Source organism: Solea solea, chromosome 16, assembly GCF_958295425.1.
Source record: "Solea solea chromosome 16, fSolSol10.1, whole genome shotgun sequence".
NCBI classification, from domain to species: Eukaryota; Metazoa; Chordata; class Actinopteri; order Pleuronectiformes; family Soleidae; genus Solea; species Solea solea.
The window spans coordinates 13,937,866-14,078,883 of NC_081149.1; the positions used below are offsets into that span (position 1 = coordinate 13,937,866).

Consider the following 141,018-nt stretch of genomic DNA (forward strand, 5'->3'; position numbering starts at 1 on the left):
AGAGGGAGTGAGGAGAAGGTAGAACTAACAGTTCTACCGGGTAGAACAGACTACTGCTTGATACACCGAACCCAAGTCTGCACTCACAAAGTTGAACCTTCAGAGCAGTTTTTTTTGTTATTTGACAAGATGACATCTAACTGGTCAATCAGCCATCCTCCATCTTTTGGTTCACAACATGTCATTCCTGATACCAGCAGTAGTTTTGTATAGTTTCACATCAAACTTCCTGAGACGGAACCCACCCTTTCCTTTCCTGGCGTGGCCTCACCACACTTTTTTTTCTTTTTTTTTTTATTGTGCTGCTTTAAAGCTTCGATCATATGTAACGTGTAATACATACACAAAACCCAAAGAATATTGAGACAGATCACGAGGCTGGGCTGAGGGATAAAGTGTCATGTGATTTGTTTTACCCTTGAATAGCCCTCCACAAACACAACGTGTGTTACAAGGCAGCAAACAAAGATTAACTGTTGTCCAAGTGGGGAAAAGAAAACTGAATTACCGTCGCTAACCAGCAGCATTTCTCATCATGTTTCATCTAGAGCGCCAGGCACCACTGTGCAGCACTGAAGTAAAACTAATAATAAATTGTTTTGGCTTTTTTTTTAATGACACAGAAATAGAAAGTGTTTTTCGGTTTGAGACATGGTGAAATCAGGAAAAACAATTTGGGAGAGAGGAAATAAAAAAGGGGCCATTGTGCCTGTTTTCCAGACAACTTAAGACCTAAAAAAAAAAGAGGAGGAAAGTAAAGAAACCCACGATGAAGGACATTCGTCCCTTGTAGACGACACTAATCCCCAGGGATGCGTCTCAAAGACCTTCAGGAAATTAACAGTAAGAGCCAGATCCAACACTGAGACCCTGTCCAGACAAGCAGACACCCTCACCTGCAGCGGCGTGTCCCCGTAATTTTCTTTTACAAAAAACAAAAACTAAACGCAGGGGCCTTTCATCCCTCACATGGCTGTCAGGATCCAGTTTATAGAAAGTTTCCGAACATCTTAACAATCTCCTGAGTGGCAACTTTATTATTTTTTTTTTTTTTTTTTTTTTTTTACAGACATTTTCTTTTTTCTACAAAACCGCTAACAGTTGGCAAATATTAGCCCCCTCCCTCCCTCCCAACCCCCCTGCAGTTTCTGCTGCAAAACCATTTTATCTTACAAAAGTAAACAAACAAAAAAGACTACAGAGGAATAAACAGTAAAAGCTGTACAAATAGACATGTATTGCCCACACGTATTAAAGCACATCAGAAAAGGTCTTAGCTTTTCTTCCATAAAGCGAGGAATATTTTGGTTAGGGCACCACACCCTGTCAGACCTGCTGAGTTAAATGTGAGCTGTGGGGGGGCGGGGGGGACTGCATGGGTGTATGTATGTTGTCTAGGTACGCAGTGCATATTGGAGTAGTTTTATTTTGCTGCAGAAAGATTCCCTTTCGGATTCCTAGACAGAAAGCACACACAAAGCTGACAGAGAGAGAGAGAGAGAGAGAGAGAGAGAAACAGAGCGATAGTGACACAAGAGGTTAGACGAGGCTTTGACTCGGACTCTTATCTAGAAACCCCAGCATGCTTTCTGTTTTTCTAGCCAGTAGAGTCCTAACGCCACACAGCTAGTAAATATAACCTAGAGAAACTCCCCAGAGAAGGTCTGAGGCAGACCTGAACTGTGGTCTCTGCGCCGGCCCAGACACCAGACACCGGGACCCCCTGATCTGTCAAGTGCAACATCGGGAAAGCTGAGCAGCTCTAGTGCCTCTTCATGGATGACACCTTTTTCTTCCTGGCTGCCAGCATCTCGTAGAAGGGATCCCTGCTGATGGCAGCTCTGTGGGCACAGACGGAGAGGGAAATGTCACAGGGAAGAGCCAAAGTGTAAGTGCTGCACTTTTTTATGAGCTATGTAGTGTTAGATGTAGTGCGTTTGCAGTCAAGTAGGGACATGTTTTCCCCTTTTTCCTGTTAAACTGCCACAGTTGGTTTAACCAGTTGTTGTTTTTTTACTTGGCACAATCATGTTTCATAATATTCTTAGGTGAAAAATCAAGCAACATGTACAGCAGAGGTCCATGGAGGGAGAGACATGAGTTCTGGCCCTGCACACGTTTCTTTTTCATTTGGTATGGCTTATACTTTATGAACATATCGAATAAAACCCCATACATCTGTTTAAAACACTTCCTTCTACATCTCCAGAACAACCCTGCCTCAATGATCACAAAATAAAATATAAATAGACAAAAGATTTACTTGATGCTGTTCATCCATTCATCTTTTTCCTCAGTAGTGGGGGCAGAGATGCGATAAAAAGTATGGTTGCCCTCCACGACGCGTCCATCAGCCTCTGTCTTGCATGCTTTTATCACTTGGTCCTTGTTGTCAGGAATGAAGAGCTCAAAGCAATTCTACAAAGGTAAAGTCAATGAAGGTTAACAATTATAGAAAGTAAAAATGAATTAAGCCTAAAAAAAAAAAGAGAGAAAAATCATATGCAATTAAACCCCCTAAGGATCTGTGTTATGGATTTTAGGCTATCTTTAAAGTGTCACATGCTGTAACTTGTACACACCACAGGTATTAAAATACGGATGAAGACGTGCGGGGCACCGATTTACTAAATTGGAAGCTCTGGAGCAAATCAAATGCTCAAAGAGTCTGCACAGCAGTGAGCCAGATTGTTTTTTTTGGGGGGGTCCACAGGTTTTTGTTTTTTTCTTTAACAGGTGTGCTTCTGGTTGTGAATTTAGAAATGCTTGCATTACACTTTGCATCATCTACAGACGTACACAGGGAACACCCTGTTGAACACAAAGGTGTGGCTAATGAAGTATTTGTTTTGGAATGAGACGCTAGTTGTAGTGTACATGAAACTAAGCAAAATATTGTGGTTGACGATGAATCAACAAGCTCAAGCGTCATCTCTATTCTCTAGTCAAACACAGATGAAGTGACAGACTGTACAGTTACAGGGAGGTACATGAACATTCGAGAGAGAGAAAAAATTATTGGAAGTTCCTTCCTCTGGGTGCAGGATAAGTCGGCACACATTCTTAACAGGACTAAAAATAGAACATTTAATTTACTCTTAATTTGGAGTAATACTGAAAAAAAAAAATAAAGTGTAATCCCACATTTAACCAGTAGATGGTGCTGCACTTACCGGCTTCTTATCTTCCACATCTTTGATGCTCAGGTTCTCCAGTGGGATGATTCCCCTGGGCTCTTTGTCCTGCACAAATATAAAATATGTAAATGTGCACAAGAAACTACAGCAAGCAGCTTTTCCACCGCGACTGAGAAACTAGGCTGAACTCACTGTGGTGTACTCAAAGTAGTACAGACAGTTGTCCGTGAGGATGAACCACCGCCTCTTCCAGGTTTTTACTCGTCCCCCTGGGGAGCAAACAGTTGACATCAGAGAGGTTCAACAAAAAAACAAAAGAAAACAAAAAAATCAGAGAAAAAAAGAGATACGAGCACCAAAGCACCAGGTAGAGCAGCGAGACAGGCAGACAAATGTATGGGCAGACAGACAGATGATGGCTTCTTTTACCCAATTATTCCCTAATTCAAACCATGCTCCACCATTATCACAACGGCAGAGCCTTCAATGCATTTACTTTGTTCCCTTTGATATATTTCGTGCTAATTTGGCCCCGTTTTTCTTTGTTTGATACAGATAGGGCTGTGTACCAACCAGCGATACATCAGAAAATGTGGGAAGCACTCAAACGTCTGCATGAGGGAGTAAATAAGGTTACTGAGATTTAACTTTACACCTCTTTCACGCCTCGTGGGGGACCTCTGGTTAACTCTGAGCTCGCTGATCTGTGACTGACCTCTGACCCCCTTTGTAACCCATACTTCCTGTGAGGAGAAACCTGATCACAGGAACACATGGGAGCCTGGCAGAGGGAGGATGGGATGCCAACAAAGTGAGGGGAGCAGGAAGCTCAGTGCCTGCAGCTATGCTCAGCTTCTCTACAGGTATCCCAGACTTGAATTTCCTGTCTCGGCTTTGTTAAATATCTTCCCCAGTTATACAGGAGCGGGGCTCAGTGAATGAGGACTAAGTTTCTTTCTAATCAATAAGATTTCAGCCTTGACTAGACGAGACTACCCCACCACCACTGTTAGTAAAAAAAAAGCTGCCTTGTGAAATCCATCGACCAGAACAGGAAGCTTAAAGGATGTTTACATACATACATAAGAGTCAGCACACTTGTATTATCATATAACAGCATCAGCGCTGTATATGATACCCCATCATTTCAGACATCATGATAGGTCTACACTAATTATCTACAAACGCCATCAACACTCTTCGGTCGACAGGCAGAGATGGAGAGCTCCTCACCGCATGTCGACCTGTCGGAGCATTACAACAAAGACAACGCAGACAAACACAGACAAAAAAAAAAAAAGGACGCAATGGCACAATCACACAGCCGACGGCCTGGAAGTTGATTGGGTTTGTGTTTGGTTTTTTAACGGTCACATCAGTTCCTGTCTCTATGAGAGAGAGAGAAAAAGAGAGAGAGAGAGAGAGAGGAGTGGCCATCCTCTCATGCTTGAGCGTCCCGGCAGATTGCTGTTGAGGATGTGTGGCCAGTGCTATGCTGGAGTGGAGGGAGTCACCCATGCAAGATGTAACTGTGAGAGGCTGGGCAGGTGGAGGATAAGGCAAAATAGGTTTTCTTTTTTTTTTAACTCATGTTTAATTTTTTTTCCTTTTTTTTTCTTCTTACTGATTTATTTGTTTGCCACATTAAATTACAACTTTCATTTATTGTAATTAGTAGTACAAAAGTGTACAATTGATCAATTTATTAACCATTTGAGGCATATATTAAGCAACCATTAAGCCCTTTTCAGTGCACTCCTCAGCCAAGGTTTCTCTCCCAGTTCGGTCCAGTCCACTGCAGCAACACACCGGGCTGCAGCCACACAATTACCCTCCAGATTCATTTATGGCATGACATAAAAAGAGCAGAGCCATGTTATTGAAAAGGTGCATTATTCTGTTTCCATACAAGCAAACAACAATAACCCAATGTGTAAACAAGGCCACAATTATTGTGGAGAGTAAGGTAAAAGCCCTTTGTTGTGCTCACTGTATGGAAAAAAGATATAATGCAGCTTTAAAAAAAAAACAGAGATCAAAGAGAGTGACCACCACAGCGTACAGAGAAAAGAGGGTCAAACTGCTCAGTATAGTGGTCACAGAGCTTCAGCTCCCAAAGCCAAGCCTACGGGTTGGCAAAGGCACCCAGTGACCACTCAGCAACCACCCACTGAGATAAAAGAGTGTGGACAAACCACCAGCTCAATGACAGACTGAACAGACAAACATCTGGATTTCAAATGACTTGGTGGAGAGAAACAATAAAAGTAAAACAACAAAAAAGAATCTGCAGACAAAAAAAAAACCTGTTTGAATGTAAAACAAATGAGAAGGAAAGCATGGCAGACCACCGAAAGCACCCGAGAGCTGAGAGATGGACTAGCATTTTGGGAAGAGCAGGTGTACATACCTCCTGAGGAAAGACAACAGCCAAAATCATGGGAACAAACAAACAAACGAAGAAGAAAAGGAAACAAAAACAAAAGGAAATCAAATTATATGATAAAGAATTACAGCACCACAGTCCTTTTAATTCTGGGTCAAGGAGGCTTTAATGCACTGCTTCACAGATCTTTAGGCATGTGGGTCAACAGATTGATTTTACAAATCTGCTGTTCTTAAATCAGGCCACAAGGGGGAGTTTTATTCACGTTAAAATCCTGTAAAGCACTACATGGATTATCACCTCCACTTAGGTCCATTTCTGTTATATCCAGTCATTTACCTTCCACCATGATTGATCAAATGTGTCAATATGGAGTCATTGAGAAAGGAATTATTTCTGACTCTCTTGGCGTAGTCTGTTGTTAAGATTCACAGTGATTGGAAGATTCAGCGTCACTTCATAGGATCAGGCTTTTTACACCAAACTTCACTGTGAATCTGGACAACTGTGAGAGGTCTCAGAGGAAACAGAGGATGAAAAGCTCAGGAGTCAAGGGTTATGACTAATAAACGTACCAGGTAGCATTGTGGGAAACATTTGCAAAACTATAGGAGCGTGATAAGTTTTATTTTTTTTTTTTTACATTATTCTCTGAAATATATGGTCAGGAAAAAAAATCCTGTTTAAATTCACTCTGAATCTTTTTTTCCAAAGACAAAAAATTTGAGATTACAGAGAAAAGCCAGGAATATCAAGCAAAACCATGTATTATTTAAGAGGTCTGCTGTGTGGTTTCCATTAAGAGATGAAGTATGATTTTCAAATCTGCAACCAAAATCCCCCTGAGGACCAAATGTCTGAGATAAAGGGGGAAAAATAACTTCTAATCAACAAGTATTCACAGAAAGCAAAAGTTTGTGCGTGTGCACACTTGACTTATAGGCTTTTAAAAGCATGTGCATATCAGTGTATGAATACGTCCGTATATATCCCAGCTTAAATAATTTAAAGGTCTCCTCATGTAGTGGTCTGATCTCAAAGCCACATTCATAATACATTAAAGTGAGCAGGAAGGCCTTCAGATGTTGTGGGTCAAGTGCAACACATGGATTACCACATTCTCTTGGGCACCTCTGTCCTCACATACTCGCACACACACACAGGTTATCAACCTGAGGGATGATACTGGTTATCACTGATTTTTAACCTTGGGATAATCCATATATTTGAGCTGCTATGAAACACAAGGCAAAATCATTCATTAAGATAGTGATGACAATCATTCTGGACATCTATTACACTAAAACTGAAAATATGTGTATACACTGTATATCTAGTGACACTGACCTAATTTTAGCAGCCACCCCTCTCTGTCTGGATTGAAGAAAGTGTGTGTGAGGTCATTGCCGTCGTCCTCTGGGATTTTAAAAGGCTCGTTCTTGATGCTCTCGTACAGATTCTGTGGTAGAGAGAGTTGACCATGAAAACAGAGCAGGTTTGAGGTTAAAGGGGGGAAAAAAATGAACTCACAGACACTCACCCTGAGCAGGTCTTCGGGTAAGTCCCCCCCCTCGTTGATGCCTCTGTTCATAGAGATAAATCGTTCCACAGAAGGCTTGTCTTTCACGTTGGGGTTGTGGAGGCTGGTGTTTAGCATGATGATGGCAAATGATAGGATGTAACAGGTGTCTGTAACACACACACACACACACACACACATGCAGAGTGATAACTGTGTGAGGAAGAGATGAGATTTAAGAGATAGCAAAAGTTTGCTGTTTATCATAAAATTGCTGCCAGTGTTTAATGTGGTGTTTAAACATGAATGGAAATTAGCTGCACTTTGGGGACTACAGTGGACACAGAGAAACGGAGTGGAGAAGTTTCATTTAGCGAGGCGAGTGGGTTGGAGTGAAAGGCTGCATGTGGGCAGCTAAGTATGCATACGTAAATGTGAAAGTGCATGTCTTCCCTCCATGTGTGTATCTATGCTAAAAGACAATGTGGCTAGCACACGGCTGACACAGCAGCACTTTATCTGGCCTGTTGGGCTGTTGAGAAGCGCCATGCATTATTCACATCCATCTGCAATCATGTTAGAGGCAGTCGCTCTGTCTGGTCCAGGCATTTCCCAAAAGCCAGACTCTCCACTCCACTATAACACAATTAACTGCAGTAGACTTTGTGCCAGCTAAATAAAAGGAGTTCAGACATTCATTGATGTGACATTAGATCTGTCTGAAATATGGGGAAACACTGCTTACAATAAGATAATAAGATAAAATATTAAATATGGTCTCTAGAAAAATACCTTGAAATTAAAAAACACATCTATCAATACTGCTGACAAATATCGACCTTGTATTGCAATAAAAAGGCAAACAATAACAAAATAGGTCTATCTAATCGGTCTAATAGGTTATCACATTTGATAAACACACATTTCTGGCTCTTTATGACAGTATTAAAAGCTGGGCTACAGAGCATCATAGCTCTACCTGTGGACTGGAAAACACCAGAGTTGCACTGGCAGTAACGCTGAGCAAAGGCCTCCATCATGCGGTCGATTTTCTGAGCTTCTCCTGGCAGTCGAAAACTCCACAGGAACTGTCTGTCAGGGGAGAAATAGCTCAGTTGTTAGCAAAAGTCTCACTTCCACTGTGAAAAGGCTGACTTTGTCTATTTAGTCACAAGACTGAAACTGACAGCTGCATCCTTGCAAAATGCAATCAAGGTTAACCCGGAAAAGTTAAGAACATGTTGTCTTACCTTAGAGCCTGAACCAGGTTGAGGTCTGTGAACTCATGAAGCTCCACAAAGGCATGGAGGACTTCGATATTGAAGTCATCTCTGTAAGAGGAAAAATAAAGTCAGAATTTTACTGGCAAACCTTTAAAAAAAAAAAATAGGTTACACAGATTGTTACAGATTACACACCGTTTAAATTTTATATATGTATGTAAAACTTAAGCAGTTATCATTATTTCCTAGATAGTAGACTGTTACCAATTACACTTTCTTCATCTTATAGTTTTGTCCAACCAGAGTCAAAAAACTAAAGATTTTCTATAACATAATGTTTGTATTTGTGCTTGGAACATTAATTGAGTAATTAAAATTAAATTATTATGAAAACAGCCGATTAAGATCATAGACAGAAATGATCATGAGCCAATACTTTAAGTGTAAATTTTAAGGTGAGGTTTCATGGATGTAAAAGATGGCCAAACATTGCCTGTGTTGTAGTGGTTGGTTCAAAGCTCTTGTGATCTGGCTCAAATTAGTGATATGCTCCAATCTAACCCAATGGAGGAGACCAAGCAGCCTGCACCTTTCATTTATCATCTCATCTCAATCATGACAACACCCTCAACCTTCATGCCCTTCAGAGTAAATGATCTGCCCTGCGGGATCATGGGATTGCTCCGAGGAACTCTCGTTGACAGAGTCATATCCAGTCACATCTATTCCCAGCGGAGAAGTGACCAATCATAGCAGAAGGACCCTGCCACACTCCATCGGCCCCTCCCCACATAAATTAGAAACCCACCGAGCTTGATAACGATCAAACAGAGAGCATCCATCAACAACCTGCACTCCATTTCCTCCACACGGTCTACACCCGGAGAGAAACGAGGGTGCTCTCGAGTAAAAACTGCCGTCTCACACATTCATTCCTCGATTGTGTTATCACTGTCGCGTATGAGTAAGATCATCTAAAACAGATGGAGACTGTTGAACACCCGGCTTTGTCATAACAGGATGGTCTAAATGTGGGACCAATAAAGTATGTTTGGGAAAGGATGGGCGTGTGCCTGACCAAGAGGAAGCAGAGCAATGGGGAAAGTATGCATTCTCGCCATTTGACGCTTTTATTAACCACATGGATGGGTGCTCGTGAATGAAGATAGTAAGAAGGAGGAGGATAGAAAGAAGGTGGGAAAAAAGGTTACTCTATATCCAGACCTCTCTCCAAGGTAATCGCCAATGGCTGTTTTGTTCAGGCCCTCGCCCTTGTAGAGGAATTGAGCAATGTCATCGCTGGTATTCTTCAGCAAGTCATTCTCAATGAGGAACTGGATCCCCTGAGAAAGAGAGAGGGTCACAGGTTACATCCTGCGAATGAAGATATGTGGGGAAAATCGTATTTCTTCAGAATCATAACAGTTATCTTCCACATACCTTTTTGGGATCCATGTTGAACTTCTTACGACCCATTGCTACCTGTTTATTCCTCTGCATATTTTTCCTAAAACATAGGGGAAAAAGTAGGTTTTCCTTGATTCTCGACTGGGAAATAACATGGCAGATGAATAAACTCAACACTTTTAAAAATAGATTAATCTGACTTAATCTGATTAATTAATCATTAATTTATTCTTGATGATTACATTTATTAGTTGTTTGAAATAATATCAAGAAATAAAAAAAAAAAATGGTTATTACAACTTCTCAGAAACCCTTGTAACGTCTTCAAATGCCAGTCCAAAACTGTATATAATCAATCTAGAAGATAGAACCAGTGATTCTGGTCCCTTGATACATGACTGAATGTTTGCTCCATTGTGAAGACATTCAAATTGTTTTGCCTTTTAAATTAGACGCACATAAATCAAATTGCATGCAAATTGATGGTCCATCATTGTGCTCATTCAGTGTGGCTCAGACAACAATAATAAATGGATGAATTTCAATTTCCTGAAAGCATCTTTTCCGTATGTATTTGTCAGGGGTCAGCCTTTCTTTCCGCTCCATGTTGACAAATAATTGATTAAGCATTTAACATCATACGCATGGGAAAGTCTTATTTCTCAGGCCTGGAGTGATTCAGGGGTCACAGTGCGCTCCAAGAATCCACCGTCACCATGGCTACATATCCATCCGGCGAGAGGTTGCCATTTCTTCCCACTGAATCACTCACACAAGCATTCTTTTGGCTTTTGTCTGCTTAAATCCAACACTCACCTACAGATACTGCAAAAGCAAAGACTAGCTATCAATGACTTTCAGTGAATCTCAAGAAACTCTGATAATAAGAAAGTGCTGAACCATTAATGGGTTTCAGGGCCACGTGAGAGGAGTGCTTCAGGAATATTCAGGAGCTGATGGGATCCCTATACACTTGAGTAGACCAAACACAAACACCCCTTCCCCTGAGACCATCTATTGTCTGCTTCTGCCCGTACAACCACTGCATTATTCAATGAGGCCTCCCATCATGGGGTGTGCCTGATGAATCATTTACACGGCCTTAAAAACAAAGCCAATTTGGCAAGATGGGATGGCCCGACTTTGCCATCCAGCATGAATAATTGACAGCTTCATTTGCTAAGTTAATAGAAGGCAAGCAACAAGCCAATTTAGCCAAAGCAGAAGAAAAAAAAACTGTTTTCTCACCTCTCCTCAGTGGAACCCAGGTTCTCAATCTCACTTGTTACTTCTGCTATCTCATCCTTCAGCCGCTGCAAAGAACAAAGCAAGTATGAAAATTAATATGTTTCTGTTTGTGAGCAACATATTTCAAAAAGTAAAGGGTAGATTTTGTAGAGATTTCTGGGGGTGTAGGTTATGGCCCAAGGTGGTGATGTGGATGCTGATTAAGGATTTTTTTTTTTATACAACTGTTAACCTTGTTAGTAAGGGCAGTGTATTGACTTTTTGGTACAGGTTTATGCTCTGTGGTGCAGGTACCAACAGTGGTATTTTATCAGGTAGCACTCATTATAAAAAGTTGAAGAACCAGTGCTCTTCTTTATCATTCATATACCTGGGTGGCACTGGCATCCTTCCAAAGCACCTGGGCTCACAGATCGTTTGTCTCTAACCAAACGGTAAAGGACCCGTGAGCTTGGAAATGAAATCCCTTGAACCTCATTAGCTATGTTTACATGTGCAAAATTCCTTCACTCCAAAAAGATATGTCCCGTTTGGAATTTACAATTCTATCATTTACATGGACGCAAAATTAAATTATATTGTGGTATGCATACATTTGCATCAAGCATTCAGTTGGAATGGACTAGTTTGGCATGCACAGTATTATAATAAGTATAAAAAGATGCTTCACTTCCACTTCCGTAGTAAATAAACACTGCACGCCTCTTCCCATCCCTTTGCTGTCTGTCTCTACCAGGAGCTATAGAAGAGGGTGACCACCAAAAACTGTATTAAACAGCTCATAGAGGCATTTTTCTGGCTATAAACCCACACACTGCACTAAAAACTGATAGTGTCTGTCTATATGTCACATCAGAAGGTGTGTTTATGTGTGCCTGCTCAACCAAGCAAACTTTCCTTTGTGAATTTGATTAAGAATCAGACATTGAGCAATAACCTCAATACAAATGGAGGGAGAAAGCATACAAGTGGATTATGCTGTAGTTTGTGTGGCTTTTTCAGTAATTAATGGCCTTAAAGGCAGTTTTAGTCGATCAGATGAGGCCAACTGGTGCCAGACTGGCGCCGTACGGTTTCTGCAGAGGGTAAAGGAACAGAGAGGGTGATGTCAGGTTGATAAAGGTCTGGAATAATAGACTGCAACATTAGAGATGTCTTAGTTACAGATGGAGCTTTGTCGCTATTGATTATTTGACGCTTCATATAAAAGTCAAATTTGTTCTCTCCACTCATATCCAGCCACAGAGTTACTTTATCATTCCACATGCGTAATAGCAAGTCATTATTGGCCAAACCACAAAGGGAACATCTGTGTTTCCTGCACAATCACAACACATTCCACAGATGCTTGTGTCTGCAAACAAAAGCACTGCTCATACTGGAAAGTGGTTGGTTGTGGTGGGAGAGGTGGGGGAGTGATGGGGTTGGAGCATGCTGGACCTAAGGGTGGGAGAGAAGGAGGGAGGGAGAAGGAAAGGGGTCAGCTAACAAACCACGGAAAAGGAGTGGATGGGGGCAGTAATGGTGGCCAAATAGAGGGGGAAGGGCATAGGGTCATAAAAGAGAGAGTGTCTGATCACGCCTCCAATGTTTGTCTGTCAGAGTGATCGGAAGTTGAGACACCAACTGGGACATCTGGTGGCCATCTCACAATGCCAGGCCTGTGTATCTATTTGCTTTAGGAGCTTGTTACTGAATGACAGGACTGACCTGAACTAGAATAATCAACTGTGCTCTTAGGCTAAGGCAAAAGCCAAAATAAAATAAAAAACATAATGGTCATTGACAAGAATCGAACAGAACACTTCAGCTGGTCTAATTTGAATTTCTGAAAAAAATCACACTACATGACATTGTTTTATTGTCTGGATGAGCATATTCCACATTGGACCACAAAAACAAAACAAAAGCTTTTGTTATTTCTAGGGATGGCACAATACCACTTTTGCATGTCCAATACTGATACCAATATACTACACTTGAGTATCTACCAGTCTGATAGTAATTTTGTAATTTTAAACTATGAAGCTATATATGACTTTTGGATTGTATTGGATTTTATATTTCTATCTGTCTGAAACTGATCCAATTATTTTGACCAGCATTGGAACAGTACCAATAATGGATATTATGTCAGCTCATCCCTAGTTATTTATATGCTTATTTCAATGAAAACATCCAAAAGGAATAAGCTGTACCAATAAAAAAAGACATTTCCGTTGGCTCGATAAAGCTAGAAAATGCCAATGACTTAGAGGACTGCTGAGAAAAAAGAGGAATTTGAACAAGGCAGAAAAACCTTGATATGAGATAAACATAGAATCACAAGACAGATGAGGAGCATTTGTAGTGCCTGAACCTTGCAGGTACATAAAAAGGAGATTCAGATACCTTTACCACCTGTGCCATTCATTTCAAACCATTTGTTTTTAAGGGGGGACACATTTTATAATGAAAACTTCTACTTTGAATCCAAGCAACATATTATGTCATTGTAAAAATATTTTTATCATTTCAAACATCTCCCTGATGTTGTTTACATGCATATATTTTGCAACTACAATGTGTTTTAAGAAACTGTTCAACATCGCCTTCATACAATATCATATTCCAGCATTACCTGAATGTCCTCCAGCAGCTCTTGCTTGCGCCGGCGGATATTCTCCAGCTCCTGCTGCTCCTCTGGAGTGAGGTCGTCGGGCACTGTGTAGAGATGAGAGAGATGATGAAGAGTTAAACTTTCTGAATGCACAACTTCACCTTGAATCTGCTTGATTTAAAAAATGTTAATGTTTTAAACTGTTTTTATTTCTATAGTTGATTTTTTTTAAACTGATTTTGTTTTAATTTCCAATGTATTTACTTGCTTCTGTAAAGCACTATGAATCGCCTTGTGTAAGAATGGTGCTGTACAAATAAACTTTGTCTTGCCTTGCCTTGTCTTGATGCATATACCTAAGAGTGCACAATATTACTATATCTCTCGATTTGACTGAATGTCAGCAACAAGATGTTTGAGCAACAGAGAAAAGAGAAGAGAAAGAGAACACCTACACCAAGTCTGCAGCATCAACGTCGTGCACTACTCAGGGCTTTTTACTCTAATGTGGCAAAATGAAAAAGCTCAGGTCAGCAAAGCTGTGGTTAGCATCAGCGCCACAGTAGCATCAACGTGACAAACGTTGCTCCAGTCACTTAGACTAACTACTAGTTATGATTAGCTTTGTCTGTGCCAAGAACTAAGCAATGTGTCCTACTTGATGGACAATGAATGTATGTGAGTGTATGTGAAAGACCTACATGCACTCACAGCATAAAGGGTACACCCGTTATCAGCACTCTGATCACAACAACTGACCAAGCAAACACATTCTCAATTTCCTTTACTATACTACTGCACTGGGACCTTTTTGTCATTACTCAGAATGAATCACTGTCAGAAACAGGTCTCCCTGTTAAACACACGCATGGCTTGATTACATGGAATCTGTTCATTGACAGTCAATAGTGAAAGAATCATGAACAATGCAATACAGCAACAATAATGGCATTTAGACACTGGGAACACTTGGAAACAATGTGGTCATCAGTAACAATTCAGCACACAAAATAAACGTAGTAATAAGCCAAAGCCAAACCAGGTGATGTATCAAATACATATGAGGTGAAACTGCAACAACAGCACAAATAATACACATTTTCTGCATATTTGTGTTGGATGAAATTCATGTGAGATTTGGCATTTGTAAATGGTGAACTGAAAAACAGTGCACAGTATCACAAGACTTTACATCAATAAACAGTGACAGTCAAAGCCCCTGAGAACAAACAGTGTCAGGAGTAGCTGAAGTCATAGCAGTGTTCTGTTAGAACATCAGCTCTGCTACGCAATGACTCCTGCTCTGATTCCCCCAATGGCACAAGTTTCCTCCCACCATTACCTCAGCAGCACAGTTCATAGGTCAAAGGGGCAGAAGCTCAGGCCAACAATGTCAGAGTTTGCAAACGGTTAACAAGGTGATGGTTACAGATTGATGGAAAACTGAAAACAGACAAACCTGTAACACAAGGTCTTACAAAACACGTTCCACAACTTCCCGTGACACCACCAAAGCTTATTTTCCATTAATCTTTTACTTTACTACATTAACTAGGACTGAATATTTAGGGGACATTTCAAATTGCTGTTGATATTAGTGAGGCTAATATCATTTAGAAATAAAATACTGTGTAATAGATTTAAAATATGAAGGAGCAGCATCACTGCATCGTCAAAATATTTATTTACTATAATCTAAAAAGAAAGGGAAGAGATTTAATCCAAATATAGACCATTTAGTCTATCCAGGATTTGACAGGATATAAAGAGAGATAAAATACATGTAGCAAAATGGAAGCTGCTTATTTTAATTTCCAAAACATCTGAAGATTATAACTGTTGTCATTCATTGTAATGTTTGCTGGGAAACAATGAGATTTGTTGCATCTTGTTGAGTCTCCAAAACAAAGCAATGTTGTCTCTGAGTGTTATTTTCAGAAAGCTGGGCTAGCGCTCCATTAATGGCTGACCTTTCACACACACCATCTCACTCTCTCTCTGCCTACACTATCCTCGGTGAACCAGCCATGTCCATCCCAAATGTGCTGGGTTTCCATGGAAACGACAAGTGTAAGCTAACAGTAGGGTGCATTGCAAATACATACACCAAAACAAAGAGTTGCACAGCCTTGTTTTTGACATAGTTAAACAGATTCATCAAGAGAATCTGTTATGAGAAAATGTTGATGTTTAAGAAACAAGTCCAACTGAGAGCGCAAATACAAAAGTGATGATATGTCTACTCTAAAAACGTGTGGGTGTTCTTGCATTTTCAGATCCTCTCTCCCTATTGATTAGAGGAGTTAATGCCAACTTGGGCAAACCAAGGTCCGGGCCGTGTGTTTAGAGGCACAAATAAGTCCAAAACCAAAGCTTAAAGCAAGAAGTTTCTGGAAGCATGAGGTCAGGTTGGGCGGCTGGCAGACGCTGAAAGAAGCCACACAGTGCAGGACAGAAGGAGGAACCACAGCGTTCTTGGCATAGGAGAGCACCACAAAGTGACAGACTCGCAGGGGAGACGAACAACAGAAAAAAACTATAATTTGACACTGAGGAGGAGACAGAAAGAAACTGAGCGAACGAAAGTAATCATTTGAGAATGTAAGATGTCTGTTTACTTGTCTCCATCAAAAGCACAAACAAGTGGAATCTTTCCCCTTCTGCAGGGCAAATGCACTATGACACTGCTATTAAAGGCCAGGTTTTCAACTCAACAATCCACCCTGTCACCACATGTCATCTGACGTCACCCACATAATCAGTCCTGCAGTACACCCATCTCTGCCTTCATGACTCTCCTCCAGAATTTCCAAGACCACATCAGGGAAGGGAAAGGCCCCACCCACACTTGTGCCAAGGGCGGACATCAGATGGGTGTCAATTTCCAGAACAGGGCAGATGAGGGGGGAACCCATCCACTTTCGTAAATGCTGAGGGCTGTGCGTTTTTAGTTTTAGTCTAGGAGAGCTAACACAGTTAATGAAAAGAGGGTGTCATCAAAAAGAAAAGACAGGAGCTGGCACCCCATAGGGCAAAGGTTCTATTTACAGTGACCTGGCTTTGATTTCACCCATGTAACTTTGCTGCCTCTCTTTTCCCCTTTTTATAAAAAAAAAAAACAAAAAAAACATACACAAGGTAAAGACAGACATACTGATTATTTATTTCTTGTTCAGTCACTGTCCCAACAGCAGTGCGTGAACCTGTATCTAGTCACTTCCACAGGCTGTTAACATGGTCCGCCCACGTGTTCACTTTCCCACTCTCCAGATAGCAGGTCTTTAAGGGGAATTACATGCAGATGCAAATGTGCAGTCATGTACCTTTTAGATAAATAACATAATGCATGCACATATGGAAAGGCATCAACGGGTGTGTGTGGGAGTACAATTGTACTGAGAGTGATTTTAATGGGAAAGCATGTGATGTGCCAATGGGTGCGCTTTTGATCAAATCCAGGACAGTATAATCTGAGTTTTGTCCTGCCCCTCATTACTCAAGGGCTAATTAACCTCAAGGTATTTCCCAGTGCTTTTTTTTTTTTGAATTAGATCATGTTGCTCCTGAGTTGGTGCATCCTGACTGACACATTTATTTTCATTTGAATACATAGTGTGAAGTGCGAAATGACCACAATGCTTCACATTACCCCCAAATCTTGTAGAATTAATTTCTAGACTATGTACATCCAAATGGGAAAAGCTATGACGAGCAAAGCAGTTTTTAGTGAGGGCTGGTCCAGCAGGGAGTGCTTGGGAAGTGACATTCAGGCAGGTACCAATTATAGCTGCTCTCTCCCACAGCAGCAGAGCCCACTAATACTCATCATGATTGCCATCCTTGTAGAAGAGGCAGATGCTTCAATTCCACCCAGATCACTCAAGAACTCTCCTTGGAAAATAAGGAAATTAGAAATTCTGAGTGCTGCAGGATCAGGCACCCTCCTCCCCCTCTCTGCAAATGTGACCTAATTTAAAAAAAGCTTTTCTCAGCGTAGTATGGCTCAAAAAAGTGTTCCCTAAAAATGCTCCATACCTAGGCCGGCCCCCACAACGAACGACCTACTACACATGATCACAAGACACAGCAAAAGGATACACATCCTTTCTATAGCGGCACGTATATAGGATTGTAAATGACCAGATTTTGAGTCAGTACAGAAACTGATTGGGACAGATAAATGATCCTGGTAGCAGCCATTGCTACCTGAACATTCAGCATTTGTTATAACTAATCTTTGTACACAAGCAACTTCGATTTGGTCCTTGCTTTCTCCTTCTCACTAATCTCAACTTCAAGATTCAACCAAGAACATCAGTTTCCTCCATCTCCTCTCCCCCGTGTTACTCAATGCTCTTGTTGTTGTTGTCCAACCTCTGTCCTGACATTTACATGGACAGATATCTTTAAACTTGCTCAAACCGCTAACCCCAAGGTCCATACAGTTTCCAATCAATCGCCCTGTGGCTTAAATCAATACAAGGGCCAGCTGTAAGGAGAAGCAGCCTACCTCATGATGAGATTTCATACATTCAACACAAAACATATGTATACAAAATGATAATATGAGCTGGGCTTGCAAACACATGCATACTCACAACCTAAGGTGTATTAAATAGTTCTACTGTTTGTCTGCCGTTTGCTGCTTGAACAAGCAAAGGTGGTTCAACACACGGTTGTTTGATCTGCTGATCTCTGATATGAGACTGAATCTCATTACTTTAGCAAATCCCACAGGGACTCTCCCTCATATATATTTGAAACCACTCTCTCTCACACACACACACACACACACACACACAGAGTTATGTTTCCATGACTTCAGAGGACATTATACCAACTTGCATCAATTTCCTGACATACTTAACCCCAAAATGTCTTGATGTCACCTTTAAATTACAGGAATTTTGTTTTGGGGACTTGGTTATTGTCCCCATGAGAAAGACAAGTCCAGACAGCCTGTAACAAAGCAGAGCTGCGGTTGTGATGTGAAAGAATGCCAGTCAGTAATGTGGGCATGAGCCCAAAAGAAATGGTTGACCTTTGACCACAATGTCCATTGACGAACACAAAAACAGTCCAAACTAGAACCAGAAATGATCACCATGTATAGATCAGAAAGCCACAAAGCTTCCAGCCTGACCTGGCCTCAGGGTAGGAGGAGGTGAAGGGCGACAGAGAGAGGGGAGCCAACAGGAGAAGAAGCCCTGTGTTTGGCCGGGGAGGTGTGGGACAGCGAATGTAGGACAACACAGACAGTGGGAAGAGCAGTGGGACGATCACAGCTCTACCATTGTGTCTCTAGACATTCCTCATCCAGGCTCAGGCATATAAGCTGTGAGGATTTACTCTGATTCACTTAATTTAAGGTTCAACATTCAACCTCGTTGGTTGCTGCATATTTTCCATCATCATCCCTTTGAAGTGAAGTGAAATCTCAAGTCTTTGTTGTATAGTCATAATCCACTACTGCTGGATGTACATCAGAACTCTTTATTTCTGAGATATATGGGCAATACTAGCACACAAGGACAAACACTTCCCCCACTGACGACTTCACACAGACCTGTCAATGATGCAGCAGTACTCCATCAGCTACATTCACTGACCTTACAGGAAACAAGCTATAGCCTAGTAAGTAGACTGACAGGACATCTGAGCAGACATAACTCCATGTGACAAAAAGTCAAACCTCCGATCCCATTTCCTTACCTGGTTGATTTAAATCTCATTTCTTTTTAATATTATTGGTGACATGCATTATCAAATAACTTCAATGAGTCAACCTTCACTAATGTCAATGAGTCAGGGGGCAGATGCAGCCCATAGTCACACATGTCATGTGGAGAATAAGTCAATTATCCAGCTAAACACATGAGCACTGGTAAATTAAGCTGCTAACCTGACTGAGAAATCCTCAGAAGTGTCACTTTTCTGTCTCTCCTGGTGGCTCCCGCTTTCTCCTTCTACTCCACTTTCATGTACAAAATTTAAAAAACACAAAAAAAAACCAGCAGCCCCTTCTTCTGTCAGCTCATGTTAGATACAGGCCAGCTGGATCTCCACATGTCAAGTAGCAGAGAGAAGGAGCCTGCTCCTCCACTCAGGCAGAGAGACACTGCCAGCTTTTTCATACATACAGCACAAATATCAGCTCCCAGCCTGTTCACAGACTCATACACACACATACACACGTTCACTGACTTAATCCAAGTGGGGACGGAGCCTTACTCACTACCTCACTCCCTCCTCTCCCTCCCTTTCTCTCTCACTCTCTCCCTCTATTTTGATGTCACTACCATTAACATGGAGGCTCCACCCAGTGGCCATTTCCTTTCCTACCTCCTCTCTCACACACACACATATGGATAATAAACTGTTTAAACCTATGCAAGTCAACAAGCAGTTGCTTTTCTTCAATATGTATGTTTAAATATGTTAAGTTGAATTTTGATCTGGTAGAAAACCAGCTTAAAACAACTGGATCACAATGATAAATGCATTAAAATTACTAGTTTTCTTTTAAATTAACAACATAAATTAAAAATAAATAAATATATAGATAGATAGAACTTTTTCTGAAAACCCAAGCACCTGGCTACTTCACAGGTAAGAACTACTGGTGATGACCAATAAAGCTGAACACCAATTACTTCCTTCAGTCCATCATCTTTAATGATAAACAAATACTCAATACTCAGACAAACTCTAATACCAACACTTAAAAAAAACATACAGTTATAGGGGAGGATAGGAGTTATAGCGGGACAATCATGCTTCCCAAAGCCAAAGGCCTACAATGGACTCCAAACATAAAAAAAAAACTGCTTATGTCATAAATAAGTTGTTAAATGTGATTGATTTAAGTGCCAAGAAAACAAGGAATGAATGAGGGTAAACTGTATGTATGAGTGTAATTGATTATTTTGACGAATATAGAGAGGAAGTCATAGTGTTGTATGACCTGGCCTGTTCTCCCCTGACCAGTCATACGTCCAGGCACGCTATCATTACCTCCAAACTCCAGTTAACAATGGAGTCTGTGCTCGAGACAATCGTTTATTTTCATGTTGTGGAAAGTGTATGAGCATTACCCTAATGCCAATAATGCATGCCCACAAGATTGCACACGCTCGCCACGGGTATGCCGACAGCACAGAGCAGACGTGAGCTTTTGCCTCATGTCTGTGTGGAGTCGGATGAGTCAACGTGGAGCCCTCTGCTGTGCCGGATGCACTGTGCAGTCACAGAGCCTCCTCTGACTCGCGTCTGTACAAGTCAGCATAAAAGGCAGACACAACTTTTCCGTCAACAGATGCCTCAACATATAATCATTTAAAAGGTCCAATAACATATATAGCCTATCTACTTCAGGGCCCAGTATCTCTGTTGTTTTAGGAATTAGATAAAGTCACAGGGAGAAGTGCATTTAAATTTATTAATCTGACTTAGAAATACAACACGTAAGATAGATGTAGACCGATTACTTGGTTTAGATGATTAATTATCATCATCAATCATCATTTTTTTAATAATAAGTGGGGGGGTTTTGTTGTTGTTTTTAGATGACCTTCATACATATATTTAATATTTAGTTTATACAGACAATTGGAGTTGTTCAATAACTGGTCAATTAAGTTAAGCATTTTTGTATTATTAAAAAGTTATATTTTATCAGATGGAAGAAAAAAAGAAAATTGGGTTATGTACAAAAAAACAAAATCATACATTTCCACAGTTTAAATCCATCTGAGAGACTCACATCGGAATTCATGACTTGTTTTTGATTGTCTCACGACACAACACATCCTCAAAAATAATCCTAAGCATTTACTGGGAGTGCACCAAACAGACCAAAGTAAGTGACTCCAACTATTCACCACGCTGCTTTATTCAGTGTCTTTACATTACCAATGGACAAAGGGATATCTCTATAAGGTCCATGTCTATGTCCTCCTAAAATGCAATTTATGTGGAGCCCATCCAATATGGCCCATTATATTCACTTGCTGCTCAATACTCCTTCAATTGTCACAGAACTGGTTTCTACTCATAGTTTGGACCTAAAACCATCTAGAAATGAAAGAATGCACTCTGACAGCACAAATATCTGTCGATGCCACTCACTTTCTATATCTGGATCACCACCAAAATCCAATCATTTCTTTCTTGGGCCATGACCTATACCTCCAGAAAATGTAATGAAATCCATCCTTTATTTCTTTTGAGTTATGCTGCTCACAAACAGACAAGAAGATAAACTCCTTGGCAGAGATTCTTTATTTCCTTCCTCCCTTCCCTGTTAATCATCTTGTGTATTTGAATGCATTTTCAGAAACACTTTGGCTGCTTTCATACATGCACTGATGTTCCGGAGGTGCTGTATGTGTTAGGGCTGCAACTAACGACTATTTTGATAGCCGACTAGTCATCGATTATTGAAATGATCGACTAATTGGATAATAAATCACAGAATTACTTAATGGCTTTCTGTAGCGACCAGCTTTTAAAAAAAATAATAATAATCCACACATGCCCCAGAGATTCCCCTGCCAACTTCCTTGTAAAATCTCCAGACAATAACCAAGGGTGGTAATGTGAGAATGGAGCAGAAAAAAATGCAAAACCCACAGCGAAGAAATGGGGAAGTGACATGCCAGGTGCCATCCTCTCACCCAGATCCTCTGAACATTTGACTGCTAATGCAATGTGCCTCACCCAGACAATGTCTCCCAGCATTGGTTTTAACACAATTCACAGACATTATTCAGAGTTCATGTTTGGAAAACAGTTGAAAAGATCATGTGTAACAACACTGTGCAGTATGACTGAATCACAACCTGCTAATTAGGGTTGAGAATTATTTTTTAACAGCATTAAACAATATTTGTTCTCTAACTCAATTGCACATTCTTGTGCATGTGGTGACCTTGTTGCGTCAACATGGGTGGAGTTCACACTATTGAGTCAATGACAACAGAGAAGAGGTCTCCTTACACAGAAATAACCCTGTCACAGAGCACAATGGCCTCCACAGCAGTGTTCGCAGTCCATCTGCAAGCCATGTTCAAGCTGCTGTGCAGGAATGCTGGGACCAGAGGACGTGAATGAGTAGGAAGTGGAGCTGAAGAACATTGAGCCGGGCCCATCACACACACATACTGCCCCACTATAAAGCAAACATACAGATCCGCAGCATAAACATCCTGCAGCTGCACACACACAACATGTACAAACCACCATTATATACACAAAATATCAGCTTTCTTTAATAATCTCTGCTCTATTTTAGTGGCATTTATCAACATGAATTGTTTTCATGGGGCCAATGTAGAGATTTGTCATTGTTTTTCTTCAAAAGCGGAAGCACAATCTCTAGCAACAATACATGCTTTTGTCCGCTGATGATATTGGCCTTGATTCTTATCGGGACTACCCTATTGTCAACATCCTCTCTCACTTGAAAAAAAACACACTAACTCCCACAAACCACACAAACATCCAGAAAACAGATGATGGGAAAGTAGGAGGAAGCGCAAATATCTTATTTTTTCTTCTTTATTTGCTTTGCAGCATGATTTTTTTTAGCAAAGCAGTCTAGAAATGTATGCCCACACATAAACTGTGGGATGTCACTTCCTGTTATGCATATTGTCAAACCATCAGCTTCCTGTTTGTGAGCTGTTAGATCAGAGCAGTGAAGGCTGTGGCTACACCCACCCATCCTGCGGGAAAAGCAGTAAAAACTGTTGCTTTTACTTTAAACCCACAGCTCCTCCACGACATGATATACACAGTCAATCAATGTGTGATTGAAATTTGGAAGCAATTCATGGTTCAGCAGCAGAGCATGTGATGTCATGCAGGAATGCTTTTCAGGTTTACACCTTTTTCCCGCAAACTTGTTCAGAAAATTAAGCTAAGCAGATTATGCAAGCCCAATAACGACAAAACCTAACATGCACCTAAGGTGCACAGTCTTCAATAAAACGTTTAGCCAGTGGCTATTTTGAATTATTGAGGCTTATCATCACGACTGATCTCAGAGTTTACTCGTGTATGAAAAAAATGCCTACAGACAAGTCTAAACCTGCTGCAGACAGACCTGAAAGACACTCACATCAGAGGAGGAGAGGAGAAAAGATAAAAATTAACTGCAAACTGAGCTGTGCAGGACAAAACCAAACAGAAACGGATAAGGTTGAGATAGACAGAGGATAAAAAAAACATATGCCACACACTCTCATGTTGTCCACTTGAACGTTAGGATCAGCTGATCATTTCGTGGAACCCAGAAGATATTTTGTGTCATGAGACTGTTTAACGACTCGTCCATTTAGAAGATACGCGGTCTCTATGCAAATCAGAAATAACTGTCGACTGTGTCGACAGTAAATACAGGGTGTGCTGTGTCATTTAACCCTAAGACATACGCTTATTTAAATAATATGTTTTGTAATTTCCTTAATGAATAGAGTGAAGTCGCAAAATGTCTTTCTAAAAGTGACAATGATTTCGAAAAATTTATTTGTCCAACCAACAACTCAAACTCAAAGATATTCAATAAATATATAAATTCAATAATGTGGAATTTTATTAAAGCAACTTAATCTTAAATAATTGACCTGTCAGTTGATGTGGTTAAAATAAGCTAAACTAAGCTAATCTCACCACAAATAAAAAAAATAAAGCAATCATATTTGCTGATAAGACCTCCACAGATATTAAGTCAATTTTAAGTTTATTTTCATGTAAACATGGGTGGTACTGCTAATGAAACTAAGGAATATTGAATAGTTTAAATAGCAGTTTACAAATCAAACACTATTTGTTTAAGCACCATTTACAAAAAATGTCAGCAGTGCAGCCTATGTTTTGTTTCCCAATGCACTCAACAGTCAACACATTTCCTCTGCGTGCACTATAGCAGGAAGCTAAGAACTATTTAAAAAAATCAACAATGGCTTGAACTGAGAAGAGAGCTGCAACTGATGCAGAAAGAGGGTTAAAATGTGATTGTGGGGAGAGGATGATGATTATCAAACCACCGGGGCATTAATACCAGGCAAGGCACATTGTTGGAGAGAACCCATTAGAGCTCTCAGCGCCTCTCATTAGAGAACCATTACTGACAACTACTTTAACTTCACAGACCACCCATGGCACCTCTAAATGGCAAGAACAAATGGATTCGACGAGAATCGACTGTTCCCCTCTGCCTCTATCGTTTCTTTGCCTGTACAAACAATGCAACAGTGTGCCAGCCAGGCTCAGCCGGGGCCTCTGAGGCACACAGAGAGTGTGCGCAGAGTTCCCCAAATCCGTCAGCAAAACAAAGGAGCAGCAACGTATGAAAGGATCAGTGAGTCAGACGGTCACTGTTCTCTAACGCGATTAAAACTGACGCAAGTCAAGGGCGCCAATTAATGCTGCAAGGCTACCCAAGCCAAAGGGATGCAAGACGAATGCTCAGGAACAAGAGGCTTTCTGTCAGGATCCAGAGGCATTCACGCAAATACATGAACTAACTGAATAATAAACTTGAATAAAAGTATTGTAAGAACAGGCTAGAACAATATTACAGCTGTATTTGTTGAGATAAGTCAGAGGTCCAATCCACTCAAAGGCAGGATTAATAAATAAATGTAAAAATGAGTCATGGATGTCGGTATGTTCCCTCCATGCTGACACTGGTGGAGTTAACCGCCTGCTCTCACACCTGTTGCTCTGCCTTAAATGAAACACAATACTGGGGATGTTCTCTCTGAGGAAAAAGCTGTTAAACTGTGAAGGATTGCAGCGTTGAAATGATAAGCTGTAAATATGGCACTAAAGTGTTGAAGAGGGACACAGCTACAGTGAAAATGGTTTAATCTGCACATACAATTTATTGTGCAAACAAGTTCTGATTTGGATCATGCATCTTAACTACTCTTTTTTTTGTAATATATTATTATTATATGCACCAAGGAAGCTTATGTTTTTGGCAGTGTTTGTGTGGCATTGTATAAGGGTTTATACAATATATAAGATTAAGATTAAGATATAAGATTTTCGATGAAAGATTCTTGGGATATAGGGATATAGATTATGGCTCAAGAGGAAATTATTAGACTGAATTGGAATCCAAATTCATGATAACATCACAATAATAATACTAAAATAAATGATTAACAATAAAGGGGAGTGTATTAACACTCACAAACTATTGTGCACTGTGCTATCTTTTACATTTTCTAACCGTTATTATTATTGTGCTTTGTGTTATTATTATTTGCACCCCCTAACTTGGAATGTTCCATCAGAGCAAATAAACACAGGGACAAACAAACCTTATATTTACATATAATGTAAACAGGTCACGTATATATATATACAGTCTTTTGTGAAGGCTCAGTGTTCACTGATTATATAAATATGTAATTATTTCCTTGATTGTGTTATCAGGGCAGGTATTTGGTATAAATAAATATGCACACCGCTGACTCTGTAAATACAACAGTGATAGTATAAATGGCAGAGCAGTAAACAAGGCCAGATGGAGGAGCCAAGTCAGCTTTCACAACATTTTAGTTCGTAAGAATTCATTTTAAATTCGTTTTTTTTCGCCTCATAAACAACCACATAGTTTCAGACCACATAATAAACGTCACATGTAAAAACACCGTCCAGTAAACACGTTAAATGCGAGTTTCAGACTAACTATAAAGTCTTTCCTGGACTCGTTCACTCACCTATCCCGTCTTCCGATTTTAACACCATGCTGTCGGCGACACGCAGGTCCGCTCCGTAAAGTTTATGAAGCGTTGAAACTTACGGTAATAAAGCGGCAGTTACAGTTATCTACGGACAAATATTCACTTGTTTTAGTTTTTTGGTTACTCGAAGATAGTAACTCCGGGAGCAGTTTGTTCTGAAGGTGAAGGGTGGGCCAGTCGACAGCTCGAAGGAGTGGTCTGAAGAGACGAAGGAGGTCTTTAAAAGCAACCTTTCCTGCTCTCTGTCAAGACATGCGCAGTGCACACACAAGCAGCTTCCGGGCACACATTTCAAAATAAAACATCAAAAACAAGTTTCCTGTTTGTATATTTTTGACAGGAACCACAAAAAACACAGTCAGTATTAGGGCTGCAATGATTTTTCGATTACAATAAATTGTCAACTATTTTGATAATCAGATCTGTTTGAATTTTTTAATAATCAAAACAAGTGCTCTGATTTTTCTGCTTCTTAAATGTGAATATTTTATAGTTCCTGCGCTCCACGTAATAAAGGAATCATTAACATTAGTCATTTTGGTTTGTTGACAAAACAAGACAACAGATTAATGATCGATTATGAAAATAATCGTTAGTTGCAGCCCTGGTCAGAATAGAATAGAATAGAATAGAATAGAATAGAATAGAATAGAAAGCCTTAATTGCCACTGTACAAATCAATGCAGTGGATACACAAGCCTACAGGAGCCATCCATGTGCACTGCCGCCATATCCAACAAGACGTTTATTAGTTGAAGTATGTATTAAAATGCCCTCATATTAATTTACATCCACTAAAATAATTAATTGATTAATTAATTATTGCAATAATGACCCATAGAACGTTGCGTAATTTGGCAAACCACCAAAACGTTTTAAGTAACAGAAGGATGTATGTTTAAAAATATGACTGCACTGTAGTTTAAACCCTCAGGGGGAGAAAAAGACAAAAAAAAAAATTGATTTGTATTTAATTGCATTAGATTTCGACTATAAATGAAGCATAAGGCATTTATTACAGTGTATGCAATTAATATAAAGCATTAAACAAATATTTTGGGCTTATTTTGAAAGATAACGTGTTATATTTCCGGTGCAGGTTCGCTGCCTTTGCTGACTTGACTGCTGCTGCTGTGGCTGAAGGTGCAGCAAATGGTGATGACGCATTTCCATCCTGTTCTTTGGTCTCTCTCTCCCTCCCTCACACACACACACACACACACCCACACACGCACACACTGCTGTTGTGACAGGGCTAAGTAGAGGCAGGGAGGGAGGTGTGATTGACACACTCACAGATTCAGTTCTTTGTGCCTATCTTGTTTAATTCACCACATCCTCCGAAAGCAGACGTGAAACTTGTCTATTTGAAGTCAGATGTTTTACCTCAGAAATGGTGTACAGCACAACAGCAGCAGCTGTCTGTTGCAGGGACAACCCATAATACTCTCGCACACCTGTTGAACACCCAAATGTGCTTTCACTCCGATTGTGACGCAACTGTAAGACGCTCGTCGGTGTCAACACAGCTGCAAACACGTTCACTTGCATGTGTCATTGATGGCAAAACTGGTTCTGCCAAATATGGGTGACACTCAGAAATGACATTTCCTCTGCTGCATTTTTTAAAAGAAAAAGTGTGAGCGTAGACAGATGAGCTACTAGGCTTTCCAAGTTCTTGTTAATAGTGAATAAATCATCAGCCTGCTGTTTGTACTACACCTGCAGAACTGTTCTGCTGTCAGACAGGAGAGGGCCAAGCCTGTGCCTGCCTGTCGGCCAAGAGGAATGTTGCATTCAAAGCCAATCACAGAAAACCGCAGGTATAGGGAGAAAACAGCTCATCTCTACATGTGTTGTGCAGCCACTAGCACAGGAATCAAGACCAAACACTGGTATTCACCGCTAGTATAAATACGACAGAGCGTCTTTAAGAATCCCACTATAGCCACTTCATTTAAGAAGCTTGTCTTCAAGCTGTGGCACATGAATGGCTCAGTTGTGTGGCCCGAACTCAACAAACGACAATGTGAGCCTTTGTGAAGTGAACTCACACGCACACACAGAGTTTCAATTCATTGTTACAGGTTCATATGGCCCCCATACCCCCCCCAGTCTGACCCAGAGATCATGAACTGATATCAACACACAAAAGTTACTGTCTGTGACTTCCTTTACTGCACAATGACGCACGTGACAAACGTGACGTTCATCGGTAATGGTTAAATAATTGGACGAAAGTTGAACTGAAACGGGAAGCGTTGAAACCAGAATGTAAGGTAGGAGGTGTCAGATGTTACAAATACATGCATCAGCACCTTCCTTCCTTATCCAAGAACTATATATAGAGATGCTATTATTTCCTGCATTGTTCCCCTCAGGGCATCGCTCTGTCTGCAAATGAATTCATTTGATTAATCAGCCTTAAAGTTGGCTGATTATTTTCTTAATCGTTTCATTATTTTCCTGATTAATTGAGTAATAGTTTGGTCCTCAAAAATGTCAGAAAATGTTGTTTAGTGTATTTTAAAACCTGGAAATGATTCAGTTTTAATGATTTCTTTGTTATATGGAGCAAAGAAACCAGAAAACATTCTCATTTAAGAAGCTGAAAAATCAGAAAAACTGTTTACCGATTCATCGATTATCAAAGAAGTTGAGGATTCATTTGGTAATCGTGTGTCAGCCCTACTAATAACCCTAATTATCTTCAACTCATCGTGGTGATTTTGTCACATTCAGGACAAAACCCTCATGACACAAAGAGGAAAGCAAACTCAAAGTAAACTGATGAGGATCTGTAAACTCAGTGTGAATGACCCTTAAAGTTGCCTGAGGTGATTTCTTGAGTGGTTAATGCAGCACATGCCTGGGGCGAAACACTGAAGTGATTACTCATCGGTCATTGTTCGTGCACCGCATGGTCATTCTGGAAACAATGTGGTCCTGTCCTCAAACTGTCAGTGACAAAACCCTGAGGTTGAAGGAGTGAAGTTTATGTACTCTAAGGCCCAGTCAGAAAAGAACCTGGAACCACTCTCTAATAAGAGGAGATGCAAAGAGTGACCCCTGCTGATCATTTGCAATGATTGCAGTCCCAGAACAAAATGCAGGGAATTCATCCATTCATTCATTCATTCACTATCTACCAATGCATCCTCCACATGAGGGCTGCAGGGGGCAGGAGCCAATCCCAGATTACACATGACAGGTCACCTGTCCATCGCAGGACCAACATACAGAGGCAAACCATTCACTCTCACATTCACACCATTCACACAATTTAACCTCTGCATGTTTTTGGACTGTGAGTATCCAGAGAAAACTCCACAGGTGACCCTCTTTCTGAGTGCTAGCCAATACACCGCTGTGTGACCCTCATGCATTTAATTTAAATTTTTCTTCACATGGGGATCCCAATCAACAATGGGCGAAAGGGCCCGGTCAAAACAACCATTCACACTCACATTCACGCCAACAGGTACAATTTTCCTTCTCCAAAAGTCATCATTAGCGACTGGACTCGAATTTAGAAATTTAAAACAAGGAAATCTACAAGTCCACTTGCTGATTCAATGACCTTTGTTGAACTAGGAGAATCTACGCAGGCATAAAAAAAGTCTCTCCAATCATCCTGTCTTTGAGGTGTGGGGGAAACCTGGAAAAAATCAACACAGACACAGGGGGCCAAACATGAAAACTCCGCAAAGGCCGAACCAGGATTCAAGCCAACAACCTTCCCTCTGTGATGTGCTGACCTCTGTACCACTTTGACACAGAGGGACATTTATTAGGATTACATATTAGGACATACAGTATAGGTACATTTATCAGGAGTTTAAATTACATTAGAAGCTTTAAGATTTATTTAGTGAATGTCACAAAATATGAATGTAAATGAATGTAAAAATATCAGCGTATACTGTACTGTAACTGTGGAAGGGGAAGAAAAACTAAATATTGATCTCTTCTTGTAACAGCTCATTACCCTTCTATGCCCAGTGTTTTTTTTTACATATTAATACTTTTAATTTCTTTGTACACATGAAAGGGTAAACAAAAATACACTTCAATTACACTGTCACAAATACTGTATATTTACATACTGAAATATGTAGTGGTGGGTTTGATGCAGGGTGTTGGGTCATTCCACACTGATGACATGCTGTTTTTTAATCTCCACCAGACATACAAACAACATTCGACGCCATAAGCCCATAGAGGCATATTGAGAAATAGGATATGCCTATGTCGTAGGTGTTCTTTTGTAAATGGCGTGGCCGGAGTTTTATTGCTCCACGCATGACTCATTTTGTGCCACCTGATACCGAAGCCACGCTGCTCTCCCACTACAGGTGCAGGTGTCGGTAATGAGACCTTTGGATCTATCCATCCTATAATTTTCTTAGCAAGGTGGGAGTGTGCACTTGTGCTGGCATGACTCATGTCGTATGCGAATATATCTCGCTTCCGTCAGGACACTTTTCCTGTGTTTGAAAATAATGTACTTAATAATATGCCACTTAAATTAAAAAGTATAGCATGATAAAGCTAAAGCCCTTTATATCTCTTGTGCTTAAACACACACACACACACACACGTATAAAACACAGCTGTCAGAGGCTGTGACTTCACTTTCAGGGGGAGGCTGTGAAATGCAGAGAGCACCTGATGAAGACAGACAGCTGAGTGCCTGACACGTCACTCTTCCTCAGGGCAGGCTCACAGCGTTTGGCACTGCATGGATTAGCTGCACTATCACTCCCTTGAGAGGCGACGCGCTGACGAAGCAATTGTTCATCTGCTATTTATTTATTATGCATCAGTATGACTAAGAAGCAGGCTTCAGCAATGGCAGAATTAAAAAATGCCGCCGTTCGTGCACGGAGATGTGAAAGCTGGCGGGGCCAAAACGTGCTCCAAATTGTAGAGTAATAAAAAATAAAAGTTGGCAGTACAGTTTATCATACACACTCAGAACAGGTGCACCACTTTATTGGGTACACCTGTTCAGCTGTTAATGCAAATGATCTAATCCTCATCATCATCATCATTCAGGCATGAATACACAGTGAAGATGACTCATTGAAGAGAAGAAAGGTGATTTGAGTTAAGTTTAAGTTGGTGGCAGACGGGCTGGTATGTGTATTTCAGAGACTGGATTTTTCAAGCACAACCATTCCTTCAAGGTTTACAGAGAATTTCATATCATATCAGTGTGTCCTGAGCTGGCCATCTCCATGCCAGTGAGCCCAGGACGATCCTGCGCTCACCTGCCTCACCACACGTGACTGTGCTGACAATAGGGCTGTGCAATTAATTGCAAAATGAATCGAAATTGCAATGAATCATATCGCAAACACAATCATTTGCAGACTGTATGTGTCCGTACCGTGACGCGCTCGGTGACGTGATCAGCCAAGCTGACTCACTATCACTGCCCGTCATAGGTGTCAGCTTGTGTCCTGACTTAAGCTGAGGACACACTACAACGTATATTGGCCCGATTTTACCCAGGATTAACAGTCAGCATGGCTAGTTGTCACAGAAATCTGTTAGTGTACTGTGTATAAGGTAAACGACCCGACCTCAGTCGCGGTCAATCTAACATGTTTGAATGAAATGATCAGGAAATAGCATCAGAAGAAGACAGGAAGTAGCGGGAATATCAAAACAACAATGGCAGTGTGTGTTATAAACTGTTGCTCTCGTACTCGTGAGAGTTCAATGTGTGTGAGTTGGTTTGACAAATCATGAAGTCTGGGACCCCTGGTCAGGCGCGGTCGTTAAATGTGTGATCCCCAGTCTTTTCCAAGTCTTTTCAAAATCAGTTACGACTGTGACAGTTGTGTAGCGTGTCCCCAGCTTATGAGGATTCATTTGTCACGTTAAGTGACACACTGATTGTGAAAATTTAAAGATGGAAAGGGCAGACGCACAACACTGCCGAATAAATGTTTTTACATCCAAAGGAATTAGAATACAACACAGACTTGTATCCAAAATGATTTACGCCATGTACGGGAAATAAGATGTCAGCGTCATGAGGTCAGCCTGACTTGTTTTAAGAGCTAGTGTGTGAGACAGAATGTGTCTATAATCTAATCGTGATGTAATGCCGCTGTTATGACACGGACCTTCTGGTCACACATGAATCACTGGTATGATTCATGACTTAAAAAAAAAAGGAAACACCACCACCACCACCCAGTCTCTTCCCACTAGAGTGCAATGGCATCACAAAACGACATGTATTTCATTACAGTGATAGAAGGCGCAGGCGAGGGACAGTTGAAGTGAAGCCTTTGGGGGAGGCATGGCTCTGTGTTCACACCACAAACTGTGAAGTGGAGGGTTTTTTTTCGTTCAGTTCAGCCCAGTGTGTCTGTCATTTTCTGTCAGTGAAGTGCTGCTGTCACCAGAACAATCAGGACCGCTTCCCCTCCTGAATATTCATAACAAAACTAAGGTCTTGTTGCTGATTCAGGTGTTTTTGAAAGCACGGAAACAGCACCACTTCCCCTTGCTACACACTCCCGTCAGCTGATTCGCCACAACCCACTGAGGCTGCTTTGGTTATGTCAACACACTCCGCTGGAAATGTGCACATTACCCGTCAGTGGAATGCAGCCGTAACACCTAACGACCAAAACAACCTCTGTTCTGTTTCCATATCAGTGGTCACTGGTGAAGGGCACAGAGACCGGTCATTGCAGTCAGTGCAAGTGGTACCACTGTGTTTGTCATCTTATGTATGTTGATGTAATGGAATGTATAGGGGTGTCACGATTCGCCCCAAATCCATGATTTTGATTCTCTCTCTTTTAGTGCAGATGGGTTTGCCATTTTTAGACTTGTCTAGTTTAGTCTATCGTTAGTTTTATGTCGTGATAACTCATATCGTTTTTGTTTGATTCTTTTTTTGACCTGTACACTATTCTACAGACTGAAGAGAACATCTTTGTTTCTCACAGATCTGCACAAATATCACACGGTCATGTTTTTTGAATAAAAATGACATAATTTCTGTCAAAATAATGGAAATTTGATATTTATTCAGAATCGTTCAGCCCTGCTAGCAATGTATATACTCTGTATATGTAATGTGCAGTGTTAAATTTGTCATGGGTGGACCCTATAGGATGTTTTTTTACAGTATATATACACACTGGCCACTTAATTAGGTACGCCTGTTCACTGACTGCTTGTTAATGCACACACGGTCTCGTCTGAGTGTTTCAGAAACTCTACATCTAATGGGATTTTTATACATGACCACTTCCATGGCTTGAAAGAGAATGGTCTGTGAACATCACAATATTCAATAAGCATCACTTCTCAGGGCAAACATGTCAAGTGGATGCCAGAGTTCAGAAGAGATTGACCCCACAGGTTTGAGATGATCTCAAATTAGACTCTTCTGTGGGTCTTTGACTGTGGCTGCGTCTTGGTGCCCATCAATATGCAAGACTTTAAGTGGTAATAAAGTGAATCATTTATAATTGAGAACTAAAAAATAAATAAATAAATTGCAGATGATGTGTTCAGGGGTAACTCCATCCCTCCATCCATTTTCTACCACTTTATCGCAGGGGTTTGCTGTGCCAATCTCAGCTGACATAGACAAACAACCATTCACTCTCACATTCACACCTACGGTCACTTTAGAGCGTCCAATTTACCTAATCCCTGTATTGCATGTTATTAGACTGTGGGAGGAAGCCAGAGAAAACCCACGCACACACGGGGAGAACATGGAAACTCCTTGTTCCAACCAGGGCTCGAGCACGAGTCTTCTTGCTGCAAAGACAAGAGTGCTAACCACTACACCCACCGTGTGGCCCGAGGGGTAACTCAAAAACCACAAATTATAACCAAGGTAAGCACAAGACGATTCTGAAGAGACAGCACGTCTACGGCAGTAGAAGAGCATACAGGGTGCCACTCCTGCCACATTATCAGGCGTCCCGTGTGCATATTTATATCATGATTTTGAATATACTTTGATATTCATGTGTGACGGGTGATCTTTCAAATAAACAACTGAACATAATCATCATAATCATTACATTATTATCAAAACTAGGGATGGGACGATACCACATTTTTGTGTCTAATACCGATATCAAAAGGTATCTACCAATACTGATATCAGTCATTTTAGACCATTTATGAACGTATGAAGCTGTTAACAACACATTTGTGCTGAGTCATTGCAAAGACATAACTCTCCAACAGTGTAAGAAATATTGTTCTCCCCAAACATGACTCAGCTAAAATGCTTCTGCTGACTTGTATTTACATTTTCCCAGTCTGTGCAGAGTGAAGTATGTGATGTATAGGATTTTTGGATTGCATCGGATTTTACATTTTTACCCGACCCAGTGATTTTGACCAGTATCAGACTGATACCGATACCGATACCAGAACTAATCTGTACATATGGGGATAGATGCAGAGCATAGAGTGCCTTAAGCCAGTTTTAATCATGAATTAAACTAAGATGCGATAAAATCTGTTTAACCACGATTGATCAGGAGATGATCTGCGGGTAAACACAACACTATGCTTCTACTTATTGAAGGGACACAGAGAACTGTTGTTTTTGGAAAGACGTGATATTTGCAGTTGCGGTGGAAAGAATTAGTTTAGATTGGTCCTAAAGTTTGTACATGGATGCGAAGACAGATTGTTTCAAATGAGTTTGGCCGTGTGTGTGTGTGTGTGTGTATGTGTGAGTGAGAGCTGCTGAGAAGGATATGATTGAAGCTGCTCAGCTAATAACATTAGCTCACTCTCTCAGTGAGTGAGTGTGTGTGTGTGTGTGTGTGTGTGTGTGCAGAGGTTTACGTTGTTCCTAATGAGAGAGCCTCCTTAAGCCACAAGGAGCTCTCTCTATTTCTGTCCGATGGTTTGTTTTCATCTCTGTTGGAGCCATGCATGTGTGCCAGTGGTCACACAAGCACAGTAAATGGGAAGAAATCACACAAAACAAATAGATGGCTTCAATTCAGCGTAACAGGATGACAGTGAGCCATGCCGACACGCAAACCAACAGGAAGACTCTCTGAGTGTAACTGGGCATAAATCTCACGCAAGACGCTGACTTGACTTTACCTGGAGCCGGTTGGAGTGTCTTTACTGCCGGACACAGGAAGGTCTGAAGGCTGGACACACAAAGTTCATTCACTGTCCCCATAGCTCCAGTGTGTAATACTGTATGTTCCTGTTCAGCTCCTTCCCTGTCAGTGGCTGTGTTGATGCTCCCTCCTGAGGACTGAGGTGGTGGACAAGGGACGTTGTGAGGGCCCTGCTGAAGTCACTCTGAACTGCATCCAGCTGCTCTGTCCACAAAGAGACTCCCAGGAGTGTCATCTATTCTCCGCTAACGGAGGCCGATCCCTCAAAACTCACCTACTTTCTCTTCCCCCTCGATTAGAATGTGCAACTTGCTGAAATCACTTCTGCTTTCTCCCTCTTCCCCTTTTGCACCAGTGTCTCAGCCTCTCTGAATCCTCCTCTGTTCACTCTCTCTATCTCTCTCCCGCTCATTCCCTCTCTCTGCTTCTCTCCCACTTGCACTCCCTTGATACTTTTGCATACCAATTCAAGCAGATATACTTAGACCTAACACGCTGCACTGAAATCATATTTTAATGTACCATCAGGGAGCATCTGTTCTTGCTGCGGCCACATGTGCCCGACCACATTAAAAAAAATAGATAGCATCATCAAATACTATTTTCAATTCAACCTTAATTCTTAGTTTCCACTTGCACTTCTGAACAATCCGAGCAAACCCCAGGTGCTTATAGTATGAGGCACACTTATCATTACAGGCGTAAACTGGGAAAGAAAAGACACATATAATCACACACAACTAACAGTAACAGGGCAAATCATCTCAATAAAGTGCAAAAACCACAGCAGAGACCAATATGGTGCCAGTGCCAGAGCTAAATGTCTCTCGTCTGTACAAAGGAACTGTGGAAACCGTTAAGGAAATTGAGAGTTTAAACGTGCACATGAGGATCATGGTGATCTGTCAGCAGCGTCACTCTGTGTTTTGTGTGTGGTGCAGTTTCTGAGTTTCATCTCCACCCTCTGTTGCTCTTTGCTTCTAGTCACTCATCTTTTCTTTTCTTTTTTTTGCTTCACAGCACTGTACATAAAAATCAAGATTTCATTGTTGCTTAGCAACTGGTTCCCGAAGAAATGATTTGCTCCTGGGCAAAACACTGTGAGCCATTTATTTTGATTAGATTATTTTCACACCGATTGAGAGTTATTCGCCATGGCAAAACAAAAAAAACACACACACACACAAAAAAACAACAACACATGGGCTTCTCCTGCACACACACATCCACCCTTGCACACACAGCTGCAACAAAACAAATCTTCTCTCGCGGTTATGATCATAATCACAAACAACTGATGACTTCCTTTGGATCAGAGCAAAGATGTTCACCTCTGCTCTTGAACCAGAGCCACTCTGCTGCCACTCTGAATTAGCCTGACTGTCAGTCACCACCAAGTGTCTCTCACTCCTTAACTACCGCCGCTCTCATTCAGTGTCAGTCGTTAATGAACTCCTCAACACTGTCCTCTCTGTTAATCACACTATCAAGGGGCAACAGGCCTGGTGGTAAATGCTGAATATTATGCCCAATAAATGCTTCATTTATGGGAACTGGTAATGAACACCCAGCTCATTACCATAGGAGTGACCCCTGCGTGAACTGCAGTGTCAGTCATGGCTTCTTTAAAATGCTGCAGTTTCACATCACCCGGAGGAGCGGCCATGTCACAAGGAGGAACGGCGGTGAAGTCTTAGCACCAATGTTCCTGCTCCTCTTTTTATCATGTGCATATATAAACTCAACCTTACACTACCTATGTCAGCATCTCACTGAGCACCTGCACGCCATATTAGCATGCAAATAGTCGGCCACTATATTAGACACACCGGTTTACTTGTACTAATGAGCCAATCACATGGCAGCAGAGCGCCTGCTTGGCAGTGTTGTAAAATAACAGAGTAGAAATACTTAGTTACTGTACTTCACATTGTTATTTATATTTCGAGCAACTTTTACAACTTTTACGTTTACTCCACTCCCCTAACTATCTTTGTTACTCTTACTACTAAATAAAATCTCAAGTACTTGATACTCAAGTACAGTAAATCTCATACAATTTAAGACTTTTACTTAAGTAACATTCTTAAAAAGTGACTTCAACTTCTACCAAAGTCATTTTATGGCAAGATACTTGTACTTTTACTTAAGGTTCTTTATACAAGGCTGCTTGGCAATTCACACCCCCCCCCCCCATACCAAATTCATCTTAGCGCCCCCATGAAGGCTTGGGCCGGTACTGCATGGCAGCAACTCAATGCATTTAGAGATGAGGACATCGTCAAGACATCCTGCTAAAGTTCAAACCGAGCATCAGAGTAAGAGAGAAACGTGATGCAACTCACTTTCAACATTGCACGGTTGGTGTATTTCCTGATCTGCTGAGATTTTCACATGCAACCATCTGCAGTGAACAAGAACACAAATATCCATTGAGCTGCAGCTTTATGGGTGAAAATGCCTTGATAGATAGATAGATAGATAGATAGATAGATAGATAGATAGATAGATAGATAGATAGATAGATAGTGGTTTGTTAACTTTCAGGTTATTTCAAGCAAAGTGTTAAAAGGAAAACAAAAACACTATAGGCCTATCACAGCCCTTGACGGCCCAGCTGCCCACACTGATCGCACGCAATGATCAATTATGCAATAGGTATGCTACTCGAGCTCATATTGCTCTTCTGGAGCAACAAAAACTACCAAAAGCAACCACAAATCACCTGCTTTGTTTGAATTTTAACTCATATATAGCTTTTTTTTATTATTATTATTTTAATTATTTAAACTTCTGGTTTTAAAGTCATTATTTTGGGGTTAATAAATAGTCACTGGCATACTCATGGAGTGGAGACCACTTACATTTAAATATGATTCTGTTTCAATAGAAAACCATAATTGAAATAAAGGCCACTCAAAAACACATCATATATATATGTATATATATATAAAGTATTGATCCTTTATTGAGCATGTAATTGTTTCTATTCTGGAGCCAAGTTTGCAATCTGTGCTTTTGGATGGGAGAGGAAAATTGGAAGAGGAATACTCAAACTCAAATCAATACAGTTTCCCTTGATTGAAACAATAATCATGTCAGTTGCAAACAGCATTAAGCAGGAACAGAGGGTGTACAGTTTTACGCTGTACATACATGCCACCAGGTGGACATAGCGTGCAACAGCGCCCTTTATTCTTAGTTCACTAAACAGGCCACAAGGCTTCTGGAGTTTACTGACATAGCTTTCATTTAGCTGTGGAAAATCGATTGGGTGCAAAAAAAGTCTGACATTCTCTTGTGAGACTGACAACAAGCCATATGTGTATGTCTTTAAATTGTCAGGTGAGGTTCTCTGGAGACAAAGTTGCAGAGAGATTGAGAGATTGTTGTTCTGTACAGCACTAAATACACTCAGCACAGAGGATAATACTTATTAATCTAAATATAGTCTGACTGTGAGCAGTGACACGTTCCTGATACAAATGCAGCCTAGTTTTCATCTGTTTAATGTTAAAAAAAAAAAGTTTCACGTCCCTCTTCTCATCTGCATCCTGTTGTGCTCGGTGTAGATTAAAATGATGAAAAAAAAACAAAGGAATAATTGTGTTGGATGTCTATTTTGGAACTGGGTTGAGTAAGTTGACGTTGATATATTTCAACTTCTAAAGGTTTTCTTTTGTTGTGTTTTTTTTATCTGAAAGTAAAAAAAAAAAAAAAAGATATTTCTGCACGAGTCCACTGACAATGTGCTGCTGTTGCTGACAGTCTTTCTGTGAGCGAGAGCAGCTTAGCTCTGAAGTACAAGAACCTGTCTTGTGATCAGGACACAGCAGGAGAACTGCAGAACACTGCTGTACACGTGTCAATCACCAGAAGGAGGGGTCAGACTGAGAGGAGAAACGACACCCCGTCGCCTCAGAAACCACATGTACCTGCCGCTGTCGTGCACCACGCCTATGGTTTCCTCTGTGTGAGCGCATTTCAATATGCAAAGAGGAGAAGAGCCGAGCTGCACGTACACATGTGCATGTAGATGGCAATCGTGCAGCAGGGAAAAGATGAAAAAAAACAACAACATTGAGAGTTGAAAACTCTGCAGGTCAAAAGCCTTTGATGTGAGTCTTGAAACAAGAGTTTCACCTGGAAAAATGTGATGATTTCAGGCGCCAATACCTGGCAACATCACAGGAACATGCTGCAGAAGGAAGACTTTATTAATCCAGTTTTAAATGTTCAGTGCACATATGGTTAGGATTAAAAAAAAAAAAAAAAATACAGATTATCCAACACATGCACTGCCACTCAGTCTCTGTACTAATACAACACTTCTTGGTGGCCTGGTTCTTGGAGTACAGTCTATATTAATAATAAATCTAAAGAAGAAAATATGGCTATGAGGAAATAAAACAAAGTCAGCCAGAGTCAAATATTATATATAACAGTGGATGAATTCTATGAGCCTGAGAGCTTGATCGTGTCCCCTCTCACACTTTAAGAGAAAATTACATAATCAACGACAGAGTGTTCAGCAAGATTGCAAATGGGAGAAGGAGAATACTGACAGCACTGCATATTAACACGATCATCATTCAGCGGTGGGACAGAGAGAGGAAACACAAGCAGTTTTGGACAACTGAGTATGTCCAATTTGGTCAAAAGTCCAACAGAGAGGCCACTGCTTTAGATTAGTACATGAATCATTGGTAAACGTTGCTCTTATGGCAGACGATGACACACGATAGAGCTGAACAATTCATTTTAATTAAATTTGATCTAAATCACAGTATTTGTTAAAGCCAAAATGTAACTAATCTTTGTCTTTTGCAGATCTGCACAAATATCACAATTCTTTTAAATGTGTTTTTCTAATGAAAGTGAGAATAATGATGTAAAAATGCAATTCCTGTCAAATTAATCGCAATTAGATATTTATTCAGAACCGTTCAGCCCCATATAGGCAGGTATATGTAGGTGTATTTCACTTTAGATGAGAGTATAACTTTTTTTGTTTTATAACATAATGCACTGGGAGTCGTCTCTTCTCCTGACAGGACATCAGCTGAAATCTTCCAATGAGGCCATTGCTGGTACGTGTTTCTATTTTGAGATACATGTAAGCTCACGGAAGAAGAAAAAAAAGCCAAAGTGCTAAATAATTGAACTGAAGACTCTTATCAGATCACTCACCGCTGCCTGAAATCATTAGGGATAGTCACCTTACAGCATGTCGTGATGTCACGGCATTACAGATGACTCATTATAGCAATGAGGGCAGGTCCAAATGGAGTCATACTTTTAATCCGTGTCATCTAAAGTGTGGTATGAATACATCAGCTTGGATCATGTCCATTATTACGGTAAGAGCAGGAACTTTTCCTGTCTCTGTTTTCTGAGTTAATGACAGCGTGCCACGGGTGGAATTGTCCAGTTTGGCCACTGTGCTGTCATAGCTGCAGATTGATGCTTAATAATTCATCACACAGCTCTTTTTATATCCTTTATAACTGACAGAGGCCACCTGTTTTTAAAGTGGTTTTGAAGGATAAAAAAAAAAAAGAAAAATGTTGTTTGTGGAGGTGCTAGATGAAACACATGGTGAAATAACTGTGACATAATGTAGTCTGCAGTGTTTACACTCCCCCTGAATTACACACACGTGTTGACATGCTCAGCAGAACACAGCAAACACTACAGGAAGTGTGGAAGATTATGTTAATTAATTAATAAATGAACAAACAAAGCACACTCATTCTGCTACATCTATACATCTCATGCTGAATATGTGGGATGATGACAAACCATAATTCTCCCCCTCCATCCTGGTGGTCCTGATGCTGCTACTGCCGCAGTTTCTTCCTGCTTCCTCTTTCTCGTCGCTCCTCTTCTTCGCTCTCTACGCTCACTTTCCTGCCAGTCTTCTTCTCAATAACATGCTCCCCCTTCACGGCCAAGCTCACTCTTTGAAGTTGTTGCGCTGCGGCACCACTTCAGGATAGTGCGCGTTCTGCTGCTGCTGTGTTGAGCTGTGCGGAGCCGAGCTGTGCTGAGAGCTATAGGTGCTGTCTGGCCAATGAGACTCAGCCAGGGGAAGCCGGCGCACATTCTGGCCCCGCCCACCCCTGCATGTGACGTCAGGTCCTAACTTATCCTCATCAGCCAACTTTTTTTTTTTTTTTATTGTATTATTTATTTCTCTGTTTACTAGAGGGAAACTATATTATTCAGCTGACTTCCACTGTTTGTGCTTAAAAACTTGCAATAGTATTTACAGAGCCGGTCCAAGAGAAAAAAAAAACATTTTAACATATAGGCCTATATATATATATATATATATATATATCTGTGCTAGATATATTTGGATATGTAAAGAGTGTCGAGCTTCAGTTTTCATTTTGGAGTTGTAAAAACTATATGCAACTTGAAAGACGGATTTCTGCTAGAATTTGGCAGTATTCAGTATACGGAAAAAATAGCATCGGTTCTACATGACGAGAGATAGCAGATACAGTTTTCCCTAAATGTTAGTCCTCAGGTTGGTCAGGAGGTGCAGAATAGTTGCTTTCCATGGTCTTAGGAACAGCATTTCACATACTACACCCGTGGGAGCAATTATTATTATTATGAATAAATAAATTGAACCTTCTTCCACTTAGATTTGAAGCATATAAACAAACACAATGTCAATGTTACAAATTTAGGATGACCCAAAAACCTTATTCCTTACCCCATAAATGCAGGGGTGTCAAACTTAAACGAACTGGAGCCAATGAGCGTCTAGTTTGGTCAATGCGGGGAAAAAAAGTGGGAAAAACTGTTCAGTTGGGGTTTGGCAATAGGAGCTTAAAATTATGTAAATATTCCAGGATGATATTGATATAAAGATATATTTGACAGAATTTCAAAGTAAAAGTGTTTGTCTTGATATGGAATTATGTATTACTTCACAATAATACCATATTTTTGATGCAAAATAAATCTCTTAATTTCAAAAACAGAGAAATAAATGTAAAATTAAGTGAATAACATTCACTAATTAAAACACCAAACAAGCTTATATATACTGTATGTGTAATTTAATGTTATACACTTAATGTGACAATTAAAACTATTTACTATTATAAAAAAAAATGCTGTATTTAGTATTAAAGTATTTTATTCTGTCTATATTCATACTGTGTTAAACAAATGGTTCATGGTTCATGTTTTCATTGTAACATGATATTGAGTGATGGCTAACATGTAATTGATTGGCTGCCAGTTTGACACCTCTGCATTAATAACTTTAATAACTAACCAAAATACAACCAAACGGGAACATTGTGTGGAAACCATGGTGCAACCACAGGAGAAAGTTTTTGGTTCCCTCAACATTTAGGGAACGTTAAGCTCCTACCTTACCCTGGAGGGAACGTTCCGTAAATATTAGTTTTTGGTTCGGTTGTAACTAATCTTAGGAGAGCGTTCTTTGAACGTTGGTAGGGATATTAATAGACAAAAACATAAAAATGAAAAATGCACAATGAGCTCGCAAAAGTCACAACTTTATTGCACCTTCATATTTAACTAGTATGGGTAAGAGCCACTTTCATTATGAAAGGTCTCCTCCTTGGTCAGAAAAGGTGGTGCAAAATATAGAACCATCGATGCAAACATGTGAACCTCCATTCACACTGGCAATTGCTCCTCTGAGTCGGTTCCAGAGTCACATCCTACAAACGCGTCCTACGGAAATTAGACAGCCATAGACTCTCACTTACTGTACACACTACAGTGACATAGGGACGTTCTTGCATGAGAACAAGACAAAACTCTCGTTTACACAAACGAACACACGCGTCTTCAGATAAATTCCCCAAGTGAACACCCACCAAGTGATCCACGTATTAGTAGCACATTAAAGATCTGTCTTTTCTTCTTTAAATTCTATATTTATAACATTAAATTCTAAACTGTTTTTTTTAATAGCCAATTCAAGGCAACATCTCTAGAATGAAAAGAAATGCAAAAGGGCAAATCTTTACAGCATTGGGAAGGGAAACCGGTAGCACAAGATGGACTGTACAGTCTTCTACACTGGCAAAGCTAGCTTTGTTTATGTCATTAAGTTTCTCTATACATTTGTGCCTGGAGAGGTGCGAGGTGATCCTATGGTTTCCACATCTGAAATACTTTGTATAAAAAGACTTTCTACAGGATGTACAGGATGCAACATGGTGGTCCATGATATGAAATGGAGGGGTGTGTGTGTGTGTGTGTCTGATGAAGGTGGGATACAGGATGACTGATTCCTGAGTCCTAGCCCAGTTTGTAGGTGACCGGCGTGAGCATCAGAAAATTGCATAGACATATAAGAGACAGGAGAACGTAAATAATTAGCATGTGGCAGTCCCATTTCAACACAGTGCCTGAAGTATAAAATGTAACCCTTTTTATTTGAGTACGTTGGTAAAGAAGTGTTTGCGGTGAGGGTCGGTACAGAGAATAGAAAGTTTAAAACCCCTTACACCGATTTCCGAAGTTTGGACTGAGGAGATGAGTTACAGTCGGACAGATAGTACGCCAGTACAGCGGAAAATAAGTGATCTTGTCCCATTTCCTCATACAACCACAACCACGTCTTCCCTGGGATTGCACTAATGTGTTGTGTCCACAAACAGCCATAATGTTTATACAAACTGTATGAACACAAATTCGTGGTCATAAATGTATCCGCATTAAGTCTGAATAAATCATCAAGTACATAACCAAGATAAAACCAAAACATTTGCTGTATTATACTTTCTTAAACATTAGACTATTTTAAACCCAAATTTCACCAACATGTGGGCAAAATTTGGTCCTGAGAAACAAACCACGAAAAAAAGATAAAAGGTATAACATAAAAAATAATTATAGTTTTATTATATACTGGCTTAGATCATTATAATTTAGTCCAATTTGTAGGCGCAGGTTTTCCAAAAAAAAAGGATCACTTTCAATGTGGATTATGAAGCGCAGAGTGTGTGTAAAGGCTTCAATTACAGTTTTGGATTAGCAGATTTTCTTTCTCATATACAGTATTATCATCATTCATATTAGCTCAGAGGACGTCAACAAACAGTAATTCATGTGTTCTGGCTGTTTTCTGTCAAATACTGAATTAATTAAAAAGTGCCACTACTGCCACTTACTGAGGCTTTTGGATTAAAAAGGGATGGATAATTTAAATTTGACACTGAAGTGGTGTAAAACTGTTGTCCTGCTTTTGGCTAATACCAATTCTTGAATAAAGGTCTGAAGTGGAGATTAAAAAAGTTAAAATAATTTGATTTGTTTAAAAAAAGAAAAAGAAAAAGAAAGAAAAAAAATAAGAAAAGAAAAAAAAGGAGAAAAGGGCTGTGAAGTTTGTTAAGTTTGGTATACAGTTTTGTCTCGATTTCCAGTTTGCACGACCTCATCAGCACTCTGAACTCTCAGCGACGGACACCAAAAACTCTCTTCCCTCCCGGTGTTACAGACCACTTGTTCTTCCGGTCTTGGATCTTCTGAAAGAGGCTGCTGCCACTCCTCCAACTTTCTCTTTTATAATTTTTAATTTTCTTCACCTGTGTATTAAAAAGAAAAAGAAAAAAGAGGAGAGGTTGGAGAGTGGAAAGAATGGGCAATGAGACCATTGGCGCTTTTCCCAGTTACAGTTCTAGCATTACTCGGCTCAACTCTACGCAGTTTGGGTATCAGGCACGTCGTTTTCCATTACTCCACAGTACCCCCTCAATGTGGGCGGGGCCGTCATAGCACGGCTAAACGAAACTAGAGACGAGCAAAGCAGTTGAACTGAATCGCTTCATTAAAAAGAGCAGCTCAGTACTTCCTGCACGACCAGATCACAGACGCTGTCTGACAGTCACTGAACTACAACTAAACTCAAATATGGCTGAACGGGTTGTGATGCGGCTCACAAACACTAAACACGCCAGACTGCTCTGTTAAATATTGAAATTTTAGACATGTCCCTGCTAAATGTGTTGTTTTCAGGATTCTTTTTAAGTCTTAACTGATCTACAGTTCATTGTTTAGTTTGATTCCCGTGTTGGTCGTCGCCCTCGACTCAGCTCGCCCGAAACCTTGCCAGAGCAGGTACTAAAGCGAGTACCAAGTACAAGGTACTCTCCCAGAAAAACGGAAAAGCAAAAGGTCATGCTACAACTGTATATTGGAAAAGCGCAAATGAGAAGTTGTATCTTATTTTTTTGTTGATTTTAAATCCTCACCTTTCCCCTGTCAAAGTCTTCATCCCACTCATCGATCACAGTGTCCCTCTTTGCATGGCGGATGTCTTCAATGGCATCTTTACTGACTGCAGACACCTCTCCATCCCAGCTGAGGACTAGATAGGACACACACAATTATAAACCCATCCGTCAACACAAGTTCCATGAAATAACACAGATTTGAATGTGCACAGACACCAAGTCTCACCGTTGGCTCCGTAAGCCTTGTCTGTGGCGTTCCTGAGCAGCTCCTCTACCACACCACTCGTCTTTTTTCCATCCCAGGCTACAGACACAGCAGGAGTCGGGGTGTTGTCTCCTAAAGCGCTTGCATCAGTTGCTGGAGCCTGGCTGCGTTTGTAGCCATCCTTGACTTGGCTGTCCCACACAACCACTTTAGCTGGATATGAAAAAACAATCATTTTTCTTTTTTAAATGTAGCCAAAGAATGAGCCAGACTATTTTCTTTTGTAAACCACTGAAATGAAAAGGTTGCAATGCCAAGGCGATTGTGTGTGGCATGGCAACAAGACCAAGTTGGTTTTCTGTATGTGCATGCAGGTCCACATCACATACCTGCACTTTGTTTGCCGTTCTCCATGGCGCTCTTTTTTGCAGGGGGCTCCCCCGTTTCACAATCATCATTTTGCCCACCGGGACTTCGCCTGCTCTCGTCCCACTGTCCCACATCTTCTTTTAGCCTCTTCTTCTTCATCTTTAATTTCTTTTTCAAAATGTTTGTATCTCCCGAATCATTCTGAACAACCGCAGCCTTCGTCTCAGAACTGCTGTTGGGGAAAAATTTAATTTTGCAGAGTTAATGAGCATTTTCGTACGAGTGCGTTCAGAGCTGGAATGAGACGCGTTGTCTGAACTTGACTTCAACTATTTAGAGGGTGGAGCAAATGTAACCCTTTCTAAAGAAAACATGCTATACGTCAGGTCATTTACAAACACTGAGAAACATGGGACATTTCTTCAATTTACCAATTTTACCTTTTTTATATGTATGTATATGTATTATTGCATGTGGTGGCTACATTGAGTCAGTTTTGAGTTGGTTGTTTCAGAAACATTGTGCTCTGGTTCATGAACTTCAAATCGAAGAAGTAAAAGACGATGAATGGACGTTTACATGTATAACTAACCTTTCTGTTGCAGAACATGCCGAGGTTGTGCACTGTAGAGCCTCCACCGGTTGCTTCTTCTTTTTCTTCTTCTTCCTCTTCAACAACAAAGTGTCTCTTCCCTCTTCATTATGATTTGACTCCAACTCCGTTGGAGTAGTGGAAGCTAATTGAGGCTTTTGCTTAGACTGTTCTGCTGCTGGATCGGATGATAGACTCCACATGCCGCCTTGACACCAGTCCTCCTCCTGCTGCTGCTTTGATGTGTCCAAATGAGATGGGACACCCTCCCGCTCCTTCACCTTCTCTTCATCATCAGTCTCCCTGTTCCGCTTTTTCTTTTTCTTCTTGTGCTTCTTTTCACTCACCGATTCCTCGAGGTTCGCCGTTATCCCGGCATCGGGGCACGTGGCTGGTTGTGTGTCACCTTCCACTTCAGAATGTCGTCGCTTCTTTTTCTTCTTCTTTTTGATGACATTTAGAGTCAAAGGGCTGCTGAGGTCTGGGTCTTGGACCATGGAGATGAGGTTGTTGGAAGACTTGGGGCTCTTTGGGCTGGGACTGTGAAGGCCATTGGTTTGGAGAGAAAGGCTGGAGTTTGGTTTTTGCAGTGTGGAGAGAGGGGATGGTTTCTGAGGGCTCTGCTGTTTGAAGGACCCACTTGAGTGGGCAAAACGTGATGACTGGACTTTAGGGGAATGGAATGGACCAGCTCTAGGGAGTGGATAAAAGATAACATGTTGATAAAAACACCTCCACGGTCACTTAATATGTACAAACTGAATGAACTATGTGATTTAGGGCTCACACGTCATACCTGTGAGTGTGAGAGGTTGAGGCAGAGGTGAGGGGATTAAGCTGATTTTGATGTGTGGTGTCACTGGACAGCTGGCATGACAAACGGGGCAGAGCATCAATGCTGCTCGGACTCCAGTTGCGAGCCTGCAGTTATCGACATAAATAAAAACTTGGTGGTCTAAAGAAAATAGCCATGAATGTAACAAAAATAAGGAAGAGAATCGAATAAGGAAAGGGGCGATTAAATATATGGCGTGAAAAGATGAAGGGAGGAAAACAAGGAGGAAAGGGTATGGCAGAGAAGAATTAGAAATGGTTAGAAAAAATAAACTTAAGGAAAAAGAAGACAGACTCTAAACAAGTGCTACCGTGTGGTTGATTAGACACATACACTGGAGATACAACACGTTAACATACAGCAGAAAATAAACTACAAAATGTGTACTTGCCTTAATTAAACTGCTAATTGAAATCAATGGTCATATTTGGGATTGCAGTGTGGAGTGGGAGCAACAGGAAACCAAAGTATCATGAGCTTGTACAAAGACAGGCAGTGGTGCTGCTGTGGATGGGAATGAAGTTCACCTTCTTGGCCGACAGGGCCAGTTTCTTGGCAGGTGGAGGTGACATGGTGCTGGTGGTTTCAGATGTGATGTTGCCGAGGGCTGGGGTTTTTATTTTCGCCGTCTTCGTCTCCTCTGTGCTCTGCGAGCGCTCCACACTCTTGGCTGGAGAAGCCAGGCCATTGGATCCTTTGCGAGGGGTGGAGGGCATCTCTCCTACTGGCGCACTCTTGGGAGACGCAGATTCCTGGCGGGAAACAAAGGCCACAGGGACAGTCTGGGGTTATGCTTTTGTGCTTCCATGTGAGGCCTGAAATGGCTGTGATACGTTTGCGTATTTCAGACACAAAAGGCTGTGCCACATTTTACACACAAAGGTTTGTACAGATGACTAGAAAATAAATAAAACGGCAATATAAAATGATGGTTCAGTATAGTCCTATATTACAGCAATATTTAGTTGGTATACAACAGTATTTCTGTCATGCATTAACTTTTCAAAGTAGGCTACAAATATACACCAAGCTGACACAATATTAACGCCGTCAGAATGACATTAGCGACGTAAATAAAAACATGGGTCATTAAGGCAAAAAGAAAGATGGAAACATTTTGGCTTACGTACCTTTGACTCTGAGGTGTCGGCAGAGGACGAGTCAGACAAAGACTTAAATGAGGTAGATGCAGCGATGCCTCTGCCCTCACCACCTTGCTTCTTGTCTCCCTCAGTTCTACTGACCCCGTTATTGGATGGGGTTGGTGTACTGCTACGGGACTGCGCTTGGCTCTGTGGAGACGGCTTCTTCAGCTTCTTGAAAGGTTCCTCGATGACCGTGGGTCCACCCGGGAGTTTCAGTGGGCCACTGGAGGAGGACGACCAGTTATGTCTGGGTTGTGGTTGAGTGTTCACACCATTCCTGGAAATGGGCAGGCCCAAACCACCATCCACAGACTGGATCTTACGCAGTTGTGCAGGCTCAAGTTTCTGTAAGAAGGTGGTGAAGTTGCACTAAAAATTGTATTTTCTGCCAGAATGTTTACACACTGTTAAACTGGGGCACATAATATACCATTTCACAAAACGCATACATTCAAACACCTTATACCTTTGTGATCTGTGGGGAGGAGAGAGGCCCATTCAAGTTGGACCTCTTGATCTGTTCAGATGATGCGCTGTTCTTGCCCTGATGCAACAGTCCCTGTTTGATGCTGTGTCCGTCTGCATTCTTCTTGGTTTCAGGGATCCTATGAAACCCAAACACACCGCTTTATTAAATGATATGTCCAAGAGGAACAGATAACATCTTCTTTGATCTCCTGCACGACTCCAGCCTTACCTCAGGTAAAACAGCACGTAGGCCTGCTGGTTTAAGACCACTTTAATGTTACTTGAGTGCACCATTGAATCGTTCATTTGGTACCATTGTCCGTTGCTGGCCTAAGAAAAAAAACATTTATGATAAAGATCACACAAGGCCCATCATCTCCTTTACATTCTGAAAGGTGAAAGCTGGACTATTAAAAAAGTGTCAAGTGGGCAGTCATATCAATAGCAGAGAAAGATTTTAGAGACATTAAAAACAGCCCGAGTCATTAGATCTCACCACACTTGCTAACAGCATGTTCATTTTCAGATTTAGTTGTGCAGTTTACATAAGTAACCCACATTTAAAATACAACTTGCCAACTTAGAACACTGCCAATTTTGCACATTAACTAGCAGAACTAATCAGCTGGGACTGGCTGCAGCAGCCTGCGTGACCCTCATGTGGAGGATAACACGATAGAAAACAAAGGAACGGGCAGAACTGCTTGAACGCAACAAAGATTTACCGGAGAGTTACAGCAATTAGTTGACATTAAATTGAACGCATCTAGGATGTTAATTAATGCAACTGAAGTCACATAATAGACTGAAATGCTGAAGCAACAGCCAACTACTACTAATAAATGAATGAAGCTCTTGAATAGCAGTTCAAAAAAGTAGATTGTTACTTTGCCATTAGTCCTTTTTTTTTATGTTTCTGCAAAACAAAGGGGAGTGTATCTAAAAATAAAAAAAAGTGCATTCTTACTTTGACATAGCAGTAGTAGTGGCCAGCGTGACAGCTGTATCCAGAGTGCACTAGAACAGCATAGAGGCCATACATAACCGGATCACCTGAGCTCTGAGACATGTAGGGCCGGATGTTCAGAAATTCTGGGTACCCAACATCCTGGGGGGAAAAAAAGATAAGAAAAACAGGAGGAAAGGTTAAATGCACTGAGAAATGAGAGCACTCTCAAACAGTTAAGTGTGTGGAAAAATCTGTTAACCTTAGTTATTTTGCCACCGCTGAAGTTAGCAAACCTCTTCAGTGACAGGGTCAGTACATTGGATGTCCGATGGACTGTGAAGCGCTTGGTTGCTGGCACTTTCTTTTTGCACCTGCAGAGGGGGGAAAAAAAAGAAAGAAATAGTTGTTATACATCATAGAAAATGATGTCTGTTGTGAACAAATGACTATATATTGAAAAGTATTCTTGATGTCCTGTTCATCTACTCGGTAAAGGTGGCACTCACTTAGCACACATGTAGGCATTCTCTCCACTCAACACATCAGGTTTAACAAACAGCTCCAAGGCTCGCACAATGTTTGCTGCTTGCTGAAAGACAAGAGGAGAAATCTGGTCAGCACTAATGACGTCTAGAGAAACAGTGACATATAACACACACAATGTTTTTTATGGAAATAACAGATCTTGTCTTGTTATACGTACTCGAATCTCCACGGCAATATCCAGGTATGGGTCATATGTGTCAGACACACTTTTGCAAATAGAGCATTTCACTGAAAAAAAAAAAAAATAATTATGATGACTAACCAAAATCTGACACTTGTACGAGTCTATAAGCAATAAAAGTCCGTTTGTGCAACTGGCTCACATTGACGACTGCAAAAGGCTTCTGCTAAACGTCCTGTAAACACAAAATGACCAACAACTGCCTCTGACTATCAGATTGAATGTTTGGGAAAATACCTGCAATGAAAATATTCTAATTCATCATAAATATAAGTACAATTTAGGCTTAACTTATGATCATTTGCATTTGGACAGAATAAAATGTATTAAATGAAAAAGTAAAGAAATGAACCTGAAACTGATTTTAGACTGCTAGGAAATGTGAACGTGTATGAAACTGTGCAGTATCTGTAAAAGAAAGGGAAAATACCTCTTGACCTGAGGTAACCTCCAAAGATCTGGTGAACCAGCGTAGTGGCCTGGGTCTGTCTGTCGAGCCTATAGGCAGAGAGTAAATTAAGAAAAAAAATATGAAAACAATATTCAAACCAAACAGACATAACACTGAGGAGACAACAATTTAAAAAGTCTTACTTTGGGTAGCCATTGAGACAGGCTTTCTGCATGGCATCGATGGTGTACCGCAAAAACTCATGAGCATCCTCCTGGCTTCCGAAGCGAAAATGTCGGGCAATTTCTATGAATGACAGTGGATTTTCAGCTTAGTGCCATTTCCAGGTTTTCAACATGAAGAGGTTTGAAAACTTTAAGCGTCTTGTGACAAATACTCATGTTTATGTGTCAATAACAGGCAGATAATGATAACTGCAGGAGGTTCAGTAGAGAATCAGGGGATGTGCATTATTTACTGCAGAGGCCAATGATCATTACATTAAATCCAACCATTGCCTGCTCAAGTGTGATATTGCAGATAATACAGACAACAAAGAGGCATTACCCTTATTTAATCTTTGTTCCGCTAACAGTTATTTATTATCTACAATTACATTTCTGCAAAACAACACAATAAAAGGCACAATAAACCAAGTTTATTCAATTTATGAGCCGCGATGCAAGACTGAAGAAGGAGCCACACAGTTATGACTGGCTGGCAGTTTACTTTAAGTCTAAAAACAGATCATACTTGAATATTTTAGAATAACAGGTTATAATGGGATTTCAGCAATTAAAAGATATTTACGCACGGCATTCAGGAACATTTATAAAGCAATAATCAGTTACTGTACACATTCAAAGACTACTCTTTCATGGGTATTTCCAGTTTGCCCCTAATGTTGGTACCATACATGCAACTCAGACAAGCATTTCAATAATGAGCTAATAAAAAGCTCAAAGTCACTTAGTGACTTCTGCAGATTGACGTCTCATCTAAAAGTCTTGCATTAGAGCTAATGTAGCGCTAAACCCCCACTGTTATTTCCTAATGGAGAAAAGGGGAAAGTATGAAGTGGGAGAATTATAATGTGGTCATCACCACATTCCCGGCAGAGCATCCCTGCAGATTTATGACGATGAGTCTACACTGAGTGGGAAAATGGAGCAAGACACCTCGCACTAATGACCAGTTCAAGGCCCTTCTCTTGTGGAGGAGGAGAACAACATCCTGAAGATCTGGAGTCAGCTGACAGTAGACTGGAGTGTAAGGGGTTTTACTTTGTGAGTTACCCTAGGATTACAACATCAGTTGCAGTAAGCTCTTTTGATTTTTATGTGATGACATCGCACTGCAATTTTATCTATTCGGCGGACTTGCTGAGCACAGATGTCAAATTTACAGCACGTGCATTTACATTGTTCTAGCTGTGGTGGCACATTTCTAATTTGGCCACCGACTACATTAATATAGAGAGAAATTACAATATCAAAAGACATACAATGTGTTTGTAAGTCACGCTTTACAAAGGGGGGTTACATTTTTGTGCTAAAGCTTATCCTCTCAGCTGCCTGCAGTCACAAGGAGACAGAAAGGGCATTGGGGAGGGAAGTGGAGGGAGGGACAAAGCACCAGAAAGGAAAGAGGTGCAGGAGGAGGAGACTCGGTTGCAGTAACACACGAGGAAGTAGCAGGCCGGTTGGGAGGACTCCTGAGAGACTATCACACATTACCTAACCATGTCAATGTTTAACACGCATCTCATGCCTGCTCTCTACATGGTGCTCATTCATAAACTGCAGCTTCCCCACTCTATTTAAGTATTAGTTACTGGCTGTTGTCATAAGGGATAGTGTGCCTCTGGAAATAATCAACACCCCGAAAAAAAGGTGGCAGTGACACCTGACAAATCCTACACTGAGGCTCTACACAAAGCACATATTGCTCATAAACAAATCAGCGTTAGAGAGACGGTCAAATTCTTACTTTTCAGATCTCTGATGAAGGAGACAGGCTTGATGGCATTGCCTGTGTTGGCAAAAGCTTGGATGATATGGTTCTGCATGATACAGATCATACAAAAGCCAGACTGATGACCTGAAACACAGACAACATCATAAAAGAATCAGTCACGTGCAAATGAAAGTACATGGGTTATAGAAACACTGAGAAAAATCTATTTGCGTTTCAGTGCACTCCTAATCTCAAGTAGGTTCAGTATTCAGTTCAATTACTGAGAATACAGAAGCAAAATACCCACAATAATTTTTTTTTTTTTATTACAGTAAAACATATTTGATAACATTAAAAATTAATAAATCTTACATTCCCACATGCAAAGTCATGCTGATCATATCATGTTATATATTTACACAGATTTCAGACACCCCTCAGTTTTAAGGTGAAAGCTGAAATTAGTGCTGGGCAGTATGAACACATTTATATCACTGTATTTTTTAAACTATCAAAATGGTTTCAATGTATTTGTTTTTTTTTTTGTTTTTTTTTTTTAAACGTGCAAGTTCTCCAGCGAAAGAGAGAGTGCCGGAGTTTTGTGGGTGTCTGTTACCATAACTACACACATTCAAGGTGCTCTAAGGCTAAGTTCTCAGCTACCGTTCCATTTTCCAAAAACCGGTCTTGTGGTATAAGAAAAATCATATAACAAATAAATATTGGTTTGAATATATGTAGTATTTGTAATAAACTCAAAGGACTCAGATATTGGCTCTGATTACCAGCTTGTTTTGTTTTCTTCTTAATCTCCTTACAATCTATTGTCTCAAACACATTCGGAGCAGTGGCTGCTGTAGAAGCACCTCAATTACTGTAAGGTACTCGGTGGTACAGGGTCTTGTTGCACCAGAAATAATAAATAAATAAATAAATAAATAAATAAAAGAACAGAAAAAGTGTCTGTTTAACACATTCTATTCCCTCTTCCAACAAATCCATATCATTTTCACTGACAAACACTAAAACCTAAGCCTTGAACTATTGTTGAGAATATTTTGCCCCTCATCATATGAACAAAATAACAAGTTTTGATAAGTTGACAAATATGTTTCCTTTCCTGTGTTTATTCCTTTATAAACTTACCAGGCACCTGTAAAACTAAAAATCGTATTTCTATATTAAAAATGATCATAGCCTGAACATGTCAAAACCAGAACATGAAAAAATTAAAGCAGCTTCAATTTGTTCAATTTGTGTTTTCAGCTTCTTTTTCTTCTTCAACTGCTTTGGCATCAGTTAGCCACACACGTCTGCATGTATGCGTATAGATAATATCTTGCACATATATATGCTCATAGAGTAACAGTTAGGGTGGGTCAAAATAAAAAAAATGTTTAACTACAAACACTGTTTTAGCATTAGGATAAATTAAAATATGTGGGACACCAAGTGCTGTGAGACTGGAAGCACTGAAGAATATGAGTCAGGTACTTACAGGCTCGGCTATGCTCCTTTGAGAGTAAGTAGTTGGCAAGTGGTGGGGTGTATGTGAGACACTGCACGGTGGAGTTGAGGAAGCAGGTGTTTCCAAGGTTGTGGAGGCCGGCTCCCACCCTGTAGACACGCTCCCATTTGAGAGTAAGCTTGTTCCCTTGGAAGAGCATCTTCTGTGGTGCAGGGATCCCATCGCTCTGACCCCCAACAAAGTTCTCTGAGACTGAAAAAGTGTAGTCAGTTATGCAACACGAGTAAAAAAAATAAAAATAAATAAAAAACATGGGATGTGAGCTTTTAGGGTCAAAACCAAAGCACAAAGGGCAACATTGGGGGGGAAAGTCAGACAAACAAATCCTGCAAATTAACAGTTTGTTTTAAGAGCTTACCTTGCCTCTTAATCTGGGGAGGCTCTGTGGCCTTTTGGCCTGTGGCACCCTCATTCCTTGGATTGAGGATCACATACTTGTTCTTTAAGCTGTCCAGTTGATAAGAGAAACCTTTGCTAGCTGGCTCAAACTCGATCTTCTGCAAAAGAACCTTTTTGGCAGAAGAAGCCAACAATTTGTTGAGGTCACCCTCATCTCCGGTTTCCTTTCGGCCCGGTTTTAACGCCTCCTTGAGTTTATCCACTATCGGCATTGTTGGACCATCACTGCAGAGGAAGACAGACTGGGTGTCACTATTGTAAACCATTTGAACTGTCATTTCACATAAGGCAACACATAACCCCCCTATTTCCCCAAAGGGATCAAAATCATGCTCACATAATCACCCAACTCCTCTCAGTTCAAATTTTTTTGCCATTGTTAATAATCTGCAAGTTTTTCAAAATGTATTTTGGGGGATTTTTTAAGCCTTTACTTATTATTTAGGACAGACCACCTAAAAGACAAAAAGAGGGAAAAGTCTCACATTGAAGGTCTGGGGATTCTTATTTAAATAACTGGTCAATTATTGTTTATATAAGTTTACAACAAATACATTTTGTTGTCAAAAACTTGCACTAACATGTTTTTTATCCAAAAACTTTTAGTTTTTGATTAGCCTTATAATAAACATGTAGTTCATACATTTCTATTTAAAATATGTGGAGATGAAACACAAATTGGAGACAGATCATGAGTGAATTTGAGTTAATACATTCTGTGTATCATTTGGTATTTCTAAAGATGGTCATCGCCTATTGAAAAACCCATATTGGTCGACCTCTACTCACAGTACTAAGACTGTGTCTAAACATAAAAGGTGAAGAGGTACACCTACTTTCGATCAAATAAATATTGAATTAATCCCTCAACTAAGTGCCTATTACCACCAACATCTGCTTGTGTCTCAGTTGGTACCTCTCCAGGCCACATATCCTGACATGGCTCCACAAAAGCTTCAAGTGCATCTGAGGAGCCAGCTGGGTCTTGGCAGCTGTTCCGTTATGTAAGACAGCAAACATGGGGAACGGATGGAGGGGTACATGTAAGACTGGAGAGGCTGAACATTTAGAACACATGAGGTGTGAGCAGCTGTTACCATCTGCCAAGATAAATTCTTACACATATTCTATTGATTGAAAGGCAACAGCCTTTCCATTGTTATCTTTATTCTGTATGTGACATGTTTTGTTATACAAGATGAAAATGAGAATTCACAGGCAATATTAGCATTGGCTGTGTGTTATCCCTTTAAACCTAGTGGAACTGAGAGTACTGAAAGGGCCATTTAAATATAGATAATAGTGTGAGCACATTTCCACAGCAACCCTGTGCAAGAGTCAGCCCAATAAATGACTTCTGATGTGTGATTTTCTACAAAAGGCAGCAGGTTAGCAAAATATTATCAGTACTGACTGAGCCTTCATTCAGTCCCCCTTTGCCTTGGTTTAATCAGGATGTAGTCGAGGCGTCCCCCCCAACACAACAAACACTCATAAAAGTGTTACATCATGTAGATGTCACAGTACCACACGTAAAACACCATAAGCATGGAGTACCATGTGTTCATCCGAGTGGGAAGTGATGTTACGAGGAGAGAGAGAGAGACAGAGCGAGAGAGAGCGAGAGAGAGCGAGAGAGAGGGCTGAACATGCATTATATGCACAAGGGCACGCTGACCTTCATGTGATGCTGATACTGAGACAACTATGAACACAAAGCTCACAGCATCACAGCTAACTGCTACACCCGGCAGCTATGTTGATGTATTTAGCACGACACCGGTTTTTGATAGGATTATCATATCATTATGCTCATTTCAAAATGTATTTGTATATAAAATATCTCAACAGCTGCACACATACAGCTGGCTGCCTTTTTCAACTCCCCTCAATTATATATTGTAGCCCATGTATTGTGGGTTAAGGGTCACAATTTATCTGCCTTTCAACTCAACATAGCAGCAGCAGAGCAAGACCACCATTTTTTCAATGTACAATTCAGGGCAGCTGAGGGTCGACATATGTCAGATTTATCTTTTAAACTATTTTTTTCCTTGATCCGATAAAAATGTAAAACATTATTTATAACAAAAACAGATGCATAAAAATTGCAGTAAAATAAACATTTACTGAAAAGCACTTGTGGTATAGCACCACAATCTGCATTTTGTGTCTGCACTGCATTTTACTTCTCAAATCTCATCTCAAATAAGCCTTTGGGAGAAGATTAAATTCAAATGCACAAGTTCCTAACTAACACTGCATAATAGTCTAATACGAACAATCGATGTACATTGAGCTGGAACAAATAACCAACAAAAATAATTGATATGACAGTTAATATCTTGGATGTTTGTGTTATTGGATGTGCATGGAAACTGTTTTAAGAATTCTCTTAGGCTTTGGGTAAGTCAAAGTTAATAATATCATAATAATAAAAGCTGCAACTAACGATTGTTTCCATAATCAATTAATCTATTGGTTATTTTCTCCATGGATATTTATTTGGTCCAAACCTCAAAATGACAATAATCTCACATCTTCTTTTATCCACAAACCAAAATATACAAGTTTTAATGATTTATTTGTCAAATTACACAACAGAAAATATTCACATTTAAGCTGAGATGGTCGAATATCAGACAATTTCAATTAAATAGTTGACAATTTAGAAATGTATTAATAATCGATTAATCAAGCAACATACTGTCGATGAAAATTACACATCAACTCCGGATCATTACAGACAGATATAATTACACCTGGACGACAAAGTGGGGGACAAGTGATGATCTCCAGGACCTCAAAAAACATTCATTTTTAGACACAGGAACAAATGACACAGGAACAAATGAAACGGATGAGAATGACATAAATTCTAAACTGTTTTGTTGACACTGATGTTACTTGACCACGTCAGCAGCCAAAGAGTAAAGACTTCTCCCGCAGCGTGATGCTTTATTTATATGATAATCAAATCACTCGTGGAAAGGAAAATGCGAACGATGGACTTTAGGGGGAGCACCTGAAGGCAGCACCGTTATGCTGTCACTTCAAAAATCCCTCCGTCGCTATGAGTAATTTTACGAGTTGGCTTCCTGTTTTCGCTAGTTTTCACATATTTTGGTTAGACACAATCGTTTTGAACGACACACGGTCGCGGAGTCGCAGCCTCTTCCACACCAGCTGGACCCAACTGTTCGAGGCTAGTCGCCATAGCATACATGCTAGGTGGCTAATCTCCGCCACCGCTAACATCGAAATAAAGGGCTTGAAGTGCAGAGTTAAGACGTCGCCACTACCTCGATAAACATGAAATAATTTTCTGCTGCTGTTGCTACTACGTGTAATGTCATAGTTTGCCATTTTGGCGCTTGACAACAGCAGAGGCAATATAACCTGCGAGCTAACTTAACGTGGCGAGATCCTCCATCCTGGCTCAATGCTGCAATGTGGGTTAGCATCTCAGAGTCCGAGTGGCTAACATTTCCTCACAACAGCCGCATCGTACCTGCTTTTGTTCAATAATCGCCCCCGTCATCATAGACATTCACGCGTACACGTGACACGTATTTCCACGCGGAGTTTGTTCGCTCACCTTTCGCTCAGTCGACCAAAATCGTGAACAGTGAGTTAGCTCTGCTCCTTCAGCTGTAACTCTCGGGTCTGGTATTATCGCCCATGCTGCATTAACAGAGGGCGGCGCCGAAAATGACAGACAGCGATGAAGCACCAACCAGGGAGTAGGTCCCGCCCTCGCTACCATAACCAGCCAATCAGCGCGTGAACTAACGCAGCTCTGTCGGGAAAGAAGCACACGTGACTTGCAGCCAGAGATGTGTTTACCATTGATATGATCGACGAGTAAAAAATGTAGGAAAATGATCAATATACCAACATCTGTCACTGTGTTTTACACACGTACTGTATGTTTACATGTCAACGACACTGTGCTGAGGTGAAGCTGCCACACGCCCGCCATGAAATATATATAAAAACACATGTTAATTTCACGACTGTTGCTGTTGCTGAGTGAACCAAATATTACAATTAAACTAAATTAAACTTAAACACGCGAGGATTGCGTCTATATTAAATAAACCGTTCCATGCATGACCATGTAATACAACAGCAGCTGCTCATGTACAATGACAGAAAAAAAGTTTAGTGTAAATTGATGTCAGATAAATACATCTTTCACTGCTCAAAATTATTCATACACAGTGATTGTGTGGCATGCTGCTTGACATCATGTTTGATAAGTTGCTCATAATTGAACATGTGGAGGAATGTCAGTGAATGTCACACGCTGTTGTTTCCACTAGTCGGCAGCAGATTGCTGTTGTAGTGTCTTTCCTTGTCCTTGCCTGCGTAAAGCCAAGTAAATCCTAGTTTAAAAGAAAATAAATAAATAAAAGCCAAAAATAACACCAAATACAATCATTTACTGCACCTTTTTTTACCCATCTCCATTGCTTTTCATGACCACTCCCTTGACCACGTTTCCCTTTAAATTATTTAAAATAAAGGAAGTACTCTGCAGTTATGTTATGTACACTTAGTGTTTTCTGATTTTATTTGTTCTTGTCAAGGTTGTGTGGTCTGCTTGTTATAGAACATCTTTTTGTGGCATTCAAGTGAATGATGTGAGTTATGATTCTGCTGCAGCTGGGTCAATCCTAAATTGGAGGACATTTTGGCTTCAAAATGTTTAAAATAAAACCTTTTTTTTCCAATTTCCTGTTAGGAGACAAGAGCTGTAATACTGTATATGAAATACAAAAGGGAGGATTAAACACTCTATTTTCATGAAGACAATATATGATAGATCTGATAATTGGTTCAAATCCTATTAAGGATTGTTATGTTTGCATGGCTGGCGTAAGAGTGTGACCACATTAGACACAACTTACATAAACAAAGGCAAAAAGTTGCACAACACAGAGATTCACAGAATTGTTTCTCTTGAGCATGTAAGGAAATCCCAGATGCTGAATTGTAATGCATATCCCTTAATTTCAATTGAGGGCAAGGTGGTTTATAAGAAAGTGCTTTAGATTTTGAGGTAGAGACTTTAGAAAGTGCTGAATTCATAAGACTGATAAATAGGAAAAACAATATCCTGCAACCAAAAAATAAAGTGTTTTCAGCTTTACCACAGTGCCTTCTTAATCAGAGGAAAATAAAACAAGTTGCACTGAGATGACTTTATTCATTGCATTCATTGTTCTCATTGCTCTGTAGCATTGAGTTAAACATCTTTATGGTCAAGGCAATTTTCTTCGCCATTCTTGCACCAGGCACAAGACTTGTCACTCTTCATGGTACAAGTATAGTCTTTGGTTGACTTTCCAAAGAGCTTCCTCTCTGTTGCTTCATCACCCCACAGGCACTCCGCTGAGCTGCTGGCGGCACAGGGCGCAGTGGAGCAGTAAGTGAACTGAACAGTAGAGATGGGACCAACATCAGTCACTGGATTTACAACATGTCATGCATCTTTCAAGATTAATTTACAACCTATTTTAAGGCAGATTTTTGTTGAACTTGCTCCTACCTTGCAACCACAGCCCTGTTCATAGTTGTAAACCACACCCTCCCTCTGGCTGTCAGTCAACTTATCCCACAGCATGGCCCAATCGCAGAGGTAGACATTCATCCTAATCCCGCTCACTGAGCCTAAAGTGAAGAGAGAGGCAATTAGATCATGTGAAAAGCCTGCCCTAAAGTAACAGCATCAAAATCACATTTTATGTTTCTGTAATGGTTAATACACCAGTATGTAGAAGCAAATTTATATTTATATTTATATAAATATTATTGTTAAAAAAAAAAAAAAGGGAAACAAATAGTAAAGCACATTATTATCTCTTGATTAACATGTCAAATTATAGTCATTTTGTTTTATTCCTGAACAGAAAAAAATGTTGGCTCAAATGTGGGTCATAAAAAGGTGGTCAGTTAGTTATTTTTAGTTTTAAACATGTTTTGAAAGATTTCTAAAACACATCTCGTTTTTACGACAGGTGATCTAATGAATCTGTTAGGCACTGTACATTTTTACGCTGATATGGTTAGTGAGGTGGTTACATTATACCTGAGAGGAGATATTCCGTGTTAGTTTTCAGTCTCACCCCACACCCTGCAGAGGAGGAAGCAGTATGGATTTCATCAATTTGAGCGCACGTCCCTTTGAACGTCTGAAAATTTAAAAAGAGATAATGAAACAAATGAATATAATAACTGGGTGTACATACCCACATCCATGTAGAAACTACTTATTTAAAAAAAAACAAGAACATACCTTGAGCCGTTTGACGTACCCAAATGCGCTGAAGTTTCCATGCATTGTTATTCCAACCCTGAGCTTTCCATCTATGGTTGCCTTCATAACTGGAGGAGAAAACACATACATTTATCATTGTATTAGATATCAATGAGTGAAACACCATTGTCACACTGAAACTGATCTATATCTGGGTCTCTGGCTGAAGCCCTGCCCAGGTTTGGCATGCTGTAGGTGGTGTGTGCCAGGTGCTGGGCAGACAGAGTCTCATGAGCTGCCTGCTCCCAGACTCCTGGACTAAGCCATCCATCACTTTGAAATAATATAAAGAGACCTAAAAACAGACAATAATGTGATGGTGTTGCACATGAACTCTGAAACATCTGCATTCAAGCAATTTAATCAATAATCAGTGTAATCCAAAATTGGCTAATATTTTTGCCAGAATGCTTCCATTAAAAAAAGTCCGACTGGAATCGTTCAAGGTAGCAGACTCTGTCCTCGTTGAAGGACTTCATAAATATAGCAACTGTTTGTCCTTATACAGTGAATACCTTAATCATGTTTACTGGACTGGATATATAAGCTGATCACTTCCTATAGTTAAATGCTTTGTTTCACAAGTAAAGGGAAGCAGGAGACATCTAATCTTCTAGTTGCAAATGCATAGGGCAGGCCCTGGATAAGACCAAACAATTAATGTTTCACTCGATAAAGTACAAACATGTGTGTTGTGATGGGAAAAAGACATACTATGTAAATGTATGTATATATATATATATATATAAAAATGTGATATCATGTAAAATGTGAAATGTGATGTATTATTATTATATATGTATATGTCTATGTATATGTATATGTATATATATATATATATATATATATATATATATATACATATATATCAGTCATTATAGAGGTCTCAACTTGAGCCTCAAAGCAGCCATCGAGAAGTCAACTCTCCAGTGGTTTCTTCACCTAACACTGCCATGAAAATCGATGGATTTGAATCAGAGAGTTTCTGTGTGCACGCCACACTCACTCGAATGACCACCAGTTTGTTTGTTTGTTTCAGGAAATTTTAAGGATAATCAAAACAAGTATAAATAATATTGAAAGGAACGCTCATCAGTAACAACGATGAAGTGGATACTTATTTTAGTATAGTACTATTTAATAATAGTTATGGTTGAAGCGATAAAAAATTCCATTAATAAATTTATCAACAGATGAGAGAGCAATTTTCATCCTCCTCCTCACCCTTATAATTGCATAATTGTATGCATGAGAGTACACCAAGTTTGCTTACAGATTATTTGTCCAAATTTCAAACCTATAATTATAAGAAGAAGAAGAAACGAAAGTGTATTTCTTTCATGTGTTTGGAAGTCTTAGAAATATTAGCTTCTCGTTATGTTGTTTCCCTTTTCAATATCAGCTGTGGAAGCATTTGTTAAGTGGATATTAAGGAGGATATTATTATTATTATTTTTCTATTTGGCTGTTTACATACTGTACAAAACATTTCAGTTAGAATGTTACCTGGAGAAAAGTATGGGGAAAAAGATATATATATATATATATATATATATACATACAGCATTGGTAATTATCAAAATAATTTTTTATCTTTAACATAAATTATATTTTAATGCTAAAGATATAATTATTATTGTTGTCCAAGATTTTTCAAATTTACTGTTTTACAAAAAAACAAACAAACACATATGCCCAGAAAAAAATAGTAACGCACATTATTATTTCTTGATTAAGATGTCAAATTATAGTGATTCCTGTGTATAGTGATATAGTCATTTCTGAACAGAACAAATAGCTGTAGTGGTTGAATGCTTTGTGCTTGATTCATTTGTGACTTTATTGTTTGCCAAATAAATAAAAATAACATTTTGTAAAAAAAACAAAAAACATTTACACAGGTGGTCTAATACATTTGTTAAGCACTATATTTATATATATATGTATATACATATATATACACCCACACACTTAGTGACATACATAGTTATACTTGGTTATTATTTCTGAATGTTATCATCTTACCCACGTCTGCGCTGCAGAATTGCTCCTGAGGATGTCTCCTTAAGCAGCTGCATGTTTCTGCAACTTCAGCCTGCCAAACACAGAGGATGGCGAGCGTGATAAGACAGGTGTGGACTGTCCAGGTCATCTTTGTTTAAGTCACTGTCCCCGGGCTTCAACAGAGTAAAGGACAAATTCACGGATGTATACGGTGTCACAGAGAGCTGGAGATTCCTGCAGGTGTCTGCGAACTTTTACTCTGGCGTTTCTCCTCGACTTTATTCACACAGCTGCAGCAGACTCCGCCCCCCCCCCCCCCCCCCCGTGGACTTTCAGCCAATAAGGGAGCAGGGGCAGTAGCAGTGTGGAGGCTAGGACCTGCCCAAGTTTACACATCCACCCACAAAACCCTCTGTGACAGGCAGCTCTGGTGACGCATGAAGCAGGACTGAAGAATTGTTATAGAACCTTGGTTCTCAAACTGTGGTATGTGTACCAACGGTGGTACGTGAGCTTCCTCAGGTAGCACTCGGAGTAAAATCCGAAATCCTGTTCTACTGTATAAACCGGGGTATGTGATCGGAGTGGAGCTAGAAAGGTGCGTAGAGAATGGAACAAATAACAAAATAATGATAATAATAATAATAGAATAGATTAGAGTCACATTATCTCCAAGGTATCTCCAACAGTTTGGGATTTTTCATTACTTTACTTTTAGTTTTCATTTTTTGTAAACACTTAGTTTTAGTTTTGTTTTTATTACTTTTTAATGTTAACTACATTATGAAGTGGGGCCACACGGTGGTGTAGTGGTTAGCACTCTCGCCTTGCAGCGAGAAGACCCGGGTTCGAGCCCCGGTTGGAACAAGGGCCTTTCTGCATGGAGTTTGCATGTTCTCCCCGTGTGTGCGTGGGTTCTCTCCGGGTTCTCCGGCTTCCTCCCACAGTCCAAAAACATGCAATGTGGGGATAGGTAAATTGAACACTCTAAATTGACCATAGGAGTGAGTGTGAGAGTGAATGGTTGTTTGTCTCTATCTGTGTGTGGCCCTGCGATGGACTGGCGAACTGTCGCCCGATGTAGCTGAGATTGGCACAGCACCCCCGCGACCCTCTGGTGGAGGATAAAGCGGTAGATGATGACTGACTGACTGACTGACATTATGAAGTAAATCTAAACTGATACAGCTGTTGTCGGCTCGGATACCTTCTCTTCATGTGGTTGTTGACGATTACTAGAGAAAATGCACCAATGTCAGTATCTAATGTTGTTTTAGGTTTTGTTTTGCCATGTATGTTCTGTTTATGTCTATTGTCAGTTTAATCGATTAATGTCACTAACCTGCACATATACTGTCTTTGATATTGTTGTCCATGTCTCTCTACATGTCAACATGTCCCACCTACATGTCCTAGATACTGGACAGGACAGGGTAAATAAAATTGTAATATTAGTATTTGTCATAAGAACCCAGCCAGCTGACTTTGCTCGACCTATATACACCACTGTATTTTAACGTTGGTGATAATGGTGTCACTTTGAGAGCTAATGAAATTGTAATTAATTTACTAAACATCTCTTGTAGATGAGTCGGTCATTCATTAAAAAAATGACATTAACTGTAAGATGTGGCTGTAAAATGACTAGCTACATTAAGCACAAATTGCCTCTTGTCGTCACGGTTTATAATGGGTTTTTTTTGGGTCAGGATAGTTTGCCATCTCTAAAAATTGTCTCTCCCTATAGAAAGTCCTAATCCATAGTCCTTAGCGTGAAAATCAACTTTCTGAAGAGCTCACATGTGACCTTAAGCAAAACAATAAAAACACACGTGACAAGTCACACAGGTGGACAGGAAGAAAACAAAATGAGGACATGACGTCATTTTAATTGAGGTGCATCTTATTAAGGCGTATCTTATTATCTTTATGAGGACATTTTGTAATCACATTGTTAGTTAATTACTCTTTAGTTCTTGTCATGCACAAACAGCTATGACGGGATGATGAAGGACGGGCTTGTGTGTTTAGTATCACCACAAATGTTTGGTGTTTCATGACAGAATTATACTTATCTATTGATAAAAAGGAAAAGAAATCACAGATGCTGAATTGTGATGCATATCCCTTTATTTCAATTGAAAGCAAGGCGGTTTATAAGAAAGTGCTTTAGATTGTGGGGTAGAGGCTTTAGAAAGCGCTGAATTAAAATGTGTTCAATCAGAGGAAAATAAAATAAGTAACACTGAGATGACTTTATTTATTGCATTTGTCTTCTGATCACTCTGTGGCATAGTGGCAGAGTTAAGCAACAATGCAATCTTTTCCGCCGTTCTTGCACCAGGCACAAGACTTGTCACTCTTCATGGTACAAGTATAGCCTATGGTCCGTTTTCCAAAGAGCTTTATCTCTGTCGGTTCATTACCCCACAGACACTCCGCTGAGCTGCGGGCGGCACAGGGCCAAGAGTAGCAGTGAGTGATCTGAACAGGAGAGCAGAGATGGGACCAACATCAGTCGCTGGATTTACAACATGTCATGCATCTTTAGAGATTCATTTACAACCTATTTTGTGTCAGATTCTTGTTGAACTTGCTCCTACCTTGCAACCACAGCCCTGTTCATACTGGGAGACCACGCCCTCCCTCTGGCTGTCAGTCAACGTATCCCACTGTCTGACTAAACCGCAGGAGCTGACATGCAGCCTCCCGTCCAGAAATGAGCCTAAAGTGAAGAGAGAGGCAATTAGATCATGTGAAAACTGATGAAATTGCACATATGCAGTGCTTTTATTAGACCACCACCCAGTTAGTGAGGTGGTTATATTATACCTGAGAGGAGATATTCCGTGTTATACTTCAGAGTTATCCCACACAGAGAGGAGGTGGTGAACGTATAGATGGTATGAATTTTAATGCAGTTCCCTTTGAATGACTGAAAAGTTAAACACAAGATAATAAAACAAATGAATATAATAACGGTGTATATTTCCACATATATGTAGAAACTACTTATTTCAAAAAATAAGAATGTACCTTGAGCTCTTCGATGTTGTACCCTTTCAAGCTTAGGCTTCCATGCTTAGCTCTTACAACCTTGAGCCCTCCAAGTACTTTTGCCTTCAAAACTGGAGGAGAAAACACACACATTTATCATTGTATTAGAAATCAACGAGTGAAACACCATTGTCACACTAAAACTGATCTATATCTGGGTCTCTGGCCAAAGTCCTGCCCAGGTTTGGCATGCTGTAGGTGGTGTCTATCTGTCTATCTGTCTATCTATCGATCGATCGATCGATCTATCTATCTATCTATCTATCTATCTATCTATCTATCTATCTATCTATCTATCTATCTATCTATCTATCTATCTATCTATCTATCTATCTATCTATCCATCCATCCATCCATCCATCCATCCATCCATCCATCCATCCATCCATCTATCTAATAGAAAAAGACTTAAAATTAGACAATAATATGATGATGTTGCACATGCACTATTTGGGAAACATCAAGCAATTAAATCATTAATCAATGTAATCCAAAACAAGCTAATATTTGTGACCAGAGAGGACAGAGTATCTTGCATCTATCTCGGCTTGCGTTGTCCATACTTCTATCGTAAACGTCACTGTTGACTACCATACTACATACAGTACAGTGTTTTATGAATTGTGTTTGTCTGAGGCGAAACCCAATCTCACCTAAGGCACCAAAATACTTAAGGCCGGCCCTGGATATGACCAAGCAATTGATGTTAATCTCAACAATTAAGTGAATCAAAATATTGGAACCAAAAACACGCGCGTTGTGATCACACCGCTATGATCGGGGAGTCTTTCACCAGTCTACAAATACTTGCAGCCATGCAAACTCAACCTAAACAAAGTGCATCCAGAGTGGACTTTAACAGGTTCTTCTTGTAGAAGAGGGAAACCATTTGAAATGACTGGATATACAAGTGGATACACTGCTGTGTGGAGAGAGACCTTTAACATAAGGTTTTGTATTTCAGCCACTTTCTGCAAGTTTCGTATGATATCAGTTTACATTATAGAGGCCAAAGCAGCCATTGAGAAGATGCGGTTTCTTCACCCAATTATTAATTATAGTATAGTACTATATAATAATTGTTATGGTTGAAGCGATTACAAATGGCACAAGAAAATGTATCAGCCAATAATTACAGAGTCATTTTCATTCTCCTCCTCACCCTATAATTGTATGAATGAGAGTACCAAGTTTGTTTACAGATTCTTTATGCAAATGTCAAACCTATAATTATATATATATTATATTATAAAGAGGAAGAAACCAAAGTGTATTTCTTAAAGCGGCCAGCCAACGAGAGCTTTCCCACTGTCTTGTGATTGGCCGGCTACCTGGAAGTGATGTAATTGGCACGTCAGCTCTCAGACCCGCAGCTCCCCCTCTGGAAAGGCAGATACACCGCTAGCAATTATCAAAACATTGAGTAATGCCGTAATCGCTTACGCATTTGATCCGGAGTCTGACCCAGAGTCAAACGAAAGACTGCTGCAGGACGCCTGTAGCTTGGATTACGTTGTGGTTACAGAGATGATAAACACACATGCAAATGAAACACGAGCGTAGCGTGTAGCTTAGCCTGTAGCCGGCTATCGCTAATGCTAAACGACAAAACAAGCGCACAAAGACAGTTAAACACGTATTGTTGGCACTGCTCCTTCCTTTAGGTGAAGCTCGGTGCTGTGTCCTGCTTTATATTGCTACTTCCAACCTTAGAAGAAGAAGAACTACTCTTGTTGCAGCTGCCGAGCGTATCGGTTGTATGGCGCTCAGCAGCTACAACAAGAGTAGTTCTTCTTCTATGGTTGAAAGTACGTCACTGGATGTGCCCGAACTCTAGTGCCCGGACTAGGAGGCGCTGCTGTTTAGAGGAGTGGTGAAATTCGCCAGTGACGTAACTAGTCAACGGAAGTGCCGTTCCGCTTCGTAGAACTCAGGAAAACAATCAAACCCTGCTCTTTCAGCAGTGGCTGAACTGATTTTTATAGACTTTTAGGGTTTCATAAACGAGGTAATGACGCAGATTCACTCAAAAATGCAGCGTAAATTGGAACTTTCGGGCTATGGCATCTTTAAAAAAAAAATTGTTTCTCTTGATGTTGTTTCCATTTTCGCTGGGAGCTGTGGAATCATTTGTTAAGTGATATTAAAGCAGATATTAATGTTTTTTTATACGTGGATAATGCAGTTTACATGCGGTACAAAACATTTCAGTTAGACTGTTACCTGAGAGGAAGTTCAATACTGTATAAATACACAGTGCTTGACAACTGTATTAGGCCACCACCCAATGTAAGGTTTATGCCACAGCTGCCCTACATTAACAGCATTGGTAAGTAGTAAAATCATCTGTTTTTACGCTTCTGTGATGGTTAATACACCAGATATGTAGAAGCTCTTTAAGTTTTAATGCTTAGGTATAATTATTTTTGTTATTGTTGTTCAAATGCATTGTTTTACCATAGTAAAGCATGTGATTATGTCTTGATCAAGATGTCAAATTATAGTGATTTACTTGCATTCCTGAACAGAAAATGTAGTTTAAGTGGTTGAATGCTTTTATGCTTGATTCATTTTTGACTTCTCAGAGAAGAAGCCCAGGGAGAATCTGGGTATAAAAAATAACAATAACATTTTTAGTTGAAAAAAAAAAGCATGTATAAGCACTGTATACATACATGCTTATACTTGGTTATTATTTATGAATGTTATCAACTTACCCACGTCTGCGGAGCAGAATTGCTCCTGAGGATGTCTCATGCAGCGGCATGTTTCTGCTACTTCAGCCTGCCAAACACAGAGGATGGCGAGCGTGATAAGACACGTGTGGACTGTCCAGGTCATCTCTGTTTAGGTCACTGTCCCCGGGCTTCAACAGAGTACGGGACAAACTCACGGATGTACACGGCGTCACAGAGAGCTGGAGATTCCCGCAGGTGTCTACGAACTTCTATCCTGGCGTCTCGCGTCTCCTCGCTGTTATTCCCGCAGCAGCAGACTCCGCCCCGGACTTTCAGCCAATAAGGGAGCAGGAGCAGCAGCAGCAGCGTCTTTTGTCCCAATTTATCCTTAAATACTAATCCATAGTCCTTAGCCTGAAAATCAAGTTTCCGATGAGCTCATATCAAAACATGTGACCTATTGCAAAGCAATACAAACCAGTGCTGAAAAACGAGTCACACTGGTTAACTGGGTTAAAACAAAAATGAGAACACAATGTCTTTTTAATTCAGGTGCATTAAGACCTTATTATCTTTATTAAGACATCATTTTGTAATCAAATTGTTAGACAATTACTCTTTAGTTCTTGTCAAGCACAAATGGCTATGACAGGATGATGAATCATCAAACATTTTTGGATAGGTTTTATATGACACACCCACAGAGGAGACACACATGTATTGTCCTCTATATGTGAGGACTGAGACATTTCCTTACATTTAAAATCCAATCTAATCCAGTTGTATTTATAAATACCACAGTGTAGACCAATATGCAGTACATACAGTACACAACAACAATAAGAGGGCTAATGAGGGCTAAAAGACACGCAAAAAGAAACCAATTAAGATAAACCTTCTTTTTTTTTCAATTTTCTGTTAGATGCTCATCAATAATAAAACTTTCTTCCTGAATAACCACTTGATTCAAATTAAATGAAATAAACATTAAGATGATATTTCCTGAGTTTTCAATATTGGCATGTGTCACTTTAATTTTTTCAGTATGTTTTTTTTTGCTTCAACACACTGGGCATATAATTACTTAAACTCTTTAAAAGGGAAACTGGCCCTTTATGATTATTTTTGATGTCATGTGACATCTATACAACATTTTTATGCTTCACGATTCGAGTGACCCTGCAATAAAATGGGTTCTTTCAGTCCGTGCACAACACAAGATGAGCCGGTTGAAATTTTGTTTTGTTATAAAAGGTGTTGCATCTCAAAAGGGTTATCATGAATATGATAGCTCTGATAATTGCTTCAAATCATATTAAGGATTACAGAAAACAGTTACCAAAGCATGCGATATGTTCACATGACAGGCATCAGAGTGTGATTACATTAGACACATCTTACATAAACAGCATATCCCTTTATTTCAATTAAGAGCAAGGCGATTTATAAGTGCTTTAGATTTTGGGGTAGAGGCTTTAGAAAGCCATTTTTATAAATAAAATGTTTTCAATCAGAGGAAAGTACAATAAGTTACACTGAGATGACTTTATTTATTGCATTTGTGTTCTGATCACTCTGTGGCACAGTGCTAGAGTTAAGCGTCTTTAAGGTCAATGCAATTTTTCCCGCCGTTCTTGCACCAGGCACAAGACTTGTCACTCTTCATGGTACAAGTATAGCCTGTGGTCCGTTTTCCAAAGAGCTTTGTCTCTGTCGCTTCATCACCCCACAGACACTCCGCTGAGCTGCTGGCGGTACAGGCCGAAGAGTAGCAGTGAGTGATCTGAACAGGAGAGCAGAGATGGGACCAACATCAGCCACTGGATATACAACATGTCATGCATCTTTAGAGATTCATTTACAACCTATGTTGTGGCAGATTGTTGTTGAACTTGCTCCTACCTTGCAACCACAGCCCAGTTCATAGTTGGAGACCACACCCTCCCTCTCGCTGTCAGTCAACTTATCCCACTGTTTGACAAAATCGCAGGAGCTGACATGCATCCTCCCGTCCCGCAATGAGCCTTAAGTGAAGAGAGAGGATATTGGAGCATGTGAAAACTGATGAAATTGCACATATACAGTGATACATTTATTAGACCACCAACCAAAGCCACAGCCTGCACTAAATCAACAGCATCGAAATCACATTTTATGTTTCTGTAATGGTTAATACACCAGTATGTAGAAGCTAAAATATAATTATTATTGTTATTCCATGAATTTTACCAAAAAAAACAGGAATAAAATAGTAAAGTACATTATTATTTCCTGGTTAAGATGTCAAATTATAGTTATATACTTGCATTCCTGAACCGAAAAAAATAGTTTTAGTGGTTGAATGCTATGCTTGATTTCTGACTTGTGACGGCTCAAATGTGGGTTATAAAAAGGTGAAGTCAGTTCAAGTCTTGTTATTTTTAGTTTCAAGGCACTGTACATCTTACTATGATGTGGTTACATTATACCTGAGAGGAGATATTCCGTGTTATAGTTCAGAGTTATCCCACACGAGGCAGAGGAGGGATGAGTGTAGATGGTATTGATTTCAATGCAGTTCCCTCTGAACGACTGAAAAGTGAAACAGAGATAATAAAACAAATGAATACAGTAACTGGGTGTACATAACCACATCCATGCAGAAATTTCAAAAAATAAGAATGTACCTTGAGCTGTTTGATGTGGTACCCTTTTATGCTGGAGTTTCCATGACTAGTTATTCCAACCTTGAGCCCTCCAAGTACTTTTGCCTTCATAACTGGAGGAGAAAACACACACATTTATCATTATATTAGAAATCAACAAGTGAAACTATCTATCTATCTATCTATCTATCTATCTATCTATCTATCTATCACAGTGGATAATATAAATTTGAAATAATAGAAAAAAACTGGAAAAGGTCTGGGAAACACCTGCATTCAAGCAATTGAATCAATAATCAATGTAATCCAAAATGAGCTAATATGTTTGACCAGAATGTTTCCACTAGTCTAAGGACATAATGTTGTTATATACTGTGTTCAACTCTAGTTGAAGGCCTTCATAAATATAACAACAGTATGTCCTTATACACAGTTAATACCTGAAGCATGTTTACTGGACTGGACGCGAGCTGATCACTTCTTATAGAATTGCTTTGTTTCACAGGTAAAGGGAAGCAGGAAACATCTAGTCTTCTAGGTGCTCAAACAATAAACAGTTTACTTTATTTAAGTATTGTGGTCGTGATAGCCCTTAAAAAAAGCAAAGAAGAAAGCAAATGTCATGTAATTGCAGGGTATATCCTTTAATTTTCTGTACATTTTCTATAAAAGGGGGAGGGGTCAGGGACAAGAAGTGTGAGGCCGGTTGGACCAGAGGGTTTGGAACGCTTGTACTTGCGACGCAGACGTGGACGAACATAGCAGTAGGCAAAATTAGAATGCAGTAGCTGGTGTTTGACCAGAGAGGGCAGAGTATTTTTTTTTTGAAAATGTTGCATGTGCTGTCCATACTTCTATTGTAAACATCACTGTTGACTACCATACTATATACAGTATTTTATGAGTTTTGTTTGTCTGAGGCGTTACTTAAAACTGTGTTGCTGCTAGAATTTGAGTTTTCTGGCGGAATCCTCTGTTTCGGTATGTAAGCAAAGTTCTTTTTGTTTTTTAAGAAAAACAAAAACAACAAAAACAAAAAACAGGTTGTTGCTCTCCGGGGCTGCAGCTGGATTCTACTCAGTGCAGCAGTATGAACCTTGAAGTACCCACAGTCACTCCCAGCTCTTCAGTGCGCTTTCATTACGATTACCGTAAATGTTAGTAGATTCGCGCACTAGAAAAAACGTGCGGCTGATTTGACCAGGCGAACGCGAACCACGAATTTGGCTGTAAAAAGTTGAATTCAGTTTTTTTTTAACGTTTTTATAACAGGTGGTCTGATACATTTGTTAAGCACTGTATATACATACATGCTCACTCACTCACTGACATACATGCTTATACTTGCTTATTATTTAGGAATGTTATCAACTTACCTATGTCTGCGCTGCAGAATTGCTCCTGAGGATGTCTCAATGCGCAGCGGCATGTTTCTGCTACTTCAGCCTGCCAAACACAGAGGATGGCGAGCGTGATAAGACACGTGTGGACTGTCCAGGTCATCTTTGTTTAAGTCACTGTCCCCGCGCTTCAACAGAGTAAAGGACCAATTCACGGATGTAAACGGTGTCACAGAGAGCTGGAGATTCCTGCAGGTGTCTACGAACTTTTACGCTGGCGATTCGCGTCTCCTCGACTTTATTCCCACAGCTGCAGCAGACTCCGCCCCCCCCCCGTGGACTTTCAGCCAATGAGGGAGCAGGAGCAGCAGCAGTGTGGAGGTCAGGACCTAAATTAAACAAATAATAAAATAATGATAACAATAATAATAATATATTAGAGTCACATTATCTCCAAGGTTATAACAGTTTGGGATGAATGAATGTCGCTAACCTGCACATATACTGTCTGTGCTATTGTTGTCCATGTCTCTCTACATGTCAACATGTCCCACCCACATGTCCTAGATACTGCACAGGACAGGGTAAATACAATTGTAATATGCAGTATTTGTCATAAGAACCCAGCAAAAGATGCCAGCTGACTTGGCTCAACCTATTTACACCGCTGTATTTTAACGTTGGTGATAATGGTGTCACTTTGAGAGCTACATTTCTTTTTCACACGGTACTTGCTACATGCTACTAATTCATTTACTAAACATCTCTTGTAGATGATTCGGTCATTACGATATTAGATGTTACACATGTGGTTGTAAAGTGACTAGCTACGTGAAGCACAAATTGTCTTTTGTCACAATTTATCCTTAAGTCCTAATCCATAGTCCTTGGCCTGAAAATCCACTTTCCGATGAGCTCACATCAAAACATGTGACCTTTAGCGAAGCAATAAAAACACATGCGGAAAACGAGTCACACAGGTGAACAGGGTTCAAACAGAAATGACGACACAATGTCTTTTTAATTGAGGTGCATCAATACCTTATTATCTTTATTAGGATGCCATTTTGTAATCAAATTGTTAGACAATTACTCTTTAGTTCTTGTCATGCACAAATAGCTATGACAGGATGATGGACGGGCTTGTGTGTTTAGTATCATCAAACATTTTTGGATAGGTTAAATATGGCACACCCACACGAAGAGAGACATTTAATGTCCTGAGACATTTCCTTACTTAAATAACTTTAAAGATGATATTTTCTGACTTTTCTATATTGGCATGTCCCACTTTCATTTTTTCAGTATGTATTTTCAAATATTTGCTTTAACACACTGTGCATATAATTACTTAAACTCTTTAAAGCAGCGGTTCTCAAACTTTTCCTGTTGGACCCCCCTTTGGAGGAAGTCATTTCCCACAATGTGCCAAGTATAACATTTATTGAATCAATATTAGAAGAAACGTTTCACTTTTCTTTCAATAATCTGTTGTGCAAATAACAGTTTTTCTTTAGCAATACCAATAACCTCAATATTGCTTCGTGAGAAAGCGATTTTCAAATAAAAATATGAAATGTTATAACTATTATAGTGTCATTTTTGTCAACAAAGAATACTTTAACAATATCCCTAATTTGCTGTGCAAATATTAAAAGAAATTGTTTCAGCAATACAAATGCCAATGTTTTGAGACACAACACACAGAGAGGTCTTTGGTGGCATTTTTTCATATTGGGTTTTGGTCGTTGTGAATCATTGATCCGCTCGGCTGACGTTGGCTTGTTGTTAGTTTCCGAAACATTGCACAGTTTTGACTGAGCTTTTCATCTATTGATAAAAAGGAAAAGAAATCACAGATGCTGAATTGTGATGCATATCCCTTTATTTCAATTAAGAGCAAGGCGATTTATAAGAAAGTGCTTTAGATTTTGGGGTAGAGGCTTTAGAAAGTGCTGAATTCATAAGACTGATAAATAGGGAAAAAAATGTCCTGCAACCAAAAAATAAATAAAATGTTTTCAATCAGAGCAAAGTAAAATAAGTTACACAGAGATGACTTTAATTATTGCATTTGTGTTCTGATCACTCTGTGGCATAGTGCTAGAGTTAAGCGTCTTTAAGGTCAATGCAATTTTTTCCACCGTTCTTGCACCAGGCACAAGACTTGTCACTCTTCATGGTACAAGTATAGTCTGTGGTCCGTATTCCAAAGAGCGTTGTCTCTGTCGCTTCATCACCCCACAGACACTCCGCTGAGGTGCTGGCGGCACAGGGCGAAGAGTAGCAGTGAACGATCTGAACAGGAGAGCAGAGATGGGACCAACATCAGCCGCTGGATTTACAACATGTCATGCATCTTTAGAGATTCATTTACAACCTATGTTGTGGCAGATTGTTGTTGAACTTGCTCCTACCTTGCAACCACAGCCCAGTTCATAGTTGGAGACCACACCCTCCCTCTCGCTGTCAGTCAACTTATCCCACTGTTTGACAAAACCGCAGGAGTTGACATGCATCTTCCCATCCCGCAATGAGCCTAAGGTGAAGAGAGAGGATATTTGAGCATGTGAAAACTGATGAAATTGCACATATACACAGTGATACATTTATTAGACCACCAACCAAAGCCACAGCCTGCACTAAATTAATAGCATCAAAATCACACTTTATGTTTCTGTAATGGTTAATAAACCAATATGTAGAAGCTAAAATATAATTATTATTGTTATTCCATGAATTTTACAAAAAAAAACAGGAATAAAATAGTAAAGCACATTATTATTTCTTGGTTAAGATGTCAAATTATAGTTATACACTTGCATTCCTGAACAGAAAAAATAGTTTTAGTGGTTGAATGCTATGCTTGATTTCTGACTTGTGACGTCTCAAATGTGGGTTATAAAAAGGTGAAGTCAGTTTGTTATTTTTTAGTTTCAAACATGTCTCGGAAAGATTTCTAAAACACATCTGGTTTTTATGACAGGTGGTCTAATGAATCTGTTAGGCACTGTACATTTTACACTAATGTGGTTACATTATACCTGAGAGGAGATATTCGGTGTTAGACTTCAGAGTTATCCCACACATAGAGGAGGAGGGATTAGTGGAGACGGTATTGATTTTAGTGCATTTCCCTTTGAACATCTGAAAATGGAAATAGCGATAATAAAACAAATGAATACAGTACCTAGGTGTACATAACCACATCCATGTAGAAACTATTTCAAAAAATAAGAACGTACCTTGAGCTGTTTGATGTTGTACTCTTTAATGCGGAATCTTCCATGCTTAGTTTTTCCAACCTTGATCTCTCCAAGTACTTTTGCCTTCATAACTGGAGGAGAAAACACACACATTTATCATTGCATTCTATCTATCTATCTATCTATCTATCTATCTATCTATCAATCACAGTGGTTAATATCACTTTGAAATAATAGAAAAAGACTGTAAAAGGTCCGGGAAACACCTGCATTCAAGCAATTGAATCAATAATCAATGTAATCCAAAATGAGCTAATATGTTTGCTTTGTATGAAGTATTGTGGTCATGATAGCCGTTAAAAAAGCAAAGAAAAAAGCAAATGTCATGTAATTGCAGGGTCTGTCCTTTCATTTACTGGTGGTCAGCCTGTGAATGAGAAAAACTAAACTACAAATTTTAAATCCAACTCCTCTGTTTATCCCCACCATAATGCACTTTTTTTTTTTTAAAACGGCACTTTCAATTTGTGTATAGCCTGCAGCCTCTCATCTACCTCATGTTTCCTGATTAAATGAATGCAAATTTTGCAAAATAGCTTTGGATTACTAGAATAGGGGTAGTGTTTTTGAAAAATTGTGCTTCCCAACCTCAGTTTCCCCTGACTTGAGATACATCTTCATTCTTTTCTTTGTTACCTGCCCACCAGTGACACTTGGTCCTGTTAGCGTTCTGGGAATGAGGTCCCGTCCCCGTATACGAGTGGGTCTAAAAAGTGCGGAATTAGTGTTGCACTTTCAAGCCTCGGACCAAGTGTCACTGGTGGGCACGTAACCCGTAAATAGAATGACGATATTTCTTGACTCAGGGGAAACTGAGGTCGGGAAGCACAATTTTTCAAAAATACTACTCCTATTCTATTAATACAAAGCTAAATGCAAATCAGTGAAGCATACCTTTAAGTATGTCACAATATTAAAACCAAAAACATGCATGTTGTGATCAGGGAGTCTTTAACCAGTCTACAAATAGTCAGAGCCATGCAAACTCAACCTAAACAAAGTGCATCCAGAGTTGACTTTAACAGGTTCTTCTTGTACAAGAGAAATGAATGAAATGACTGGATATACCAATGGGTTTCTGGTTTATGTACTGGTTAACACACCAGATATGTAGACGCTCTTTAAGCGAATTTATATTTTTAATGCTAAAGTATAATTATTATTGTTTTCAAATGTATAGTTTTAGCAAAAAAAAAAAAAAAGCCACGCTAACTGTGCTCTAAATACATTTCACTTTAAAGCGCTACTGCTCCAATGAGCTAGCAGCTTAAGTAAAAACTAACCCGATAACAGGTTTGACGAGTGGGTTACTTCAACGTAACACACAAAATAAATATATAATACAGCCTCACTTCCAAGGTTATTTAACTAAAGCATCACAATAGAAGCTAACCAACGCACGCTAGCCAGGTGGCTAAAAAAATTGTTTCAGTGGTTGAATGTTTTTATGCTTGATTAATTTCTGACTTCTCAGAGAAGAAGCACAGTGAGAAAAGTTGAATTCAGTTTTTGTTTATGTTTTTATAACAGGTGGTCTGATAAATTAGTTAAGCACTGTATATACATATATATAGATGCTCACTCACTCACTGTCATACATAGACTTGCTTATTATTTATGTTGAGTCAACTTACCTATGCCTGCGCTGCAGAACTGCTCCTGAGGAAGCCTCCATATGCAGCGGCATGTTTCTGCTACTTCAGCCTGCCAAACACAGAGGATGGCGAGCGTGATGAGACACGTGTGGACTGTCCAGGTCATCTTTGTTTAAGTCACTGTCCCCGGGCTTCAACAGAGTAAGGGACCAATTCACGGATGTATACGGTGTCACAGAGACCTGAAGATTCCTGCAGGTGTCCTCTGATACCTCCTCGGATTTATTCCCGCATGTCGCAGCAGACTCCGCCCCCCTTCGTGGACGTTCAGTCAATGAGGGAGCAGCAGGAGCAGCAGGAGCAGGAGCAACAGTGTACTGGTCAGGACCATAGATGGTTAGGACCTGCCCAAGTTTACTCAGCCACCCACAATAACCCTCTGACACAGGCAGCTCTGGTGACGCATGAAGCTGGACTTAAGAATTGTATAGGGCCTTGGTTCTCAAACTGTGGTACGTGAGCATCCTCCGGTGGTACATGGAGGACAATCAGAAATACTGTTCTACTGTATAAACCTGGGTATGTGATCGGAGTGGAGCTAGAAAAGTACCTTAAGAATGAAACAAATAACAAAATAATGACATTATTTTTACTATTTATTATTATTATTTACATTATCTCCAAGGTTATAATAGTTGGGGGGTTTTCATTAGTTTTTATTTAGTTTTAATTAGTTTTAAGAGTGGGTTTGCTATTTCTAGTTTCTTTTTTTTTAATTAGTTTTAGTGTTACATTATAACTTCATTACAGCTCTTGTAGATGATTCTGTCATTCTTTAAAGAAATGATTTTAGCTGTTACACATGTGGCTGTAAAATGACTAGCTACATTAAGCACAAATTGTCTCTTGTCATGATTTATATTGGGGTTTTTTTTTCAGTTCAGGATAGTTTGCCATCTTTGAAAGTGTCACTCCCTCTTTATCCATAGTCCTTAGCCTGAAAATCAACTTTCCATGAGTTCACATCAAAACATGTGACCTTTAGCGAAACAATAAAAATGAGGACACAACGTCATTTTAATTGAGGTGTATTAGGTTCTTATTATCATTACGATCATTATTAGACAATTACTCTTTAGTTCTTGTCATGCAAGATAAGCTATGATGGGATGATGAAGGACATGGGCTTGTGTGTTTTGTAATTAGGTCCTTGTGATTGAAGAATTTGCAGAGGTCATCAAACATTTTTGTATATGTTAAATATGGCACACGAAGAGACACACATTTATTGTCCTCTATATGTGAGGACTGAGACATTTCCTTACATTTAAAATCCAACCTAATCCCATTTTAATTATAAAGCACATTTTTGAACTACAGCGTGGACCAAAGTGCAGTACATGCAGTAAAAATCAACAATAAGAGAGGGCTGATAAGGGCTAAAAGACACACACATAGAAGCCAATAAAAGAAGCATCTAAAATCTATCATACAAAAGAAAGATAAGCACATACATTTTGACAGGCTACATTTGGAATTCAAAAGTCCTTTTTTCAGACTTCCCTCTAAAGCCACGCCTCCAGAGCACAGGAACGCACAAAACAAACACGGATTCACGAGCACTGCGTAGCATCGGTAGCTTTCGGTACTTTCCGTTGGATACTTGACAACTTGATGATGAAAAACAACAAATACTAAAAAGTTCACAAAGACATAAAGTTAACTTACACCGGTTCCCGTAGAAACAAAGCCACCGTGTCATCACTTTTCAGCCCTTTCTGTCGCCACTGTTCAAACGCAGCACCGATGTTCACTCTGGTCTTGGATCGCTCCGCATCAACCTTTTTCTTGGCAGTAGCTTTCCCAAAAAACGTCTTTCGTTTGCGACCAACACATCTTTTCTGCCATCACGTTGCTGCAAGTTACACTCTAGTTGGATTTAGCATAAGCTCTAGCGTTCTTCTTCTGAGCATGAAGAGGAGTACACGCATAGTGCCATTACTTACCATTAAAGTAAGTAATGACACTTTAATAAAGCGCCATTACTTACTGACAATAGTTAAAGTTAAATTACTCACATATTCTTATCACCAGACCTGGCGTACAATATAAACAGCCAATTCATTGGTAACAATTGGGTCACGAAGAGGATTTTAAGCAATACAGTAAAAAAAACTCCCACCCTACCTTTAATAACTAATAAACTTGTTCAAATGTGTAATACAAGACTAAGTAAGTAAATATCATCACACACCCACTTTATGTGGTGCATCATTGAGCTGCTTGTTCATTCATTCATTGTCAGTGACCTGAAAATACCTCGCTGAGACTGGCACGACTGGTTCAAGACGACGGAAAGGCAACAGTAACTGATGTGGGAGGAACATGCACAAGACCAAAACAACAAACACTGAAGCAGGAGAGCGTGATGCCACACTCAGTGCCACTCCTACCACTTAATTGTGTGTCCTTCCGTTTACTGCTGTTGAGGTGTGTGTGTCCTCTAATTATCACCGTGAGGACATTTGATTCTTTAAAATAAATCACAATTGTGCTTTCAACGTGGTACTTCTCATGTCAGAATAATTATGAAGGGACAATAAAGGACAGGTGTGTGTGTCTGGCCTAATTACACTAATGGAAAGCTCACGATGATATAGGACTCTTTGCTTTTGAACGTTTGCAATGAGATTATTTCTAGGGAGCAAATGAAATATCGATTCAGTCATTCGAAAATATGATTTTTTATTGTTTGAATAAACACTTGTTCTTTGCACTCACTGATTTGTTCTTTGCACTTAAAATTATTATTTTTCGGATGTCGACGGGGAAAACGTGGGGAACGAGTTCCAGACGGACAGCGACTCACCAAGCGTGTGACTACTTCCGGTCCATTGAGTTGTCGCTCCAAAAGTCAGGAGCCAATCAGCAGGCAGCTTCCTAAGGCCCGCCCATGGTCAGAATTGCAAATAAAAACAACGGCACAAAGAAGAAATCAGGGAACGCAAAGAAAAAGTGTATTTTCAAACAATAATATACAATATGTTTGAGTGATTAAATTGTTGCTGAGTAAAAAGTGGGGTACTTTGTCCAAATAACATCTGCCCACATGTACATCAAAAGCCCATTTATTGTTACTTATTATGCCTGTTTAGTTGGCATAAAAACTGAAGGCGCTTTTCCACCACACGTTTGCGGTACGGCTTGAATTTTTTTGCTTTTCCGTTGGTGCCTGGTGCCTTTTTTCCGTACCTGCTCTGGCGAGTTTCCAAGCGAGCTGAGCCGATACCATGTGTGACGTCGACAGACTGCCGGCCTGTGGAAAAGCGGCATTTCAACCAACTTTAAGTTTACGTGATTACTCACATATTCTTATAACCAGACCTGGTGTACAACATTAACAGCTATAACTTAGGATAAGACACAAACTAGGAGCCTTTCAAGATTCTCTCACTAGATACCAAGGCGTCAGGCACCTGGATACACTATCTCAAGGCTTAGTAACTTATGGCGTGTTTCCAACGGCTCGACTCGACTCAACTCCGTATGGCACGGCACGGCACGGCACGGTTATTTTGCGCTTCCACTAGTGATGGTACCTGGTACGTTTTTTAGCACCTGCTCTGGCGAGGTTCCAAGCGAGCTGAGGCGATACCGTTCGTGATGTCAACAGACTGCCGTCCACTGATCGGGTCGGATTGCAGTCACAGGAAGATCAAACCGAACAATGCCGAAACTGTACATCAGTTTAAAAGACTTAACAATCCTCCAAACGTGGGTTCATCTCCAACATTACCAGGGAAATGTCTAAAATCAGACAGAGTCTGCGCTCCGGTCATGGAGGAAGTAATGAACAAATATTTTTAATGAACTGATTCTAATGATTCAGTTACACTGAAAACAACTGCTTTACAAGTGACTAATCACTCGTTTGTGCGTGTCGCGTGTAAAACGAAGTCACAAAGTCAGTTTCATGCGGCCGTGCAGTGATGACTCCGCCCACGTTGAGTTAGTACCATTTTTGTAGTGGAAAACCAACATAAACTGTTGCTCATCACTACTTCAGAGGTTCCATCATTGTTCATCTCACCTGATCATCAAAATTCTGTGTAACAATAGTGACAGTACATCAGTATTTTGGTTGATCCATTTTGATGCGGAAATCAAGTTTTCATCATGGTCTTGCCATTGTTTTAAAACAATGAGTTTGTGCCTCAAAAGTAATGGAAGCTTTTCATAATAATAATAATAATAATAATAATAATATCTACCTTTGGAAAAACAGGGGCAGAGAGCATGTCAGCACACCTCGGGGCATTGTTCCAATGAAGCAATTATACACACCCAGTAACTTCCTGCAACTGTACTAAAACAATGCGGAACAATTAATGGTGTTAATGAGTGGTGAATTGGGAGAAATGACGTTATGACATGAAAATTAATCCAGTCTGGTGACATTTCTCTACAGCATACGGGTTCCACTCCTCCGCCAAAGAAAGCAACATTATGCTTTAGTGTAAAGCATAATTCAAATTCATCAATTATCTCCCGTCCCACGTATAATTAAAACAGAGCAGAGAGAGAGAGAGAGAACTAGAGAAGTAACTAGGACACCACGTTTAACATCAAATCTGTGGTGACTAAAGCCATCGTGTTGGTCATTCATTCATTTTAATCTGAAATTCCAGCAGCGGGATTAGGGAAAATTTCCACATCGTTCGAAATGTTGCACGCCCGCATGACTCGTCACAAAACGACGAAACCTGATCAACAACACCGGTGTTGGGTGTGGGCCAGAAAGGAAGTGACTCTTTGATCTTTGAGTGGAAAATATACTTTTTCTGCAATTTACCAAACTGTCCAAACAGTCGTCGTCCGTCACACTGAGGTACTTAGTGATGTGGTGGGCTCTGCTCAGATCCTCTCCTCTTCCGTGTACATTCGCCACCACAAAGTCAAAAAGGGGATTGGCCTAAACCTCAAAATGACAGACTTTCAAGACCAGAAGTGCCCAGAAAGGCAGATAAAAAATGTCATTGTGGGAACTGGTGGGCACTGTGGCAGTGACCAACATCCCTTTTTGAGCTGACCGCCGTCTAGCTGCTCCACCGTCCATCCCTGTGGCATGTTGACCCCTATTCACATTATATTGGAGAGAATGAGCGGTACCAAACGCCAGTAAGGAGGAAGAACACATTCTGGATTCCCATGTGAGGAAAACACTTAAAATAAGGATGTTCGTCGCCAGAATTGATGGGTTTTTGTCAACAACATTTCTAATGAAATGAAACTTTGTTATTTGCGGGCTAAATGTCACAACTCGAGAGACGTCACATGTCTGCGTCCTGTTTCCACAAAGAGGAACTGAGGGGACTGAGGTTCTGGGGGGGGGAATACACTGTATTCATTAAGATACAACAACATGAGTCCATGGGCTGCCATCTTTATTGAAAAGAGAAACATAATGTATGAAAATGACACTATTGACACTGGTGTCAAACCATTTTAACCATTTATTAAACACTAGAAATCACATTTGTTGTTTGTTTTTCTTTTTAATACGAGGTGATGAGAAGTTGATCCACAACCTGAAGATCATGGTTTGTGGATTTTAGCGGTGTAAGGAAATGTCTCAGTCCTCACACATAGAGGACAATAAATGTGTGTGTGCGTGTGTGTCATATTTGTGTAGCCTATCCAACATCTTTGATGAGCTCGCCAATTTCTTTAATCATGAGAACCTAATTACTAAACACACAAACCCATGTTCTTCATCATCCTGTCGTAGCTATTGATGTGTGATGATTTGATCACAAAATGTCCTCGTGAAGATAATAATATAGTGATGCAGGTTCTGAATGAGCATTTGCATATTCCTACAGATTTGTAAACATCACTGCACATATAGAGGTCAGCGGTAGAGATTTTTATTGGCACTGGTGTCGACACAATGTCACAAGTTTTCAGAGTCATTTCCTCCACAGTGCTCTCCCTCCATGACTGCATGTCTGCGGGGCAGCCCTTCAAAAGAGGAACAGTGTGAACAGCAAGTTAGCGATGTGCTATTTGACCTTTTCAACCCCTCAGACTTCTACGCACATTGTTTTCACCGTTTGACACCAGTGTCAACACAATCCAGGTCAGCTTCTTTGTAATTTTTCATACATTATGTCTCTATTATTCTCCACTGTTCCCACGTGCTCACTAATGTATAAAATAACATCAATATGTGTATTTGCAAATCTGTAGGAATATGCAAATTATTCAGAACCTGCATCAGTGTATTATTATCTTCATGAGGACATTTTTTAAACAAATCATGAGACAATTACTCTTTGGTTCTTGTCATACAAGAATAGCTTTGACAGGATGTTGAAGAACATGGGTTTGTGTGTTTAGTAATTAGATAAATTGGCATGGCCATCAAACATTTGGATAGATGCGATTGATTTTGGCAGCGGACGGACTCATGTTGATGTATCTTAAAAGCACTGCTTGGAAACAGTGTTCATAAACCCACAGAGGTATGTTCAGACTTGTGGGGGTTAATTATTTACAACAATTACAACAACAGCAACAATGACAATCAAGTCGGTTATTACACTCACAGAAAACCAGCCTCGCCTGTGGAGACATACCTGAACGTTCACTCCTGATGAACACGTTCGTTTACAATGAGCTTACAGTCTTACTGTTGGGTTTGAAGCCACAGCCCAACATGAGTGGAAGTGAAGGAGTCACCTTTAAATACACAGAGATCACGTTCTCTTTAAGCCTAATCAATCACCTCGGTTCATGTCACGTGTTGCCGCAGTCACAGACGTGACGATTCTTTTATTTCATCTTAACTTTTGTGTGTTATCCTATTGAAGATGTACAGTAAAGTGACCTTGAGTGTTTCAAAGGCGCTTACAAATAAAATGTATTATTATTATTATCATTAATAAAGGAACCCCAACCTTGTTAAAAAGTAACTTTTACTCTAAGTGCATTTAACAAGTTACTCTTTTACAATACATTTTTAGACTAGTACATTTACTTGTAATTTTTTTTTATTAAAATAGTGGTACTTTTTTACTTGAGTAGAATATTTCAGTGCTCTTTCCACCTCTGCTCGTGACGGACTAATTGGGTCTTTTAAAATACATTTTTTAAATAAATGCAGACACACAGAAAACAATTGAGAGACTGTTTTATTTCTCATTTTAAAAAGCAGGTAACGATATCAAGTGCTTCAAATCGCTGAATCAATGCAGAAGTGTGAGAACATATTTAGATACACAGACCATGTTGATTACAAGCAACAGAGTGATCATATGGAAGGATTCATCAGGCTACGATATACTCTGGTCTCACTACAAAGCGGTAGGTGTACTTGTTGTCAGGACAGGGATAGGAAAGACCAACGGTCGAATTTTCACTGATATAGCCCACGTTGTCCTTGAAACCCTGGACCTCACAGATGTACTTGCCTTGGCACATCAGCAGAAGACGATTGTGAAAGATAACTTTGTACCTACTGTAGTCGCTCTGGGGTATCATCCTCACCATGGGGAGGGACTTGCAGCGCAGCCCTTGGTTTGAACATTGATACTGACTCGTGAAGATGCCTAACCCCCAGCCAGCCTTTTTACCCTGAAAGATCAGGCTGTTGTGGATAGGTGTGCTGAATGTTCTGGTTTGATGATTAGAGGTAACAGCAATGCTCCATGGATCTGTGTAGAGCCTTGGCTGGTAATCCTCATCAGTGTTGTCAAACTTTGGGTTGGACATAAGGTTGCTCAAGAGCAGAACATTAAACTGGAATGCTTTCAACATGTTGTCATGATATAGTTTTTGATGAGTGCTGTAAAGGGAGGAGTTGACCTCAAGTGCATACAGTTTCTCCACGGCGATCATGGGGAAACGGATGCGGTTCAGGAGGTCAACCTGGCTTTTCAAACTGATGGCGTCGCCCCTCTCTGTGATCCAGCTCTCTACACGTTGGAGCAAAAAAAACTCGCCGGGCACCACCACGTCTGAGCGGGAGAGAATGACTCCAAAGAGCTCCGCGGAAATGTCTTCCCATGCTGGAGATGTGGTCAGGTTCACGAAGTTCCAGGCCAGGTACTGGATGCATTTCTCCCGGAGAACCAAGTCCCCAGTCTCCTCTGCATATTTGTAAAGGGATAGCTGAGTGTGAAACAAAGGGTCCTCTGGGAGGACTTGAGTGAAGAGCCTGGTTGAGTCCTCTACCAGCTGCTTCACCTCGAACTTAGAAGCCATCCAGTGGATGCACTGCACAGAGGACAAGGTCACGCTTATCTTGCGTGTGTAAAGGTACCTGTCGAGAAGAAAATTATTATTAGATTATACGTCTTTCACTCCCATTTAAAGGTCTAGTGTGTTAGGGCGTAATGAGAGATTTGAAGTGAATAATTGCTTTTTAGAAAATTGTTAGTTTTCACAGCCTTGGTACTTTGCTTTACCGTGGCCATCAGACACCCAAACAGACGCGGTTTTACATTTTGAAAGGGCGGCTTACTACGCCAAAGGAGAAAAAGAGTGTTTTCATCTTTTATGATTGGCAAAGGCCACCGTACTTCCCTGACACACTTAAGGGGAAGGGCGGGGGAAAGCAGAGGATTTTGCACTCTGCAGTCTCACCATTAAGGCCCTGGTATAAGCAATTGGCAAGAATTGGGATCCGCGCAGCACATGCGCAAACTGAGTATTAAGCCCCGTTCACCAAGCAGAAAAGACAACGGATAAAGTATAGACATCCGACCCTCACTGTCACTACCTCAGTAATTCTTACACACTGGACCTTCAATGGAATATATGAATTGTGTATCTTAAAGCAACATGAATCATTTTATTCTCAGTATACCTAATAAAGGAGGAGAAATATGGTCGGCAGGAGAGGCTGACATCCACAGTGATGCTATAAATGTCCTCAGTAGCATTAAAGAGTGGGAACGGTGAGAGCATCATTTTGTGGGCGCCGATCTGCGTTTCCAACATCTCCAGAGTCCCATTCTGCATTTTGTTTCCAGAGGCACTCTTGACTATGATCAGAAAGTCGCAGCCACGTTGGTCGTCAAATGTTTTACCAAGGTCGTCGGAGAGACTGAAAGTGTGGTCCAGCAAGTGTCTAGCATCTCCCAAACTCATGTCTGAAAACACAAACCACATGGAGCATGTTGAGAGAAAATGCTCCTGAATTACACAGGAAGTTACTTTTGTTGAATCAAGGTTGCAGGAGGTTCTTACCCTCGGTTTCACAAGTAACGCCAACATCCTCTTTATGGGTGCAGTCGGTTACTCCCCAGCCTTTGAACCCACAATTGAACAGATGTTTCTCGTTGCCATTACACTGAATATCATCCAGCCAAATGGGGCCAGTGACTGTAAAATGAACAAGGACACATTTGTTGATTGTCACTCATAGCAATCATTTCACTGCCCTCTGGTGGGCCATTAATGGAAGTGAAGGGCACCTTGTCCATAGTCCTGGCCGATGTCAAAAGACTTTGCTCCAGGGAAGTGGAGCTGCCGACACACCACCTGGGCCTCAGCCATGTCCCAGCCATCGTCGCACACTGTCCCCCATTTGCTGTCATGGTAGACCTCCACACGGCCCACCGCAGGACTTTTGGAACCAACCAGCCTCACGTCACCCTCCTGTGGCTGGGCTGTGTTTTCTGTGAGAGAGCAGAGGTTAGAATCACAGAGGCCTTGACAGCACAAAGGTCATTCATCATATGTACAGTGCATCAATAACATGGGCATTGCAAAATTATTATTGTATAATTTAATATGTAAATTAAATGTTGCTTGGCGGGGACTCACTGAACAGGTCAACTCTGAATGCCCCTTCACAGACATGGAGAAGTAGGAGAAGCCACAGCAGGCACATATTTCGACGAGACGGCATTTTCTGACAAAAAGAAGCACTGTGAGGACTATGTTCACTACATCCTAACCTTATTTGCATAATAAAACATATTGCCTTTATTGCACATCAATCAATGCATGTAATGCTTCGTAAGGAAATATAGTATAAAGACACTTTCATTTGGATGGAATCATAACTGCAGTGGTGTTCTTACAACAATTCACCTCAACTATCACAGTAAAAGAAATTAACGACATAAAAAAAAAAAATAAGCCACCCAATAAGTCTTTTACTTTGTTTATTGTGGATTTTGTCAATTAAATTTCTGTTCAAATAATCACTCGTAGAATATGACCCAAATAACCTGTTTATACCTGTTTATGTTGGTAAGTGAACCAGACAGTGACTGCATCATGGAGGAAGTAAGAACACAAAAATCAATTAGGAGGTGCATGATTTAAAGTAATATGAAGGTTAAGATATTCAATTCGTTCAACTATCAAGGTTAACATCAATGCGAGCAAATTAAATGAACAGTTCAAAAGTAAGAATGACGTGATATATGCTGAAATATCATGAAGGCACGTTACCTTCTCTCCTCTGCTGTCCTCAAATGTGCCGTCTTCTTGATGCCCTACGACACACGTCTCACCTTTTAAAGTGTGCGAGGGGCCTGTATAGTTTCACTTCGCCATTCCTGCTCCTTAGGTAACAAACATGCAAATATTGCACAACTGGAGACAGCTATGTAGCAAGAAACAAATGTGGTTTATACAAGATGTCTCAGAAAAGAGGAATCAAAAGTTTACGGTCAGCAAATCCCCCTGCTATCCCCCCCCCCAAAAAACAAAACACTGACACAGTTTGATTCTTTGTTCCACATAAAAATCCTTTTTTTTTTCTTTTTTAAACAAAGAATTAAAACAGACTTTTCCACTGACATTACAACATGTTTGCTATGTATATGGAATGCTGCCTTTTGACATGGAACAACAGCGAATTTTGCTAAAACTTTTTCAGAGCATATGTGCATTAAAAACGTCTGTTTTAGGAAAAAAAAAAAAAAAAAAGAAATCACACAACGTAACAAATCAATCATTTGTACATTCATCATACGAAAGGCTACAGTACTGCGGAACCACGTTTGTTCACGGGAAGGAGATGATGCACTTAAAACCCAAAGCAGGACTGCACGTCTCACAGTCTCTGCTCACAGTTCTTCTGCTTCACCCCTGAAGCTCAGCTGAAGTCGTGTTTTTATGAAGAACTTGGTGAGGAAGCAGCTCGCATTAACTTAATAAAAACAGTGATTTCATTGTAAACAAAACAGAATAACAGTGCAGTGTCCTCAAGAGAGAGTCCCTCAGTCTCTGTGCCGTCTATATGAACTCTAGGCCTTCATATTTCACGTCCCCAATCTTGGTTTCAGGTAAAAGGATGCGTCCGTCAAGTGTGAAGGCCATTATGTATGTCGCGACCTTCCCGGCGTCCTCCTCCGACTTGAGGGCCAGGATGATCTGGTCGTCTGTGTTGGGAACAAACTTGAAGGAGGAGAAGCCATGAGTGGGGATGAGAGGCCCCACTCGACTCACAATGATGTCTTTGAAATCCGCCGAGCAGCTCACGGCGAGGTTGGTGCCGCGACGCTCGTCCGCCGTCTCCTCATAGCGCTCCATGCTGGCGCGGCGAGGGAGGAAGAACCAGCGCTGCAGTGTGTCGCTCCACGCTGCTGACTCATGGATAAGATAACCTGCAAAAATGAAGACGGACATAACGGTAAGGAAGGTGAAGTGGAAACAGACACGTGGAAACACGTCGAGAGTGAGATTTACATCCTCACCTGGGGGCTTTATGTCTGCTGCCACCTTCAGAGCTTTGTACCTGGGGACCCAGTTCTCGTGTCTTATATCTCCTCTGTAGCCAACGACTTTTACCCACTCAGGGTTGTTGTTGACGAACTCTCCTTCAGTCGTGGTCCACTCCTTCCCCAGACCACCAATGTACAGGTGCTCGTCTTTCACTGCGAGCCACTCCGCTTTGAAGCCTATCAGTATGAGCGAAAGCAGCAGTACATTCATGTTAAAACACGACTACGAGTCCTGCATCCAAAATAATGTCAGTAATTACTATACATGCTACGACACTGCTTTTCTTTGGTGTTAATTACCTGATGATCAGTAACTACATTAATCCACTGTTTCCTGACATAAACTTTTAACCACTTTGAAAAGGTCACAAGGTCAATCTGACTGGTTGTGAAATGTTTAAGGATGGAGGAAGGAAAAAACGTGAAGGTTTTTTTTTCTTCTGTAGCCTCACGAGATAAATTATCTGCAGACCTTTGAGGGTTGTTTATATCAAAACATCTGAAATGTTTCGAGGGGAAACCTCCTTTATGGTCAAAAATGGCATAAACTGCATTTATATCTAACCACACTTTAGGTTTGTTGGAGGCCACAGACTAACAGTCGTAACATTTTCTGTATAGTCAAATGAGGAAATGCACGTTTGCCACCAACACTAAAATCAGCACCAAATTTTAGTAGGTTGATTATCATCAAATCTGGATTATTTCATAGTGGTTAACTATCCTGCCTTTTCAGCAAGAAGACCTGTTTAGCGTGGGTTTTCTCCGGGTTGACCCGTTTCCTCCCATAGTCCAAAAACCAGATCTGCTTCAGAATGAACTGAATTCTTCCTCGGTCAACACCAACCCCCCCAACTAGTTTAAAGTAGTGATTTAGTAGTTTTTGTGTAATATTAGTAAAATGGAGACCAAAAAGAGACCAAAAGCATAATCCTCTTGGCCTGTAAGATGCATGTACTGCAGTATAAAGTACATCTGAAATCTAGGGGAGTATAAAATACAAGTACATCACAACTTATGTATTTTTCCAACAGTATGCTGACCTTTTGCAGCACTGCCATCACCATCAGGTAAGATGACCCAGGGCACAGCTTTACCACCATCAATGTGATAGACTACACCCGTTCTGTCATCGACGCTGTAGAGCTTCCCGTTGAACACCACCAGTTCCGACAGCTCCATACCACGCCCTTTCTCCGACAGGTGGCTCTCCAGCACCACCCTGTCTTCATCCCAGTCAACGGCCACCTTGTCACCGCTCGCAGACACCAGCAGGTAACCGCGCCGCATGTAGCTGTACCACGTCAGCTTCTTGTCACTTTTAGAGTTGGTGTCCAGGTCGGCAATGACCCCGATGCGATAGCGGGTGCCCTGTGACGTGTGCTCGGGTGTACTGAGAGGGTAGGTGTTGTTGTAGTGCGACTCCATCGGCCAGGTCTCGACGTGAGGGGATCTCACGTTGTGGGAGCGAAAGTGAAGGCCTGAACTCAAGTGCATGAAGAGCAGCAGGAGCAGGAGCAGGGCGAGTGCCACGGCCGCGATGGGCCTCCACTTCAGGCGGAAACGGGGGTCCGTGGCATTAGCCATGGAGGCCAGGATGGGGAGGCCACCGACAGAAATACGAAGGGGGTTCATGGGCTCATGCTCCTGTCGAGGGCTGCCTGGGGTTGCAGGCATCAAAGACGGAGGCCTGGTGTGACCTGAAAAACAAAAGGCGATATGGTCCAAAAATATTATCAGGATGAAAAAACTTGTTGTGATAAAATTTCACAGAACTTTTTACAAATGTCTGTCACACCAATTCTGATTGAGCTAATTAGCTTCAAAACAAGGTATCACGTTCATGACTAAACACAGTAGAAAATTAATGAATGAATAGACAGAAAACTAAGTTTTACTAATTTGAGGCAAAACCATAGACCATTATGTAAAAAATGGACAAAGTCTTCCAATTTCCTCTAGGAAGTAAAAAAGGGGGTAAAATATACTGAAAATCCACCAGAGGGCGACACTACTGGTTGCAAAAATAAGTCAACATGTCCATGGGGAAGTGACAGAGTTAAATAAACTCGATTGCTAGTTTCAGGTCTTCTTTATTAGCACATGATGTCAGTTTTGTAGGTTATGTTTTAGAGGAAATAAACAAGCAAACTTTTATTTTGCTCTATACTACGATACACTAAATATTTGGGTTATTTCAGCTTTTAGTATTTACATCACAATATGTTAAACAAAATATAACCACATGTTATGCCAAATGACTTGTGTTGAAGGAGCTGCTTTTCTCTCAGTCTGCTCTACATTTGACACAATTGCTTATATCTTGAAGAACTACCAAACTGCTGACACTGCGACACATGCACTCATTGCAGCACACCAACGATATTTTGTTTATTGTCACAGACAAGCAACTGGAACGTCACAGCAATTATTTCATATTGGACGATAGTCATTCTATGATTCTGGGACTTTTAACAGTCATATACTGAGCTTCACACGTCTGCATAATAATCATTCATCACACCGACTGTCAGGCGTTGTCAGTGTATACTAGAGGTGGGCATGAGATTCAGATTATTCGCTTGACTGTAAAATTCCACACAGTTTCCGTGACTATTCGTGATGGATTAAGAAGACGATCCAAAACAAATGTTTGATCAGTTATTGCATTCATAAAAACAGATCTTTCTTCTCCACTGACAACTTGAGTGGCATTTATTATCATGACATGGCAGCAAATATTTAGTCAGTGTGCTGCACGTGTGTTTGCAGACGATTTCTTCAAGGTACATTGAAGCTGCTCCTCTAAAGCTCGACACACACTGCAGATCCTGCAGAAGCGATGAAATCGACCGGGGGCTGTGAATGCACCTTGATAGCGTCATCAAAGTGCAAAGTGACTGAAGACCATCTGCCAAGAGCAGGACACAACGGAGCAGCCAACTGTCGGATCAAACTGTTAACTGGGGCTCAGCAATGAATCGAAATTTGATCAAAAATGGCAGTACAGCCTGCTGCAACATTTCTTGACGTCAAAATGTGTGTCAAATTACCATTTGAGATTAAATATCGTCCTGACCTACACTCACCATATCCTGTAAACTGAAGAAAACATCTTATACCACGCAACAACAAATACCACGCAGTAACAACCATTTATATGTTATTCAAACCAAAAGAAGGAATAGAATTTGCGATAGGAGAGAAATATTCTCTCCTATCGCAAATCAAATAATCCCAATTCAATATTTATATAAAATCGTTTAGCCCTATTGTTATCTCGCCACATTCATACCGACCCCCAAATGTCCATGAATTAAAGTAGTTGACATAACCTGTGTAGCATGCAGGATAAGCTCATTGTTAGTGTTGCTAGGCAACAGACAATTTGGTCTGGTTGTGGAACTACTTTTTTGGCATAATTATTTGTTAAATAATAATAGAAAAAAGATTTGCAGCATGTGTACTATCTGAACCATTGTATTCAAGCAATATCACACTCAACGTCGTGCAGTTATTAAGAAGCTGAAATCAGAGAATTTGTTTTTGAAAAAAGCCTGATTGTCAAACTAGTTGGCGACTCATTTAGCAATTGATTATTGAGCCTTTATCTACACAGATGATAGACACCGCGTCTTCACAGGGTCACAGGGAGGTCACGTCTGAAAATCGCTTTGTAGCTGTAAGAAAATGGAGAGAATGAAGACACTCTACACCGTCTCTGAGACACGTAAGTGGATGTATGAAAGAATAAAACGGCAGCAGACCAAGGAGTGCATGGTTCAGGATGATCAACTAATTAAAGAATACGGACGACAGGGATGGGAGAAAAGTATACAAATTATGAATCCCACAGTCCTGTGACACGCGGCGTCGTGAACATGTGAAGAGAACAAGCTGGGGATTCATGAGAAAAATGTCCCTGTGGCCCAACAGATGGCAGCAAAAGCCCAATTTTGATTTCCAATGTCTTAAAGACTATGTCAATTAGGGAAGTGAAGCCCAGGCTTTCATCAAAGTGAGATTGACACTCACCAGCTACTTTATTAGGTACACCAGTCTAACAGGTATGTGAACATGTGCAAGCCGAGCATCAGAAAGGCAGGTCCAAGTATTTCTGATACGGTTCGTCTACTTGAAATGATAGAAAGGCAACAATAACTCAAAAAGTAACTTAATATGTTACAACCAGGATGTGAAGAAGAGCAGCTCTGATGCACAAACATGTCACATCTTGAAGCAGTAAGGCTACAGCAGCAGAACTATTATAACTATTATAACTATTACAACAGACAGCATGGCTGACAGATCCTACTCACGTGTTGTCCTTCAGTTGACCGCCTTTACACCTTTACACCCCATTTCTACTCCTGAGAGCAGGTGGGTCACTCATGCCTGTCTGCTTCAGTTAAATTCAGCTGGGAGCTCACATAGAGAAGTGTTTAAACCTCATATAAGAAACACAACTGGGCCGGGCCTTACAGTAATGTTGAGTGCATATCAGGTGACCTTTAGAGCAGTGTGGGAGTGACAATAAAAGGTAAGCTGTGCAAACAGGTAGAACAGGATACGAGATGCTGGTCCATGTAGTGCCTGCTCCTGATTGTAAGCAAACGTTTCAAACCACTGTCGCTGAAGGACCCATTTCATAAATATGCATATAATCAGGCTTCCCCGCCTTCTTGGTTTGCAGTTTGATTCCGTTGTACTGTGATTTAAAACGCATTTTTAAAGTCCAATCGCACAAATTAATCAGTAAACTGTTCTTAGCTGGAGCCCTGTCCAATACACATCAGTTGAATGATTAGCTATCGAGACAATGCCTCAAGCAAACACTTTAAACATGAGCTGATTCCAGCCATATGCAAACAAATGTAAATGTTGCCTTTGAATGACAGCAATTTGAATATATTTGAGTTTTGGACTACACGGTGCAACAAAATATCAGAAAATACCAGAGGAATAAATAGTGAGGGTAATTTTTTATGTAAAATGCTAATATTTGTATTGCCTTTCCTAGTTTATATGATCATACTGTTTCGCATGTTTAAATACTGTGGTTGCTATCGAAGTTGATTAAAACCGATTAAACAAATCAGTGGATTAACAGAAAATAATAGAAAGACTACATTCAGGAAAACAATCACGAGTGGTGCAAATACTACGAAATACTGTGTGAATGTACAGATATTTTCCTTGACAGTGGGAGCCAAATCTGCACCATTTTTTGACCGGTGTGTCCACTTCCACACTTGTGCAAAATTCACTCCTGTGCAATTCCAGGGAACTTCTACAGCTCTAAACCTGGCCTCAGGAGCTTCACCCTCTGTGGCCTACATACAGCTGCATTTCTGTGTGAGTGTAAAAGAGCTGAAAGAGTCTTTCATTAGTGAGGGCCCCTGAGCCAAACAGCAGTCTATTATGAAAACAGCATCGGGGGGCCCCCACAAACTAACTATCCTCTCTTCTTAATAGAAACATACCACAAACATTGCTGAAACGCGGTCTGACAGCGACACGCTGTGATGGTAAACACAAACAAACTCACCTCGTCGTCTCTTTCTGCCCGAGCGCTCAACCACTGTCATCACAACTATCTCACTAGACGTCCACAACCGGCCCGCAGCTCTTAACTCCCTTTATGCTCATTATTTGCAGTGCAACCATGACTAGGGAAAATATAATGCTGGTGAACTTTACCTAGACTGGTGGAATATGACTCAGTCCAAAGGGGCATATCTTGCTGAAGGCCAGCACCGTTCACTCAGCTGTCATTTAACTCCTGAACAGTGAACTAACAAAGATTAGGAGGACGTTGTTCCTCCTCCTTGTGCATGCAGTGCAGAAGAAAAGCCTCACATTCTGCAGGTTGAATAGGTGTTGACATGAAAGCTGGGGCCGTGACTCTGTTTCTGCTCCTGTGATGAAATCAGCAATTTGAGTACTCTTACTGCACTCAGTCCACAGATCGGCCTGATTGCGACAGACAAACTAACTTTGACCTGTAGTAACATCAGCGAGCGACCAATCAAACTCTTACAACACGGAGAGGGTGAGTGAGAGGTTAAGAAATAGACACTTGTGTCTCCCAGAGTAAATTTGTTCAGTTTAACCTAAAGAAAAATAATGTTAACAAACATTAGCCATAGATGCTAATGTTTGGAGTCACATATCGAAATGCTCTTCCTGACACAACCCTCCCATTTTTCCAGGCTTGGGACCAGCACTATATGTTAATTTAGAGTGTTCAGTTAACAATGAGCATATGAGCATAGGGATAAGCCTTACAGTTACAAGCCCAATTTCCCTTTCCATGTTTTGCCCTAAAACTGCTCTTATAGAGATGCAATAATGTATGGCACCTGAATGGTTTGCCTGAAAAAAAACACTAAAAGATCAACAAGCAACTTCCACTTACGGCAAAATGATACTGGACTTCCTGGTTTCCTGGATTTTATGTTCTGTGTTTAAAAACAAATGTAGTTGTGAGTGTTTCTGCTTCGTCACTGTTTAGGATGACATCTGGGAGACAAGCCTGGAGGGAAGTAGAAAAAGGTCTGTGTGTGTGTGTGTCATAAATAGTTTACTGAGACCTGTAAGGTTGATTCTGCACATAAATGACCCAAAGACAGATGCGTGTACCTATGCTCTTTTTATCTTTTTTTAATCCTTTTATTTATCTCTTTTTAGCTAGGCGTTAACTGGTCTTTATCCTTCCTCATTGCTTTCTTCCTTTCTGTGTATTTTTATTGTATGTGAAAGCACTTTGTAAATTGCTGTTTTTGGAGGTGCTATACAAATAAAGCCTTACTTACTTACTATGCTGGTGGGTGTGTGAACCTTCTCTGGTGTCTATGTGTGTGGACCTGGTCTGTGTGTGGACCTGGTCTCTGTGTATGGATTTGGTCTATGTCTGTGAGGACCTGGTCTCTTTGTCTCTCTGTCTGTCTGTCTGTGAGGACCTGGTGTCTCTCTCTCTTTGTGGACCCGGTCTGTGTGTGGACCTGGTCTGGCTCTCAAACCCTGTGTGTGTGTCATATAGCCTCTGCGTTGCCAGCAGCGTAGTGGTTAAAACGCGCGCGCGCGCACACACACACACACACACACACACACACAACACACATTCCAGTTACGTTTCTCTTCGCACTCACCGCAGATATTAGACCTTCAGCTCCATGTTCACCAACGGCACGAGCTCACACATCGTTTCTTTTACCACTGTCTCGCGCTGGACTCCTTAACCCCCGTTTTCGTGAACCACACAGCCGTTTTTTACTTCCTGTGTACTCCATGACGACACAACCTCGATCGTTGGCTGCGCGCGCCGCGCGGATACAAGAGGCTCTGTCAAACGTTGCCTTCAAGTGCAGTCGGAAATATAGCAAGTCCAAACAAACAGGACACACTACTGAAAATTCACACGCTTGTTGCAAATAATACTGTAACTTTTGACGAATGTATGCATAATATAACGGCATGAACATGCATAGAAATACTGAGCAGACCAGCCCGGCACAGGCCCATTGAGGCTTGTGGTCGGTAGGTAATGTACTGCCTTCATGTCATTGTGTTTATCTTAAATAGCTCCTACACATTCAACTACATAATAACTTGTGTAATGTAATGTTTACCAAGGGAAATCCCAGACCAGCACAGAGCCCGGATCTGCATCCTAAGGATATAAACACAAGACCAGGCTTCAAAACGAGATGTTTTTATTAGACACACCCTCAATAATACAGAATACTGTACAAAAGGCACTTTGGTGAAAAATATTGTAAAGCGCTTGAGCATGACAGAAAAACTGCAGCAAATGGAAAAGATACCATAAAAAAAAAAGAAATAAATATATTAACAACTTCCACAATGTCGCTGAATTTCCAGAAATCAAATACTTGCTGAAGAACACGTTTTAGATACTGTGATTGAACTCAGTAAGTTAAAGAGACCTAATTAATGCAACTAATAAACAGTGTGACCTATTAAGAAGAGTGGAACTAAACCATAAAAATTAACCATCTCAAAGCAGATATTGCAAATTAACTTCTCCCATTCTCAGTGCATAAAAGCCATTTTTCAGTGGTTGACAATTGAAGAAAAAACTAAATGGCATAACAGTAGTTAAAGAGGGAACATTACCATGCACCCATTGCATGTGTCAAATGTTTTGTGGCAAAAAAAACAATTATATGAATTATTTTGGTGTATTAACGTGATAGCAACACAAATAGATCTACTAAAGAATAACTGATTAAAAAAAAAAAATCAACCCAAAAAACTATTATCAATCTTAAAAATGCAAAGCAGATTTCCTGGCAACAAAATAACCCAGACCTGTTCTTTGATTTGTGCTTCAACATTAGCAGCTCTCAAAAATGAAACAAAAAACAAGGCACTTGAATAACTACAGGTGCTTTGGTACAAAAGTATCAATGGCACAGTCGTCCTCTTCTCTTACCAAACTCCTTCAAACAAAACTAATTTTTTGGCACTCACATGCTGTGTGGACCACTGTGAACACACCAAAGGTCCACTGGACAACACTCAACAATGAAACACCCAAAAATATGGAAACCCCTTTTGCAGGAAGAAACCTGGAGAGCAGAGAACAGTCCAGAATACTAATGAAAACCTTGGCACATGTCTTGATTAAAAAAAAAAAAAAATTCCCAGTTGGATTAATGGGTTTGAATGTCAGTCCTTCAATAAGCTGGAGGTTGGTATTCCCCTGGTTGCTCCTGGTTGTTGGTGAAAGGTGACTGCTGGTAGCCCGTAGGGCCGCTGGTGTATGGAGCAGCAGGGTATGGAGTGGTTTGGTCACCGACTGGGTCTCTGTAGTCCTGGTCAAAGTCATTCACACCCTGACGATACCTTCCATAGGCAAAATATGTCAAAAGAGCCTGTTGAGACACATTTGAAAGGGTCAGTTAAGCTTTTACATCAAGCCATTGAGCCAATCTCTAGACATATGAGAAAATAGTGACTCACAAAGGTGATGATTGAGAAAAAGGAGAAGGACAGGACAGCCCGGGCGGCATCACCAGTATCAGCGGACTGCTCAGTGGAGGTGTTAGCCCACTGGTTGGCCAAAACACAGAAGCAGATGAACCACAGTAATGTCCAAACCGCTGTCAAGCAAAACAAAACAAAATGTCTGGATGAAGATGAAATATGACGACACTAATCACAGCTGCACTTTCTCATTTGGACAAATTTCCAACAGTGAAACCTGACTTTACCTGAGAAGACTAAATCCCCGATAACAATGTATTTTCTCTCTTTGGCGTTGCTGATTTGTGGGAAGTAGGCATCAAGTATGATGAAGATAACACAAGCCAAGAAGGCCAGGACTCCAATTCCCACCCCATAGCTGCAGGCACTGTCGTTACCATTGAATATGCACTTGGTGTCTTGCTGGGATGCTGGGTTTATGTAGCCTTCTGCAGTGATGGTCGCAAAGACCACAATTGAAAACAACTGGAAAGAAGGCACACACTGGGGTTAATGTCAGGGGGAAAAGGAAATAACAAAAATGTTTTAAGCCAAGCAGCTACAGGATTGTGCAATTACAAGCACACGATTCCCTTAATAATAAAGCTTTCACAAAGACAGAATCATTTAAATAAATTTACAAACATCAGTTAAGCTAATACAGACAAGTGGAGCTGAGCAAATGACAGTAGAAATGTATCACTGTATCTTGTTCCTTGTAAGACATCTGCAGTGGAGATTATTGGTTACCTGAATCGTAAAAATTTGATCAGCAACAACTATGATAATCAGCTTCATGTAATGGGTTATTAAAGAAAAAGCCACAAGTTGGCTGGTCTTCTCAAGTGTTGAGATTACATTTAAAAAAACAAAAACAAAGTAGGAATCTGTCTGCACCTGTCAACTAGCCTATTTTTAAACTGATTGCAAAATCTTACTGATGATAACAGAAGCCCCCTTTTTATTTTATGTTATTGTGTAAATTATATTAAATCTAGTTTAAAAGCAATGCTTCCTTAAAAGTACTTGTTTGTGATTGAATGCCTAACGATAAATTAATCTATTTTATTGCAAAGTGCTGTGTAAATGCATTTTAAGTTTCACGTTTCTGTTCCTATTATATGACACAAACTTCCTTAATCTGATCTTCATGGAGTTACGCACTTTTAAAACAAAAGGACAGGTGACACTGAAAATATGTCATTTCCTTGTCTATTCATAAGGGCATAAAAAACACTGCAGGAAAACACGAATTGAGTCTCACGCAGGCCTACAAATTATGAATAATTTATTAACACTTTCTTAATTCAGCGATAGGTTCTTTACTTCATAAAATGTCAGCGGAAAAAAAAGATAAAAGAATGTTGATTTACGTTTCCCAAGGTGCAAAATTAAAACCAGCTCAAAGGTTTTGTTCTGTTTACACACCAAATATCCGCAGTGTTTCCAGTTTTCTTTGTAATATGGAGTAAAGAGCAGTAAAAGTTCGTCATTGATTTGGCAATCGCCTGATAATCAATGTGAGTTTTAAACTTGACTATTCCAGTAACTTCGAAAAGAAAAGTTAGACCAAACGTAGACCATCAGTTAGTGGCAGTTGTGGTGACACAGCAAAGTGCAAGCTAACCGTAGCTTGGACCTATTGGTGCTATCAAAACATTCTTAATTAATTATTCATAAAAATAAACATTCAGTCGTGTCAGTGTCCATAGTTTTCAACTAATTTGGCCAAGAAACCGTGCAATTGTATGATTTTATCGACAGTGGCAGCGAACATCTGTTACAGTCAAGTGACAGCTGGCTAATCGTGATGCTAACGTCTGCGTGGAGTCACTCACCCAACTCAGGCAGCGCAGGATGGTCTGCGGCTGTTTGACAAAGCCCAAGAAATCAAAAGTACCGCCTGCCAGAGAGGCTCCATAAGCGCTACCCTGCATTTTCCTTATTTATTTACTATTCAGCGACTAAATAATCACTGGCCAGCGTTTGAAAGGCGAGTTAAAAAGCTTCTCTTGCCAAAGTTACGACAGTTTCGTTTTGTTAAAAACCCGCTTCCTGAAAACTTTTCTGAAGACACGCCCCTGTGTCGTGGTGCGTTCAGGAGCTCTTCGTTAACGGCAGTGTACGGCAATGGCGTCAGAGTTCGAGAATTCTGACATTTTATCTCAGATTAAAGTCAAAATTCTGTCTTTTTTCTCAGAATTCTTTTCCAAAAAAATCACATGTGGCCCTAATTCTCTTACGTATAATCTGCAGTGAAATATGAAAAGTTTATCTTTGTTTTGTTAAACCATTTAAACTTCCGTGTCTGACTCATGGACACTGGTGGTATTACATTTTTAGTTTCTTACTGCCTTATTAACAAATGTAAATACAACAATACTTTGGTTGCCAGTGCTATATACACATAATAGTAAAATAATATACAGGAATACAATAACAAATAAAAAAAATAACTAAATAGGAATATAATATTCATCAGTCTATAGACATTTAACCAAAGTATAGTCTGTTTTCAGCCTTCTTATATCTCTAGTCCTTTGATTGTAGCGCCATATTGGATCAGTTCTTGCAAATAATGATCCGAACTGTGTGGAATCTGGCGATAAAAGGCAGAGCCCAAAGCCAGATTGAAACACCTGAATTTGTGTGGCCGAATACTTTTGGTCCATGTAAAACGTGATTTAGTGATATAGGTTTTGCAGTTTCTCGCTGTGACCACTGGTCGGCAGTAAACAACCATTATTCTAAATTCACTCAGCTAAAATGACTGCACCTGCTCACTTCAAGACTAGGCACTCAGAACTCAGAACTCAGAATAAGTGCATATTCACTGGTGCTTGCATTTAAAAACGTTCACATTAATATTATATGTATAATAGGATTTAATAAATTGAATGCTGGCAGCTCTGTGATAATTGCTAATAAGGCACAGCTGTGATGAGCACAGAACATAGAGAAAGAGGAAGTTAACAAGATGTTTTTTGTATTATTATTAGCATTAGACTGCTGCAGCACTTTCAATCACTTGCTCACACACACTCACCTTTGAGGAAGTTCTCTGTGATGAGGGCCACAAGGAGGATGAGCTCTATGTGAGGATTCTACAGCAGTCTGGTCCACTAGTGGACACCGTGGACAGATAAACACATTAACAGTGGTCCTCCTTGACGCTGATGATCCTCTGGCAGCTGTGACATGAGATCAGGGAAGATGGCACACAGTGAAAGCTTCAATGTCGACATTTGTCAAGTGGATTCTGACTATGAGTAAGTTCTCTTTCTCTCTTTTGGTTGAAGCCTTGAGGATTTACTTTTTAAATTATATTCTAATTTTGTTTATTAGATAAATTAAATGTACATTTTATTTATAGAGCACATTTAAAAAAAAACAAAAAACCAAGGTTGACCAAAGTGCTGTACAGAGTGACAAAAATATCAGTGAAATAGAAAAACATGAGAACAACATGAAAACGATAAATAATAATAATGCATAATAAAAGCACATAGTAAACAAAGAACCTGAATTAAAAGCCAAGGGGGGAAAAGTAGATTTTTGAAGACAATTTAAAGATCGGCCTTTAGTTTAGTTTTTGGGACCTCCAGTAGCAGTTCTCTGACCTAAGTGCTCTGACTGTGTGTGTATATAAAAATGAGGCACCTTACACTGCACAAATGTTTATAGGAAATATGTAACTACAGCTTTCAGGCCTTAAGGTACATAAAGTCTTCACATTAAAGGTCTAATGTGTTATGTTTAAGGGTGTTTATTGGCAGAAATTGAATATATATATACTACACTAAGTACATCGATCATATCACATAATAAAATAAAAAGAAACATTTCATTTGGACATATGGAGGCCAACATCGTTTGTGCTGCTTCTTTTTAGTGTATGAAGGCCACCGTAGTTCCCTGATACATTTGGCGAAATAGAGGGTTGTGCTGAGGAGTCCACTGTTTGTTATATAGGCTGTATATAAAAAATGGATGTTGTTGTCCATTTCTCCCCCAGGACACCAACGTGGAAGTAAATATATAATGCATAGTCACTAGACCTTGCTGGTTTAAAAAAAGAAGAAGAAAAAAGGTCAGTTTGAATAAAAGTGGTAAATGATTTATAATGCAATTAAACAATTCCCTAAGAAGTTAAAGCACTTGTCAATAAATAGACAAACTATGGCACATATGATTGGACACCAGTGACTGACAGCTTGTATCATCTACTTGGAGCCTGGTTTCAAGGATTTCTGGTTGAAACTGGACACTCTAGATCTGACCATAGGCCTTGCAGCGACGGACCTGTCCAGGGTGTACTCTGCCGTTCGCCCTGTGTCAACTGAAATTGGCTCCAGCGACCCTCACAACGCTCATGTGGAGGTTAAAGCTGTAGAAAATGAAAGCACATGCCGTCTTGAGGCCTTTTTGAACAGGAAACCATTTCAAATATGAGCTGCTCGATGAAAACTGGTGTCAGATTGTTTCTCCAGATAGTTTCAACCACTGCTTCTGTATTGAGGTTACAGTCTTGGTAATAACTCCCTCTGACGGTGATTCTCCAACAGAAATCTGGCAGAGGATGAACAACCAGGTCAGGACTCTTTCCTCCAAGACTTTGGCACCATGGCAGGCAACACCCACATGTTCCCTGAGACTCTGCAGTTGGAGGTGGTCAGGGAACGCTTAGGTACAAATGCAAAGACGAACGCAAAAACCAATAGTACCAATTTTACAATAGTACAATAAGAAATAAAACCCCTTTTTAGAAAGTAACAATTGCCACTGGACAGCTGGTGCGACCTGAAAAAGGTCAGTAAACGTCTCTGAAATGTGAATATGCTTGGTGAAAAATGATAGATTATCATGAATCCAGAGACACTGAGGACAATTATTAGTTATGGCTGGTCTGTAAATCTGTATAAATTTTGTCTTTCAGACAGTTGGTCAAAATCTAGCGATGATATGAGTGGTGAGAGCGATGGGAGTGATGACAGAGAGGAAATCAGCTGTCTGCGGAGGCACCACTGGTCAGCAGCTACAGTAAAGATCCTCTCTTCAATGCCCAGTCGCACTGCTGGTGAGATGACGTAGTCTTTTACAGTTGTTTTTTTCCCCACTGTTGCTCCATAAACAAATGTAAACTAGAAATCCTCGGTTGTCCACACAGGAAAAGACAGTGCTGCATGTATTTACCGGCGTTCTCAACTACACCAACACCAGACCTCCTCCTCCGATTCCTCTCAATCCCCGAGAACAATCCAGGTTGTCTCCAGCAAGGCTGATGTAGAGGAAATCAGTGCTAAAGGTGAAAAAGAAAACGACAGACAACTCTTTCTCTTTCTTTTCTTCAGGTAATGTTGGTTGTAACTTTGTCCTTAGCAGACAACAAGGAGGTGCAGTTGGTGTCCAAACTCCAAGGCGTCTCATTGGGTGAGGGCATGCGAACGCTGAGGGCCATGCCACTGAGTCTATATGAGAAGATGAAGCTCAGGTACATCTGATATGACAACCAGAGTGATGATTTTCAAAAACCACCCACCTACTGTTTTAGTCTAGCTTTAATTATTTATGTTTCTGAAAAAAAAGAGTGCATATTTTTTCTGAATATAAAGCTCTGAACTCGGTATGAACTACAATATGATAATTTTTTGTGAAGACAAGCAAATAATTTTAGGTCAGATATGTTTAATCATCTGCCGGGCCAGATACTGATGCTGAAGGCCAGTTTTGGCCCACGGGCCACCAATTGCTGACCACTGGTGTAAACCGTCTTTGCTGTGCACAGTTATAGATATACGCTAATTTATGTGGTGCATTTTACTCCTGGGTATTTGTATTATAGGCAGCTGTTTAATTTATGTGAACTTCATAATTTAATATATTTATTTCCATTTTATTTTTTCTGTTCTTGTCCTGCCTCTTTGTTTCATGGAGTTATTTTTTTCAGACTGTTTTAGTCTGGAACCTTTTTTGTTGCCGTTTCAAATCTCTATCCTTTAACCCTATACTTCCCACCTATTCTGTCAGATTCTATCTTTCTTTCTTTTTCTTTTGCTCTTTTGCTCTTGTTCTTATGTGATTTCTGTTTCTCAGTGATCTATTATGACCTTTTGCATGTATAAATTAAGGAACGTAGGTGAATGTGTTGTGTGGGTGGGGGGGGGGGGGGGGGGATTTATGTGAATGTGAAACTTTGTGGGTGAAAAATAACCATTTACCGTCACCTATTAGGCGACTTGCTTTCAGTGACACAGCTAAAGCTTCCTTCATGAGCAGAAATATTCCCTGCTACAGTCAACTCAGCGTGTACATGTCCAAGGTAAGTCCAGTGTGCTCCCCATGATATAAGACTTGTCTTATATCATGCACATCCCTCTCATACGCTCTTGTTTCCGTCGCCTCAGACCTGGCGTCACTGCCTCTTCAGCTGCCTCCATTTCCTCAGCTCCCTCCAGCTGTTGCACTCGGCCATGAAGAGAGTGAGCGCACGCTTTGGAACCGGAGTGCTCTCCTACTTCCTGTTCCTCCAAACCCTCCTGCGCTTAAACCTCCTTCTCTTCATCATCAACGGCCTGTTCGTGGTCATCCCACAAGCCTTTCACCCTCCTCCTCCTCCTCCCGATGATGAGTCTCAGCTCCACAGATTCACTGGCCTTGAGCTTCTAACAGGCTCGGTATGTAGGATGGGTAAACAGTGCTTTACACCCTGAGCAGATTATACATGTTTTAAACTGGATCTCTGTAATCTGTGGCAGGGCTACTTCTCTCAGAGTGTGATGTTTTATGGATACTACACCAACAGCACCATCATAGCCTGTGAATCTGCTCACTCGACCTCTGCGTCCACTGGTGAATCCACTGACCTTCACGCCTGTGGTCATGACACAGTGCCGTACAACATACCTGCAGCGTACTTCCTCACCCTCACCATCGCCTTCTTCACCATCTGTGTCATCCTTGTGTACAGGTTCATTCACGCATTCATTTAAATTCATTTTGTCCAAGTGCACTGCGTGTTTTTATGGCTGTATCGTTCTCCTGCAGCGTTTCCAAGTCCTTTGGGAGAAGTCTGCATGTCCCCAAGTCGAACGGGAATCTGGCAGTAACGGTTTTCTGCACGTGGGACTTTAAGCTCAGCAAAAAGACGTCAGTCAGATTTCAGTCTGAGAGAATCAGCACTCAGCTGAAGGTACGCACTCATTTTGAATAAACCACCAGAGTCACTTAAGTGTGAAACTTGTGAACCGATGTCGGGAACCAAGATGATGATTTACATTTTCTGTACAAATAAATATGAGCATGGGAGCTATTTTAAAATATGAAAAAGACTGTGTAACCTTTTAAAAAACACAGTAAGACTTGGCAGCTTACGTTCACTTCTTAAGTGTGTTTTTTTTTTGGAAGTACAGTACCTCGTTACGTTTTAAATCACATCCATAACTGAGTAAATAAAAATGTTGGCTTGAATTAAAAAAATAAAAGGACAGGTGAATTGGCGTTATGGTCCCTGAGTGAGTGACATTTGTGACCTTTGACCCATTTTGACTGATACATTATGTGTTCACCTGTTTTTATTTTGTCAGCACTTTAATTTGTTTGCCTTTAATTAAAAACAATTAATGTGAGATTTGTGTCCCCTCATCCTTTTTGCATGACACAAGAAAGAACCCCAACCGTGTTTAAAAAAGCAACTTTTACTCTGAGTAGATTTTAAACTACTTTTTTTACTTTAACTTGAGTACATTTTTAAACCAATACTTTTACTTGTACTTTACTTGAGTATAATATTTCAGTACCCTTCCACGTCTGTCATGATTATTGTCACACTATCTTTCTTTTGTACGGTGGCTTCACTCACAGGAAGTTTTGACAATGCATTTCACATCCTGCGTGTCTGAAATGGGCTTGTTCTCTTTTGAACAGATATCTTTGTTTTAATAGAATCAAGTGTTGCAGTAAAATGAGCTGAGTTGCTGCTTTTTGCCAACAGGAGCTTGTGTCAGAGATGATCACTGGAGAGGTGGAGAAGAGCTGCATGCAGCGACTCTGCAGCTTCATAGTGCACCTGCTGGCGTGGGCTCTATGTCTAACCAGCATCTCCCTGGGCGCCCTGGCTGTCCACGTCTTATCAGAGGTTGGAGAAACATGTGCAACAGCTGCAGTGCAACATAACATGTTTTATGTAAAAGAAAACACACTACAACCTTATTTACTTCTCCTTTTCTTTCCTGGCCGATGCTTTACACTTATTTTTCTCCGTCCTCATCAAAATAGCAGAAGGAGAGTGACTTTAACAAAGAGGTTCATAAATATTTTCCACATTAGTTTCTGTTATGCAAATGAGAGACGGAAGTAGAACTTAGCAAACCCACAAACTGCCTTTTTATTTTAACACGAAAGCCACAAGATATTGACAGTGACATTGCAAGGTTCTTTTGAATATCTTGCATTTTGCCGTCTCATGGCAGCATGTCCTTTTGTCTGCTCAACGTTTGTCTGCTTTAACTTATTCTTGAAAAAGGTTTAAGGTTGCTGTTAAGTATTTTGTAAATTTTCTGTGGCCTATTCTGTTATCCTTGTGAGCTGCTCTGAGGCCTGTGCATTTGGTGGAGCTTAAGTTCACTAAACAAATTAAATAAATGGAGTGAAAACTTCAAAGCCCCAATGTGTAAAATTTAGATGAAATTATGTTCACTTGGCAGAAATTTTAAATAATGTTGTTTTTTCTTTTAAGAGGGAATGATCCTTTTACTTTTATATAAGGAGCAGGGTCAGTTCTACAAAGGCCACTACTTTATACCAGCCAACAATGGACACAAGTTCAAGTTAACTCCTGTCTTTGTTTTGATGTTTTTTTTGTAAATTGATGTGTGGATTTCCTTCACAGAGCACCATCAACCAGGCCCCTGCCAAAGAAAGTGAGCTGCTGACCTTGTTAATGGCGGTGTCGGCCATTAACCTGCTGCTCCCTTGTGTCTTCAACGTGTGCGCTTTGATAGAGGGACACGACTCACCCAGTATCAATGCCTATGTCTCCATCTTCAGGTGAGGAGGTGGAGGACCATGTAAAAAAAAAAAAAAAAAACCTCTTTCAGCTGAAAAAACAGAAAAAAAAGAATGATAATCATTTATGTAGACCCAGTTTTTAATGTTTAATCCCACCTGCAATATACTGTAATTTTAGATAAGTGCAATATCTATCGATCTATATATGTATGTGTGTGTGTATATATATATATATATATATATATATATATATGTATGTATATATATATATATATATATATGTATGTATATATATATATATGTATGTATATATATATATGTATGTATGTGTATGTATATATATGTGTGTGTGTATATATGTGTGTATATACTGTATATATATGTGTATGTATATGTGTATGTGTATATATATGTGTGTATGTATATGTGTGTATGTATATATGTGTATGTATATATGTATGTGTATATATATTTGTATATATACTTGTATATTTGTATATATAGAAGTGTATGTATATATATATATGTGTATATATGTGTGTATATATGTGTATATTTATATATATGTGTGTGTGTATATATATATATATATATATATATATATATATATAGTGTGTGTGTGTGTATACAGTATATACAGTATATATTCACCTTTTCATAGGAACCTGATGCTGAAGATGAGTATCATTGGAGTGCTGTGTTATCGCTGGCTGGGAAGAATTGCTGTTGAACCAGAAAGTTGGGGCTTAAAGGTTACGTATGTCCTACTGTTTTTAAAAGTAACATAATGACAGTTTTGAAGTCGCCCTGTATTATTATAGTATGAATGAATGACACAGGTCAGGTTGTCGCCTCACTGAGGGTTATGACTTTGTGTAATGACACCTGTGTTTTAATGTGCCTCTGTTGTCCACAGTGTTGGGAAAGCTTTGTGGGGCAAGAACTGTATCGCCTGGTCCTGATGGACTTTATCTTCACGGTGCTTTACACCGGTTTGCATGAGTTCCTGCGGAGGCACGTTGGCGATTCACCCACATTCAGTCACGTGACATTTATCTTTGTAAAAGCTTGAGCTAATCTGGCATTGTCCCTCTAGAATCTTCTCCAAGCATGTGCTGAAAAAGAACAGGAAGCCAGAGTTTGATATTGCACGTAATGTGCTTGAACTCATATATGGGCAAACTCTCACCTGGTAATGGCACAATGTTACAACACGGTTTTACATATTTGACCATAAAAGTGAACTTTAAGATGGAGTGACATCTGTTCTCCTCAGGCTCGGGGTGCTGTTTTCACCACTTCTTCCTGCCGTGCAAACCATAAAACTGCTCGTGCTGTTTTACATAAGGAAGGTCAGTCAGCTGTGGTGATGCTGCTGTTCTGTTGACGCACAGCCTGAACGAGCTATTGTACATAAACAACATGCTTTGTTCCATGTGGTTTCATCCCCCAGAGCAGTCTGATGATTAACTGTCAGGTCCCCAGGAGACACTGGAGGGCCAGTCATATGACAACTGTGTTCATCGCACTTTTGTGTTTCCCATCATTTGTTGGCGCTGCCGTGTTTCTCATTTACACAATATGGAAGTAAGTGGTCAGTTTGACTGTGTCCTACATCACAAGATATGTAATCAGGTTGTGTCTTCTACCTCTTTATTCCATAATATTAGAGCCAAGTTATTTTGAATTTAGATGACCAGTTCCTAAATGTATTATTCCACCAGGTTTTTCAGTAGAAATAAATCGGCGTTTATTTCTACTGAAAGTGTTTGTGTTTTTCCTGACAGAATCATTTGAATTATTTTCTACCTTACTGTAGAAAATTAGTGACTACTTGTCCTTGCACCGTCCTCTCTGCCTTATCCAATGTTTTTAGACCAGTGACTAATTCTTGGATGTATTGTTATGTAATCCAGTGTGAGCTACATGATACTTGAATTTCCCAATGAAATGGATGAATAAAGATAATCTAATCTAATGTAATCCAGTTAAATTTTGACTTAACAATGTTGTCACAATACAGTATAATATAGATTCCCTAATTATGACAAAATCTGCCAAGATATGATTTGTTTTGGGACGACTAAGACAGATATGTGCCAGATTTACACTTATTGTTCTCACAAAAAGCAGCTAAATGGGTGAATTCACAATAAAGAAGTATGAATTTATGTTAATTGACATTTTCCCTCTTGCTGTGACAGATTGTATTGTTAGTCACTGAAACAATACATCAATCCAGATTCCAAATACTGACATACTGCAGTGTATGTCGCCTGTTGTCCACAGGATTAAACCGTCATCATGGTGTGGCCCCTTCAGGAATCTCAGCACCATGTTTGATGCAGGAAAGCTGTGGGTGCAGGAGCTGGAGAAATCTCACCCGGTCCTTTCTTGGCTCAGTTGGGTCTACGACGCTCTGCTGGAAAATCCAATATTCTTATTTCTTGTGACTGGAATCTTTCTGTGAGTGGTGACGTGATATTTGTGGGCTTGTGCTTGGGTAGAACTCAACATTAAAATACAGCATATATTGTCACTGAAGTAGTAACTTTTACTGTATTCTGAAAGTTGATCTGCCAACTAGAATTAAGCAGCTGTGACCTAATGATAGAAATAACGGAACAATGAAGAATTTGCCTGCTTTAAAGTTAAATTCCTCTTTTATGTTTTGTTGTTTCAGAATGGTGATATACTTCCATGCTCAAGTTGTTGATGGCCATAAGAGAATCATCAGTCAGCTGGAAAATCAAATTGAAAATGTACGTATATCGTAGATTGGATTTACCTAAGAAAAACAAACTCTCCGGCAGCAGTTATTCTGTCCGTGCAAGATAAAAACACTAGACTTTGGTGAGTGAGGGCTTTACTGTACTTAAGTATCAAAAGTAATTTTCTGATATAAAATGTACTTTAGTTTTAGAAGTAAAAGTATTCAAAAAGTGAGCAGTAAGTAAAGCAGCTCATCAAGACTTCTTGATGAGCATCTCTATATAAATACAGACCATTACCAACTCCTCTTCTGATTTTATTTGGTAATTAAGAGTAACAAAGACAGTTAGAGCAAATGTAACGGAGTAAAAGCAAAAGTTGCTAGAAATATAAATAACAAAGTAAAGTACAGTACATGTGAATTTTGTACTTAAGTACAGTAACAAAGTATTTGTACTTTGTTATATTTCAACACTGGTGAGTCTTTTGTTTAGTGGCTAAAATTGGTCATGTTCTATCAATCTATCGAGTCATGTTAAGTGTTGAAAATGTGTCAATACATCAAATGTGTCAATACATCAGACACACAACCACACTACCTGAACTGTCCCTTTTAACAATTACATTATGTGCTAATCAGAGGCTAACAACAGTTTAATAATCTGTCATCCATACAGAGCCACACCGCTGTGGCTAAAATGCATGACAGTTGTCCCTCATGTTGGTTTTAATGTTTACTGACCCTTTTAATGTACAGGAGGGTAAAGACAAAAAGTTCCTCATCACCAAGCTGCAAGCCATGTGTGAACAGAATGATCTGGTTGATGAAGGTAGGTGATGCCAGAACTATAGCTAACACCATTTTGAATGAACTAATATATATAGCTATACTATAAACATATATTTTTTGTGTGAGCATTGTCATAAAAATGTTCCCTCCCTGAACAGCTCGACAGTGACAACCATGTCAGCTCTGACACCGTCTGTACGTCCAGATGATGTGCTGGGAACGTTTCCAAGAAGATGGAAGGAGAACAAGCGTAAAAGCGAAACCTGTGTTACTAACGTGTGTTGCATTTAAATTGTGTATAAATACAATCTGAGTCAGTGACTGTTGTTGTATATAAGGATACATATCCTAATGTGTATAATAAAAGTGTTGTATGAAAAGTAAAAACATGTGTTTCAACATGATGGAGGACTGTCTTGATGTTTTTGGAAATCAAGTGTAAATTGTCTGAATATATGTGATAAGTGTCACTTTTTGTTTTAGTATTTAAGTATCCTGCCAAAAATAGCCGTATGTTAATTTGTAGTATGTATGTATGTATGTCACTAATGTATGTCGGAGCAGTAAAAAACACACATACCAGACGTGTGTCACAACAGTCTGTTCAGCCCAGACTAAAAATTAGTTTAGTAACCAGCCCCTTATAAGCTTTTTTAACTCAACAGTCTGTATTGCACAGTTAATTTGTTGTAAAATGTACAACTCTAGTGTGATTTAAGGCAAGACTGGACTAACACATCAAACAGGAAACAATGTTTCCCTGCAGGGGGATTGTTATAATGTGACGCAAATGAGTTTCTTCAACTCAATAATAATATTACTTTCATCAGCTCAAGTCAAATCCTGTTCATCCAGGGTGGTGGTTTAACATATTTTTACTATTTTATTTTGGATCCAGGCTTGAATCCATTTAATTTAGTTTAACCCTTTTAAAACCCGCAATGTAGTTGATGAAAGTGTTAACTGAAGCGAATGTTCTGATGCTGGGCTTTCCTGCGCGGTGAAAAGATTTGTAAACTCATTGTTGTGTCAAATGGTCAAATTGACCCCAAGGATAAGATATACCAGGGCCTACTCATGTTAAATCATATAACTAATCATCAAACTTTATTTCAATATTTAATTCAGTTCCATTAAAAAAAATTGTGCGTGTGTGTAGAATGTACATCTGTCAGTAACCCGCTGGAACAGTAAATAACACATATTCTCATACCAGACGGGTCCATTAGTCTTCTAAGAAAACCTGTCTGCTGCAGCTATACATGCAAATCACAGTCTAAACATGACTCTAGCGACTGGCCCCTCATACCACAGTCACATTCTTTTTTGCTCAACAACCTTGAGCATTTATTCAAATTTCTTGCAACATAGCTATAGGAGTAGGTGGTCATTTAGAAATGATATATAAATGCACTTCACCGCAGCTTACTTTAAAGAGCAGGTTCATCTCACATCAGCATCTCAATGCCCTCCGGTAAGTAGCGGCTTCATTGAATCTTTATGTTTTGCTGTTTAATAATAATGAATGACAGCCTTTCACGCTGTACGGTGTTTGTATGTCCTTCCTTCAGATAACATGGAAGCACCAAAGAAAAGAGCATACATCTCTATCCCAAAGAAATACATGGCTGCTTTTGGTGAACATTATGAACTGGTAAAAATAATCTCTTTCTTTTAAAAAACGTATGGAGTATAGTTTAGTTATTTTCCTTTTACTGCAACAAAATGATAACTTCAATACATCCTTGAGTAGAAAAGTTCTAATGTGAAATATTTGTACTTTATGTGAGATTTTTTTTTAGAATTGTTGTCCATGTGTGGATTATTTATTTGTGTGCTTACATTTTCTCCACTACCACTTGGGGGATGAATTAAATATTTTGAATTTAAATTAAATACTTATGTGAAGCATATATAAGTTATTGTCTTTATTTATTTCCTTATTTCTTTGTAATTTAACAGGACCATGGACTGGTTATAAAAAGTCTTAACACTTATCTGAATGAGGGATATCTCCAGGCTTATTTTAGAGAATGGGGCACCACTACAAAGGTCAAGGTAATGTCTAATAACTTAAATACATTGTGTTGGTGATTTTTGTCACAAAAATGAAACAAAACCACCTTGAATTGAGTCACAGATTAACAAGGGTCACAACGTGGAGAATAAGGCCATAGCCTACGTGAGGTTCTCTTCAGAGGATGAAGCTGACAGAGCAGACTGGGCTGGTCCTCACTATATTGGAGGCACTGAGGTGCAAGTCAAACGTGTAGTGAGTCCAAAGGTGAGTGTACATAACACTAGTTTTTAAATTTTGAACTTGTGGATTTGCTGTCTGGGTTTTCCATCGGCTGAATAATAAAATGTGTGTCTTTCAGCTGGAGGAGGATGATCAGGAAAAGGAGACTCCTGCTCCTGCTAGACCACGACCACGCCCTTCAATGGGTCTGGGATACATACTCGAAGATGCTCAGTGGTTAGATAATGGATCGGAAGAATAAATGTGTGGCAACTTTGAATATATATATGCATACGTATATGGGTATCCTATGTAACACTATTTTCCTGCCTGTTTCTATCTGTATTTTGTGTGTTTTAAATGTGTAATAAAGTTCTATTCTATTCATGTTGTTGCAAAAGTCATTTGAAATACAGTCACATATACAGCATTTAACAAATGTATAAGACCACCACCCAAAGCCACAATTTCTGTAATGTTAATACACCAGTATGTAGAATCTCTTTAACCTAAACAATATTTTTAATGTTAAAATATAATTATTATGTTTATCCTTGAATTTTCCAATGTACTGTTTTACAAAAATGTCAGAGAAAATAGTAAAGCTCATTACTATTTCTTGATTAAGATGTCACATTATAGTTATTTACTTGTATTCCTGATAAGAAAAATATTTGTTTTAGTGGTGGAATATTATTCTAATTTCTGACTTCTCAGAGAAGAAGCCCAGTGAGCTGGGTATAAAAGGGTGAATTCAGTTTGTTATTTGCCAAATAAATAACAATAACAGTTATAGTTTTAAACAAGATTGGGTGGGGTCACTAGTTCGGAAATGTTTGGAAACTGCTGTTTCCAAATGCGAGTTTTCTCAGCATTATTTTTTTTTTCATGAGTGGGCGGTGTTACTGACGTCACAAAAAACAGTGGCCAATCACGACACAGAGCGCCAAGCTTCCTCTCACTGTGAAAAAAACATGGCGGAGCAGGATGCAGAGATAGTTTTTAAAAAGGTAAGATAATCACTCCGTGAATAGTGTTTTTGCTCGGTGTCAGGTTCATTTTCTGGCCACATTTCTTATCGGAAAACTCCATGTTTTATTTTCATTAAGCGTTTCTAAACTCTACTTACATCTCGCTCGGATAAACGGTAGTTCAACGTAGTTTGATGTGAGCACGGGACGTTCTTGAACGCACCACCAAGTTGTTAGATAAAATATAAAGTCTAAAGAGTGTTGTTTGTTTACGGCCATTAAAAAACTATCTGTACAACTTCAGCTTAAAGCTGTATTTTGTTTTTATGCGGACAAATAGGTTGTGCACGCGCACCGGTCACTTAATTAGGTACACCTGTTCAAGTGGCAAATGTCTACCTTGCATCAGGCGTTTGAGTTTTTTTTATGCACAATCATCTCCACGGTTTACAGAGAAAGGTTAAATTACAGGAAATTAACCAGGGCATGTCAGGTGAAAATGCCTTGTTTATGCAGTACCTAATAAAGTGGCAACTGATTGCATACGTTGTGATTGTTCTCCTCACTTACAGGAAACGGTAGGGAAACTTCTGTCCGGTTTCTTTAAGGAAGACAAGACCAAACGTGAGTTGTATAAATATCTTCCTGATGTTTAAACATTTGTATTTTATTCTGCAAAGTCATCAAATCTTGTTGTTACAGTGAGTAGTGACGCCGCGCTGCTCATGGCAGAGATCCTTAAAGTGTTTGTCCAAGGTGAGAGGTGCAGTTACAACATACAGACTCAGTGCTTGAGTTTTCAGTGATTATGCTAATTTGTTGATTTAATTTTCAGAGGCTGCTATGAGGTCACAGAAACAAGCGCAGTCAGAGGACTGTGATCAAGTGGACATCGAGCACTTTGAGAAGATCCTGCCTCAGCTGGCGAGTAGCTCAACAAATCTTTTATACATTATTCAAAAGCCATAAATTACAATAATGTAATACAGAGGCTGCTCTAATGTCTCGTGCGAGATGCACTTGTTGCACAGACGAGGGAGACATTTCAGGAGATGGTATTTTTAGTTTGAGCGCTAAATTCTGAGTTGTTTTCTATGGAAGTGGACGTGCAGTGAGGTTCATTCGTGGCTGGTGAGACACTGACTCATTCAGAATCAGATTTACAAGTATATGAACCCAAAACAATTATTATGCTATTATTATGCTTATTCTCAATTGACAGCATGCACATTGTCTATGACTACTGGTTATGTTTCACATCTCATCAGCATTCTTTACACACACACAGTTAAGGCACATATTTAAGAGAGAATATTACATTTATAGTAGAGAGAACGGCAGCAACAAGTACCTGATGGGCTCACATGCACCTCTTTCATTGCCGCTAGGTGCCTTTTCACTGTAGTTTTATGTCCAATCAACAAGACTAAATATGTCACACACATTCATTAAAGATAATTACCAGACTGTGGAAAGTCCAGGTGTACAACAACAGGCACTCATGCATCAACCCGGCGTATGAAGGATAGTATAGTCGGAGGTGAGGCTCACTGCTGCCACACCTCGTGTTTCTCAGTTTAATTCAAATAAATATTATTTATATAGCTATATCAGACAGACAGACCACTTTATTAATCCTTTTGGGAGGTTCCCTCGGGGAAATTAAATCCTAGTGGTCCCTCTCCTAGGATGGACAGAGGATGTGTCACATGTACAGAGAAAAGTTCAGCAGATCAAAATATTTTTTCAAAACTCAAACCTTAAAAACCAGTTTGAGTTCAAATTGTACAGCTTAGAAGAACATCATGCCGTCTAAAGTGTTTAGCATGTGGTCCAATGTTGTTCTTAGAACTTGGGTTAATTTCCTTTCTGCGAAAATGGATGACACAAGCAAACTAAATTGTCCTCCCTGAATGAACAATCACGACACCAAAGCATCTAAAAAAAAAAGTGCCGTGTGGGAGCTGTACAGCTTCTACACAGTAAATGAGTAAGTAAAGAGCAAATCTGTGGACTAGTCAGAGGAGGCATCAACCTCATGTGACCATAAATAATGTCATGTTTGTGTATGCAGGGGAATATTTGAATATTTTCAAAACAACATGTCACCGCATATTTATTTGAACTTGATTTTTGGGAAAGGTGACAGCCCTAATGTAGTATGAGGTGAATGTGGCACAGTTTGACACTAACTCAACTAAGTGTTGATTTAAAAAGCTGGACATGTGGTAACTTTCAATATTTTGTTTGCCAGGTAAATGTTATTTGGACATAAATGCATGTGTTTCATGCCTCAGTAAAGACACAGAAATACTTTGTTAATCTCATGTTTTTACACTCTGTTTTACAGCTGTTGGACTTCTAGGTGCCACACGATGGAGCCAGAGGCTTGGCTGCATGTCCCTACTTTAATCCCACATCTTCAGCTCGTCCAGCTCCATGTTGACTTTAAGTGATGTTTATCTTTTCTGTATAATTGCAATTTCATAATCTCTCAAATCAGAGATTACATGGTAATGCTCATCCTGCAATGGTTTGAGTTGAGTGATTTTTTTTTTTTTTTTTTGAGTAGAAAGCAACAGTGCTGTCCACTCACCTCCATGCCACCACCAATAAGGCCCACCTGTGCTCCTCTGTGCAACAACAGGTGCTTCCAGCATGCTCCATGGTGCCCTTCATCAAAGCCTCCTGGAGCAGTTGGAAGCAATTAGAGTAATAAGGGGAGCAGCCAGTCCCTTAGATGATGACAAGTGCCAGGAAAAAAGGAGTACCCCCTCCAGCCACTTTGAAGTTCCCTTTTGCTGTCCTGCGATGTTTAGTTAGAGGTGGGGGGAAGGGCAAAGGGGACCTCTGACACAGGGGGAAAGTTGAATGTGAGTGTGCATGCACAAATGTGTGCATGTGCTTGCCAAACATAGCACGAGACCACACGCGTAGATATTCTGTTTGAAAGGAAACATAACAAAACACATCGGAACATGGCCCAAGAAGAGCAGGGTGTAATTCTGAAGGTAAATAAACAAAGTAGGCGAGTAGTCGAGGTGCTTTCTCTCCTTTCATCACAGCAGAGGGGGATGTTGGGATTGCAAGGAAGAGGCTAATGTGGGGTTTTCTAACCCATGTGCCTCTGATGGTTTTCCACCAGTGGTGTGTTTGACCAGCGTGTCTTTGCCGTGAGTCAGCATTGCTTCACAACACCTCACACTATTTATTTGTGTGGCTCTTGAGTGACTCACTATGATTACAAACGCTGCTCATGTACAGCTGGAAGCAACTTGAGCTCAAGTCAAGGGCCCAGGCTTGGATAGGTGATCAAGGACGCAGCACCTGGAATTTGACCCAGCACCTTTTTAGCAGGGCCCAGACTGGATTTGTGTTTCCCTGGAGTGACTTCCACAGCAGGCTTTCAGGGAGTTTGGTTGAGTGATGTTGAGTTTAATGATCCCACAAGGACCATTAGTGTAGAAAACTACTTTTTGTGTAGAAAATAATTTGTTTGGCTAATTATTACAGTCTTAATAACAAGTCTTGCCCTCTAGGTGTCCTGCGCTGCCACAAGTTACCCATTCAGCCCCAGCAGACTCCTTTTTTTTATCAAACTACATTGCTTATTAAAATACAATACCTCCTTGATGTAAAATTGTAAAAAAGTGTATTTTTATTGTAGTGTATATATCATTTCTGCAGTTTTGTTCATCCGGGCATCAAATAAAAATGATCTTTGGCACCAGAATTTGGTTGGAGTTGTTGGAAGGTCTTTACACAGGCGAAGTAATGCACTACTGTACAACTTTCTCTGTATGCATCTTAGTGGAACAAATTACATCTGAAGGCAGTATTATTAAGCATACGAAAGCAGTTAGGACAAGAATGGGGAGGGGCATCGAAGAGAGTAATGAGTTAAAGCTTTTCTTGATCATACATTAAAGGCAGGGAGTGTCGACAGCCAGTCCAGACGCTTTGGAGAAGCTCCGGAGTAAGACGCTTTTCCCAGGAGACAGAGACTGATCTGTCTCCAGCCTTCTGGCTGGTCTTTGAACGGCACTGCACATGGCATAAGGCTCTCATCATCATCATTGCCCTAGTGTATCTGCCTGATTTTATATATGTATATGTGGATATTTATCCTGGGGTTAAATTTGGCTTCTTGAGTAAGTGTGACTGAGCTGCGTCATGGACACATTTGATGTAATAAAACTAAATGTCCACTTATAAATTCTGGGAACACCTGTCTTCATTAGGTATACTATACATTTATAATATAATATAAGGCTGTGTTATACCTCAAAAGTCCCTGTGAAGGTAGGTTAGGATTATTTTAGACTTCACTCCTTAATTCCCCACTCACAAGTCTGTGGTTGTTGTTTTTCCTCCTGTTACAAAGACACAGCTTTATTCCATCGTCCCAACTTTCTGTCATAAACCAAAGCTCCTTTCTTCTCAGGCCGAAGCTGGAGTCTCATCAATGACAACTACTGATTACAGTTCAATCTCCTTGCTGTGATGCTGTCATCTCTGTCACGACTGGAACAACATGCATGCCTGCAGAATGTGAAGTGTATGAGCCACATGAAAGTTAACTGGTGGGTATGGCACATACAAATCCCTTTTACCAGTAATGTGTGCATTAAACATTTTACAAAATTACTTTGTAAATGGTTCAATTTAAAAAAAAAAAAAAATCTGGTTTATATCTCTAGAAACATTATTAATACTTAACAGGCCACTGTTTCCATGCATCCACCTGGCACTCGCTCAGATGTGGCTGTCATCAGGGACCGAAGGAAAAACCAAATAAAATCCATGCCTGGCCAAGTGTATGATAGTTAAAGAATATGTTTGCCACTTGTTCTAGTTATTAGACCATCTTTTTTTATCTGAAAACCGAAGTTTTCTCCCCCATCCATTGAGAAAATTGGTGTTTTTAGCACACAGGGACACAGGAGCTCACAAGATAACATTTAACCATGATATAAAATGGCAGATTTTCCCACGACAGCAGCCATGTTATGGTAATGGTCTTGCTGTCTGATTGTCAGACTTCAATATGGGGTTAAGTGTCTTGCTCAAGGACACATATAGACTAGCAGAACCTGGAATTGAACCCACAACCTACCAGTTGAAAGATAACTCACCCTACCACTGAGCTACCATGACTCAGTCCTAACTCCTCACTTTTTTAATACCTTTACTTCTAAAACTTAAGCACATTGTATACCAGAACATTGCTGTTGATACTTAAGTGCAGTAAACGTCATATACTTTAAGACTTTTACTTAAGTAGTATTAGAAAAAAGTGACTTCAACTTTTACTCAAGTGTCCCTTTTAGGTACTTTATACTATATGTGTCATCTGCCCCAAGTGCCCACATTTTGTGAGGACGTATACACAGATAAATATGTGATGGCATGCATCTGTTCTCATATGTATGTGCTTGCATGCATGTTGTGCATGATCTGGGGCTGTGATGCATTAGTGTTCAAGAGACAAGAGGCCCTTGTGGCCCCCTCATGGGCACGGAGCTGTCTAACCATGTAGGAATGCTGAAGGGGACACAGAGCGAGCGCATTCCTCTTAGATACTCCACACGCAACTCCTACACTCATGAAAAGTTACAAACATTTACAGTCATGGTCAAAAAAACAAAACAAAAAAAAAGAAAGTGTGCATGAGTTCTGCAGAAAGAAAGAAAGCTTGCATGTGTGGAGAGAATATATAAAGCGGTGATATGCAAGTTTTCCTGAAGGCCCCGAGTCTCTCTGAGGGGCCTGGGTACCACAGGTCAAGCTTTGTTAAGGAGCCACAGGGCCCAGTCGGGGATGATTAGAGCATACCTGGCTGTTTGAGTCACTTGGGCGCTCTGCTGGGATCACTCCTAACTGGTTGTGGCGCTTGGCTGTTAGTCTGTGGCTGGAGATGGTCTGCTGCTGTGCTCTGTGTATTGGCTGGGTCTTTGGTAGCCATAGGGGGCGGAAAGGATTCTTCCGGAACCAGTGAGGTGGATGATAAGGTCAAAGACCTTCGCATGCAGCTGAAGAGGGAAAAAAAGAAGCAAGAAAGATGTACAATTAGACCCGCAGCTGGGTTATTTCTGGAGCTCTGTACTGCTACCTTAACTACATTACCCTCCTCTTTCACCCCAAGTCCTCTCCACCTCCCTCCTCTGCGAGGTGGCCTACATGGTCAGGGCATAGGCGATAACAACAGAGTAATCCCCTTACATAACCCTGCACAAATTCACTGAAACCATTCAATTAATTATGGGAGAATCTAAAAATAAAGAAGCCAGGCGAGGTGATGCAGAATGGGTGTGTGTGTGCGTTGGGGGTGGGTGCTGGTGGGGAGGGAGCTGGATGAATATGCCAAATAGGCAACACTATTTTTAGGTCCCTTCAAAGGCAGTGACAAAACAATATTTGGCAGTGACCGTTGCAGGATCTGTCAGTCACACTTAGAGCTGTGACCCTGAAGGTCACACACTTGGAATGATGAAAGGGCCAATGTTTGATGACATTTAAAAGTAATGGTCCAAATCTCTTTGTGTGTTGGCAGGTGGCACAGTGTGAGGTTGGCCTCTGTGCGACTTATTAAAGGGCTTCATCAGTGGACATGTAAAGCCCTCAGCAACGGGCTGAAATAAAATCATGCCGCTGCCTGGTTTCAATGTCACATGTGAGCGATGATGAAGGTCAGAACGCTTTGGGTGATGTCACCATTGGCACAGCTTTGCATCAGGTTATATGTCAAAGGTCTCAGTCCAAAAGGAGACCAATATAAGTCCTGGATTACACTGGCCACATTCCCATTTCTTGTATTAGGCCAAAACAAGTCTGTCTAAAGTTTCCACCACAGGTCCAGAGGCCAGCATGTTGACTGTCTGTCCTCACAGTGGTCAGGGGCACCGGAACTCTAAATTAGCACCACTGAGTCAACAGGGCTGCTTTCATGTGGACAAGGGCTCATGTCAGATTGCAGGGGAGGTCGGGCTGGAGGGGTCAAAGGTCAGGACGCGGTGTCGGTCCTCGTCTTAAACAGCTTCCTGTCGAGTGTACCGCACAAACCTGAGCAGTAATCCCTTGTGATACAAATTCAAAGCAAACAGAGTGTTGTAATGTAACAAAGTACAAATACTTTGTTACTGTACTTAAGTACAAAATTCACATATCTGTACTACTCCACTACATTTCCGCTCACTATCTTTGTTACTCGTTACTACCAAATAAAATCAGATGAGTTGGTAATGATCTGTATTTATATAGAGCTGCTTTACACTACAGTTTTCACACATCTTTCATACCCATTCACACACTGCAACATGGGGTGAAGTGTCTTTCTTAAGGACACATATAGACCAGCAGAGCCAGGAATTGAACCCACAACCTTCCAGTTGAAAGACAACTCACCCTAACACTGAGTTACCATGGCTCAATCCAAACTCTAACTCTTTGTCTACTTCTAAAATCTAAGTACATTTTATATCAGAAAATTACTTTTGATACTTAAGTACAGTAAATGTCATAAACTTTTATAAAAAAAAAAAAGTGACTTCAACTTCTACCAAAGTAATTTTCTGGTCAGATACTAGAAGCATGTCTGTGCATGGTCTTAGCCAAAGTCTTTGATTTTTTAGTTCACATTCAGGCATGTGTCTACGAATGATGATGTTGGTCTTTATTTTAATCAAATCTACTGTGACTCTGTTGAAATAAAAGCAAGAAAAAAAACCTGAAATATCTCACCTATCTAACCCGTAGAGCGTAGTAAAATTATCAATGTATAATAATTACTATATAGTATATATGTCCACTGTATTGTGTCTTTGTGACAATTGCCAGAATGAGATAAGGTTACAAGGTAAAAATTCATTGCACATTTTGTCAGATTTTTCAAATATTTAGTGAGGTAGTTCACTAAGATAAACAGTTTATAGTGCAAAAGTACAGAACACTACAGAAGCATAAGAAATCGCAACTTGATGGTGTGAATAAAGGCTGGCAGCTGTTGATGCATGACGGGCATTTTGCTGCTGCTTTCATCTGTAATAATGTAGTAATATTTGCTTACTGCACTAGTCCACACATATCTCGTCCACCTCGTCTACCACTTCCACTATTTTTCCAGCGCAGTGAAATGCTGGAGGGATGTTTCAATAAGGCGACTTCTAAACGTCATCCTCGCTCTCATCTACCTTTTATCGATTTGCCAAATGTTCAACCTTCCTCAAGCGTAAAAATTGTGTCCAATATTTCAAGACTCACTGAATTATTCTTCTCTTTCCGTTCAAGATTTGTATGTATGAATTGAAAATAAATAGAGACCTACAGATAGAACTACACTATAAGAAAGACGTGCACATCTTGAGGAACAAACTTTTAGATTTCAAGGTCTGTCCTCAATGATTAATTTGGCCTTTGATATAAATGTTTCATTCCACATAATGTGGCGCTGAGGCTCCAGCTCACCCTCAGACTGTGACGGTGCACCTGTTTCAGGTTCTGCAGTGCTGCGGGGAATGTCAAAGTCCCATATGAGACACACCGCAAGACACTCTGCTCTGTGGTGTCTCTTGTTCCCTTTGAGAGAGCAGAAAGCCACAAAGGAAGCAACTGCGTCTTTTGTGTTCCTCGACATAAAACCAGGAGCCATGTCACCATGAGCGGGTGATTTACCAGCCTGTGTGGACATCATACTGGTAAAGTAAAGTGGAGCTGCTGGAAACATGCTGGCCCGAGAGGAGCAAGAAGAGGAAGGAGTTATTGCACCATTTCACATCACACAACTGGAGCTTGGATGATGTATGGTTACTGCTGTTGTGGACAGTCAGCTCTGAAATGCATCCTTAAATCACATGGTTTGATTTTTTTGTGCTCTTGGTGAGAACTAAACACACAGAGAAGGAGGCTGCTAACATCAAATGACCTCTCACATTTGCAGGCAGGGGAGTTGCACCGCTCTCTTCCATAATTGTTCTACCTTCATCTCCTTGTTTTCCAGACATAAAATATAAAACCTTTCCAAAAACAGCAAGAGAGCAGATCCACTCACAATGCGCTGTAATGTAAAAAAAAAAACAAGAAAAAAAACCTCTCCTGGAAAACAACAATAAATTTGAAAGGGCTTCAAAGGGACTGCTAGTGCGCTTACTTTTCTATACATAAAACAAAGCACCGGCATGTAAAACCACTCAATCGCTCAGCCTGTGATGAAACACACATCTAACAACACACTGACAGAGACCGAGAGAGAGACCGTTTGAGAGACTTACAGAGGCTTTTATGATGTCTGACTGTTGGGCCTGTTGGCCAAACAATTCATCTCTTTTCTTTTTCACATTTCCTAACTTTTTGCTTCACCTTTGCTTTTACTCCCACCAGTCAGTCTTAATATGGTCATACTATGCACCAAAACAAATCTCTCCACAGAGCTTCATGTTCATTTTGCATTCTCTAAATTGGTTTAGCTAAAGACCATTAAAGGAACCACAGGTGTTTGTGCCTGATTTGTTCTTTAAACCTACAGTGTGTAACTTTTAAATCTAAAAGTCTAGAGGCAGAATAAGTATCAACAACAAAAATCACCAGAAGTCACGCACTCAATCATAAGCATCTTAAGCCTGTCCAACACTAGAGGATTTTCAAATCTGATTTGATTTGTACGGTGGGAGACTACAGACACAACAAACTTTGTAACAGATTGTCAATATTTTAATCCTGTGAAAGCACAGGCAAGACGATCCAGTCCAGACGCACGACCACCCACTTGGCTTTTAATCAAATGATTTCAGGGACAAGATTTCAGGGATTTGGAATCTCACGGAAACTGACAGTAGCTTTTTTTGTGTGTGGTGTTTCAATCACTGTTTAGTCGTAAATATCAACATGTTTAATACTTTACATACGATTTGATGCATCCGATGATGTTAAAATCATCTGTTAACCCCTCACACAACAGGATAATTTGGGCAGATAATATCTTCAAATTAGCCTCAAATCAGAAGGCACCCAAGATTGTCGGTAGGGCCAGATAGGGTGGGAAATCTGGCTAGTTATCCTCTAGTGTGGGGCAGGCTTTACAGAGTGGAAACAAGACCATACACAGCCCCCGATGGTGCTGTTGGATGGTGCATTGATACACAGGCTTCAAGATGCAAATCAATGGCTGGGCAATATCCTGCATCCTCATTCGGTCAAGAGGCACAGCCTGTGACATGTGTGAATGCCCACAGAGAAAAGACCAGGTGTCCCCCACTTCTCTTCCTCCTCTCCCCCATGCAGCACTGATCCTGCTAACAAGGATGTACCACCCCGCCACAGGAACCCAGATCACTGAGCTGTGGAGGTCTGTGGGAGTGAGGACCTAGTTGACTTACAACCGCTGCCTGACAGACACAAGTGGCAGAGAAAGTGTGTTAAGGACAGGATGTGAGGTGTCCGAGATTTCAAGCACTGATTGTTGTAGCAGTGTAATTACATAATAATACAGTACAAAAATTGTCTGTCACTTCCCATTTGACAGCAAACATGAAATAAAAACTGAAGTGAAGTGTGCAGCAGTGGTAAGAGTGACAGTTCTACTGCAGCATGCTTTCAATTAAGGCCTGTGAAGTGAGCTGCTGGTTTCTATTTGCTGGGCTCAATGAAGACCTTTTCCAAAAGTGAAAGCATTCGACAGAGAAACAGTTCAGAGTGATGATATGAAGTGTATCAACTACAAAAGAAACCACAGCAGAAAACTTGATAGAAAGAATGCCTCTAGTCAATCATCTAAGAGAGGCAAATTGAACTTTTATTGGTTACCCAGGTGGAAAAAAAACACAGACAGGGCAGGGCAAGTAAGTTTGAGGTCATGAAACTTTGTATTTGCTGATGGTTGTCTCCTTCCTTCATCTTTCTCGGAATATTTAAAGGAAAGTCAGATGCTCAGAATTGTATTTGTCACTGCATCTTTGATGCTGGGAGGGGAAGCAGGCCTTGTTCATCCACAGCTGAGTAAACTACTTAAGTCTACCGTATATGGCTACATACATGATTTTTGAAGTGGGAAAACCTTAAAATGTGGTAATGATAGAGACAGACAAACATAGCAATGTTTGATTGCCAGACTTCCTTTTGTTATTTCACTCCGTTTGAAGTGCGAGAGTGAGTGAGTGAAATCTTTGAAAACTGTCTTCAATTTCTGCACTTTCTTTAAAATCCAATAGTGGCATAAAATCAGCTTGACAGCCACTCACAGAGCAGTATTTCTTGGCGACACACTATTCTGCTACCAAAAACTGCAAAAGCCAGCCAGAGCTTTGTCTTTCCATGAAATCACTTATTGTCCTTTTTAAATTATCTGTGTTACACCTGTATGCAATAAGATAAGCCATGTGTCTGTTTATGTGCTGCCTATATGACCTGATCGCTCTCCAGTGGCGCTGCTGGGACAGATGTTACAGTCTCATCTCTCCACCTCGCTGGAGCATATACTGATGGTTCACAGACTGTTTACACAGTTTCCATTCATCTGTGCTGTGACCATTCCCAAGTGGATCCATTTGCCATTTCTTGGTGGTTTACACAGCATATCCCCTCTAGCATGTGGAACCCATGTTCTTTACCCTCTGCTTGTTTCGTGACTGCACACAAAGCAGGAAGTCAAGATGTATGTCCACAACTTGTACACTGTGGAGCGGGCCTGGCGGTATGGCATCTAAACACACTGATGACTGTGTATATGGAGTAAATTAAAAAAGTGACATTAGGCTTTGATCGTCTAATTATAGCGGAAAACAACCTGGCAGCAGAACTGCTGTGACTGACCGCAACACCTGAATTTTCCCCCTCACCAATAACAAAACGGTCTCAGACGTAAAATGTTGAGGTCCAGCAGGTGAAGCTCTTTGATTCCAATTCGAGTGTTTACAGAGCCACAAACAAATGATCCCTGCAAACATACCTTAATAGTCTCAAGACTTTTTTTTTGGTCATTTGGAGCTGCTGAGTTATGAAAACAGCAGTGATATACTACATCAATCATAATGAAGCTGCCAATCACAGAGGAGTATGCCTTGTATGTCACCCCCAATAACCCTCATGTGGAGGATGAAGCGGTAGAAGATGGATGGATGGATGGATGAATGGAAGTCCCACTGGGGATGGATTTTGCAAATTAGCATCTGCTATAAACACGATGATGCTTCCATCAGACAGCTGTCTTCAATTTGTCTATGTACACTGGATTGATTAAATAAACCATAAACTATAAATACTATACATCACTGTGCAGTTCACTCTGTCTATTTTCAGACATAACCTCCAGGAAATGTCCTCTCTGGTAAATGTCCAGACCCCAGTGAACATCTGACAGCAGCTCATGAAATCAGGAGATCTCACTACAGGTGACAGTGGGTCCCTTAGTAAGTGGTCTTCCATCAGATCACCCTGATTATGTTGCATCTTTAATTGGACATCTTATAGGAATCTGCAACACGTTAGTGATGTGTCTGTGAGCCACTGCAACTGGAAAATGCAGCGGCCAATGAGCTGCAGAACTCGATGGCCACTGCAAAATCAGGCTAGTGTCAACTAGGCTTTAGGGGACACAGGGAGCAACATTATCACTCAGGGCCTGTAAAAGGCAGGTGCAGATTCAGGGGGTAATTCTCTGTAGGTTCACCCCAGTGAGAAAACCCTGTACACACTGTTTTCACATTGGCGTGATCAATCAATGTTTCAACATTTAACCCTGATACATAGAGTGATCTCGCTTATACAAACTACAGCTTTCCCTCAAACCTAAAGAAAACATTCAATTACTGTCTAGCAGTTACATTTACCTTGAAAAGCCTTAGTTACTCCACAGAGACATTAACACCTGCACCTTAGTGATGCCCTTACTTGCCATTTAGCATTAAGCTGGCTGAATAATAAAGCCAAGGCTGAGGGAATGTTGTCAGGTTTAATGAGGCCCTTGGTGAAAAAGGGCTGCTGTGTCGGCACCACCAAAGGCTGCTCCCTGAATTCACCTCCAGTGGACCAAAGTGGTCCTGCAGGGATTTGATAAGGTGGGGGAGCACAGACTGTCTCTCCCCCACTGTGGGAGTATGAGGGGCTGCAGTGGCATCAATAGCCTTGCTGTGCATGGCTAGGCGGGCAGAAAGCACAGAGTGGAAGAGGTTGTAACTGTAGTGCCACAGAGTGGTGTGGCACTGAGAAGGCCAAACAGCAGTGAGCACACAGCAAGAAGAAGGCCCTAAAGCAGACCATGGTCTTTCACCTCAATTGACTGCAAAGAGTAAAATATGAGCCTCTTTTGCCCCTCTGGTCGAGTCAAAGAATGAGAACATAAAGTGCCAGCAAGGGTATGAACAAGTATGACCACAAATAGACATATGGAGACAATGACATGTAAGACAAAGGGGAACAGAGCCAACACAATGACAACTGTGAAATTCTGGGCCATATTTAAGAGGGGTACATGGGTCACAGTTTCACATGGAGTCCTCCGCCTCCAAACCCCATTCCAGTTACTTTGATTCTTTATTCATCCCTTTCTTCCCCACCCCACCCCACCACCTCCCACCCACCACCACATCCTTAGGTCCAGCTGATGGAGGCTCTTTTGTCCACCAGCACCCAGGCAACAACATCAAAGGGCTGCTGGGTGTAAATGCAGAGTGCCTGAAAAACAAAACAAAAGTGAAAAATAAAGAAGTCCCAGAGGGGATGGGAGATATTCACAACAGACTCCCAGAGAGGGAGGGGTGTACAGGAGGAAAGAAAGAAAGAAAGAAATAAAGAAAGAAAGAAAGAAAGAAAGTAAGAATGAAAGAAAGAACTTGCTCGCTCTCTGTCATTTGTCAGTCGTTCATCATCATTTATTGAATACACAGAGGTGTGGGCTGGGTCATTCTCACTTTAATGACAACAATAAGCAAATGAAATAAATGACATTACTCTTTGTATGAGACCATTATGACACTCTCTTTGTGCTGATCATCAAAGCCCATTAGGGGACAGTGAAAGGCCCTGCATTGCTGTTCACGACCACTTCCTCATTCAGTGACAGCTGAATTGGAGGCTAGATGAATTGTTGTGCAAGACAATGTCACGCTTTTGGACTGAATGCTTTGCTTTGATCTCGCTCGATGTCCTTGAGGCTGCAACAAGGGGCTGATATGTTAACAACCAGTCTGGTTACACTAGTTCTATCCTCTACCTAGTGTGATGCCCATCAGAGCTCCTTGGGGAAGGGGACAGTAGGAATGGGGGGGGTAAGGGGAGATCAACAAAGCCTTAATTCCCTCATATGGGATTCCTGTAGACTTACGCATGGCGTACTTGCATGCATGCCTTGTCTTGCACCCTCAAAGTACCCGCCAGTGACACGCAGACTCCGGAGCCTGGCACCAGGCCTCCTGCCGGCTTGGAGCAAACCCTCTATTCAGAAAGAAGGAGGAAACACAACTACATCAGGCCCACAGCTTATAATTAAAACTCCTCAGCCTCAAAGAGCACAGCATCTCCATCCTAATGGTAGGCTTCCATGTGAGGCATTGGTTTAATACTTACACAGTGTCCCATTAGACAGTGATGTGGACAGAAGAGGAAAAGAGGCATTAGGACTACAAAGAACACATGTGTCCCATTCAGGATTAGAGGTTTGCCCTTCCCCTCAGTAGCCTAATTGCTGGATTGGCCAGATCAAAATCACTTCATTGAGATCAAGGCCGCTGTCTTGCCCTTGTCTCACTATTCTGTTGCACAGTAACTCAACAAAAGCAGCAACAGAGGGGAGTCCAGAAGTCGCGGAACGAAGATGAATGTAGTTCATGTTTAGAGAGCATGTTGTGTGATTAAGGGAAGCCCACATCAAACATTGTGGCTTAAGAAAACCACCAGTTGAAAAACAAGATGCTTCTTCAGTGTAGAGCGGCACTGACTGGAGATGCTGTTGTTCAGAATGTGGACCAGCCCAAACTAACCCGCCTGTCTGTCGAGACAGACAGACAGGGGAATAAGAGACATCTTAGAGTCCTCAAGGACTTGGGACTGTTTCTGGGTAAGAGAGCAGGAAGCGCTTCAGACTTTAATTCAAAGTAATAACACATATAAAGGGACACGTATTATGTGATACATGAAATACATGAACATGCTACTGAAAGAGTTAAAAGGCATCACTTTGCATACAAAAAGAGTTTGAGTGGGAGACAGTAAAAGAGATGTGTTTCAGTCATTTGTTTAACAGTTCTACGTATTTGGACAAAACCTCAAGGCTCTCGTGGGCTCTGTCATGTATCAGTGGGAAACGCTGAATGAAAAGGATGGATAACACCCCCTTTTCCCACAGAGAGAACTGCATGGACAGGAGAACAGCAATATTGTGGCCACATGTGTGAGTTTGTTTACTTATGCTTGGTTTTTAACTGAAGGAATCTCATGATATAAACCACAACATAACAGACTAAATTATTAGCATGTTACCGCACTACACACTCTTGCCCTTTGACTGGAAGTGCACTTCGTCAAATGTGCCTTCTCACACACACACACACACACACACACACTGGATTCTCCTCACTCTCTAAGGTAAAGAGATGGAAAGTTTATTTCTCAAACCCCAATCATGGAAATCTCCCCTTTAAACAATAAACTTTTAACTTTATTTCATCTCTCCTGTTGCCAGGACCACATCAAACACATCCTTAGGTCAACAAGGGTCAGCAAAGGGATTTTGGATAATGATGAGGCTCAAAGAAAGAGATTGAGTGTGGTGAAAGAGAGAGATGGTAAAATAAGGGGAATGAACTATTGGGAACTGAAGAAAGGATGGGGCTGGTGGAGAAGGAGAAATAAGGTGCAAAGGCTAGGACTCATAATGACAGACCCCCTGATTACATTGTTGCACAAATAAACAGACCTTCTCCAGGCTCCCTGGAGTCCAGCTGCAGTGCAGGACAGGAAAGCTTTCATTTCAGGGGGCTGAGGTTGAGCCAGGCAAGTGATGGGATGGGGCCTGGCTGTCTACCCATACTGTTTCTTCACATCTCCATCAGCAAGTCAGTGAACAACATCTCATTTGAGAAGCCTGGTGATTAGGTGCCATTTCCTGCAACTACACCGGCTGCCTAGAAAGGCCGTCAGCATGTGCATTAATAACTGTCAATCTCAGCAGAAGAAAGAGCTGCACAGGTTAAAAAGAGGAGAAAGGCGGCTGGAAATCTGCTTTTTGATGATGGTGATGATGATGAGGGGGCCATCTGTATGGGGTCAGATAAGTGTTAGAGGAAAGAGGCTGAGAGAGACAAGGTTCAGAGGGCCTCGAGCCACATCTGCAATCGTCTTTCCTTCACCTCCGACCATTATGGAGTCCTGGTCCTCTCTTCTTTCTGTGCCCCACGGCTACCAAGGCCCACATCAAGGAATGCCCGTACCAAATGTATGCCCCCCATTAAGGGGCCATCATCAGATAAACAAGATAAACAAGTCCAATTCCTGGCAGGACTGATCAAAGGGCTCAATGTTAAGCCCATGGCCAATTTCAAGTTGGAAAAAAAAAATCAAACACAGATGAGGTCACATGGAAATGCAGGAGGGTGATCCATTGTCCCTTTATGGGCACATAAAGCAAAAGGGACAGTGAAAGAGGGAGGAGGAAAGAATGGAAATGGTTTGTCAACAAGGACAAAACTCTCTCAAGCGCATCGCTGCATCCAGTACCTTCATCGTAAAATCTTAATTCCTGCTATTGTTGCATAGACTGGTGCACCTGTTCGCCACCGCAAAACACGAACAGTAAAACCACAGAAATAGAATTCCTCAGATATGTTTAAGAGGGAGTAGCATAGACTCCGCTCCAAGATGTTGAGCGCTTCTTGGCTACAGATCGTGGTGATATATATTGATCCCTCTACTTTCCTTGGATTTCCGTGGCAGGTGATTGCGTCATCAGACTAAAAGCTTGTGCTTGTGGATGGCATTCCATTTATCTTTTTTTTTTCCAAAAGATCATGTGTCAACCTTCCTTTTGTAAATCACCTTCATCCCTTAATGCTCAACCTCCTTCCATGTCAAACTGAGTATAAAGATGAAAGACAAAGTAATGCCAAATATGTGTGTACATGGATGCACTTATCTGATTTATTTTCAGATGTGTACTCCCAGACGTCCTAACGTTTTATGGGAACGCATCATTGCATCGTTTTTAGGGATGAAGTTGTGAAGCTAAACAATTGAGTAAAATGTTGATTAATTGGAATGTGTTCATGGTGTCAAGACAGATGCCTGCTATTGCTCATGTAATCAGTTGATTTACATTCACACTGGGGAAAAAAGGAAATTCCACTGGCTCCCTCGAAAGAGGGCCATATTGAATTGTAATCAAAAGATTATCCCAGAATAATCAAACAGCCCCCCCATGGGACCACCCACAGAGAATAGAGAGAATCGTAAGCCAGGCCACATGCTCTGCTTTCTTCACTGAGAGCTCCATGGCATGGTCAAGACAGGAACAAGAGAGAAGTACTTAGGGTTTTTGTCCCATCACTTTCAAAGGGCAGCGGTCCATTTGTTGTGAATGGCATCCTTGAGTGGAGTGATGGAAGCAACTCAACAACAACAAGAGGTATTTTTATCACGTAGGATTCCTCGCATTAGCCCTAATTCACAGAGCCCCACTGTTTACTAATGTTTCAGTTGCTGGCTTATCACATAATGGGAAACAGTTGCAGCACATAAACAACGGCTTTATTCTTAAATGATTCTGATGATGTTAATATTTAGCTCTCGTCTCATTGACGGACCTCTGTCTGTTTTAACTGAACGGGAGAGCTGTAAAAACTGCTGGCAGAGAAAAGACGTGTGTGATGAGCGCACTAGTGCTGCCTGAAATGTGAAAAACTTGGGGGAGAGACTCTAAAGACACCACAACAGACCTCGTTCAATGCTTGTGATTAATCTCAAGAAGAGCTTTGACTGACAGCAAGGTATTACGATGAGGGAAGATGTAAAGAACTGTGTTGACGGGCCACACTGACAACTTTCTTCAGTAACTTTCTTAAATAAAACTGTCTTTTCAGACCCTGGCACCTAGGATTAGTCTAGGGAGAGTCAAGAATATCATTTGACGACTTGTCTGTGACTAGGTCTCACTACACCAGGCAAATACATACATATGCAATTCTTGTTCACAAATACTAAATCATGTTGTTTGGTACAGTACGGTACCGTTTGGAATGGTAAAGCCCTCGATCACGCTCACATTTCAACTGAGAACAGTACCTATACTTGGTAAGCGGGGTGTGCGCTGTGCTCGATGGCCGTGTCACGTTATTGTACCGGTGCGACAACAACGGACAACAACATCGAACGCGACACAACAGACAACAACGGAGCAGCTTGTTCTTTTCTTGCTTGGTTTGTAGGTGTTTCAACAAGAGCTCTGTCAAGCTTTGTATGAGAACAGACTGCCACCGTTGAAGGAACACCGGTCACCGAGTGACGCTTTTCTTTTGACTGTTGTGGGTCTAGCTCCACGTCCGCACCATTACTCTGGTACCCCAAGGGAAGGGTAGAAATTTAACGGTTGGGGACGGTTATTTTGGTACTATTCCTAATGGGAACGCAAACAAAAACCAAATGACAGACAGTAGTATTTTCGCTCTGAATTGGTGTGTGAGAGAGATATATGTGACCGTCAGTGGATAAGCAGTACAGAACATGGACGGATTATTACATTGTGCTGAACCACGGGATGTCAGCTGAGTCAGCAGTCCCTGAGTGTGATCCAGGACACGTTTCACACCACTGAGAGCGCATGACGACATGCATCTAAGAGATTGCATCTCAAATAGGTCCTCAATGCATTTAAGCTACTTTTACACATGTTGTCACAGCTGTCCACTTGTGATTGCATCACTCAGGATGGATGAAGCATGAAGAGAATGACGGTCTTTGCAGTCTCTGTGTGTATAAAAAAGATAACCTGTCAGGTCAGTACAGAGCAGCAGCTTGGCAATAGCTTGAAAGTGCTTGCTGGTTAACATGTAGTCTTGATGGTTTTATGTTTCAGTGACTGTTGTGGTTGTTTCTATCACATGCCGATCATTTACATCGACATCGAGTTTAAGATTAGTTTTCAAAGGGTCAAAATCACAGGATAAATCCAGCTTGTGTTAGATAAGAGGGAAGTGTGTTTATACATGAAGAGAATTTTTTCTTTTCTTCTCAGTTTGGGGTGTTGGGTGGAGGTGCTTGTGGTAGGTGGTCGGTACAAGATAGACAGACCCCACCCAATTTTCTTAAATCCTGGCTAATTAAAGGACCATGAGTCATCCATAGAAAATTTGATGGGATCAAAGAGACCTGGATGTCCTCTTCTGTAATTTCAAATTACTCATTTCTGTTATTAATTATACATCTTAAGTGCCTTTGATGAATGCTGCAGACTATCCTTCATCAAGACGACATTATGTCTGGAGCAAAAAAACCCAAAACAGTTTCAATGTTTTTGGCTCCAAAGAATCAGCCATTCCAGGGAAAAAAAAAAATCAGCTGGTCCTGTCTCATTGTATCACTATTATTATTTTTTTGTCTTGTGTACTTTTTAGCAAAACACCCACATCTGACGTCATTGTAATATTGTCATTTCAAGAGTAGTCCTGGGAGCAGAGCAGGGGTTGTGATTGAACTTTGAGAGCTGCCCTGAAGCTGTACTTTGAGGAAGAAACCACGGCACCACAGATAATGCTTTACAGTCCACTAGTCTCAACTACTGTCATCAGATTTTCTCTTGGTAACACACTAAAGACGATTGTCATCCCGGGTTTTCTTCGGAGCAAAGGCCACCGCCTTGTTGTCAGACTGAAAGCGAGGTTCGAAGAGGATGAAAAGTTAGAAATGATCTCTCTGGGGACTGAATTTGCTGTTGTCAATACGAAAGCCTGATACTTAATTCAACTTCTCAGTGGTCTGATTCGTCAAATAATGCATTCATCTCATCTTCAAACTGTCCAGATGGAGACAAACATGAAAAGAAGACTTCTGCACAGACAGACAGACTCTTCTGACATTGTCCTCACTGTGGGGATCATCTATAGTCATCTGGGCACAGTTTATGGACACAAAACAAAAAGGGTAAAGCATCACAGTGTTGAGCACAAAATTAAATAAAACCACCTCTGTTGAGCGGTTGAAGACGAGGACGGCACGAGACACAAGTTCAAACACTGCAAAGTCTCTCGGTCGATGACTTTCCACTGGTGTAAAGACATTTCAGGAGACAGGGGAAGGCATGTCCCTTTCATCCCTCACCACAGACAAACTTAGACATATAAAAACATCTATGCTGAAAAGTGGCAATAGTCCTTTTAATTCCAGACAAACCCAATGTGAAGAACTTAATTATAGAACGAGGGCAACCCAGCCCCTTTGAAAATTACACTTACAGTAAGACCTTTGAAGCAAATACATCCTTTATCCTATTTTTTTTCTTTTGTTCAATGCTTTGTCTCTTGTAAAGCATGCCATTGACTACTGTGGTTTCTCGCTGCTCTCTGTCTTCTCTCGTCTGTCTCCATCCCTGTCAGGCATTTGCTCATCAAAGAACCGCTTTTGGACACAGGCTGGAGGGTTAAAATACTTAAACCCCTGGTTGATGTGCTGATTTTTTAACACATTTTTACACAATCAATAATTTCCAAAAATGTACGATAATTTGGCCATTTCATTGAACACGTCCCAAACCGAGAGCAGTTGCTGATTAGATTTAGTTTTTCTAATTTGAATTTGACTGTTAGGAAAGTAATGCATTGAAATTATTCATTAGTATGGTTGGCATTATTTTCCTTGTGCTCTCCTTTGCGTTTGCAGTAGGTGTTAATCGCTTTAATATAGACTTTGGGAGTTGTTTGACTGTGAATATTCATCTAAAAAATATTGTAGGCTGTTTTTACTGAGTTGCCTTTCAACGGCTCTGAGTGACGTTCCTTCTGTAACAAAGCAGTGGTATTGTGTGTCGATCTTTAGGCTTTTATTTTGAAGGTAAGCTGTGTGACGCATAGACCGTTTAACAGTTAGTTGCCTCTTTTCAAATGACCAAAGCTCCGTGTTAATAGCATAGTTTAGCATACTTGCTATTACATGTAGTATTCTGGCACTTTTGCAGGTTGTTTCAGTGTGTACGATGATATTTGTCAGAATACGATAATACGATCATTTTAAAGTCACAGTACAATAACTCTGTATTTTCCATCTGGCAACACTGGTCCCAGATTTGAGTTTAAAGATAATTCCTATAATGATCAAACAATGTATACAACTTGCTATAATTTCATGTCAGCGGGGAGGTGATAAAAAAGATTGGGCAATATAGATTCAATCCAGCTACAACTGCTATGAATGAGCCAGGTGCTGCCTCATAAACCACAAGCTGCCAAAAGGAAGAACACAGTCTATCTATCAACTGTTTAACCAACACAAACATGAGGGGATAATCCCACCACACTTAAATAAACTCAAATGTGCAGTGCAATCTTATGACGTGACAGTCATAAATGAAAAACAGACGTTCGATAAGAATGCCGTTAATTTCTTTCTGTTGTATGTGGTTTGTCTGATACAAGTTAACGACTTCCTGTGAATTAGCTCATTAATTCCTTCCCATAAAAGCACCACATTCCCGCATGAAGCCAACACACACGGACGGCCATGTTTTCAATCTCATCTCTCATATCAGTGAGTGGGTGTTGGCAGGTGTGAGCAGAGGTGTTGAGTTCGGCAGTAAATCAGCTGGGTTTCACGATCAAACACTTGTCATTATTCCCCGTGCTTTCATCTAATCTCATAAAAGTCCGACTGCGCTGATGGACCGAGTTTGCCTGCCAGGCCAGCCGGGCCCCCTCTGCTGGCACCTCTGTGGGTGTGGCTCCGATGGTGGCATGACATGAGGTGAACTTCCTCTTCCCACCCCTGAGATAATGGTGTAATTCCCTTTTTTGAAGGTTTATTTTTTTAGTGTTCTGTGCACATCTGAGAGCTCTACATTGAATAAATCTTACAGTAAGATAGATGTGCTATTTCGTTCCGCTACAACATCAAATTTGCATGTGAAAAATAGGTGGCAGGAAGAAGGGATGAAGCATCTTAGAGGAAGACTAATAAAATGTCTGAAGCCACCGCAAACGCAGAACGACAGAAACAAACATCAAAGTCAATCGACTGGCTGTTTGATCTCCCCAAGTTTTTCCTCTCTTTTTAACATCACTCTGGCCCGTTTACACTCTGGTCTTCATTATCCTCCTCTGCCCTTAAAATAATTTAAAATCTATCAGGGTCTGACATGCAAAGGGGGGAACACAGCTTTTGAGCTATAGAATAAGACAGAACTGTGCTGTGACCACTTATTTAGAGGATCGACCAGCCAATGACAAAATTGTACATCTTATTGTGGGATCTCACATCGCTTTGAACGATGGCGGTTATTATGGATGCTCTGATGTCAACCTCCAGGGAAGTTTATGGTTTGCCTTTTGACAAATGGGCAAGAGGGAGATAAAACGTTTTACACACAGACACCCCCTCCCTCCCAAAATAAAATAAATCAATAACCATAAAAAAGGCAGCTATTAAAGTGTTGGACAGCTACATTTGGAATAAAACTGGGATTTTGGCTGCTGTGTAAAGGCTTTCGGAACTGGTGCAGGCCACACACACCAAACTGATAAACTGGTGTGGTCAGGATGTATCAAACATGTGCTGGTGGACCAATAAAGACCAGGAACACTGGCAGCTTCAGTACAACTCATTTTCATTCACAGCGTTCTGAGATTTGGCCAGCCTCGGAGAAGACATCAATATTGTAGGCTTCACTGAAACATTTAACCCAGAATAAAGACATTTAATCCTGAAAGTTGACTGAGGTTATAGATGATTGTGCTATGTGTTTGAGTGTCATCCTGTGTTTTTAGGCTGTAGCATGTGTGTGTGTGTGTGTGTGTGCGTGTGCAGAGCCTCAAAGAGACAAGGCCACTTGTGCCCATGGCGTCTGGTAGAGCTCGTGACTGTGTCTGTTTAACTCCGCTAACAGAACACCGTTCCACAAAGACCATCACGCAACCCACAGATGTGCCACAGAACAGACAGGGCAGCACCACAACCAACAAGAAGCAGTAATAACCCCCAGCCCACACACACACACACACACACACAGACAGACGCACACACAGGACTGAAGTTTCTTCTCAGCATTAATTATGGCTTCAAACTCACACATTCCCATGAAACTCTAGTGGAATATAATCATGAAGATAGTTTCAGATGACCCAAAATGAGGTTCTATATCTACCTGAGTACAATGGACACTGCTTATTAGACTAAACCATGTGTTCTACACATTGTCAGAGTTTTCATATGGACCACCATCAATTATGAAATCTTTGCTAAAGCGGAAATGTGAAAAAGGGCGATTTAATGTGGGATAATGGGGGGAAAAAAATTAATTGTGTGGTTGAAAAATAATACATGGAGATTTTGTATTTATGGGGCCATTAAACGATAAGTATAGGTTACAATGACATTTTTACTGTGGACAAAATTTTAGATGTTAGATATATATTACATATATAAAATATATCCCTCGCATATTTTGATTTCATTACAAATAAATCAGCAGAAAAAGTATTGGTCCCGTGAGCTATCTGGCAGTAATTTGTATAAAGGTGAAAATCAGTGAACTTAGTACATGTATGTGCTTTGGAATGAACATAGTATATAGAGTTCTTTCATGTATGAGAGAATGTATAGGCCTGTACATGTACACAGTGATGGGATCAAGTTCCTTGTATGTGCACACACATACTTGACTAATTCTGAACAATCCTGTTGACATCCGATCAGTGAATTCTCAAAAACGCTGTTGAGGTGGCACTAAAGGCGGTACGAAGCGGCGTGGTTGAAAACCGATGAATGTCCTTCAGCGTGTACCTCAAGCTGAGTGGAGCGAAAAAAACGTTTTTCTGCGAAATCTGCCTGTCCTCAGAGTCAGAGGTGAAATTGTCTTTACATTCACAGTTAGGCCGCTTTGCGAGTGCTGACTGGGGCTGACATGCAACATGGGCCCCCGACTTCAAAGCCTCCAAAGAAAATATATAAATACAAAACCATTAGCCAGCTTGTTTTCTTTAGTTAACATTTCAAACACACTACGGAGTGGATCATGTTTTCAGTCCCCCCCCCACCCTCCCCTGTTACACGAAATGTTGATGTTGTTTTTCTGACGGTCCTGGGGCAAACTGCAGCGCTCCAGCTGGAAACTCCTCAGCACCCTTGAAAAATGACTGCACAAACACAGAGCCGAGTTAGATGGAACACGACCTCCTTTGGACTATGTGGACTTTCCTGCCAGCTGCCCACTAGGACACAATTTGTATTTGGCCCTCAGCACAGTAGAGTAACACAAGCATGGGTTTCAATGTCAGCATTAGATTAAACATACACAACCCAGAGGTGGTAGCATCACAGAGGAGAGGGAGCGAGAGAGAGAGAGAGAGAGAGAGGGAGGGAGGGAGAGAGAGAGAGGGAGAGAGAGAGAGGGAGAACAGGCGACGCTGCTGAAATATATCATTATATTGCACATACCATTCTCAAGGGTGTGTGTGCGTGTGCCGGTGTTTTGGGAGGGGAAGAGGGTGAGAACCATTTTTATTAGACACTAAGAAGTTTATAAACAGAGCCACTTGACACAGTCAACTTAAGATTGGGGGGTGATCCTCTGTGTAGACAGATTACCACCTCATTAAACAAACCAAGACCTCAAAGGGTAACAAGCCCATGGATTCACATGCCACAGTGAGAGAGACAGAGAGAGACAGAGAGTGACCCGAATCCAGTAGCCACATGAGACAGTAACAGCTGTCTATCCAAGAGAGGTTATTACAATTCCGAAAATTTATTGGACGGAAATCAAGAAATATGTCTCTTTTTTGTCTTACCTCTTATTTTTGCCCACAAAATTACATTCAAGCTATAAAAATGCTTATGTGTTAGGTATATAATAGCACTTTGGGACTATTTTTATACCTACACTGAGCTGAAATAACATAATAAAATAAATAAATAAAAAAAAAAAAAAAGATGTGACTCAGTAAAAATAATTCTTACAGCAGAAAAATTAAAACCTGTTGCCATTTCAAGAAGCTCTTCTAACGGCACAGACAACTGTCAGGAGAACAGTGACTTTGACTGGAATAGACTATAAGAGCATAATGAAGCACTGGCCTCAGCAGCATCAAGGCATGCATGACAAAATCAGCGAAAAGTGAGGAAAGATGCCATGATTATGGCTCGGTCAGCTAACTTTGAAGAGTGGCTATTTCTGTCAGTGAGGACATCAAATCTTCTAACTCCAATCATTCACTTCAACCTCGTTTGACTCACAGATAATGGGGGAAAATGGGATTGTCTACTGTAAACACAATCATTTTGACATTTGCAAGTGTTTGCTTTCTTGCCAAGAGCTGAGTGAAGATTGACATCAGGGTGGACACACTTCACTGGTATACTGGGTCAAGGGACGCAGTCCAAATGAACAGCATTTAACTGGGCATGGAAACACAATGCTAAGCTAAGTGGCCAGCATCATTCAATGAAATGATTAACTATCTGAAAATGAACTGTTCCTTCATTGGTTACAACAGATCAGATTCGAGAGCGCATTCAAATAAAAAAAAACAAAGGTTGACGAAAGTGCTTTACTCCCAGCGACCTAAAACCTATAAAACACAAAATCAATAAAAACATAAAAGTAAAACAGTAAAATAGTATAAAGGTCAAATCTAGATAGAAGTGTCTGGGGTTGTATATTCTTATCCTGAAGTGAAGGCCAAGGAGAAGAGGTGGGTCTTTATGAGTGATTTAAAATGTTCAATGGTGAATGCAGATTTAATTTCCAAAGTTTAGGGGCAAAAGGAATAGGAAGCCAGTGGAGGGAGCGCAAAGCAGGCGTGATGTGGTCTCTTTTGGCAGCGTTGGAGTCGCTGGACAGATGACTGGTCTAAGCCAACATACAGGGAATTACAATAATCCAGCCGAGATGTTGTAAAAGCATGAACTAAAGTCTCTAAAACTTTAAGAAGAAGACAGGCCTTCATTTTGTCTTGCAATATGAGACAATTCCCCAGATTCAATAAAGAACTTTCACGGCAAACTTTTGTGCCAGCGAAACTGGTGGGATCCCATCAAATCCAATCAGAGACAAGAAGCAGACAAGCAGTGGCAGAGTGACACTATACTGCAGAGGAAAAACAGACCTGTACTCACTTCAAAGAGCCAGGGGGATCCTTTAAAAAAAAATCACACCGGCAATAAACTACAACAGAAGTTCATCACTTTTCCATTACATGACGGGGACACTTCAAGGTTACATCGCCCCGAGTGGTCCTCCTCTCTCTGCTGTAACTCTAAAGT

At 40.4% G+C, this 141,018-nt stretch overlaps 12 protein-coding genes across 23 annotated transcripts; 3 read left to right on the forward strand and 9 right to left on the reverse strand.

The window, feature by feature from the left end:
- Window positions 1–1,116: 1,116 nt before the first annotated feature.
- cyth1a (cytohesin 1a) lies at window positions 1,117–41,374 on the reverse strand. 4 transcript variants are annotated; one of them, XM_058653094.1, is made up of 13 exons: window positions 41,220–41,374; window positions 13,541–13,623; window positions 10,921–10,985; window positions 9,706–9,772; window positions 9,490–9,608; window positions 8,293–8,373; window positions 8,022–8,134; window positions 7,064–7,212; window positions 6,870–6,982; window positions 3,330–3,408; window positions 3,174–3,242; window positions 2,264–2,418; window positions 1,117–1,841 (listed from the first exon to the last, which is right to left on the reverse strand). In XM_058653094.1, exons 1-13 carry the CDS (start codon window positions 41,236–41,238, stop codon window positions 1,763–1,765), a joined length of 1,191 nt encoding a protein of 396 aa, XP_058509077.1. In that variant the 5' UTR covers window positions 41,239–41,374; the 3' UTR covers window positions 1,117–1,762. The 4 variants fall into 4 exon arrangements, with proteins under 4 accessions (XP_058509077.1, XP_058509075.1, XP_058509076.1 ...); XM_058653092.1 differs by lacking the exon at window positions 41,220–41,374 and adding an exon at window positions 35,395–35,646 and having other exon boundaries at window positions 3,330–3,406; window positions 6,871–6,982; XM_058653093.1 differs by lacking the exon at window positions 41,220–41,374 and adding an exon at window positions 26,254–26,480.
- Window positions 41,375–42,945: 1,571 nt separating this feature from the next.
- usp36 (ubiquitin specific peptidase 36) lies at window positions 42,946–58,924 on the reverse strand. 3 transcript variants are annotated; one of them, XM_058653661.1, is made up of 20 exons: window positions 58,815–58,924; window positions 55,176–55,441; window positions 54,788–55,003; window positions 53,323–53,433; window positions 51,537–51,639; window positions 51,373–51,440; window positions 50,919–50,989; window positions 50,722–50,804; window positions 50,475–50,586; window positions 50,234–50,374; window positions 49,496–49,596; window positions 49,265–49,403; window positions 48,784–49,143; window positions 48,181–48,405; window positions 47,615–47,739; window positions 46,819–47,511; window positions 46,247–46,458; window positions 45,879–46,070; window positions 45,671–45,786; window positions 42,946–45,004 (listed from the first exon to the last, which is right to left on the reverse strand). In XM_058653661.1, the coding sequence occupies exons 2-20, from the start codon at window positions 55,426–55,428 to the stop codon at window positions 44,873–44,875; spliced, it is 3,453 nt and encodes a 1,150-aa protein (XP_058509644.1). In that variant the 5' UTR covers window positions 55,429–55,441; window positions 58,815–58,924; the 3' UTR covers window positions 42,946–44,872. The 3 variants fall into 3 exon arrangements, with proteins under 3 accessions (XP_058509644.1, XP_058509643.1, XP_058509641.1); XM_058653660.1 differs by having other exon boundaries at window positions 46,247–46,455; window positions 54,788–55,009; XM_058653658.1 differs by having other exon boundaries at window positions 54,788–55,009.
- A 1,484-nt stretch (window positions 58,925–60,408) lies between these two features.
- On the reverse strand, window positions 60,409–63,801 carry LOC131476060 (metalloproteinase inhibitor 2-like). The gene is made up of 5 exons (XM_058654527.1): window positions 63,564–63,801; window positions 61,518–61,606; window positions 61,311–61,413; window positions 60,771–60,892; window positions 60,409–60,656 (listed from the first exon to the last, which is right to left on the reverse strand). Exons 1-5 carry the CDS (start codon window positions 63,688–63,690, stop codon window positions 60,468–60,470), a joined length of 630 nt encoding a protein of 209 aa, XP_058510510.1. The 5' UTR covers window positions 63,691–63,801; the 3' UTR covers window positions 60,409–60,467.
- Window positions 63,802–65,654: 1,853 nt separating this feature from the next.
- On the reverse strand, window positions 65,655–69,611 carry LOC131476062 (metalloproteinase inhibitor 3-like). Its single transcript, XM_058654528.1, has 5 exons — window positions 69,317–69,611; window positions 66,579–66,670; window positions 66,375–66,477; window positions 66,146–66,267; window positions 65,655–66,026 (listed from the first exon to the last, which is right to left on the reverse strand). Exons 1-5 carry the CDS (start codon window positions 69,438–69,440, stop codon window positions 65,847–65,849), a joined length of 621 nt encoding a protein of 206 aa, XP_058510511.1. The 5' UTR covers window positions 69,441–69,611; the 3' UTR covers window positions 65,655–65,846.
- Window positions 69,612–70,807: 1,196 nt separating this feature from the next.
- LOC131476059 (metalloproteinase inhibitor 2-like) lies at window positions 70,808–73,527 on the reverse strand. Its single transcript, XM_058654526.1, has 5 exons — window positions 73,299–73,527; window positions 71,944–72,035; window positions 71,746–71,848; window positions 71,180–71,301; window positions 70,808–71,060 (listed from the first exon to the last, which is right to left on the reverse strand). Exons 1-5 carry the CDS (start codon window positions 73,423–73,425, stop codon window positions 70,872–70,874), a joined length of 633 nt encoding a protein of 210 aa, XP_058510509.1. The 5' UTR covers window positions 73,426–73,527; the 3' UTR covers window positions 70,808–70,871.
- A 1,602-nt stretch (window positions 73,528–75,129) lies between these two features.
- LOC131475578 (metalloproteinase inhibitor 3-like) lies at window positions 75,130–78,408 on the reverse strand. The gene is made up of 5 exons (XM_058653801.1): window positions 78,163–78,408; window positions 76,508–76,599; window positions 76,307–76,409; window positions 75,680–75,801; window positions 75,130–75,560 (listed from the first exon to the last, which is right to left on the reverse strand). The coding sequence occupies exons 1-5, from the start codon at window positions 78,287–78,289 to the stop codon at window positions 75,372–75,374; spliced, it is 633 nt and encodes a 210-aa protein (XP_058509784.1). The 5' UTR covers window positions 78,290–78,408; the 3' UTR covers window positions 75,130–75,371.
- A 6,892-nt stretch (window positions 78,409–85,300) lies between these two features.
- Window positions 85,301–88,805, reverse strand: LOC131475638 (galectin-3-binding protein A-like). Of its 2 annotated transcripts, XM_058653883.1 has the most exons (7): window positions 88,591–88,805; window positions 88,375–88,406; window positions 87,955–88,042; window positions 87,603–87,806; window positions 87,376–87,510; window positions 86,993–87,278; window positions 85,301–86,446 (listed from the first exon to the last, which is right to left on the reverse strand). In XM_058653883.1, the coding sequence occupies exons 3-7, from the start codon at window positions 88,037–88,039 to the stop codon at window positions 85,453–85,455; spliced, it is 1,704 nt and encodes a 567-aa protein (XP_058509866.1). In that variant the 5' UTR covers window positions 88,040–88,042; window positions 88,375–88,406; window positions 88,591–88,805; the 3' UTR covers window positions 85,301–85,452. The 2 variants fall into 2 exon arrangements, with proteins under 2 accessions (XP_058509866.1, XP_058509865.1); XM_058653882.1 differs by having other exon boundaries at window positions 88,375–88,805.
- Window positions 88,806–89,045: 240 nt separating this feature from the next.
- Window positions 89,046–97,175, reverse strand: cant1a (calcium activated nucleotidase 1a). Of its 6 annotated transcripts, XM_058653888.1 has the most exons (5): window positions 97,019–97,156; window positions 96,286–96,328; window positions 90,911–91,567; window positions 89,841–90,044; window positions 89,046–89,750 (listed from the first exon to the last, which is right to left on the reverse strand). In XM_058653888.1, the coding sequence occupies exons 3-5, from the start codon at window positions 91,542–91,544 to the stop codon at window positions 89,380–89,382; spliced, it is 1,209 nt and encodes a 402-aa protein (XP_058509871.1). In that variant the 5' UTR covers window positions 91,545–91,567; window positions 96,286–96,328; window positions 97,019–97,156; the 3' UTR covers window positions 89,046–89,379. The 6 variants fall into 6 exon arrangements, with proteins under 6 accessions (XP_058509871.1, XP_058509869.1, XP_058509873.1 ...); XM_058653886.1 differs by lacking the exon at window positions 96,286–96,328 and having other exon boundaries at window positions 97,019–97,175; XM_058653890.1 differs by lacking the exon at window positions 97,019–97,156 and having other exon boundaries at window positions 96,286–96,337.
- A 390-nt stretch (window positions 97,176–97,565) lies between these two features.
- On the reverse strand, window positions 97,566–100,995 carry syngr2a (synaptogyrin 2a). The gene is made up of 4 exons (XM_058652513.1): window positions 100,697–100,995; window positions 99,107–99,344; window positions 98,856–98,995; window positions 97,566–98,767 (listed from the first exon to the last, which is right to left on the reverse strand). Exons 1-4 carry the CDS (start codon window positions 100,793–100,795, stop codon window positions 98,570–98,572), a joined length of 675 nt encoding a protein of 224 aa, XP_058508496.1. The 5' UTR covers window positions 100,796–100,995; the 3' UTR covers window positions 97,566–98,569.
- A 691-nt stretch (window positions 100,996–101,686) lies between these two features.
- Window positions 101,687–111,820, forward strand: LOC131474949 (transmembrane channel-like protein 6). The gene is made up of 20 exons (XM_058652682.1): window positions 101,687–102,127; window positions 103,424–103,545; window positions 103,795–103,935; window positions 104,026–104,163; window positions 104,238–104,349; window positions 105,090–105,177; window positions 105,263–105,532; window positions 105,614–105,825; window positions 105,903–106,047; window positions 106,849–106,992; window positions 107,746–107,903; window positions 108,526–108,616; window positions 108,781–108,878; window positions 108,961–109,056; window positions 109,141–109,216; window positions 109,318–109,451; window positions 110,154–110,330; window positions 110,548–110,626; window positions 111,334–111,406; window positions 111,525–111,820. Exons 1-20 carry the CDS (start codon window positions 102,057–102,059, stop codon window positions 111,533–111,535), a joined length of 2,436 nt encoding a protein of 811 aa, XP_058508665.1. The 5' UTR covers window positions 101,687–102,056; the 3' UTR covers window positions 111,536–111,820.
- Window positions 111,821–112,703: 883 nt separating this feature from the next.
- LOC131476014 (uncharacterized) lies at window positions 112,704–113,876 on the forward strand. Its single transcript, XM_058654447.1, has 5 exons — window positions 112,704–112,840; window positions 112,938–113,020; window positions 113,329–113,424; window positions 113,507–113,650; window positions 113,745–113,876. The coding sequence occupies exons 1-5, from the start codon at window positions 112,831–112,833 to the stop codon at window positions 113,865–113,867; spliced, it is 456 nt and encodes a 151-aa protein (XP_058510430.1). The 5' UTR covers window positions 112,704–112,830; the 3' UTR covers window positions 113,868–113,876.
- Window positions 113,877–114,546: 670 nt separating this feature from the next.
- cenpx (centromere protein X) lies at window positions 114,547–118,309 on the forward strand. Its single transcript, XM_058653506.1, has 5 exons — window positions 114,547–114,615; window positions 115,149–115,200; window positions 115,279–115,332; window positions 115,412–115,500; window positions 116,927–118,309. Exons 1-5 carry the CDS (start codon window positions 114,580–114,582, stop codon window positions 116,939–116,941), a joined length of 246 nt encoding a protein of 81 aa, XP_058509489.1. The 5' UTR covers window positions 114,547–114,579; the 3' UTR covers window positions 116,942–118,309.
- The last annotated feature ends 22,709 nt before the right edge of the window (window positions 118,310–141,018 follow it).

What these genes read in the sequence shown, in the direction of transcription:
- cyth1a (XM_058653092.1), bottom strand. Translation starts at nt 35,476, where the DNA reads ATGGGGACAGTGAATGAACTTTGTGTGTCCAGCCTTCAGACCTTCCTG. An exon ending in ACTACTTTGAGTACACCACA is followed by an intron (nt 3,243 to 3,329) that starts GTGAGTTCAGCC and finishes ATATTTGTGCAG; the next exon opens with GACAAAGAGCCCAGGGGAAT. An exon ending in ATGTGGAAGATAAGAAGCCG is followed by an intron (nt 2,419 to 3,173) that starts GTAAGTGCAGCA and finishes TTACCTTTGTAG; the next exon opens with AATTGCTTTGAGCTCTTCAT.
- usp36 (XM_058653658.1), bottom strand. Translation starts at nt 55,428, where the DNA reads ATGCCGATAGTGGATAAACTCAAGGAGGCGTTAAAACCGGGCCGAAAG. An exon ending in AAAGGAGCATAGCCGAGCCT is followed by an intron (nt 53,434 to 54,787) that starts GTAAGTACCTGA and finishes TCTGTGTTTCAG; the next exon opens with GTCATCAGTCTGGCTTTTGT. An exon ending in GCGGTGGCAAAATAACTAAG is followed by an intron (nt 50,375 to 50,474) that starts GTTAACAGATTT and finishes TTTTCCCCCCAG; the next exon opens with GATGTTGGGTACCCAGAATT.
- LOC131476060 (XM_058654527.1), bottom strand. Translation starts at nt 63,690, where the DNA reads ATGACCTGGACAGTCCACACCTGTCTTATCACGCTCGCCATCCTCTGT. An exon ending in ATTCTGCAGCGCAGACGTGG is followed by an intron (nt 61,607 to 63,563) that starts GTAAGATGATAA and finishes TTTCTCCTCCAG; the next exon opens with TTATGAAGGCAACCATAGAT. An exon ending in CACGGAATATCTCCTCTCAG is followed by an intron (nt 60,893 to 61,310) that starts GTATAATGTAAC and finishes TCTTCACTTTAG; the next exon opens with GCTCAGTGAGCGGGATTAGG.
- LOC131476062 (XM_058654528.1), bottom strand. Translation starts at nt 69,440, where the DNA reads ATGACCTGGACAGTCCACACGTGTCTTATCACGCTCGCCATCCTCTGT. An exon ending in ACAACATCGAAGAGCTCAAG is followed by an intron (nt 66,478 to 66,578) that starts GTACATTCTTAT and finishes TTAACTTTTCAG; the next exon opens with TCATTCAAAGGGAACTGCAT. An exon ending in CACGGAATATCTCCTCTCAG is followed by an intron (nt 66,268 to 66,374) that starts GTATAATATAAC and finishes TCTTCACTTTAG; the next exon opens with GCTCATTTCTGGACGGGAGG.
- LOC131476059 (XM_058654526.1), bottom strand. Translation starts at nt 73,425, where the DNA reads ATGACCTGGACAGTCCACACGTGTCTTATCACGCTCGCCATCCTCTGT. An exon ending in ATTCTGCAGCGCAGACATAG is followed by an intron (nt 72,036 to 73,298) that starts GTAAGTTGATAA and finishes TTTCTCCTCCAG; the next exon opens with TTATGAAGGCAAAAGTACTT. An exon ending in ACCACATCAAACAGCTCAAG is followed by an intron (nt 71,849 to 71,943) that starts GTACATTCTTAT and finishes TTCACTTTTCAG; the next exon opens with TCGTTCAGAGGGAACTGCAT.
- LOC131475578 (XM_058653801.1), bottom strand. Translation starts at nt 78,289, where the DNA reads ATGACCTGGACAGTCCACACGTGTCTCATCACGCTCGCCATCCTCTGT. An exon ending in ACAACATCAAACAGCTCAAG is followed by an intron (nt 76,410 to 76,507) that starts GTACGTTCTTAT and finishes TTCCATTTTCAG; the next exon opens with ATGTTCAAAGGGAAATGCAC. An exon ending in CACCGAATATCTCCTCTCAG is followed by an intron (nt 75,802 to 76,306) that starts GTATAATGTAAC and finishes TCTTCACCTTAG; the next exon opens with GCTCATTGCGGGATGGGAAG.
- LOC131475638 (XM_058653883.1), bottom strand. Translation starts at nt 88,039, where the DNA reads ATGCCGTCTCGTCGAAATATGTGCCTGCTGTGGCTTCTCCTACTTCTC. An exon ending in CGGCCAGGACTATGGACAAG is followed by an intron (nt 87,511 to 87,602) that starts GTGCCCTTCACT and finishes TTCATTTTACAG; the next exon opens with TCACTGGCCCCATTTGGCTG. An exon ending in TATTTCTCCTCCTTTATTAG is followed by an intron (nt 86,447 to 86,992) that starts GTATACTGAGAA and finishes TCTTCTCGACAG; the next exon opens with GTACCTTTACACACGCAAGA.
- cant1a (XM_058653884.1), bottom strand. Translation starts at nt 95,455, where the DNA reads ATGACAGTGGTTGAGCGCTCGGGCAGAAAGAGACGACGAG. An exon ending in TGATGGCAGTGCTGCAAAAG is followed by an intron (nt 90,045 to 90,910) that starts GTCAGCATACTG and finishes TCATACTGATAG; the next exon opens with GCTTCAAAGCGGAGTGGCTC. An exon ending in AGCAGACATAAAGCCCCCAG is followed by an intron (nt 89,751 to 89,840) that starts GTGAGGATGTAA and finishes TCATTTTTGCAG; the next exon opens with GTTATCTTATCCATGAGTCA.
- syngr2a (XM_058652513.1), bottom strand. Translation starts at nt 100,795, where the DNA reads ATGCAGGGTAGCGCTTATGGAGCCTCTCTGGCAGGCGGTACTTTTGAT. An exon ending in CGGGGATTTAGTCTTCTCAG is followed by an intron (nt 98,996 to 99,106) that starts GTAAAGTCAGGT and finishes TTTGCTTGACAG; the next exon opens with CGGTTTGGACATTACTGTGG. An exon ending in TTTTCTCAATCATCACCTTT is followed by an intron (nt 98,768 to 98,855) that starts GTGAGTCACTAT and finishes GTGTCTCAACAG; the next exon opens with GCTCTTTTGACATATTTTGC.
- LOC131474949 (XM_058652682.1), top strand. Translation starts at nt 102,057, where the DNA reads ATGAGATCAGGGAAGATGGCACACAGTGAAAGCTTCAATGTCGACATT. An exon ending in TATGGGCAAACTCTCACCTG is followed by an intron (nt 109,057 to 109,140) that starts GTAATGGCACAA and finishes TGTTCTCCTCAG; the next exon opens with GCTCGGGGTGCTGTTTTCAC. An exon ending in TGCTGTTTTACATAAGGAAG is followed by an intron (nt 109,217 to 109,317) that starts GTCAGTCAGCTG and finishes TTCATCCCCCAG; the next exon opens with AGCAGTCTGATGATTAACTG.
- LOC131476014 (XM_058654447.1), top strand. An exon ending in TTGGTGAACATTATGAACTG is followed by an intron (nt 113,021 to 113,328) that starts GTAAAAATAATC and finishes GTAATTTAACAG; the next exon opens with GACCATGGACTGGTTATAAA. An exon ending in AACGTGTAGTGAGTCCAAAG is followed by an intron (nt 113,651 to 113,744) that starts GTGAGTGTACAT and finishes TGTGTCTTTCAG; the next exon opens with CTGGAGGAGGATGATCAGGA.
- cenpx (XM_058653506.1), top strand. Translation starts at nt 114,580, where the DNA reads ATGGCGGAGCAGGATGCAGAGATAGTTTTTAAAAAG. An exon ending in CAGAGATAGTTTTTAAAAAG is followed by an intron (nt 114,616 to 115,148) that starts GTAAGATAATCA and finishes CCTCACTTACAG; the next exon opens with GAAACGGTAGGGAAACTTCT. An exon ending in CCTTAAAGTGTTTGTCCAAG is followed by an intron (nt 115,333 to 115,411) that starts GTGAGAGGTGCA and finishes TTTAATTTTCAG; the next exon opens with AGGCTGCTATGAGGTCACAG.